The 133,088-nt window shown below is 37.9% G+C and overlaps 5 protein-coding genes across 5 annotated transcripts; all 5 read right to left on the minus strand.

The window, feature by feature from the left end:
• Positions 1-24,193: 24,193 nt before the first annotated feature.
• Positions 24,194-25,984, minus strand: LOC113279231. Its single transcript, XM_026527931.1, has 3 exons — positions 25,372-25,984; positions 24,588-25,084; positions 24,194-24,487 (listed from the first exon to the last, which is right to left on the minus strand). Exons 1-3 carry the CDS (start codon positions 25,982-25,984, stop codon positions 24,194-24,196), a joined length of 1,404 nt encoding a protein of 467 aa, XP_026383716.1.
• Positions 25,985-42,427: 16,443 nt separating this feature from the next.
• Positions 42,428-43,766, minus strand: LOC113277586 (protein PLANT CADMIUM RESISTANCE 2-like). Its single transcript, XM_026526642.1, has 4 exons — positions 43,568-43,766; positions 43,391-43,462; positions 43,022-43,234; positions 42,428-42,890 (listed from the first exon to the last, which is right to left on the minus strand). The coding sequence occupies exons 1-4, from the start codon at positions 43,674-43,676 to the stop codon at positions 42,811-42,813; spliced, it is 474 nt and encodes a 157-aa protein (XP_026382427.1). The 5' UTR covers positions 43,677-43,766; the 3' UTR covers positions 42,428-42,810.
• Positions 43,767-79,106: 35,340 nt separating this feature from the next.
• LOC113279232 lies at positions 79,107-79,742 on the minus strand. The gene has a single exon (XM_026527932.1). It carries the CDS (start codon positions 79,740-79,742, stop codon positions 79,107-79,109), a length of 636 nt encoding a protein of 211 aa, XP_026383717.1.
• A 16,401-nt stretch (positions 79,743-96,143) lies between these two features.
• LOC113277587 (cell number regulator 2-like) lies at positions 96,144-97,936 on the minus strand. Its single transcript, XM_026526643.1, has 4 exons — positions 97,772-97,936; positions 97,607-97,678; positions 97,243-97,449; positions 96,144-97,112 (listed from the first exon to the last, which is right to left on the minus strand). Exons 1-4 carry the CDS (start codon positions 97,878-97,880, stop codon positions 97,033-97,035), a joined length of 468 nt encoding a protein of 155 aa, XP_026382428.1. The 5' UTR covers positions 97,881-97,936; the 3' UTR covers positions 96,144-97,032.
• Positions 97,937-121,481: 23,545 nt separating this feature from the next.
• LOC113277588 (protein PLANT CADMIUM RESISTANCE 2-like) lies at positions 121,482-122,704 on the minus strand. The gene is made up of 4 exons (XM_026526644.1): positions 122,459-122,704; positions 122,171-122,242; positions 121,822-122,034; positions 121,482-121,725 (listed from the first exon to the last, which is right to left on the minus strand). The coding sequence occupies exons 1-4, from the start codon at positions 122,640-122,642 to the stop codon at positions 121,643-121,645; spliced, it is 552 nt and encodes a 183-aa protein (XP_026382429.1). The 5' UTR covers positions 122,643-122,704; the 3' UTR covers positions 121,482-121,642.
• Positions 122,705-133,088: the final 10,384 nt, after the last annotated feature.

The raw sequence follows: 133,088 nt of genomic DNA on the forward strand, positions 1-133,088 counted from the left end.
CGTATAATTATGAGTTTACGATTTTATCCCTTGTCGAAAATCCACCATCTACAATTGGCATGCTCTGGGCCCTTTGAATCTACATCTACACCCTCCATCTATGCCTGCGAAGATGGATGGTTGAGACTTATTTACGACACATGTGATGTGTCGCAAACCCTAATTAGGGTTTCACGTTCACGCTACTTTGGCTGGACGAATTAGCAAGCCACGCTCTTCTTTTGGGGAGGCCGACCATGTGGGGCCCATACTGGGCCGGTGGTGAACACGCCAATACCTGCCTGATGGCTATGGGTCCGATCTAAACCATTCAATCATGCCGGTGAAGTTGGATGGTCGTGATCAATTTGAGACCTTTATTGGAGTTTCCTGCGACCCTTAAAGCATCACGCTGGCCGAACTTTGGGCGAGCGTTTGCTCCTCCCTGGCTAGGTCGTGAGATGGTCGGCTATGCAGGTAGAAAGGGGGCCCACCGGTGTGCATGACAATGCTTGTCCGACCGGATATGGCCTAATCTGCACCGTCCAATCATGCCGGTGAAGTTGGACGACTGTGATTACTTTGAGACTGCCATGGACAGTCTTGCTCGACCGAAACCTTCCAAAGCAATGCGGCTATCCCCTTTGGGGCTGGGGTTTTAGCTTGTTGGGAAGAGAAGCGTGGTGTTCGACTAGCTAGGGCACAAATGGGCCCGCTAGTGGTCATCACAGTGGTAGCCTTCTCCTGCTAGGCTTGTTAAATCGTGCGGCCAACCTGCGTGGTCGTGATTCTTTCTGAGACTGATATGGACAATCCAGATTCAAATATGCTCAATCGGGCTAGTATAACACATCGAGAGATGTAGCCTGTATGGTTATTTCGTGTATGATTCATTATTAACACTTGGAGATTCGTGTTACTCTGCTGAGAGCAACACTCAGTCGTCATGCCGCATTAATAATGAGAGTTCTGCGGGAACATCACAGGAAATACAAGGCTAAGCATGCATTAATAATGCTATAAATTCACAGGGTACATGAGATTGTTGCCACATGCTCCATTCTAGGTAAATTAGCGAAGTGAAGAAGTATTCATCATTTTATCAGTGGCTTTATCCCTTGCAGGATGTCAACGCATAAATTTGGTTTCACAATTTTAGCCCTGAACTAAAATCCACCATCAACATTAAGTCCCATGCCTAGCACATAATGGTTACATTATTGTGGGGTATGCATTAGATGGTGACATATACAGATAATACTTATGAGACAAAGTTAGATGTTACCAGGAGAGACGAGTCGTCCTGTCCTTGGAGCATGTCAAGTTCAAGAGGCGTCCAGGCGAGCGTTCCCCTAGCATGATGTCAGTTTTGCCTGCTTCGATCGACCTTACTATACCTGCTTCGGTCGAGAGCCTGCTTCGTGATTGCTTCGCTCGAGTATGGGGCTGATGTGCCTGCTCAACGGACTGTTGCGCCTGCTTCGCTCGATCGTGGGACTCATCATGCGCCTGCTTGCTCGAACGTGGGCTTGTTATGCCTTCCTTGCTCGAACGTGGGCTTGTTATGCTTGCCTTGCTCGAACGTGGGCTTGTTATGCCTGCCTTGCTCGAAAGTGGGACCCGCCGCGTGCCTGCTTTGCTTGGGGACGACTGTGCCTGCTTCGACCAATCTGGGGATGGCTGTGCCTAATCAAGTGGGACCCGCCGCATGTCGGCTTTTCTTGGGGCCGGTTGTGCCTGCTTCGACCAAATACCATACATGTTGCCTCACCCCAACACCAGACTTTCCCCTTGACCAACACCGGCATTGTTTGCTAACGTGGCTCAATACCAGCCTTGTTTGCTGACGTGGCCCAGTACCAGCCTTGTGACCTTGATCATCCTTGACTAATACCGGCCTGACGTGACCCAATACCGTCCTACTTGTGTGACGTGATATCCGTCTTGATCACGTGACGGGATATTAGCCTTGCGATCTCGACCAACACCGGCTTTGCGGACTTGACTAACACCGGCCTCGTTTTCTAATGTGTCCTAATACCGGCCTTGTTTGCTTTTCCATGGTGTATTTTAACGTGAAAGTATGTCCTGTCGTGCGTGACTACACATCCCATGCGTTTTCATACAAGTACTGACTCCCCCGGTTTTATTTTATTGTAGGATAAAAAAAAGGGTCCTGCTAAGATGTCTTCTGGGGATAATGTTGATGCCAAGTCATGGAGTGTTGACAGCTTCAGAGATATGACGAACATAGATGATGAGTTGTTCGTCGCGCCCGTTCAACTATCTGAAAATATCCGTTCCACAAGATAACCCTTCTCCTATCGACTTCAAGGTTTGTCATGCTCCGCTGGGCCCTTATGAAGGATAGATGAGACGTATGTTGAGCAATGAGTACATCAAAGATAACTTGACCAAACCGCAAATTATTGATGTAGCTTGCTTGTTTAAACGGCTCGAGAATATGTTAAAGTGGCTTCTGGTGCGAACGTTGAACCGTCTCCTGGAGAGAGTGTTGAAGCAGGATTCTGAAGTGAACGTGGGTCCCGGAGAGAGCGTTGAGGTGACTCTTGAATAGACCATTGAAGAAGCTTCTGAAGCGAATGTGGAGGTGGCTGCTGGAGATAGCATTGAAGCAGGATTCTGAAGCGAACGTGGGTCCTGGAGAGAGCATTGAGGCGGCTCTTGAATAGACCATTGAAGCAGCTTCTGCTGGAGGTAGCGTTGAAGTGGCTTCCTCTTCAGTTTGATTTACCTTTGCGAATTCCATGCTTCTTGATTGACCATCTCTCTCGTGTTGAAGAAGTCTTTGACTCTTCTTGATTGACCATCTCTCTCGTGTTGAAGAAGTCCTTGACTGACGGTGAAGGAACTTCGTGCTGAGCCTCAGTCCCCAAGCGTGGTTTACATGGTTCTCTGTTCGTAGTGGTTGTTGGCAGTCTTCATATAGCGGTAGATCTTGTCTCGTCATTAGAGGGAGAAGCTAATGATGGAACCGATAGCTTCCTCGATGCTTCCTCATGGAATGAAAAAGAAGGAGACAGTCCCCTTCCCACGAGTATCCATTGAGCCCTTGACTTGATAGATGTTGTCACGCTTGGTCCGTGAGGCTGTCTTTACCCGTTGCTTTCCTAGACGTCCAGGAATATCACTCTTAAGTCCCAGGTGCGATCTCTTTTGGTAACGCAACTACTTCTTCGATGATAGACGAAATTCTGAAAGCGTCTCTTATTGATGTTGCTTCCGTCAAGCCATACATAGAATATCTTGGACGTTGTTTCATCATTGTGGCAGTCGTGCATGTGTTACTAGAGTTGAAGTTGGCAATTTTGGACACGCAGGATGTTGTATCTCGGCGGCTTTCCTCTTGCTGCTTCAGCGAACCTGGTTCTTTCTAGCAGGGAAGATGTTGTTGTAGATGAGCATTCAACAGCTCCAAAGGATGACCAAAGGCGCAGATTCTCCAACATAGCACGATAGAGATGCACCATCGTCTGATAGAGTGACTCGCCCAGATTTTGCTCGACATGACGCGTGGACATCGTTATCTTCTTAAGGCTGCTCTCTTGAGGTATCGACTCTAGTGGAAGATTGCCTTCATAGAGCGTTGATACGTTGCACCGGCATTCTTTAAAACAAATGGCAGTACAGTATAATAAAATTTTCCGAGAGGAGTTCGAAAAGCTATCTTACTTGCGTCATGCTCGTATATCCTTATCTGGTTGTAGCCTCTACATCCATCCATGGAGGAGAACATGCCGTGTCCGTTGGCTGCATCTGCTAACATGTCGATGGTAGGTAGAGGAGAATCGTTTTTGGGGCGGCATATATTCAAGTCTCTGAAATCCATGCAACACCTGATCTGTCCATTTTCCTCGTGTCTGAACTGCAACCGGCTTGGATCCGGATATGACATGTAGATGATGGGTGACCAATCTAAATATGGCATTTCTTCATACGTCCAGGAAAATATGTCCTGGTATTCCTTGAGAATTTGCACAAGTGTGTTCCTCCGCGTACAAGGTCGAACTGATGGAGATAGGCCTAGGATATTCCTCATCCCTAATGTTGACCACTTCGAGCTCATCAGTTGTGGAATTGGTAGCATCCTGCAGCTGTCGTGGAGCTTCTGATACTTCCTCTCGTGGATCGTCGTTGTAGTAGGCTTCCGTACGACCTTTCCTGGGCGAACCTTGGATGTCCTGAGAGTCTTGAGAGTAATCACATTCGAAGACGCTCCTGTGTCGATAAGGTCCCTCTTGAACTCTGAATCCTTGATGCGTGCAGTGACATGTAGGGCACGGTTGTGACCTTCCTCTGGTTGATTGCAGCAAAACGTCTCCGCCCGCTGATTCTTCGAGAGGTGTAAAAGTTCGCATAAACTTTCCTAGAGAAACTGCTTCCTGATCCGGCCTCTGGTTCATAGTGAAACTATTGACTTGAGGAGGATCATTGTGAGGATCAGTCCCCGGTGTAGGAGTCTCCATGACAGGACCGCTTATATCTGATGTCGCTTCTTTGATCAGGTCTATGTAGGCCCACGCCGCTGAAGTACCTTCTCCGGGTGCGTTGAATGCGTTCCTTGTTGGCTCCAGGGGCTGTCGCGGCTCTTGCGGCAATCGATCAGTTAATGTCTTATGGAAAGTGAGTACCTCTTTCTGAGTTGTAGCCATATCCGTTTGAGTCTTTGCAAGAACTTCCTGCCTCTCCATAAAGTCTTCGATGGTAAAGGGAGATGGTCCTCCTCTCGTCCCCCCGGCTCCTCATTCAGACGAAGGAGTGGAAGTCGTTGCTCTGGTGACCACCGGAGGTGTTACACTTGAGGAGATGCCGGGATTCGCGGCTGCTCTGGATCTGGTGATGGGAGGCGTTACACTTACTGGAACATCACCTGCTCCGCTGGCGTTGGTGGTAGAAGTGACTGCTCCACGAGATGTATTGACCACAGTAGCTCCACTGACAGTTACATCAATACCGAGAGTGTTATCCACACTAGCTCCATCAGAATTGATTGCTGATCCAGACCTGAGTTCTACCATCTTGAAATGGATTGATGATTGAATTGGTCCTAAGATCAACCCTTTTCAAAATTGATAAAGTTGAATCGGATTTTGAAGAAATTGACTTTACGACCGAGAGATTAACCTCCCACTGTGGTCGCCAATTGTTTATGGGTGAAAACTATTTCTGCTGGTTTTAGTAATTTGGGGTGTGTGGATGAGAAATTAATCTAAATCCTAAACAAATGCACTGCACGGGAGTGCTTGTGATTCGAGAAATCAATCTATACAACTCCGGCCTAAACCAAGAAATGGTCGTTCCAGACTTGCTTCGGTCACAAAGTGAAGGAGATGGGGTTGATCTTAGGGAGGGAAGCGAAGAATGTGTTGAGATTGTGGAGGTGTTGGCTATGTATGACTTGTATCCGAAAGCTGAACTGGCTTGCAGAATGTAAGCTATCAGTTCTGGTGTTTGGATACCGTTGTATCAACACTTGGTTTCTGTTTTCTTGTCATGTTGGTAATAGGGAGGAGAACCTATTTATACAAGTCATTGCACCTAACCCACGTTTCTCATGGGAAGTGGAGGAAGTGGAGTGATAGAGTAGTGGAGTCGTGGTAATTGTCACACGATCAGGTAAAGCCCACTTCTCCCATCATCACTAACCGTCCATGTCTTCCTGACACGTTCTTGTGATGGCGCGTTGCACGCTGTAAACCGCCAGACCAATACCCCAGTAAGTATCCCCCAGTTTGTGACATGATTGATGTCTCGATCGTGAGACCCACAGGAAGTAGCATGTAATGCTAGGTTAAATAACTAAGTTACTTGGGAAGTCGATACTTGTAAAATATCGTGTGTATTATATGCATGTAATACATCGAATATATTCAACACGTATGAAGCATCGCTGTTTTAAGGCTTAACGGAGTAAGTCGCGGATTAAGCATCTAAAAATAACATCACGTCCAGCCATCTTCGGGTGATCGTTTAGAGGCTGTACAGGTAAGCTCTGACTTGGCTGATCACTCTGTGTGGAAGAGTGGTGGACGGTGATCATAGTAATGCCTGACTTGTCGCCTAACTCTTGTCTTAGGTTGTCCGTCCAAGATGGCGACGTTGGACGGACGAGATGACTCACGACCCACATCTGCGACCGTCGGATTAGGGTTTAGGAGGTGCGCAAGTACCCCTTTTCAGCTTGGTCGAATCCAAGCATGGGAGAGGCTTTTTGCAAAACCGATCGGGCATACGTGTATACAGCTTGCCAGCGTTCGTGTTTGTACCTCACTTTCCCATGGAGATGTGATCTAAGCCACTCAATTTGTCAGGCGAAGTTGAGTGGTCGAGATCGTTTTGCGATTGGGACCGCACGACCATGCCTAGTTTGGGCGCACGAATCGAGGCACCTAGTCATGGTCTGCCTAGGACGATTGGTCATACATGTAGACGGGCCCACGGTGATTGTCTTGGCATGCCCTGGGCCCTTTGAATTTACATCTACACCCTTCATCTATGCCTGCGAAGATGGATGGTTGAGACTGATTTGCGACACCGCAAACCCTAATTAGGGTTTCACGTCCACACTACTTTGGCTGGACGAATTAGCAATCCACGTTCCTCTTTTGGGGAGTCGACCATGTGGGGCCCACACTGGGCCGGTGGTGAACACGCCAATACCTGCCTGACGTCTATGGGTCCGATCTAAGCCATCCAATCATGTCGGTGAAGTTGGATGGTCGTGATCAATTTGAGACCTTTAGAGGAATTTCCTGCGACCCTTAAAGCATCACGTCGGCCGAACTTTGGGCGATCGTTTGCTCCTCCCTGGCTAGGTCGTGAGATGGTCGGCTATGCAGGTAGAAAGGGGGCCTTCCGGTGTACATGACAATGCTTGTCCGACCGAATATCGCCTGATCCGCGCCGTCCAATCATGCCGGTGAAGTTGGACGACTGTGATTACTTTGAGACTTCCATGGACAGTCTTGCTCGACCGAAACCTTCCAAAGCAATGCGGATATCCCCTTTGGGGCTAGCGTTTTAGCTTGTTGGGAAGAGAAGCGTGGTGTTCGACCAGCTAGGGCGCAAATGGGACCGCTAGTGGTCATCACAGTGGTATCCTTCTCCCGCTAGGCTTGTTAAATCGTGCTGCCAACTTGCGTGGTCGTGATTGTTTCTGAGACTGATATGGACAATCCAGATTCAAATATGCTCAATCGGGCTAGTATAACACACCGAGAGATGTAGCATGTATGGGTATTTCGTGTATGCTTCATTATTAACACTTGGAGATTCGTGTTACTCTGCTGAGAGCAACACTCAGTCGTCATGCCGCACTAATAATGAGAGTTCTGCGGGAACAACACAGGAAATACAAGGCTAATCATGCATTAATAATGCTATAAATTCACAGGGTACATGGGATTGTTGCCACATGCTCTATTCTAGGTAAATTAGCGAAGTGAAGAAGTATTCATCATTTTATCAGTGGGTTTTTCCTTTGTAGGATGTCAGCGCATAAATTTGGTTTCACAATTTTAGCCCTGAACTAAAATCCACCATCAATATTGTGTTATTTCTTTTCCGCATTATATTTTATATAATTGATATTGATTGATCCTTGGATATTGGTCTTTGGTACCGTCCAAGTTATTCCTTGTGGTTGGTTAAAGACTCACTATTGCTTTAGCTTGAGTAAATCAAAACAAGTGAGAGATATTGACTCCTTGAGATACTTTAATCTAGATTGAGTCTGACTGTCTAGTTGATTCTCTAGCAAAGTATTTCGGATTTTGTCCATACAGATTGCTAAGAGAAATATTGGGTGGTGTTGTTAGACCCCCGCTTTTTCAATTGGTAGCAGAGCAGGCAAACACGTTTAAGACCTTATAAGTTTGTGTTTGTAGAAATATGAGTATGTGGACAGAATCTCATACGCATACCAAAATGCCTCCTAAAGCTGTCAACTTTGTCAAGTGTCTCGGAAATACCTCAAAGGATCACTCCTTAGCTGATTCTTCTGAATCCCGAGGTAAGATGAATGTCTCATCGTGTGTCATTCATTCTTCCTCCAATGAGACATTGGACATAATGGCTAATGCTGAAATGGAGCTCACCAGAATTTCAAAGAATTCTACAGAGTTTGTTGATCTCAAGGATCATGTGCAGCTCATTGATGAATTCGAAAAGTCTATTGATCGTGAACAGGTACTCTATAACATTATAGGGTCGTTCTCCAAGGAAATTGAGAAACTTCTTCAAGAAAACAATCTATAGCGTGAAAAGATTTGTGATCTTGAAAAGCTGATTAAAGAAGGCTCAATTAGAGAAAAATATTTGATCAAGACGCATTCATCTGATCTAGACAGACTTCGTGAAGAGAAGGAGAAACTTGAAGCGTCACTTGCTCTAGCCCATAGATAGTGCAAATCCTTGGAAAAGGAAAACTCTGTTTTAAAGAAAAATTCTTCTGCATAAACTAATTCTCATGAGTTACCATACAGAATGAAATTTTCTCCAGATGAAGATTGTGTCAAGAAAAGTTTTCATAACTTACAATCTTCTCCGGTGGCTATGAAGTTTAAACAAGTACTAGTTGTTGCTTCTCCTCCACGAATTTGTACCTTCTGTGGAAAAGGAAATCACTATGCTAGCCATTGTTTTGCCAGAAAGAAGCAAATTTCTAAACTTCGTAATTCGCTTCTATCCACTGTCAATGGAAAAAATGTTCAATCGACTACCGCAGTGAACCAAATACCCACAAAAAACCAAGAGTCTTATAAACATGAATCTCTTCCTGGAAGTCGTCACAAGACACATGTACATTCTAACCAAATAAACTCTCATGTTACTGATGAATGTATTACATATGTTTATAAGAATGCTTTTGGTAAATATAAATCTAGAAAATGGATTCCCATCTATTATGATCCACTTGAATCAATTACAAGAGGTCCTAGATTTAGTCCTCAGATAAACCCTTCAGAAGGATATGCAAAACAAGCTATGTCTTATTCTTCTAAATTGAGTGATAATCAAAGAAGGAAGGCTAAACAAAAGCAATGTCCATTTAATGAGATGAATGCTCATACTTGTGCTAATTAATCACAAGGTTGATATCTCACCCACCAAAAATCCTAGTTGTGTGATAATTGAATAGGTATACTCTGTGCAAAGTAACTGTGATTATCTAGCTATTTTCTTACCGTTCTTAGATAGATAATTAGTCACATACTTTTACATGAGTATTTTATCATTTCTTGTAGGATCAGAATTTCGCAATGACAATGTTTCAGAGAAGTTATCAATGACACAGCATAACAGCGTCGCAGAACAGTTTCAGAAATGATAGAATAAATGACGTGATCTAAGGTCACGAGAAAGATGTGATAGTCTTGCGAAGATTGGAGAGTTTGCGAAATTAACATCTGTAAGGTTGCGAGAATGTCGCAAACCATACCCTAAAATAAAGGACAGATTAGCTGTCATCCACTATGTATTTCCTTATAAATAGTCATTCGAGTTGTAAAGAAGAGAGAGATCTTTTTTGAGTAAGAAACAAGTAAATAGGAGAGAGAAAGTTCAGAGCAGAGATCATTCTTGACTTTTTTATCTTTCTTGTAAGAACATTCAAAAATTAATCAATAAAATTAAGAGTGTAAATCTAAAAATGAGTTGATCAATAATGAAATCATATGAGGGGTGTGTTGTGGGATTTCCTGCAACTACATAATGGCGCTAGAAACAGGGAGGAGTTGAAGATTATTCTAGGAAAAAGCTAAGGATTGATATTGAGATTTTTAAAAATTTAAAGTGATTGATTAAGAATTTTTTCATAATTTCTTGCAATACTGTTAGCATTGAAGAAATGGCTAGAAGAAGAAATACATCCGAACAACCGACTACTATTAGAAGAAGCAAAAGGATTGCTGGAAGGGAAAAAAGTGAAATGGGAGAATCTACTAGAATGAGAAATAGTAGAGAAAATCAAATTCAACCGACAATTCAACGAACACTAGTTCAAGAGAGGAATACAGATTATGACAGGGTGAGCATACACACTTGGTAATCAAATTCAGCAGAAGAAATAGAAGAAGGGCAACAAAACAGAAATCATAGACAGGAAGAGAGAAATCAAGAAGCAGATGAAGGAATAATTCATGGAGGTGAGGAAATTGGAGCATTAGAAACATTGAGACGAAGAATACATGAAGAAAGAAGAGCTGAGGCAGAAGAACGTGCAAATTTAACAAGGAAAAATCACGAATTAAGGATGGAGAATATAAGACTATAGAATAGAAGATCGAGAAGTATTACAAAATCATATTCAAGATCGACTAGAAGAGAAATGAGGCGAAATTCACCCACAATCAATGCTGGAAATAATATTCAAGAAGAAATATCAAATCCTAATGAAGAATATCGCGAAAATAGAGAAATAACTGATGATCGTTACGTTCCACAAAATGAAACTTTTGATGATGGGAAAATTGGAAGAAATCAAGAGAATGGACAAAGTCAGGGACAAAATAACCAAGATGGCGAAGGAAATCAAGAGGAAGGAAGAAAAATTTTACATGTGAGAGAAACTCAAAGAAATCAACAGACAATTGAAGAAGAAATTGAAAGACATTATGCTGAAAAAGCGCGTTTAATCTGCGAACGTGAAAGATTGGGAGCGAAAATGGAAGAACAAGAGCTTCAGGAGATAATTCGCCAGAACAATCATGACAATCGAGAAAGAAGGCGTACACAAAACCGGAATAATGATAATCTCAATGAGGAGTATGATAGATTAAAGAGAATGGCTGAAAGACAGCGAATTAAATTGATAAGAAATGGACAAAATAATGGAGGGGAAGATGAAAGGCATCATCATTTGCGAATTCAAGATAGGGATGAGGAAGAGAATCGCAGAAGAAGACGAGATGAGGATAATGAATAAGAGATGCAAAATTTCGTGAGACAAGATAGACGTGAACGCAGAAGAAGAGAAGCAAAATTAAAGAGACCAATGGATCAAGATTCAGGTGTAAATAAACAAATCTTGAAAGAATTAGAAGAAATGATAGGAATGCTAAATAACAGAGGAGAAGTAGGAAGAAGACAATTGGATGAAGCAATAGAAGAAGCTGCAAAAACTCCATTTACAAGGGAAGTACAGTTAGGAGGAATACCACCAAAATGCAATTTTCCCGCATTAACCAACATTTTTGACGGAACAACTTGCGCAATTCAGCACATTAAAGCTTATGTGAGGTGCATGTTACAATGGGAAAATCATGATGCGGTATTGTGCAAATATTTCGCATCCAACTTAACAGGAGAAGCATTAAAATGGTTTGAAGGTGTACCAAAGAATACAGTAACCTCCTTCAATCATCTGCAGACTACATTCTTGGGAGCATACATAAGTAATAATTCCTCACGACCTGGTATAGAAGATGTATTTGGATTAAAACAAAGTATTGGAAAAAGTTTGAAACACTTAACTAAAAGATGGAGAACCATGTGTAGCGAAATGGCTGGCCGTGTAGATGAGAGATATCTCATATTATCATTTATCAATGCTATGTTTGCAATAAACCTATTGTATGTCCAAATTTTCAGAGTCAAGAATACGATTACAATGACTAAATTGCGAGAACTTCAAGAAGAATACATTTCTTTAGAGGAAAGGCAAAATGAAATGGAATCATATCCAGTTGCGAACACTAGCTCACAAACAGCGAATGCAATCTTATTACCCAAGCTAATAAACACAGTGGCGAATACTTCGCAAGTACAACAAGAAAAGGTGACAAGTAACAATCAGCAGAAATTGGTAGCTATGGGGAGCCGAGATCAAGAAGAGTATGAAAGAGAAAGAAATTTTTACAATCGTGGAGGAAATAACAAGATTCAAAGACTCGATCAGCCGCAAGAAACTTATGGAGGTCAAAGACCAAACTTTAATAGAGGACAAGGAGGTCACAAGGTAATATGGGAAAAAATCAAGATGCCACCTCTAAATGCAAGTGTGGAGAAGATATGGGAAGCTATAATTTTGAAGAAGAATATACCAACACCATGGAACATGGGAATGGAACCACCTCCAAACCACAGAAGTCATGAATTTTGTTCTTATCATCATTTTCATGAACATACCACAAACGATTGCAGAAATGTAAAGAGAATTATTTTTAGAATGATAGATCAAGGAAAACTAAACGACTTTCTGGTAGGGCATCCGTAATCTCAACCATTACCACCACCGCCTGAACATCACAAAGTGAATTCGATGAAAAAGAAAGAAACATTCTTCATAGAAGTTGGTGCAAAAGCAAAAAATCTATTCTGTCACTCTATCGTACATTCATATAAGACAATTGAAGATTTTCATGATAATGTTTTGAGTAGAGTGTTCGCAAGAGATAATGATGGAAGATAAATTATGAACATTGTGAAAATATCGCCATTAGAGGAATGGCAGAAGCAAATCATTTCTTTTACCACAGAAGAAATTCCCGAAGGAGAAGAGGTGCATGCCAATCCATTGGTAATAAAATTAGAAATTAATCCAAAACCGAAAGAAGATGAGGATGATGAAGCTGAAGATTCATGGGCAATCAATAGAATTCTAGTCGATATTAGAAGCTCTGTGAACATCTTATTTTATCATACTTATAAAACCATGGGTGGAAGAGATGATGATCTTATACCGTCAACATATAAGATATATGGTTTCAATGGTACTGCTAACAAGCCTAAAGGGGAGGTTACTATGCAAATTCCATTGAAGGGAATATCTTCTGAAATCTCATTCTGTGTCGTTGATGTAGAATCACCCTACAATGCATTAATCGGTCGACCTTGGCAACATGGGATTCTAGGTGTAGCTTCAACTTTCCACTAATGCATCAAATTCCCTCACCCCAATGGTGTAGGAATCATAAAGGGAGATTGGGTTGAAGGAAAGAGATGTTACGAAAGTGAGATAGAATCTTGCGAAGGAAGAGCAAACAATAAGGAAAACTGGCGCCACAAAATCAAAGATGTACAAAGAAGTGAGAGGTTGATGGTGGATACAATCGAAAAGAAATGAGAAGAGATGTTGCGAAATTAATGCTAGCTCAGAATAAAAAGGATGAACATACCACTACCAAGGAAGCAGTAGCAGAAAATAATAAAGAAGCAGAGGATGACAAAGGTAATAAAAACAAGAAATGTATGAATGATTAAGTTGTTGTGATAATCTCTCAATAAGTAAAATTCTCAAAAATACATTTGATTGAACTACAAAATTGAGATTGCGAAATTCAGATACAATATAATGATTTGCGAGACTCTCGCAGAGATAATGAATTTTACAGAAAATAATCAGAGAAGAATGACAAAAGAGAAAGAGGCGAACCTCTATGGCGTACACCCTAGTTCGTGAATACAATTTCGCAAGAGGCATATGTAAGACCTAAAGTACGTTATATAAGGGGGTACCTATTGCATGACTCAGGGAAAGGCTACACCGCCACCGGGACCTGATTCATGGAGATTTGGGGTCAATGAAGCCCATCCGGGAGAGGCACCTTGGATTCTCAACTTAAGCACATGACTTAGGTTGGGCGACTAAGGTAATAAGGACTCTCCCATGGAGTGCAGATCTGATCAAGGCGTCGAGGTACACGGTTGAGTCACGAGTGCCGAGGGAGTTTGAAGCGTCCTTGCCATTCTTGACAAGTCTTGGCTCATACTGCACTCGGCCTGAAGAAAACCCCACTTAGGGTGTAGTCTCGTAACCATAAGCCCTATAGGTAAAAGGGATAAGAGACTGCGAAAATAACTGGTTGTTGTTAAGACTGGATGGGAGGAGCTAACCTTGTATGGTAAAAGTACGCCTCCTTGAAGGGGCAACCAGGGGGGAGATAAGGGCGTCACCCTCCATTAGGGAGCTGATAAGTGTCTTAAGACACAAATGTCATAAGGCTTTTTATTCGCAAGGATATTAAGTCTTGTCATATTTGTGCAACAATCCTGAAGAGGCAATAATACAAAAGAAAAAGATAAGACGAGATCAATGGGTTTTCGCATGAAAGTGCGAAGACGTCCTGCGATTTCGCCGCAAGACGGCAATGTCATGGGGCTTTATTTTCGCAAGAATATTTAGGCCTGTCATATTTTCGCAACATTCCTGAAGATGCCATAATACAAAAGAAAAAGTTAAGGCAAGATCAATGGGTTTTTGCATGAAAGTGCAAGGACGTCCTGCGATTTTGTCGCAATGACAAGAGGTGGCATAATAAGACCTTTAATTAGGAACGCAAAATAAGACCACACATGAATGAGATTTTGAAAAGAAACAAAATTGATTTCGCAAAAGGTTGCGAAATTATACAATAAGAAAAAATTTATGCAATCTCTCATTTGGATTCAAATAACAGAGGAAATTATGGGAATGTATGAAATTAGAAAATGTTATTTGTCTCCATATGAGAGATTTACTAAAAAATTCAAGAATTAATGATTATATTGATTAACTGTATTGCAAAGAAGAATTGTTTTAATTTACGCAGGTCAAAATGAAAGAAACACAAATATACAGAAAGAAGAAATAAATGTACAAGTATTACAAAGAATCAAAGAAAGAAGTAAAGACTATTTCTTGGATAATCCTTCATTATCTTCTTCAGACTTGTTTCCTTCTTCATCTGCGTCAGAATCTTCATCACCATCAGAACTTCCATCACTATCAGATTCTTCATCGTCAGCTTCGCTATCATAGATAATCAAACTAGGAGTATTCTATGGGATTTCTTCTAAAAGACAAGGATAATCAGAATGTGGGATATTATGATCATCACAAACCATTTGGATGGTTTGATTGCGAAAATGCGTAGCGTCATTCTTAAAATTCGCAATGGTGATCTTGATTTGATTATTTAATCTAGAATACTTGTCGTTGCGAGAAGAAAGATTCTTTGCGAGTTCCTCCTTTTCAGCTTCAAGTTCTTCAATCTTTTCACGATATTTATTTTCAGAATCTGCGAACAAAAGACAATCAATTATTAACTTGGTGAAAATTCATAAGAAGCAAAAGATTAGTAAAAAAGAGCAATTAGCAACCTTCTCTGTCAGAAATCATATCTCTAATCAAGGTTGTATGTTCAACTTGGAGACTAACAATTACGCCTAAATCTTTTCTAGCATAATATAAAATTTTTGCAGCCCAGACAAATTCATCCTCACTACTTATGAGAATACGAGAACGAATTTGATTTTCCCTTTCGCATAGTTCAATATTCTTGCGGTTAGCTTCATCTCGTTCAAGTTGAACTTCAAGGAGAGCCTCTTGGAATTTCGCCAAAGCCTTGGCACCTTGATCAGAGATACGATCCTTATCATCTATGAGACCGCTAATTTGGGTTCTTAACTCATTGGTTTTCTCTTTGGAATCAATAAGGAGACGCTTGAATCTGTTGGCTAAGCCTAAACTGGATCTATGATCAATTTCTAAGAGGCGGAATTTCGATCTAAGTTCATTTAGAGAAAGAGATGAAATTCTATCATTTGAGAATCTATTTATGGAATTGTTAAGACGTTCAGGAAGGGTATCATTATCCAAGGCATTAGGAAATGAGCGAAGAAGGGTAGCTTCATCAGAAAGACCATAAATGTCTGCAAAAAGGATCATTTAAATAAGATAAAACAACAAGATGAATGAATAAAGAGAAAAGAGAAAAGTAACATACCGTAAAGATGATTGTTAGCTTGTTGAAGACTAGAAATTTTTTTCTTACACGAGGAAGAATCAATTTCTAATTGTCTATTTTTCTCGCGAATACCTTTAACTTCAGCTTCTAATTCTTCATTCTTTTTGCGAAATTGAAGATTCTTCTTTTCAAGATTTTCGCGTCTACTCTCTAGATCTGAGGCAACAACAAAAGAAGCTTTTCCAGCCTGCAAAAATATATGAAAAATATTAATATAGAAAGATATTTTGAGTTATAACAATGAAGAAGAAGTAAAAGGATAAAAGTATACCAGACTATTGAGAGAATGCAAGAAGTCGGGAGTCACTGATCTAGAAACTCCACGAAGAGAGCTATCACCATCTAGTAAAGGGACATCACAAAGGGTAGCGAGAGCTTTGCAAGTATTTGCGAATTGGCTATCTCCCATTCCTTGTAAAGAATCATAAAAGAGACCAGATAACTTAGCCATAGAAGATTCAGGTGGAGAATCTTTACTTGCAGCAATATCATCGTTGTCCTCATCACCCTTATCACTTTCAGAATTTTCATGAGGAGGAATATTTGAAGGGGAAGAAGAACGAACTTTCCTTTTCTTTGAAGGAGGACCAGTTGATTTTTCCTTGCGAAGAGTACCTTTACCTTTATCACCAATCTTCGCAGCATCAACAGATTCTTCTACTTCAGCAATAATCTTCACACACAGAAAGAAATAAGAAATGGAAGCATGGAAGTAACAGTACTATTTAAAATCATAAGAGAAAATTTCTTACCTCATCTTTGTATGAGCGAAGAGCTAACAGAGTACTAGATTTCCCAATCCTGTTATAACTATCTTTCAGTTTTTGGATCTGCGGAATGTCACAAGAGTCAGCGAACAGAATAGAAAAAATCAATAAAGAAATATAAAATGAGTTAAAGGGGAGAAACATACCTCTTTATCCTTCCCGGGCCAAGAGAAAACCCAAGGTTGATATGCAGCGAGATTCGCAGGAAGAACGTTTGATCCAGCAATGTAGGGTCCCTTTAGCATTAAAGGAAAAACACACCATTTATCATCTTTGGATTGGCGAGGAGTTGTGTTTTTACCAGAATGCCAGTCAATATCTTGCATAATAATTTTGGCTTCATCAATATTATCTTTCCTTTTTAATCGAATACCCCAGCGAGTATGTTCTTTCTTCATGGAGATAAGTTCGTAGTTCCCAAAGAAATTCGCCATTATATACTTCTCAGCAACTATCTCTAAGTTTGCGAATTTTGGATCTCTAAGTTCTTTGGAGTAAGGAGATCCTTTACTAGCACCACGATTAGCGAACTCTAGCATCAGACGGATGCAGTCCCCACTTAGTTGGAAGATGGCTCGCGAAAATCCCGAATGAGCGAGAATTTCATAAAATAAAGGAAGATCTGGGCTATAAAGAGGAATAGGGAGACCTGCGAGAATCTTACCTAGCGAAATTATGATTGATCATCACAATATTGATCATAGAAAAGCTTGACAGAAAGAATTGACTTGGCATTCTCACCAGGAATGGTGGAGAGTGTGAAACTTTTATCAGCAAGATCTTTTTGGACATCTTGTAAATTCTTCTCATATCTATGACCACTTGGAGCCATGTTTGAATATAGAGTATGGGAATGTATGGAAAGTAAAAGGATTGAAGGAAGAAAAAATTACAGCAGCAGAATTTGCAGAAGAATAACAGAGTTGCAGAGATGAGAGAATAAAAATAGAAGATAAAGTAAAAAGAAAAGTGGGAAAAGGGGGTAAGAATAGTATATAAAGAAGATTTTTTACTCGAAGAAATAAACACCATTAAGACGAAGAGACGTGAGGGGTTGAAAAGTAGCGGTTACAGAAGACGTGTCAAGAAATAAATGGAAGAGAGAGTACGTGTGATAAATGTGGAACATGAAAAGATAAGCAGCTGCGGCATTTCTCACATCATCCTCTACTTTGCAGAGAAGATATGAGAAGAGGCAAGATGTAGGATCAGAATTTCGCATTGACAATGTTCCAGCGAAGTTATAAATGACACAGCATAACATCGTCGCAGAACAGTTTCAGAAATGATAGAATAAATGACGTCATCTAAGGTCACGAGAAAGATGTGATAGTCTTGCGAAGATTAGAGAGTTTGCGAAATTAACATCTGTAAGGTTGCGAGAATGTCGCAAACCATACCCGAAAATAAAGGACAGATTAGCTGTCATCCACTATGTATTTCCTTATAAATAGTCATTCGAGTTGTAAAGAAGAGAGAGATCTTTTTTGAGTAAGAAATAAGTAAATAGGAGAGAGAAAGTTCAGAGCAGAGATCATTCTTGACTTTTTTATCTTTCTTGTAAGAACATTCAAAAATTAATCAATAAAATTAAGAGTGTAAATCTAAAAATGAGTTGATCAATAATGAAATCATATGAGGGGTGTGTTGTGGGATTTCCTGCAACTACATTTCTTTTGTATTGATTTTTGTTTGTCTTGACTTTCAAAAACTACATGTTTTGTGTTGGGCCCTCGTAAAGGTACATGTACGGTTTTGGACTTAGTCCCATATTTCTACCTTTAAACCCTAATTCGCTCAAAACGTTTATATACCTTTCCTATTGAGTTAAAACTTCCACTCTAGGTCTCTTATCAATGGCTTCTTCTTCATGGGTTTTTCCTGAAAACTTTGTTGATAATGGTATATACTTTGAGTTTGATAAAGATAAGGGAACTCTTGTTGAAGTTGAAGGATCTTTTCCTCAGTCTCCTGTTTCTTACTCAGATATTGGGGAGAAGATTCCAAAAAAGGTGATCATTAATTCTCAGCAACTTGTTGGAACAATAAAGTGTCTGGATGCTGTAAAAACTGAGTTGAAAAAGGTTAACTGTAACCTTGCACTCATGAAGAGCCGTGTTAAAGAACCTCTCAAAAAGAATGTTTCCTCAAAAGTTGATGAGGTTGCTGTCGCTCATAAGCTCGATGATCACAAGACTCATGAGTCTCCAGAACCGTCCATCTGATTGTTAGTGTCTGGGTTTTGGCCTAAGAGTCTGTTTTTTTATTTAGACACCTAGTAAATCTTCTTTTTTGGATTAGCTGGAAGAATAACTAGTGCTTTGAATAACGAAGATTGTGACTACACATAGCTATTTTTGTTTTCATCTTCTTATGTTATTTTTTAGGTTTATTGGTTTTTAAATTCTAAAAATATTTGGGGGATGATATTATTATAATATTAATCTGTTTTGAAGTATTGCAATATTTTTATGGGATATGTATTGTTTGCATCCGTGAACTTGAAGGTCCCATATTGTGTCAAAAGTAAAGCCGTTCATAAATTGATATCCGTATTGATGAAAGGACGAATGGAATTTTGACAATTACAAAAGTTATGCCTATGCAGTCATTTATTTGATGGAAAATAGGATGAAATCTTTTGTTTGACAAGGATAAAGTCTATTATGTCTTTATGCAAATAGTGATGGAAAATAGAATAGATCCTTGTATGTTATCCACGGTATTGATCCATTTTGTTGTGTTTTACCGTGAAGGCTTCATTGTGTATCTTATGTTGAGCACCTTACAACTATGTCGATTAATTTTGGCCTTGTTGGTTGTTCCATGAGATGCTATATGTTGAGCATTCTTGAACTAAATTAATCATCTTGATTGGTTATTTAGTTATTTTCTATGAAAGTCCTCTTTTGTCGAGCAAAATCTTTTGACAATTAAATTGATTACTTCGGTGTAGTTTGGTTGTGTATTCCAATTAGATTAATTATAGTTCTCTTGTAATTAATCTAGTTGAGTTTTTCATATATTCCACAAGTTCTTGTGTTGAATATATGAACGACTATACTAATCATGTTCTATTGGTTGATATAGTCATATATTCCGTAAGGTTTTCCTTATGTTTAGTATTTGAACGATTAAGGTAGTCACCTCTGTGTGGTTATGTTAGTCGTAGCTCCGTGAGTTTTATTATGTTGAGCACAATCAATTAAATTAATCACTTTTATGGTTTGATTTAGTTGCGTATTCCGATTAAATTAATCATGGGTTTCTTTGTGATTAATTTGATTGAGTTTTGGATATAGAAAATCATTCCCATGGTTTTTGGTGTCCAATTAAAAAGTCCTTCTTTTCTTTCGAAATTAAGGTCGCTCTTGTTGTTCTTTCGGGAATGACATCAAATGGGGGAGAGTTCTTTTGAACTTGTGCTTAATGGTAATATCTTGCGGGGTGTGCGGCTGTGGAATTTTATAGGGGTTATCTTGTATCTTAAAACTCCTTGATGAATGCATTTAACTTCGGCTTTATGATTGCATCTAAATTAAGATGGTATGTATTTTTTTCATTTAGTCTATGAAATATCTCTTGTGGAAATTTCATTATGATCCCGTTCTTTTACCTTTGCCAATTTTATTGACAAAAAAGGGGAGAAATAGTGTAGTTCATACTACAAATACATATGGTTTTCGGACCATTTTGTAAGGGGGAGTGGTTTCCATGATCGAGATGGAGTATTCACTAAGGGGGAGTGATACATATCACCATAGTATTGTTGTTAAAGTCGTGATACAATTGGACTTTGATGTTACATAATGATACTATGACACTGTATAATAATGATCGAGAATCTCGATTTCTCTCATTGTTATAGCTACGGATCTTCAACAACGGTGGTGCTAAACTTACAACCTTTGGGATCATTGGAGTACTTGGAAGGACGAAGATTTCAAGGAACGTTGAAGATTAGACTATGGAATAGGAGCCACTAAAGTTTATCTTTTTGTATTCCATATGTATTAATAGTTTTGTCACTAAAATTGACAAATGGGGAGATTGTTAGAGCATAGCTCGGTCGAACTCGCATGCGTTGCTATATCAAGCATGTTTGTCAATGTTAGTGATCAAAACTATGAGTCTTGATTTCTAGTCTATTATAGCTAAGTCTCGGACTAGGATATAAAAGTGTAGTTGAGATCAAGGACTTCATGGCGATTCATCATACAACGACGAAGATCTACTCAAGGAACCGTGGAACTTCATCAACAAAAAGGTATGTGGAGACTTGAACTTATCTATCACTCAAAAGTCTATCTATTCTATCTCCTACTTCTTATGAGATAAAAAGTCGTATGCTATATAGACTAGATCATACACATTTGACATTTCAAGTTGAGTATTCACTATTTATCTTTTTCTCGAAATCGTGTGTTGGTAAAGCGTTTCGCTTTGATCAAGTTTATCTTCACCTAGTGACAAAAGTCATGAAAAGTTTCAATTACTTTGAGAATTGCTTTGACGTGAAACGGTCTGTGAATAACGGTTATATAACGTCCTATGAGAATGTCTCAATGATTGGAATGAGAGTTTAGATTACATAACCATTTATTCCTTAGTCCAAAGTTTTTGAACTTTGTTGATTGAGAGAAACCGGAGGTATTGGCTTTGCCAAGTCCGCGAACCCAGTTTGGGAACTCAGTCCGAGAACTGTCGGAAGTTCTTGTACCGAGATTTCTGTTGGGATTCCAAATCCGTTCGTGAAGTTCAAGTCCGCGAACTGGCGGAAGTCTCCTTGCCGAGATTTTCTGCTGAGTTTGGAAAACTCTGCCGGTTGTCTTAAGTCCGCGAACTTGTTTGTGAGCTTAAGTGGTTATGATCTAAAGATGTGCTCTGAACATGAAACTTAAATTACTAAGGAATGCTTTATGCAAAACGTGGCTATAAAGTTCATGAGGCGATTCATCGAATCGAATCATCTTTGTTTCAACTGTGTCTTGTGTAGTTACATAAGATCTCATAGTAATTGAACAATTCTCTAACTAGTTCATTTGAGTCAATTGAACTAGTTATGGTGAAGAAGAACTAGGTTAATATGAAATGCTCATATGGTTAACCTTTTGGATTACTATGTTGAACCAACATACACGTACACGTTTAGGCACGGTTTTCACAAACCCAGTAAACGTCTACCCAAGTGTGTGTGACAAGCTAAGTTTTTGATCTAACAGTTGAGAAATATTAGCTTGAATCTAAATCAAGTTTTCATCTAACGGTGAATATGGATTGCTTTGTAACTAAGGCAAAACCCTGATTTGAAGGCTATATAAAGGAGACATCTTGCATTGTGCAAAACTAATCCCCACACGTCTCTGTGCTACTAGTGCGCCCGCTAGAGTCGATCTCCATTAACCTTTGATTTTATTCTCTAAAATCAGGATAATGACTTAAAGACTTCATTGGGATTGTGAAGCCAGACCGATACTACTTTATCGTAGTTGTGTGATCTGGTATTGCATCTTCGTCTCACTGTTTGTGATTCCTCGACAAACCGCCTGTGTAGTCAGGAAGAGGTGATTGATTAATCTAGGCTGTTCTTCGGGAATATAAGACCGGATTATCAATTGGTTCCTGTTCACCTTGATTTTATATCTTAAGACGGAACATAACCTAGGGTTTTTCTTCGGGAGACGGATTTATCCTTTGATTGACTTTTCTGTGTGAGACAAATTTGTTTATTATCAAGTCTGCGATTTTGGGTTGCAACAACTCTTAGTTGTGGGTGAGATCAGCTAAGGGAATCAAGTGCACAGTATCCTGCTGGGATCAGAGGCGTAAGGGTACAACTGTACCTTGAATTAGTGGGAGACTGAATGTGGTTCAACTATAGTCCAGTCCGAAGTTAGCTTGGAGTAGGCTAGTGTCTGTAGCGGCTTAATACAGTGTGTATTCAATCTGGACTAGGTACCGGGGTTTTTCTGCATTTGCGGTTTCCTCGTTAACAAAACTTCTGGTGTCTGTGTTATTTCTTTTCCGCATTATATTTTATATAATTTAAATAATACAGGTTGTGCGTTAAGATCATCAATTGGAAATCCAATCTTTGGTTGTTGATTGATATTGATTGATCCTTGGATATTGGTCTTTGGTACCGTCCAAGTTATTCCTTGTGGTTGATTAAAGACTCGCTATTGTTTTAGCTTGAGTAAATCAAAACAAGTGAGAGATATTGACTCCTTGAGATACTTTAATCTAAATTGCGTACTGTCTAGTTGATTCTTTAGCAAAGTATTTCGGAGTTTGTCCATACAGATTGCTAAGAGAAATATTGGGCGGTGTTGTTAGACCCCCGCTTTTTCACATAGGAAATTTCTTATTATTTTTTCACACTCTCTTATTACCCTATTAGGCCATTTATAAACTGACATTGAATATATTGGTAAACTGCTGAGAACAAATTTGACTAGAACAAGTCTATCTTGAAATGATAACAATTTGCCCTTCCATCCAGCCAATCTATCTTTTATCATTCAACCACATTCCACACATGATGATGTTACCTGGAACCAGAATTACACTCAGATATTTATCTGGAAAATCAGCCAAAGTGATTCTACATTCTTCTGCAATCTGTTGTTTTCTTGCTTCACTAGTACCACCAATAAAGATTTTACTCTTTTCTAAGTTAACTTGTTGACCAGAAGCATTTTGATATGATTGTAGAATCTTCATTTACATTCTGACATTCTTTTTTTCAGCATTTATGAAGAGGAATATGTCATCTGCAAATAAAATATGAGAAGGTTGTATTCCTTTTTTGTTCACCATTGACTTCAGCATTCCATTTTGTATCATTGTGTCAATGTCTCTACTAAGCACGTCTTTTGTAATAATAACAGAGGTGAGAGAGGATCACCTTGTCTCAATACTCTCTCAACTTGAAAATAGCCTTCTGGTCCTCCATTTACTAGCACAGAAATTTTAGCTGATTGTAGAAGCACCTTCAACCAATGAAGCATTTTATCAGTAAAACCAGATTTACTTAATACTTGAAACATAAGCTTCCAGCTCAAGGAGTCATAAGCTTGAGTGATGTCTAGTTTTAAGCCAAAATTTCCTCCTCTTCTTTTAACTCCTATTTCATTTATCATTTCAGATGCCAAGGAAATTTGCTCCTGAATAGTTCTTCCCTTAATAAATGCTCCTTGCTGTGGTGATATTATCTTTTGTATAACTTTTCCTATTCTTGTTGTCAGTATCTTTTTGAATATTTTGAAACTGAAATTCATAAGCCCAATAGGTCTGAATTGCTTTTCTTTTTTTTTTACATTATCCACTTTAGGAAGAAGCTTAAGAAAGTTAGAGTTTAAACCTGAGGGTATGAATGCTCTTCTCCAACAAAACTGTATTTCTTTTATTAACTCTGCCCCAATGATATCCCATGATGTAATACAAAACCAACCTGCAAAACCATCTGGTCCAGGAGCACTTTCTGGATTTAGATCAAACACAACTTTCTTAATTTCTTTATCAGAAGGAATAGAGTCCATAGCATAGTTGTCTTCTTCAGTCATTACTTTTGGAACATTATCCAGAATACCTTCTTCAATATATACTTCCTGATGCTTAAATTTGTCTTCAAAATAGTTCATTAATTCCCCAGCAATTTCCTTTTGGTCTGTAATGATTGTACCTGATGCATTCTCAAGTTCAATTATCATATTTTGATATTGTCTTATTCTCATGTTGATATGAATTTGAGTTTGCTGATCCATCTTTCAGCCACATTACTCTTGACTTCTGATGTGTAATTTCTCTCTTCTGTTGTTCAAGAATTTCCTGAATGCCTCTTGTTGTTACAAGTTTATTTAACAAAAAAGTATCCTCAATATTATTATCTGAAGCAACTGTTGCTACCATAACATTCTCCTCTGCCTGCTTCAGTTTTTTGTTTACATCACCAAAAGTTGACCAGTTCCACTCTTTTAAGTCCACCTTCATTCTCTTCATTTTACTCATGAAAACAAAAATAGGAATACCATCTATATTTTGTTCCTAAGATTTTTTTAATAACCTCCAAGAATTCAGGATGAGATTTCCAAACCTTCAGAGCTCTAAATGGAGTGTTACTGGGTTTTGGAATATCAGCATTTTCTCCATGTAAAGTACTATGATCAGATATACTTCTTACTCCCACCTTGTATTTCCAACTTGGAAATTTCTCTAACCATTTATCATTAAATACTTCTCTGTCAAGATTGCACAAAATTCTTTTCTTACCAGCTCTATTATTGCACCAGGAGAATTCTAAACCTATTTTAGGAGCCTGCATTAAGCCACATTGATATAAGCAATTATTGAATTCCATCATGGAGATTCTCATTGGCCTTAAACCACCTTTCTTTTCTTCTTCCCTCATAACTGTGTTGAAATCTCCCATAGCTAGCCATGGTTTATTCATCAAACTAATATCCACCAATTCCTCCCACAAACTTCTTCTCTGAACAGTTAAACTTGCTGCATGAATACCAGTAACAAATGTGTCACCCACTTCCACTGTTATAGCTTGATCAGATAATGAAATAACAAAAGGCTTTTGAACTGAAGCATTCCAAAAAATCTAGATGTTACCCTTTTTTTCTTCACTGGAATTATGTATTACTTCATAGTGCATTCCTGGTAACTTCAATTTTTTAACAAATTCTACGGAATAATAAACTTTTGGTTCTGCAATAATAACTAAAGTTGGATTAAAAGAGTGTACTAAATTCCTAAGTTTGTCTTTGGCCTTCACTTTTCTAAGGCCTCTGACATTCAAATATAATATTTTCATTTAGATTTTAGAGGATGAGAAGTATTGCTTCTCAAGATCTCTTTCCTACTCCCACCTTCGTGAATTTTCTTCTTTACTTTAGAACCCTTGTTGTTATTACTATCCTTTGCATCACCTTTATTAGTAGGAGGCACACTAGTGACTTTATTATCAGATGGAGCACTTGAAACTGAAATTGTTGGCACCCCACTAGATACTTTATTAACATATAGAGCACTTGATGCATTGCTTAAGATATTTGATACTAAAATAACAGGGAACTCAACTTGTGAACTAAATGCTTCATCATTCATATTTTGTAAAACATGGAATTTAGCTGAATTGTTAATTTGTTCTTGAGTTTTAACAGGAACCTGACTTGCAGGGGTACTTGCTTCTCCTACTTCATTAGCTGAATAACATATATCAAAACCAGAAGTATCTTGCTGTTTCTTCTTTGGAGTAATCTTTCTCCATACTTTTTTTGTCTCCACAGGATATACTGCATTGTCACCCTTTTTTTTTTCTTCATATTCTCTTCTTTTGTTTCTACATTCAGCAGTTAAGTGACCAACAATCTTGCAATGGTAACAGAATTTTGGAAGGTTTGGTATATTTACTGCCTGCTCAAATTTTCCATATTTGGATTCCACAATAATCTTACTTGGAATTTCATTTGCAAGATCCATTTAAACCAATATACTTGCATAGAATCCGACTTCTTTTTTCAGTGTATTATCATCAACTCTAATTACCCTACCCAAAGCTTTCCCAATGTGAAGTAAAATCTTCTCCTTCCAGTATTCTATACTCAGACCAGGAAATTGAACCCATATATAAGCCATTGAAGTTTTAAAAGATTATGGATTGAAGTTTGGTTCCCATTGTCTGATTTTAATATTCGGTTCTTCTACAATCCAATCTCCATCCCAGATATATTTCATATCAGCTTCATTCTCCAATTTGATTATGAAAAAACCTTTTCCAAGTGGTATTAATTGAACTTTTCCTGAAGTACTCCATTGCCTTCTCATGGATGTTTCAGCAATTGCAAATTTTAAATTCACCAAATCCAGTCTACCAATTAAACTAAATTTCCATTCCTCTAAACTTTCATCAATATCATCATCATGAATAAATGATACGATCTACCTTATTTGTATCCTGAGAATGATTTGCAGATTTTTCATCTGTTTTTGTTGTAGATCTCGAATCAGTTTCACCTGATCGATTTCCTCTTATTTCCGACATTGATACTTATTTATTTTATCGAAACATGGATGATCATGACCACCAATCATCAGAAAAACGAGCAGAGAACCTGAATTAATGAAGATTTCTACACAGAAAACGAAAATAAACGAAGAAAAAAATTACCGAGTCAAACCGATTTTTTCGCCTGAGTCAAGACCGATTTCTTTCTTGAGACCAAGAGAGCTTTCGTTGAATTTTTTTTCTCACTTCTAACGTCTTATATTGCATATCTTGACTTAATATGCTATGTAGCATCTTCCATGTGAACTAGCTTTACTTTAAACGAAAGAGACAAAAACTCTCGTCTCAAATACCCTCATTCACTACTACCTTACATAAAGAGACAATTCCAAACACCAGGGTCCACACGACCTAAACTGAAAGTATACTCAAACTTGAGAAAATACTTGCACCACCTGATTACAAACTTGAAAGACCTAACAAGTCTTGCAATACTGACTTCATCTTCGCTTTTAAGCAACAAACAAGGAAGCGAGACAACACCTACTATTTTCAATGTGTAATTCACTTTGCCACATGCATTCTTCCAACTATCAACATTTTTATACCACTCCCATAACGAAGCACAATATAATTAACACTTAGTTGAATACTCCATCAAACTGAATCTATCATGTTGCTTTAGCTTTCATGAAGATTTCCTTAAAAATGACCTCATGCCATCTTTATGCATCACCACTACTTGGTCCTTCCTTCTCCACGCATCTACAATTCTCCTAACTTGCATCTCCAACCGCATCATGCATCTTGGCCATGTCCAAATTTCATTTGGCGCATGCTAATTTTGTAAATCTGCTATGCCAGTCAACACTTTAATTTTAACACAAACTTGTGCACCTTTGCACACCTGGAACAAACTTAACTTGGTGATTCTGAGCATCACCATAGAGCTCAGGGAAATCATATTACTCAATGACTTTTGCGGACAAATTCCCTAACTTGGACAGTTGGAAACAAGGCCAACAATCCTTGTAAATGAGGCACCCTTTGCTTACATTCCATGAAGAAAGATTATTGTGTTCTTCTTCAAACTTAGTTATCACTTTATTGTCCATGCACATATGGTTTCTCTTGTCTTTACCCTTCTCCAAAATCAGCGTTAGTAACAATATTAATTTGTAGTCGACAAGAACATCCGCTTGTGGTTGTGATCAAATACAGGTCTTTGGACACCCTTTTCCAAGCATATTGATCCCACTTTCATAAAACAGGTGCAAGCACACTCCTTGTGCACATATAACATCAATGAAGAACTCTTTACAAACACAAGACCGTCGTGTATCGGTTTTTCCCTAACTTGTTTTTCTTTCTTCATCCTTCCATAAGTTTTATGCTAGATAATAATTGGCCATCCAATTCTTCTTTCTTGGCATCACATGGCCATCAAAATGCTGGTCCACAACTAGACTTTGCATTACCACCAAGGTACATGCATTCGAGAAAGATAATTTTTAATCTTCCATTAAAATGGCTACAGTGAGACACCTTCAATTCTATCGCATATAAAGGTTCTCAATATTCTTTGCCACTGCAAAGGCCAACATCATCTTTGAGTTCAGTAATTTTCGTAAAATTCCCATTACTTCATGTATGTACACGGTACCGATAATACTATGAAAACACGCATCACAAATGCTTAATCTTCGCATACTTATGAGAAACATGGAATTTGAAAATGCGGGGGTCTAACAACCACACCCAACAATTCGTTTGGCAATATGAGAGGACTTACTCCAATATACTTTCTAGAGAATCAACTAGACAGTCAGACTCAATCTAGAGTAAAGTATATCAAAGAGCTTAATATCTCTAACTCTTAATTCAATTCGGAATCAACAAATAGAAATATGCGAGCCCGATTGAATATAAGAGGAGTTACTTGAACGGTACCAAAGACCAATGTTCAAGTGTCAATCAATGTAAATCAACAACCAAAGGTTGGATATTCTAATTGATTGATCTTAACGCACAACCTGTGATATTTCAATTATATAACAAAATATAACGTGGAAAAGAAATAACACAGACACCAGAATTTTGTTAACGAGGAAACCGCAAATGCAGAAAAACCCCGGGACCTAGTCCAGATTGAACACCACACTGTATTAAGACGCCACAGACTCTAGCCTACTACCAATTAACTTCAGACTGGGCTGTAGTTGAACCTTAATCAATCTCACACTGATTCAAGGTACAGTTGCGTTCCTTATGTCTCTGATCCCAGCAGAATACTACGCACTTGATTCCCTTAGTTGATCTCACCCACAACCAAGAGTTGCTATGACCCAAAGTCGAATACTTGATAAACATATCTGTCTCATACAGAAAAGTGTATAGATTGAATAAATCTGTCTCCCATAGAAATACCCAAGAATTTTTTGTTTCGTCTTTTGATAAATCAAGGTGAACAGTAACCAAATGATAAACCTGACTTATATTCCCGAAGAACAACCTAGTATTATCAATCACCTCACAATAATCTTAATCAACTAGCGAAACAAGATATTGTGGAATCAAAAACGATGAGACGAAAATGTTTGTGATTACTTTTTTCTTGCCTATCGGAGAAATTAATATCGATTCAAGTATTTCAATTTACTCAATACGATAGAATCGGGTAAGATCAGAACACACAACTACAAAGAAAATAGTTGGGTCCGGCTTCACAATCCCAATGAAGTCTTTGAAGTCGTTAACCTACAGGGTCTCGATAGAAACCTAAGGTTAAAGGAGAATCGACTCTAGTTATGCAACTAGTAACACACATGAGGTGTGGGGATTAGGTTTCCCAGTTGATAAAGTTCTCCTTTATATAGTTTTCAAATCAGGGTTTGCAATCCAAGTTACTTTGGTAGCAAAGCATTCAATATTCACCGTTAGATGAAAAACCTGATTCAACCAAGCTAATATCTTTCAACCATTAGATCGAACTTAGCTTGTTACAAACAAATGAAATATACCCTCATTTAGGTTTATGTAATCGTACCTAAACGTGTACACCATGTTGGTTCACAAATAGTTAACCGAGGTTAGCCATATGATTACACTCATATCAACCTTATTCATCTTGACTATAATTAGTTCAAATGACTCAAATGAAACTAGTTAAAGAGTTGTTCAATTGCTATATTCTCATAGAATTATACAAGAACACAATTGAAGAAAAATCGGTTTGATTCACTCGACTCAATCATGAACATTATAGCCACGGTTTGCAAATATTGCATTCCTTATTATGTAAATGTTTATGTTCACGTTTAAAACCAATTTTAGAACTTTAACCTTCAAGTATGCAAACGGGTACGCATACTTGAAATACCCAGACTAAGATTGAGTTACGCCAGTACGCCAACGGGTACGCGAACTTCAAATCCCAGCAGAAATTCTCGGACATGAACCTGTACGCCAGTACGCAAACGAGTACGCATACTTAGCTTCCCGGATTTCTCAAACCAACAGGTACGCAAACAGGTGCGCATACTATGGTTCCTGTACATGGATTACATATGTGCAAGAGTGCACAGCTTGACATATCCAATAATGGTTAAGTGTTCTAAACTCTTATTTCAATCATTGAAACTTTCTTAGAGGATGACAATAGCCGTTTTCACACACTATTAGCATCATAGCAATTTTCAAGTTATTGAAATAATCATTACGAAACATTCCTAGGCAACACCAAATGATTGTATCACACAAACCATGTAAGATGTTACTCGGAAATTTTCACATGATATAAGATGAACTTGGTCGAAGCGAAAGCTTTCCAATACATATTTCGAGAAATATGTAAGCGAGACAAACTCGGCTTGAAATCTCAAATATGTATATAGAAAACTATATCGTAATACGACTTATGTCTCAATATAGGAGATAGATTAGAAATAGACTTTCCAAGTGATAGATGAGTTTAAGTCTCCACATACCTTTTGTCGATGAAGTTCCACAAGCTACCCTTAGTAGTTCTTCGTCTTCAAATGATGAACGCCGTGAAAACTAAACTCAACTACACAATCTATGTCCTAGTCCGAGACATCTATAAATAGGCTAGAAATCAAGACTTATAGTTTTGATCACTAACATTGACAAACATGCTTGAGATAACAACGCATGCGAGTTCGACCGAGCAGTGCTCTAACAATCTCCCTTTTTGTCAATTTTAGTGACAAAACTATCAATACATATGGATTAAAAAATAAATAAAAATTTGTTGTAGCTTCTCATCCAGATGCTTGATCTCCTTAGCATCTTCAACACGACTCGAAAACTTCGTCACTTCCAAGTACTCCATGATTCTAAACGTGTTCAACTCAACATCATAGTTGTTGAAGATCCGTAGCGATAACAATGAGAAAACAAATGCTCTCAATCATTGTTATACAGTGTCATAGTATTATTATACAACATTAAAGTTCAATTGTATCACAACTTTGACCACAATACTATGGTGACATGTATCACTCCCCCTTAGTCAATACTTCATCTCAACATGAAAAACACTCCCCCTTACATAATGATCCGTAAAGCATATGTATTTGTAGTATGAAACTACACATTAATTCTCCCCCTTTTGGTCAATAAAATTGGCAAAGGTACGAAAACTAGTGGGATCCTCATGAAATTTTCATAGAGATACTTCATGACCAAAAGAGAATAGCATACCAACTTGTTTAGATGCAATCATAAAGCAGAAGCTAAATGCATTCATCAAGGAGATTATAAAGATACAAGATAACCCCTGTAATATTCCACAGCCGCAATCCCCACAAAGATTTGGCAATTAAGCACAAGTTCAAAAAGAACTCTCCCCCATAAAATGTCATTCCCGAAAGAACAACAAAGGAGACCTTGCTTTTACAAGAAAAGAAGGATTTCTTTGGACATAACCAAATCACATGAAAACATGGATTTGAATCCAAAAATCTCAATTGAATTAACCACAAAAATGATCAACTCAATTGGTCATGCTCGACATAAGAGAACTTAAAGAGCAACACAGTATATGCATAAAAATGTGGATCGGAGATCGACCAATACTGCAGAATACACAAGGATTCATTCTATTTTCCATCACTATTTGCACAATGACATACAATAGACATAATCCTTGTAAACAAAAGTTTTATCCTTTATTCCATCAAATAATGACATAAAAGGCTTTAACTTTTGTAAGTCAAAAGTTCATTCTATCTTTTATCAATACTTTCATATCGACATAATAGAGATAACTTTTGAACAAGTATGGGACAGTCACAGGTTCACAGACGTAAACAACATATCCCATAACAAATTTTGCAATATATAAAATCATAAAGATTAAAATTGCATAAATCATCTTCCAAAAACGTAGAATTTAAATAAACAAATCTAAAAACATGAAGATGAAAACGTTGGACATAGCTATGTGTACTCACAATAATGGTTATTCCAAACCCTAGTTATTCTTCAAAAAACACAAGAAATAAATTATCATAAGAAGAATTACTAGACATTGTAGAGCTTTCTCAGGGCATCTACAGAGAATTCTTTCTCATTATTGAAAAATCTATTGATAATCGGATCATTCAATTCCTCCAAATCTTCAGAAATATCAGTTAACTCACTAAGTTCTCTTTTCAGTTCAGCCAGAGTGTTCTTTGTTAGAGACAACATTTGTTCATAGTGAGAAATATTTTCTAAGGATGAAACGATTCGAGATTTTAAATCATTTCTTTTTCCGATGAAATTCTTCACCATATCCCTAAAGTTATTATCAGAATGACAAACAGACAATAGGCAGTTGGAGGAAGAACCTGGATCATTAGTCGTATCCTTTACTTTTCTTTTCCTTGAGGACTGGATTCCTTCACACAGATACACATTGACTGCTTCTAACGCATCTCTTTTTGTGGTACCTCTTGTTATAGGAGCCATGAGATTGTATCTTTTGAAGAGAAAGAGGTAAAGGAAAATGATGTTCAAAATGAACATAAAAAAGACTTCTAGGTTTATAAAACCCTAAAAGGACTTTGAAAAAGTCTCCACGGTTCATGATCCATTATCTATTTCAACAATAAAATATTTACTTGCTCAAAATAGAACAGAAAATCAACAAAAGATTTACAAGACTTGAACAACCTTGAAGTAATCCTTATTTTTCAAGTCCAAAATAAGGATACAATTCATTACTATGATTTAGATAGTAATGCAGTGAACAAAATGTTCACTTCTTGTGTCACAAGGTCACATTTCAAGGTCTTAGAATAAACAGACTTACCTCGTCTGACTTTGAATCTTTTGGACTTTTTCTTGTACTCAGGCGTCACTGACTGCTTCTCCAGAGTCAGATTAATCTTTTGCATGTCATTTTGAAGTTTGGAAATTCTTTTGTTGTTCCTCTTGAATCTCCAACACTTACTTTGGACATGACTTGTACTTCTACAAAAAGAGCAAAGCAAAGAAGGTTTGCTTTGTAGAGATGGCTCATGTTTGTCACAACATACAAGATCGAGTGATCCACAGCCGGCTGGAACAAAGGATTTCGTTGTGCTCACTGTCTTACTTTTGAACCCTAAACCACTTGTGTTTCCAAAAGCCTTTTGACCAAATAACATTTCTGAAATTTTGTCTGAGCTTCCTGACAACCTTTGTAGGTCACACTTGAGAGAATTGATCTCTTTTTCTTTTAGAAATAGGGTTCTGGTGAATTCATCATTAATACAGTCAATCTCAAGAGTTTTCACCTGTAGTGATGATTCAAGTTTATTCAAAAACTCCTTCAGTTGAATATTTTCCTGGTGAATTTCTCCATACTTATCCAGAAATTCTAGGATCTTAGTCTCAGACTCGTATTCCGAAATGGAATTTGAGTTGCATGGAATTTCTGCCGAGAAGGCTGAACCTTCCGTACACACTTCAGCAGTATGTAAGACGTTGGGACACTGAGATATTTTTCCTTAACTCGAATCATCAGAAGCAATAGAGAGACAAGATGATCTCTCAGATCTTTTGCTTTTCTTTACCATATCTTTGATCTTTTGTATCATCAGTGATCTATTAGAATCGACGTGATTAGAAAAATATTCATCAGCCCATGACAAGTTAGAAGCTTCACTTGCAATGGTCACAACATTGAACGCAGAAGTTCTGACTGTATTCTGATCAAGCTCAAGTAATTTAATCTTTCCCACAAGAGTACTTCTGGAAAGAGTATCAAGGTTATTCCCCTCAACGATGGCATGCTTCTTAGAATCGTATCTAGATGGCAGCGATCTGAGAATTTTCATCACAATGTCCTTTTCAGGAATAATCTTACCCAGTGCAAAGGATGCATTAACAATTTCAGACACTTTGTGATTAAACTCATCAAATGAATCTTCATCTGCCATACAAAGGTTTTCCCAATCGGAATTAAGGTTTTGAAGCCTAGCTTCCTTTTCACTGGTATTTCCTTCGAATACGGTTTATAAGATATCCGAAGCATCTTTAGACCTAATGCACGTAGTCACATGGTGTTGAAGATCTGGGGTAATGGCATGTATGATGGCATTCAAACCGTCAGAGTTTTTCTTTGCAACAAGTATCTCAGCGGCGTCGTATGCACCAATATCCTTAGGAACTGTCGCATTACCTACTGCCATAACGGGAGCATCAGAGCCATTAACTACATAAACCCATGATTGAAAATCTCGCGCTTGAAGAAAGGCACGCATATCAATTTTCCACCACAAGTAATTTGAACCATCGAAGACTAGTGGTACGTTTATAGAGATAGCAGCTCTGTCCATATCAGATCGCTACAAATACAGACTTATGAGGTCTTTAATGTGTTTTCCTGCTCTGATACCAATTGAAAATGCGGGGGTCTAACAACCACACCCAACAATTCATTTGGCAATCTGAGAGGACTTACTCCAATATACTTTCTAAAGAATCAACTAGATAGTCAGACTCAATCTAAAGTAAAGTATATCAAAGAGCTTAATATCTCTAACTCTTAATTCAATTCCGCAATCAGCAAATAGAAATATGCGAGACCGATTGAATATAAGAGGAGTTACTTGAACGGTACCAAAGACCAATGTTCAAGTGTCAATCAATGTAAATCAACAATCAAAGGTTGGATATTCTAATTGATTGATCTTAACGCACAACCTGTGATATTTCAATTATATAACAAAATATAATGCGGAAAATAAATAACACAGACACCAGAGTTTTTTTTAACGAGGAAACCGAAAATGCAGAAAAACACCGGGACCTAGTCCAGATTGAATACCACACTGTATTAAGCCGCTACAGACTCTAGTCTACTGCCAATTAACTTAGGACCGGACTGTAGTTGAACGCTAATCAATCTCACACTGATTCAAGGTACATTTGCATTCCTTACATCTCTGATCCCATCAGGATACTACACACTTGATTCCCTTGTTTGATCTCACCCACAACCAAGAGTTGCTACGACCCAAAGTCGAAGACTTGATAAACATATCTGTCTCACACAGAAAAGTCTATAGATTGAATAAATCTATCTCCCACAGAAATACCCAAGAGTTTTTTGTTCCGTATTTTGATAAATCAAGGTGAACATGAACCAATTGATAAACCTGACTTATACTCCCGAAGAACAACCTAGTATTATCAATCACCTCACAATAATCTTAATCGACTAGCGAAACAAGATATTGTGGAATCACAAACGATGAGACGAATATGTTTGTGATTACTTTTATTTTTCCTATCAAAAAAATTAATCTCGAGTCAAGTATTTTAATTTACTCAATACGATAGAATCGGGCAAGATCAGAACACGCAACTAGAAAGAAAATAGTTGGGTCTGGCTTCACAATCCCAATGAAGTATTTGAAGTCGTTAACCTACAGGGTCTCGATAGAAACCTAAGGTTAAAGAAGAATCAACTCTAGTTATGCAACTAGTAACACACATTAGGTGTGGGTATTAGGTTTCCCAGTTGCTAGAGTTCTCCTTTATATAGTTTTCAAATCAGGGTTTGCAATCCAAGTTACCTTGGTAACAAAGCATTCAAACTGCACCGTTAGATGAAAAACCTGATTCAACCAAGCTAATATCTTTCAACCGTTAGATCGAACTTAGCTTGTTACACACAAATGAAATGTACCCTCATTTAGGTTTATGTAACCGTACCTAAACCTGTACAACATGTTGGTTCACAAATAGTTAACCGAGGTTAGCCATATGATTACTCTTATATCAACCTTATTCATCTTAACCATAACTAATTCAAATAACTCAAATGAAACTAGTTAAAGAGTTGTTCAATTGCTATATTCTCATAGAATTATACAAGAACACAATTGAAGAAAAATCGGTTTGATTCACTCGAATCAATCATGAACATTATAGCCACGGTTTGCAAATATTGCATTCCTTATTATATAAATATTTATGTCCACGTTTAAAACCGATTTTAGAACTTTAACCTTCAAGTATGCAAACGGGTGCGCATACTTGAAGTACCCGGACTAAGATTGAGTTACGCCAGTACGCAAACGAGTACGCGAACTTCAAATCCCAGCAGAAATTCTCGGACATGAACCTGTACGCCAGTACGCAAACGGGTACACATACTTAGGTTCCCGGATTTCTCAAACCAACAAGTACGCAAACGGGTGTTCCCGGACATGGATTACATATGTGCAAGAGTGCACAACATGACATATCCAATAATGGTTAAGTGTTCTAAACTCTTATTTCAATCATTGAAACTTTCTTAGAGGATGACAATAGTCGTTTTCACACACTATTAGCATCAAAGCAATTTTCAAGTTATTGAAATAATCATTACGAAACATTCCAAGAAAACACCAAATGATTGTATCATACAAACCATGTAAGATATTACTCGGAAATTTTCACATGATATAAGATGAACTTGATCGAAGCGAAAGCTTGCCAACACATATTTCGAGAAATATGTAAGCGAGATAAACTCAGCTCGAAATCTCAAATGTGTATATAGAAAACTATATTGTAATACGACTTATATCTCAATATAGGAGATAGAGTAGAAATAGACTTTCCAAGTGATAGATGAGTTTAAGTCTCCACATACCTTTTGTCGATGAAGTTCCACAAGCTCCCCTTAGTAGTTCTTCGTCTTAAAAATGATGAACGCCGTGAAAACTAAACTCAACTACACAATCTATGTCCTAGTCTGAGACATCTATAAATAGGCAGAAATGAAGACTTATAGTTTTGACCACTAACATTGACAAACATGCTTGAGATAACAATGCATGCGAGTCCGACCGAGCAGTGCTCTAACAGAATTAAACTTCTGACTTGCATTATAGAAGTCAGCATACTCCTTAGTTTTGTCATGCAATCACTTGAAAACCCGGTTTCCAATGACTCTTGCGCGTTCATCTAACACTTTGGGTAGGAATTCAGACATCATTGTCTTGAACTTTCATGGCTTGTTGCTACTTTAAGCTTCAAAGTTCATTTCAATTGATTTTTCCACACAAGACCATCTTCTTCTAATATCCATACTAATGAAACCCAAACAATTCACCACTAAATTTTGACAAACAAATGACACCAACTCGAGAAAAATCAAGAACTGTGTCCCCAAACACAGCTCTGATACCAGCTGTCACATGCCCATAATATTTTCATGGGACATGACCGGCAATGCTATGTGGTTCAGTGAATCAACTTCACCCACAAGTATTCAGTCTTGCATACTTGCATCAAAGTATGCATTTGCCTTCACTCATATGTCATTACGCAACGGAAGTCTTTTCTTCTTTCTCTCTAACTCTTTATTCCCCCGTAATCATAAGAGGTTTTCCATGCATCAATACAATTGCCAACTTCACAAGATCATCAACATCATAACACAAAGACATACTACAACAAACCCACTTTATTACACTGAAGGTAGATTACAAAACTTGTCCATCACCCTCTTGGTGATGCCTTATTCTCTCTACAAATCAGTGGTTCATATCTCAATTGAACAACACCAAAATTATTGTTTCCTAGACTATTTATACTACTAGGATCAGGCCAAAACTTGTGTGCAAATGTTTGCACAAGCCTTGGACATCCAAGTGTCCAAGGGGTAGTTTCCATAACCGCCTAAACTGTGCGTGACTGACTAGCCTCTTCTAATTTGTTCCACTTCATGCCACACCTGTCCCAAACGGTTGTGAACACTCTAATATGGTTATAAACTCAACTTATGACCGTTCCAACTTGTCTCACATCATTGGCATGCTCGCAAATCCAATATCCAACACTTGAGCCATAATGCACTACTTTTGCGCATCACTGCAGTATGGCCTTGATCTGAAATTTCTTAGACACTTTAGTTAATCCAAATTCATGCCAACGTGATTCCCAACTGATGTGAATATGCGCCATACACTCATATGCATTTTTATTGCTTTACTTAGCCAATTGTTCGACAATAGTGATGGATACTCTTGCATCACTAGCTTGTTTGCACTGTCCCAGCTTTGGTCGGCCTTGGACTATGCATATGCCAACTCTTGGCATATTATTCACTCTGGCATCATCCTTGAGTTCGGGCCAACTCAATTCCACGGATATGCATCAATGCCAACATCGCATGTTGCATTTGTCAACTTGGCTTGCCTTATCTTCCTCAATGAAGCTTTATTGTGTCGACCAATAAGCTTCATTTCTTGGCCACTACCTTTACAGTGTAGCACCACCTTGGCGTTTCACTGGCCCTGCATGGCCCGCCGCTATCTTAGCGCTTAACAGTCTATGCAGTGTAGCGTCATCTTGGTTGAACACTGACTAGGCCGGCTATGTTGTATCGCGCCATCTTGACGCTTCACTAGCCTACCAGCGAGCCTCATGAGGAACCATCCAAGGGAACCGAAGCAGATAAAGGGGCTGATTATGTTGCAAGGGGGACCAACTAATTTTACTTATAAATCAATCAAAAAATTTTATAAATTTTACAATCTATTCGTATACTATGTCATGTTATGTCTAAAACATACAAAAATTTGATATTATGTTTATGCTCGTTGTGTATCTAATTCAATCAGCTTTCCAAATATATAAAATTCAAAAACATCCGACATATAGTTTGAAAGAAATGAAGTTTTTAAGTTTTTATCTTTATTACTATAAAAATGGCATTTTCGTAAATAACGTTTTTTTTATCTATTTACATTTAAATCTCTGTAACTATTCCTTAAACCACTTATTTAAAATCTAAGACCTAATTAGGTTACTCTCCGCTCCAAGATAGTATTACGAGAATACTATAATTAGTCGACTACACCGGAAACATCAAAGATGAAGTTTGCCTAGCTCATAATGAGTTTGTAAGAAGTACAAACTTCACTATATAGACCAAGGTAGTTTGGCCACCAAGAAATTTCCATAACCGAAGATATTCTAAATATATGCAATAAAACACCTAAATTCGATTTTATACTTTCCAACTAATATCCAACTGTATAACCGAAATATTCCTGGACAACTCAATATTAACTAACACTTAACTAACATATCTTTCCTAAAGATATGTTTTCAAGATCATGTACAACTAAGGTACATGAAATGTTTTCATAGTAACAATATCTACCCAAAATATAAGTAACAATAACATTTCTTAATATAACAAAGGTAATCGAAATCGGATTTTAACGAGTTGCGGTAAAACAAATCGGACTGAATTGGTTTAGAAATCTTAGTAACATGTGTTATAGTTGATGAAGCTGAAGATGATCGTAATATAGTTGTTTCCGTCGTTGTCTCCATTGCTCGGATTATTGTTGTTCTTGTTTGTATCTTTGTTTTTATAAGTTGGATTGTTGTGTTACTATTATTGTTGTTGTTGTGGGTCATTTTTCTCAAAAGAGAAGTACGCTTTAAGAAATGCTAAAAGACCAAAAGTGATCAAAATTATTGACTGGTGTAAAATGAACTTGTCGGAATAGACGTTGGAGCTTTTATACCAGTAGAAAATTATTATCACTGATCTTGAAGCAAACATTGATCAGACCAAGACCCACACTTAAAGACATCATTACATAAACAATCACAAGCCCCTAAATACGGAAAAAAATAAAATAAGCAGTAAACCTATAAAACGTAACTGAAAAGGTAAAGTTCTAAACTTAAATTATGTAAAATTAAAACTTGATAAGAACTGACAGTAAATAGAATAGAGGATATGATCAGATATACTGGAGATGATGCCAGAAAAGCTAAAGTATAAGATGTTTTAACAACCCAAGATCAAACAACAATCTAAAAAACTCAAACAACAAAACCGAAAAAGACCTAAATCAAAAATAAAATAGAGAATAACTAATATAAAATTGATGAGAGCTAGATAGAGCTTTTTGATCTGCTCAGATCTGCTCCTAAAAAGTCGATTTTATCAGAAATAATTTTAGGTGGCCAGTTGGAGCACTATTTTAGGAAAGAGGGAGGAGTACCTACCATTTTGAGTTTTGGAAAGACCCGCACTTTTAATCTAGGATGAGTACTTCATGCAGTGCTTATAAAGAATAAAAACTCATTTTTTTGTGGGAATTGGGTGATGTAAGGTTGCTCTAGACATGTCCCATCATAGGGCTGCTTGTTTGCAAGCATTTTGCTTTGAGGATAAATAGCTTAGACAGACAACCCATTCTCGATGCTAAAACGATAGTTCGTTACTCACAGAGAGATCTGATTGGAAAAGTTCTACTTAACAACTAATTTGAAAATGCAGGATTAAATAATTTATAATAATCACAACCTATATTAACTTGGCTTGATTGGGGTATACCCAGATTAATTGGGGTATACCTAACAAAAGCTAGGTCATTTTGAAATAAAGAAGCCACCCCTTAACCATGTATTTTATAAATGGCTAAACATACCCTTGTTTAATTAACACTAAAAAATCTGATTAGTTTAATTAATTGAGTTTAGATTGATTAATTGAGTAGATTAAAACTTCTCAAGTTATGAATTTGATTATGAAATTTTGTTTTTGATTGAACTTATTTGGGAAGATTTTTGATGAAAATTTTTTGTTTTGAGAAAATCTTTTGCAACGGAAATGAAAGCACACTACCCAAACACTTCTAAAAAGGAGATTGCAAAGCTGTTGTATGAAATCATATTCAAAATTAGATCAGAAATCAACACTTTTAGTTCTGAAAGTATGAAAAGTCGGCAAGATCGACGAATAAATACCATGCCGACTATATTTGGCCGGCAAGGTAGATGAATGAAGATGATGCCGACTAACTTTGGACGACAGGGTATTCAAATGAAGACAATGCCGACTTTATTTTTTTGACACACAGGAGACGACTAATATAGTCGGCAAGGTCTACAAAAAAAAACCCGCCGACTGTTGAGAAAAATACCCCGCCGGCTGTTGAAAAATACCCTGCCGGCTGTATTAGCCGGCAAGGTCTTCAAAAAATACCATGTCGGTTGTTGAAAAAATTTACAGTCGCCATGGCTATTATGAAAAGTCGTCAAGATATGCATGTTACGACCTTGCCGACTAAAGACACAGAAATCATAATTTTCGATTTCTAACCTAATATAACAACCAAATCACACAACACAATGATGGGTTTGAGTTTAGACATCACTTAGAGTCTTCTTTTCGCCGGTAGAATCAACCATTTTTTTTGGAAAATCAATGTTCAAGATTTTCGGTTGATGGAAGAAAGGGAAGAAGATGAAGTGGAAGAGCAGAGAGATTAGGGAAGATTAAGAGTTTTTTAGTTTTTAATTTTAGGATTTAATTTTAAGTTAATTAGTTCAAGGGTATTAAAGTAAAATCACCAATTTTGACCACCCCTTAGCAAGAGCACTAGGTCCGTTTAAATTTGGATATACCCCAATCTAGTCAGGTATATTAAGCTGTATTTATGAAAAGATTTTAGATTTTACGGGACATTAAAAATGCCAAAAAAAAAGTATAAGGAAAGCAATCTGAATTGAAATACCAAAATGGTTTCCCAATAAATGTACTAAAATTTGAATTTGGTAGTGAATAAATGTATTACTTAACTGAATCCAACAATGAGTACATTTTAACAAAATAAATTATTTAATCCTGCATTTTCAAATCAGGTGTTAAGTAGAATTTTTCCAATCAAATCTCTCTGTGAGTAACGAATTATCATGTTTGCATCGAGAATGGGTTGTCTGTCTAAGCTTTTGGAAAGAACCACACTTTTAAACTAGGATGAGTACTTCATATAGTAGTGCTTATAAAGAATAAAAACTCATTTTTTGGTGGGAATTGAGTGATGTAAGGTTGCTCTAGACATGTCCCATCAGAGGGCTGCTTGTTTGTAAGCATTTTGCTTTGAGTATAAATAGCTTAGACAGACAACCCATTCTCGATGCAAAAATGATAATTCGTTACTCACAAAGAGATTTGATTGGAAAAATTCTACTTAACACCTGATTTGAAAATGCAGGATTAAATAATTTATAATAATCACAGCCTATATTAAGCTGTACTTATGAAAAAGATTTTAGATTTTACGGGACATTAAAAATGCCAAAAAAGAATAAGGAAAGCAATCTGGATTGAAATAACAAATGGTTTTCCAATAAATGTCGGGAATATTATTTAAATACCCCTCAAAATATATCTTTATTCACTTTTTAAAAATATCCTACCTTCGGAGAAGTGGAAGCAACTAGCACAAATTGCTTTCAGAAGTAGACGTAACTAGCACAGGTTGCTTTCAGAAGTGGACGCAACTTTATATAAGTTGATTCCAAAAAAATTATTTTTTATCCCTCGGAAATATTTGTGTAAAATCAACAAAAATGGAGCGTATTTATAACATTCTCGCATAAATGTACTAAAATTTGAATTTGGTAATGAATAAATGTGTTATTCAACTGAATCCAACAATGATTACATCTTTAACAAAATACAACCATTTTTTATTTTATTTAAACCCACACCAATTGCCAAACTTGTAAAGAATCACAGGTTTATTTCCTGACAACCAAAAGGAAATAAAGAACCAAACATTACAACCATTCCAATAGAAAGGTTGGCTTACATTCAAACTAAAATAAAAACTTGCTGGGTACTTCCCGTTAATCGTACAATATAAAACCTAAAACAAGCAATTGCTCTCACTAGTACGCCGCACACTAGAAAAATCCATCATCATGGATTTTCTTATTCTTTTTGTTTTACAAATTGGTTTAATTCAGACAAGCTTTGTGTTTTTTATCCATCATGGCATTATCTGTTCATAGCTCCATATGCGGGAGGTGGAGCAGTAACCACGTCCCCTGTGCCCCTTGCCACGTTACCTTGCCATCCTATACACATCATAAATCGTTAAGAACGCGAGATTTGGTTCATCGTTTACGGTTACAACTCTTGATAGATAAGATTGTCAGTGAAGAAAATGCTGGATAATATGGAAACAAGAATTAATATATGTACGTACCTAACGGCACGTCAAAACCCTTGTTCTTGAGTTCTCTATATTCTTGGCACAAGGCACAAGATGTGCAGCAAAAATGAGTTAGGCAATCAGTACAGCCACTGCCTTCTAGGTTGTATAGTTGTCTGAATTTTGTACGATACGTGCATGAGTATATCCAAGAACAACCTGTCAAAACTCCAATTAGCGCGTAAAGTGCCCCGTTCGTTCCACAAGCTGCAATAAAACATATATAGCTTTCAAAACCACGACGATGAGTGTGAAACAATTTTGATAAAGAAAAAGAGGTGCCTCTAGTCTTTACAAACGGGAGCATGTATATTGTAAGAAAATGAACGATAAAAGCATCTCGAGGTAAAATATGGTACTAACACGAGGACCCTCTATCAATGATCTCGGATGTCTGACCAAATGTAATGCATGGGCACCAACATGTCATGCAACCTGTAACAAGAATTCACAAATACACATAGATCAGTTAGTGATGGTGAAACTTAAGCAAATCGAAACAGGAACAATAAATAAATTGCAAGGGGTTTAAGAAATTACAGTTGCTACAGTCATCAAAACAACCGCAAAGGCCAGTAGACCAAGGGACCATGGGAACCTCTACGGGAACACCCGTAGCTACTGGTTTTTCTTGAGCATATGAAGCCATTTCCAAATGGATCAAATATTGAGAAGAGAGGGGATTTTTGATATAAATTGCTTGAAGAGGTAATGGTGGTTATGTTTTCAGGTTTTTGGTTCCTGTTTGGGCTTATATAGGCAAATAAAATGAAGAACTTCTAGTCCACTAATCAAAGAAGCTTTAAAAATGATTATAGGAAATGAATTGTTGATTTCTTCAAAGTTCAAATGCACTTGATTAATCAAAGACAGAGTAGCAAATTGATAACATCTTATAATCAAGGTGTATAATATAATAAAATGGGATTAGTATAAAATTTTGATTATGAACTGTTCGGTAAATGCCTAAATGGACTTCACTTTCAATTTCCGCCACCTGGCAAACACTACCAATAATTCGTGTTTAAATAAGAACTTGTTGACCAACAAATAAAACAAAATACCTGATTGGCTCGAGTATCTTTAATGTAGTGTTTGTTTATGTATATAAAATAAAGCCCCCATACCCTTTTTCTTTTTGGTGGAATGATCGGCAGGCTGGCAGGCTGCTCGAAACATGCATGTCCCATTAGAGGGCTGCTTGTTTGCAAGCATTTTGCATTGAAGATAAATATCTTAGACGACAAGGGACGGGTATTGCCCGGATATTTCCTTGGTGGACGCTCTGCGACTGCGAGGACCTCTGGTACTCAATTTCCATTTAACTACCTAAATAGTTTAAATTAGCAGTAGGGTTATCGATTTTTGTTATTTTGTTCGCTTATTCACTCGTGACACTAAAATAAAGCTTAAATAAAAGACCATAGTTTTAATGGACAACCATCTACGGAATTTCTAGTCCAATCTATTAGGTTGTGCTCGTAAAATCGATTATGACTTATTTTTCCTGCGAAGCCATGGTGCCACCAGCCTGGTGGTGTGTCTTCCACTAGGTCAACACCCATGTAACTTCCACAAGTTTTTTGTTATATAAATTGGAGTGGGCCGAAATATATGGTTTTGGATCTCGGAAAGCTGGCAAAAGATTATGTGCGATTAGCTAGGTCAACGAGCAACAACCGTAGCCACCATATATTGTGAATGATTTGAGTCGAAGTAACATGCAATATTTGGTCAAGTGGAATATGCTATGGATAGAGAGGTGTTAACACCAACCACTCAGTGATATGATTCTTAAAAGCATAGCCTGCTAGAGACTTTGTACATAACTTTACCATAGCTAAGGTCAGAGTTGTTTTTGAGAAATTTTTGCCCCCGAAACGAATAATGTTATTTTTTGCCCCGATAAATAAATATATATATATACACAAACTTAATTACATTCAAATCATTTGCAGTGTGAGTTCACTATCTTTATCAATTAATTTTCCAAAGATTGGAAATGTGTTTTTTTTTTTAAGTGGAGGAAGCTTGAAGTTCGATATATAGAGAGTAGATTTTTGTATACAAGGTTGGTACCTAAATCCGACTAGGCGGTCGAAGGTCGCCCAAAAATGATTTGTTTTGTTTTGTTTTGTTTTGTTTTCTTAACGATGAGTATTAGTCACATACGGTTTGTTAATGTTATGTTTTGGAAGCACAAAATTTAATTTCTGGTAAAAAAACTAAATTAGAAAAACTCACCGAAACATCATGTGTATTAACAAAACCATGTGTATTATTTAAACAGAAATTAAGACTCTGTATGTAATTTAAGCAAAAGTTTATTAACAAAGTAAAGAAAAACAAAAACATAAGCGGACATAAAGTTAGAACCTTCTGTAAAAAGAAGAAGAGAAGAAAATAAAAATTAAAGAACTGGTGAAGCGAGGTTTATCCTGCTTATCCTTCAGGACCGACCTTGCTAAGGTTGACAGTTGGACGAGTTTAACAGTGGTCCTAATTTATGATTGTGGGACAGCGATAAGGTGTGAAAGTTGATCATCTTTTTATGACCTGGTCAAGACTTATAGATAACCTAGTGGTTCTCTATGAACCGTGTAGTTTGGATTTGGGGATCCAACTGCGTACTTATGATAATGGTTATCTGAATTGGATTAGGTCTTGGTTTACACAACCATTAAATGAATGGAAACAAATGTTTAGGACAATTTGCTAGCAAGTATGGAATCATAGAAATTCTATGGTTTTTCACAAAGCTAGATCAAATCCAATTGAATGTATTAATTTGATCAAAAAAATTATGAATGATTCGGAGTTGTCTATGGGTAAAAGGATTTACAACAACAGCTGGACACAAATAAAAAATCATCTTATTCTAAGGAGTTACTTGAATTCAGAGACAATGTTTTTTATGTTGATGCAGCTTTTGAGGAATCAGATGGTTCTTATTGAAAAAGTGGGGGTCTAACAACCACACCCAATATTTCGTTCGACAATCTGTATGGACTAACTCTAATATAATTCCAAGAGAATCAACTAGACAGTCAGACTCAATCAAGGAAAAACATCCAAGAGTTATATCTCAATTTCTCAATACTATCTACAATCGAACAGATAGAAATCTGTGAGCCCGATTGATATGAGAAATAACTTGAACGGTATCAAAAACCAATGTTCAAGTGTCAATAAATTTCAATCAACAACTAAAGGTCGGATTTACCAATTGATTGAACTACGCACAACCTGTGATATTTCAATTATATAGACAATATAATGCGTAAAAGAAATAACACAGACACCAGAAGTTTTGTTAACGAGAAAACTGCAAATGCAGAAAAGCCCCGGGACCTAGTCTGTATTTGAACACCACATTGTATTAAGCCGCTACAGACACTAGCATACTACAAGTTAACTTCGGACTGGAATGTAGTTGAGCCCTAACCAAGTCTCACACTGATTAAGGTACAGTCGCGTTCCTTACGCCTATGAATCCCCGCAGGAATCTACGCACTTGATTCCTTAGATGATCTCACCCACAACTAAAAGTCGCTACGAACCAAAGTCGAAGACTTGATAAACAAATTTTCTCCCACAGAAAAGTCTATTCCGATAGATAAATCTGTCTCCCACAGAAACACCTACAAAGTTTTTATTCCATCTTTTGATCAATCAAGGTGAACAGGAACCAATTGATAATCCGGTCTTATATTCCCGAAGAAAAACCTATAAATATCAATCACCTCCCAATAACTTAACTATATGGTAATAGAACAAGTTATTGTGGAATCACAAAGAATGAGACGAAGAGCTTTGTGATTACTTTTTATATCTTACCTATCAGAGATAAATCTCGAGCCAATCTTAGAGAAGATAGTACTCAATACGATAGAACAAGTAAGATCAGAACACACAACTACATAGAAAATATTTGGGTATGGCTTCAGAATCCCAATGAAGTCTTTAAGTCGTTAACCTATAATGGTCTTAGGAAAAACCTAGGTTAAAGGAGAATCAACTCTAGTACACAACTAGTATCACACAGGAGGTGTGGGGATTAGGTTTCCCAGTTTCTAAAGTTCTCCCATATATAGACTTCAAATCAGGGTTTGATAACTTTAAATCAAAGAAATCAATATTCACCGTTAGATGAAAACTTGATTTAAGATTCAAGCTAAGTTTGCTTAAAACCAAAGAAATATCTCTCCACCATTATATGGTCTTAGCTTGTTACACACAAATGAAATATACCTTCATTTAGATATAGGTAACCATACCTAAACGTGTATATTGAGTTGGCTCAACAACAATTAACCAAAGTTAGCCATATGAACACTTTTATATTAACCACATTCATCTAACACTTCTAGATCAAATGATAATCAAATGCATATAATTGTGTTACTTATAGAGTTGTTCAATTGTTTATATTCACATAGAAGTATACAAGATACAATTGAAACAAAATCGGATTGATTCAAGAGAATCAATTCATGAACATTAAGCCACAGTTTGCAAAGATTGCATTCCTTAATTTATATATATGTATTTTTTCATGAGTATGAAATCATGCTTAACTGATTTTAGAACGTAAACCAACTTAGTTTGCAAACGGGTACGCAAATTTCAGTTCCGGACATTGGTCTTGTCCGACAGTTCGCAAATGGGTATGCATACTGTCGTACTGGACCTAACTCAGGTGAAACCATTCGCATACTAGTATGCATAATCGGTTCCCGAACTTTCACATTTAAAACGGTTCGCATACTGGTATGCAAACTTGGTTCCCAGTCCTGAATCATACTACAACAGTTTGGGTACTGGTATGCATACTGTGCTATATCCAGACAATGGTTAATTGTTCTAAACTCCGATTTCAATCATTGAAACATCCTTAGAATACGACAATAGCTGTCTCACACAAACTATTAGCTTATAAGTAATTTTCAAGTGATCGAATGATCAATACAAAACATTCCGAGTAGACATCAAATGACTATCTCATACAAATCATGGAAGATGTTTCAAGGCAATTTGCACAGGATCATCTTTAGACTCATTATTTAGTTTCCAACAAATAAATTGTTTCCAACTAAACTCGTCAAGAATAATGATGAATGTAGCTAGAGAAAAAAGCTTCCAACACATATTTCAAGAAAGATATAACCGTGTTAAACTCAACTCGAAATATAAATGTGCATAATGTAAAGTCTATATAGCTATACGACTTAGTCTCAATAGGAGATAAAATAGAATAGACTTATGAGTGATAAATAAGTTTTAGTCTCCACATACCTTTTGTTGATGAAGTTCCTCCAAGCTCTCCTCAGTAGATCTTCGTCTTCAATCGATAAACGTCGTGAAGTCTAAAGCTCAACTACACATTCTATCATAGTCCGAGACATAGCTATAAGTAGACTAGAAATCAAGACTTATAGTTTTGATCACCTAAACCTGATAAACAAGCTTGAGATAACAACGCTTGCGAGTTCGACCAAGTAATGCTCTAACAATCTCCCCCTTTATCAATTTTAATGATAAAACTATCAATATATATGGATAACAAAATAAGTAAACTTTGTAGCTTCTCATCCAACATGCTTGATTTCCTTGGTTCTTCAAATTCTTCGTCACTCCAAACTACACGAAATCATGGATTTTGTAACGCCCGATTTTGTAACGGATTTATTTTAAGTAATGTCGTATCGACGTTGATAACTTTGTAACGTTGGATAACCGTTGCAATAATTGGTATATGTTACAGATTTCGGGAGGGTTGTGGGTAATTACCTTCCTGTCCTCAACTTAAATTGCCAAGTTACATTGTTACCCTCCTTTACTACTATTAGCGCCTCTATTACTACTATCATCTCCCAATTTCTTCTCACACTCAATGGCTACCCAGCCTCCCGACGATTCTGTCTTTTTTCTCCAACATTTTTTTCCCATTATAACTCTTCATTTTAATTACCGAAAATCAGAAAACAAAATTAAAATCATCTGAAATTAGTTTTTCATTTAATATGTTTGAAAATTAGAATAAGAATCAGTTGGGAGGTAGATAAACAACTTAGTACGTTGATAGAAAAACGGTTGAGAAATTACTACATATTAAATCTTTCACCTCCATTTATTTTATATCTCACCAACTTTTTTGTATATCCCCGCAGCCGCCACAAGAAAATTCATCAGATTCAATTTGAGATTCAGTTGCAGGAAACTTCATCAAAAAAATTGATTCAACTGAATCTTCAGTGACTCGTCGATTTCATTAAAGATTTAAGCTTAATCGAGTTATCACAGAAGGATTGAGTTTGATTAATATTTCTGAATCTATCGATTCTCCTGGGTTATCTTCAGCTAATTAAGGTATTTCTTTTATTGTTTTCTTAATCGACGGTTTTTCAAAATCTGGGGTTTATTAGTTTTAGAAATTGAGGATTATAGATGTTGTTGTGAATTGTATTCTACTGTAACATGTTGATACATCTGTGACATTTTTAAGTTTAGTTGATAAACTTAGGTTACTAAGACATAGTATTTTGCTAGTTCGTAGGATGTCAAAATTTTTGGATAAATATTGGATGTGTATAACAGATAATTATAGCCCAGAATACAGACAAGGGGTTAGAAAATTCATTTATTTTACAATGGCAAATGGTACTTGTGCAAAAACGTGTTCTTTCCCGTGTAGGAAGTGTAAAAATAGACATCGACATGTATTCTCGCTGGTTAGGACCCATCTGTATGAGCATGGTGTCGACAAGACATACACCACCTGGATCTTACATGGTGAGAAAGCGGATGGTTCTTCAACCAGTCATTCTAAGGGGAAGGCCGTAGTCGAAGAAACGCCTGATAAGCAATCAGATTGTTTGAGTTTGAATGATTTTATTGACTCTTGTTTTGGTACTCATCATGACCGTGATGTAACACAAATTGGAAGATCACCCTTAGAAGATCCAGATGTAGAGAAGCGTTATAATAGGTACAAATCGTCAGCGGCAGAGAAGTTGTACCCTTCATGTGAAGACAATCTCACAATCCTCTCTGCTATGGTAGAACATCATACTGTGAAGAAAACATATAAAATTTCGGGTAACTGTGTCAACAGTTTGTTGGATTTCTTAAGAGAGTGGCTTCCGAAACCTAACAAGTTGTCCAAAAACTATGATGCTATGAGGTCAATGTTTAAGGATCTGGGGATGAAAGCAAAGGCTATTCATGTATGTGAGAATCATTGTTTTCTGTATTACGAGGAGAATGAGGATTTAATAGAGTGTCTGGTATGCAAAACTCCAAGGTTTAAGTTGAAATCTACCAAAGATGGTCATGTGGTGACAAATGAACCTTGCAAAGTGCTGAGATACTTTCCTGTCGACGAAAAACTAAAGAAAATATATTCTCTACCTTGGATATCAGACGCAATGTTATGGCACGATCGAGTGAAAGTTTTATCTGAATATATGCATAATCCAATCGATTCATCTCAGTGTCACAAATGAAAATGAAGTGTCTGTTTTTTTCCGCGGAAGGAAGAAATATTTGGCTTGGAATATCAAGAGATGGGTTTAATCCTCATGGTGTACAGACTTTTAGTTGGAGGTGTTGTCCTGTGATCCTTGTGATTTATAATCTTCCGCCTTATATGTGTATGAAGTCTAAATTCCAAATGATGACTATGTTGATACCTGGGCGTAAGTCACCGAGTCAAGACATTGATGTTTTTTTGCCGTCGCTGGTCAACGCGCTAAAAAAACTTTGGCATCTAGGGGTACAAGCTTATGATTCTTTGAAAAGGGAGTATTTTACTCTGAAAGCAACTCTGATGTTTGTGATTCATGACTTGCCTGCTCAAGGTGTTTTAAGTGGATGTACCATTCATGGATACTGTGCTTGTGTTTGCTGCACAGACGAAACCCGAAGTACTCATCTAGGTTACGACAGCAAGATTGTGTACTCTAACTATCGTATATTCCTTAAGTCAAGGCACCCATTTAGGTATGGGACTCTTTTGGGATTAGAGACACAGGAGCATAAAAGTGCACCGCTGAGACTAACAAGAGCGCAGTCGCTTGAGAAGTTGGTCGATGTTCATTACGAACCTGGTAAGTTAGTGGTCCACAAGACAGGTAAATGAAAGAGATATCAGTTTGATAAAGAGGAAGGTGATTCTGAGCTTGTCACAGGTGCTTTCTTCAAGAAGTGTATTCTTTGGGAGGTTGAGTCGTATTGTGCCTTGACTGTACGACATTGTGTCGACGTGATGCACACGGAAAAAAAAACGTCATGGAATACATTATCTACACTATCTTTGATAAGGATAATAAGGCTATTATTGCATGGAATCATAGTGACAAATTAAAGGAGAATAAATTAAACTGTGGAGAGTGGAAAGAAAATAAAACAAAGAAAGGAGTAGAGATGGTTGCGCTGTTTGTTTTGAGCAAACAAGAGAAAACTGATTTTTGTCAGATTCTTAAAGATCTGAAAGTTCCCACAGGGTTTTTGTCGAATATAAGTAACAATTTAAATATGGAACAATTAAATTTGAGAAGCTTGAAGTCACATGACTACCATGTGATTATGGGGTACTTATTACCTGTTCTGCTTCAACATGCCTTTCCAGCAGAGAAAGACTTGCGTACTGCGCTTCAACAAGTCAGTTTGTAATTTAGAATATTATGCTCAAAGGTGGTTAGCAGAGATTATTTGAGCCAGGCTAAGTGGATGATTGCAGAGGCCATGTGTGTGCTCGAAAAGTATTTCCCGGCTGCATTTTTTGATATAAGCGTGCACAACATGGTTCATTTGGATGATGAGGCTTTAGTTTATTGACTTGTTAGGTATTTATGGATGTACTCATTCGGAAGGTGAATTGCTATTTTACCATTTTGTCTTTTATTTTTATTTATTTTTGTACTGAAATTTACACGTACATACTGAATCATGGTTATGAAGGAGTGCAAAAACATCCCAAATAACAGCAGATACATTGAAGGGTCAATTACAAAGTCGACTGAAATGGATGACTGTGTTAGATTTGCCATGGAGCATATGAAAAATGCTGATCAAGTAGGTCACAAAGCAAATTTGGATCCCTTATTAAAGGATGAACATGAATTCAGTGATGTGGGTTCTCTGCTTGATCAAAAGCCGGTTCAGGTGAGCCCTATTCAGTGGATGCAGATACGTCGGTGGGTAATTTTTCGGAAAAATCCAGAAGGTCTTGATGTTTATTATAGGTACTGGTTGGCCATGTTTTGTTTGTATGTGGACAATGGGTTATTCTATTTAGATTTTAATACTATGTATGCTAAATGTAGGGATTATTGTGTGAACTGTGAACCTAATGGGGTTGAAATGGAGGAAGTCGAGATGCAAACCAAGTTCCTTAGTTGGATGTATGAAAAGGTTTGCATTGCCGCTCCGTTTGTTAGCGTAATAATGATGCAATATGCTGATGTGTTGATTTTCTTTTCGCTTTCCTAGCTTAGATTAGAAGACAAAATGGATAAAAATTTGTGGCATTACATTAGAGGTCTGATGTCTCTGAAAGAGTACAAAAGATACCATGTGAATTTATTTAGTTTTTGTTCCCAATCAAACCAGGAAAAGGCTAATACCCAGGACAGTGGTGTCACCGTGGTTGCATCGACCACTCTTAGGATCTCGAAAAGGGACAAAAGACCTGTTACTAACCTAACCCGGTGGTATCGGGTGATCAGACAAATCCTAGAGTTGAACTATGGTACATTTAAAGAAACTGTCTTCTACTGTGATTGGGTGAAGGTAGAGAATGGAATAAAGATCTATCAGGATTCAGATTTTCCTTTGGTAAATATTTCAAGATTGAAAATTCGTACCAATATTTCAGACGAGCCCGTGATTCTCGCTGAAGAGGCTGCTCAAGTTTTCTACTCCAGAGACGTGAAACATCCATATTGGTGGTTTGTTATTCATACGCCGAGAGGAACAAAGCAGAGATACCAGGTCGCGACAGTTTTCAAGATATTTTAGCAGAGGAACCACATCTATGTAAATAGTTGAAGCAAAAGCATCTCCCTAAAACAAAGAAATGAAAAATCTCTAATATATGTGTGATCAGTAAGTTTCCTTGATAACTATATTTTGCTTGTCATATTGTGAAATATTTTTTGCTCGTCATATGCAGATTCTAATTGCAAGATTTGGTCTTGAATATATGCAGATTCTAATTGCAACATACTTTTCATTTGATCAGAATGCTGGTCTTGAATATATGCAGATTCCAATTGCAAGATCTAGAGTTGTATTTGGACCTGCAAGCTCTATTTTTTTTCAGTTGTTTCGTAAAATTTGCCTCATGTTTGACCCTACAATTTGTTATTTTTTCACCCCCCATTTTTACACATATTTGCTTACAGATCTTGTGTAAGTTATTTTATTATTTCCGGCCCACTTTTTAGCCGCCCATAAATTAGAAGATGTTGTTTCCACCCAACATCTCCTTTTATCACTACCAAACAAACACTCCCTTTCCCAAAAAAATCATCATCTTTGGGTAGTTAATGTTTTCTACTCAGAGACAAAAAACCAGCAGTTATTAGTTGCTCTTCAATAGTTCAGAAGATGGAAAACAACAACAAAATCATCTTTAATTTTAGTTGCTTCTGAATCTTTGAGTAAACCATACTCTTCAATCTTCATCTACACAGCTATGGGTTTGTATTCTTTCAAGTGTTGTTTTTCTTCATCTTCCTTTGCATGATTGCATAAAAATGGATTCTTTTTTTTAATGATCTTTTTTCTTTGTTGCAAAGAGAATGCATAGAAATGTAATAGCACTTAATGTACTATTTTTTTTTAAAAAAAATTGCTCTGTTTTGTGGTACACTATCTAGTGTGAACACTTTGTTTGTGTTGGTGGTGTGTGGTTGATTTAAGAATTAAGTGTAATCATGATATGGGTTTTGTTTGAATTACATTATTCTACTATGAAGATGTGTTTGATTTAAGTTTTGTGGTTGTTGTTAACTTTTTCTTATTTCTAGGGTTTGATCTGTTTTTGAGTGAAATTGCAGATTGTTTCTGTTGTTGTTTCTAGGATTCGATATGTTTTTGAATGAAAATGCAAATTGTTGTCTCTCTTGCAATGTATTTGGTTATGTTTAACACCAAAGTAATTTTTTTGCAGTAATAATTTTTATACACTTTTATATGGCGTCAAGGAGGAGCCGTAGTCCTGATTCGTTACATGAGAGGGCGAGAGACACGAAAGGAAAGAAGCCTAAGGTATGTTGTTCAAATGATGAATCAGAGGCAGACGGCTCCAAGGATCTTCTTGCTGAGAATTATAAACTGATTGAGCTCATGACCCATGAACAGTTGAAACATCTCCAGAAGCGTGTAAACGACTTCATCACATGTCATGATATAAGACTCAAAATTGAAGAGGAAGAAGCATCACGCCGGAGGAAGGTTGCTGAAGAATCTTCTTTGCAAGGGGATTATGACAAGTTCAGAGACGAACAGTTTCGTCGTGCACATGCATTACTTGCAGCAAGTATGCCGCAATATCCTCCACGAGTAGGTTTTATAGCATCTGATGTTGAATCAGAGGCTGAACCAGATTGGAACCTTTTCAGCATGTACCTGAGCCATACTCACCAGATGAGGAGGTAGAGCAGCTCACACAGGATGATTTAGAGGAATAAATAAAAGCAGATAATTGGCATGACTTTCTCATGGGTCCTGTTAATCCAGAAGAGGATTAGTATGCTCAAGCACTAGTGGATGCTGAAGATAATGTCGATGATGATGAAGACTATGAGGAAGATGAGACAAGTGAAGTCGTCGATGAATACGAAGATGATGAAGATGAGGAAGAAGATGAAGATGAAGATGAATAAGATGAAAATAATGGATATGACTTCTATGAGGAAGTTTCTACAGATGATGATGACTGAGGATGATGGATTATAAGATTGTTCTAACTGCTGATGGATGGACTAACCTTTTGGGGGTATATATTTTGGTATATATTACTTAGTGGTGATACCTAGGGGTATACTTTTTGGTTTTACTTTTTGGTATATGGTTAACAAAACAGAACAATTGCTATGTGGATGACGGTATATGTACGACGACGGTATACTTTTTGTTCAGAGATCGCTATGTGGATGTGATCTCTGTTTTTCTGTTTTCCTGTTTTCCTGTAGCACACTGCACACCCTTTGAATACATATTGTGTGTATATATATATATTTATAATTATATACATGTGTGTGTATGTGTGCTTGTTAAAAATGGAATGGACCTGTTCCGGCATGGGTATTTTTATAATTTTGAAATCAAGGAAAATTTGATGCACTTGTTCCGGCAGGGGTACTTTCATAACTTTTGAAATCACCGGAAAATTTAATGCACCTGTTCCGGCAGGGGCACTTTTGTAATTTTTGAAACCAAGGAAAATTTGATGCCCTTGTTCTCGCAGGGGTATTTTCCTAAATTTTGAATTCAAGGAAAATTTAATGAACTTGTTCCGCCAGGGGTATTTTCGTATTTTTTGAAATCAAGGAAAATTTGATGCACCTGTTTCAGCATGAGTATTTTTGTAATTTTGGTAATCTTGCAAGCTGAGTTCCATAATAGGTTGCAGAATCCACTAAGGAACCATCAAATCTGATATTTGACATCTCAAACCTCACCTGGACGTCAACATTGGGTCTGTATATGGTAATCTTGCACTTGAGTTCCATAATAGGTTGCAGAATCATCCAATCTGATATTTGACATCTCAAACCTCACCTGGACGAGAACATTGGTCTGTATATGGTAATATCTTGCAACCTAAGTTCCATGATTGGTTGCAAAATCATCCAATCTGATATTTGAAATCTCAAACCTCACCTGGACGAGAATATTGGGTCTGTATATGTAATCTTGCTACTTGAGTTCCATAATAGGTTGCAGAATCCACTCAGGATCCATCCAATCTAATATTTGACATCTCAAGCTTCACCTGGACGAGAACATTGGGTCTGTATATGGTAATCTTGCAACCTGAGTTCCATAATAGGTCGCAGAATCCACTCAGGATCCATCCAATCTGATATTTGACATCTCAAACCTCACTCGGACGAGAACATTGGGTCTGTATATGGTAATATATCTTGCAACCTAAGTTCCATAATTGATTGCAGAATAATCCAATCTGCTATTTGACATCTCAAACCTCATATGGATAAGAACATTGGGTTCGTATATGGTAATCTTGCTACCTGAGTTCCATAATAGGTTGCAGAATCCACTTAGGATTCATCCAATCTGATATTTTACATCTCAAGCCTCACCTGGACGAGAACATTGGGTCTGTATATGGTAATGTTGCAACCTGAGTTCCATAATAGGTTGCAGAATCCACTCAAGATCCATCCAATCTGATATTTGACATCTCAATTTCACCTGGAAGAGAACATTGGGTCTATATATCGTAATCTAGCAACCTGAGTTCCATAATAGGTTGTAGAATCCACTTAAGATTCATCCAATCTGATATTTGACACCTGGATGGGAACATTGGGTCTGTATATGGTAACCTTGCAACCTTAGTTCCATAATAGGTTGCATAATCTTCAAATCTTATATTTGAAATCAAACCTCAGCTGGACGAGAAAATTGGGTCTGTATATGGTAATCTTGCAACCTGAGTTCCATAATAGGTTGCAGAATCCACTCAAGATTCATCCAATCTGATATTTGACACCTGGACGTTGTAGATGGTGGATTTTCGACAAAGGCTAAAATCGTAAACTCATAATTATACGAAGCTCTGATCCAACAATGTAGATGGTGGATTCTCAACGGAGAGTACTTTCTCTCAGAGTACATGTAGATATGTAGTCTCACGACTGGACAACGACATATCTCATGAATACTGAATACTTTCAGTGATTATTTCTATATAGCATCACGAGATGGACGACTCCTAGATAGCTTGCTCTGCTAGTATAGAGCGATAACGTCTTCAGGAACAAACAACAAGTTTACCCTGACTATATAAAGGATATGACTTACCGGCAAGCTCGTATCAGGATAATTAATGCTCCTAGACATCTTGCTCTGCTAGTATAGAGCCACAAAGTTAATTATTCCTAATTACAATCGTTCTTATTACATGGTCGAATCCACGACTGGTCTCATGGAATGACAATAACAATTGTTCTGATTCTATGATCGAATCCACATCTTGATCTCATAGAATAGCAATAACCATATTATCTCATTACTCCGATTTCTTGATCGAATCCACAACTGGTCTCATAAATGGTAATAGATAAACCTTAATTACTCCGATTCTATGGTCGAATCTACAATCTCATGGAATGGTAATGCTCACTTTATTATTCTGAATTCGTAGTCGAATCCTCAGCTGATCCTATGAATTAATAATAAACATCTTATTACTCAGTTTTGTGAATTATTCTCCACTGAATTCCACAATTAGTAATAAATAATCAACAACCTGGCGTCTGAGATACCTCTAAGTAAGCCCCGATTCAAATGGTGAAGGTGTATTCAACGACGATACACTAACAGTCACCGCACGAACGAGTATTTCAAAAATACAACGAAACGATGAACCTATGCAAAATAGGGAAGAAAATAATAAATAATTAAAAATATTGACCAGGGTGCTGGGAGCACGGACACACGACCGACCGACCGTGTCATGGTCAATCCCACGCCAGTTTTATATTTTTAATGCGTTTTTATTATTTTCCATGATTTGATGAATATTCTCTCATTTTATCAAATCTCCTTCATCTCGAGGAAACTTCTCGGTTTCATGGCACTTTCATAAATGCATAAAAAATAATATAAATTTAAGGAAAGGAGTGTGGGGCGTGACCATTGGCCAACCGGCCATGCCTTGGTCCCAACCGGCCCCACACCCACGATTTCTTATTATTTTATTATTATTATTATTATTATTTCTCTAATTTCATGAAAAACTCCTTGATTTCATGGTATTTTGCACAAATCATCAAATAATAATAAAATAAAATAAATTATGAAAACTTGTGGGACCAGGCCTTGACCGGCCGGTCATGCCCTAGCCGGTCCCACACGCCCCTTTGTTTTATTATTTTATTATTAGTTTTCCTTGAATTCATCTAATTCCTTGATTTCATGGTATTTCTCTCAAATTAGGAAAAATTCCCTCAAATCATCAAAATACCTAAAAATATTAAAAAATTAGGAAAACTCGTGGGACCGGGCCCTAGCCGGCCGGCCATGCCTTCCATGGTCCCACACACCCTTGTTTTTTATTATTTTAATATTTTTGCTTCCTTGAACTCATGAAAACTCCTTCAATTCATGGAAACTCCCTAAATTCATCAAATTTCTCAAAATTCATGAATTTTTCATAAAATCATTATAAAATTAGGAAACTCGTGGGACCGGACCCTAGCCGAACGGCCATGCCTTCCACGGTCCCACACGCTCTTGTTTTATTATTTTAATATGTTTTGCTTCCTTGAACTCATGAAAACTCCTTCAATTCATTGAAACTCCCAAAATTCATCAAATTTCTCAAAATTCATGATTTTTTCATAAAATCATCAAAATATTATAAAATTAAGGAAAATGCACCACGGGACCGTGGTCACGACCAGACGACCATGCCTTAACCATGGCGGTCCCATGCCTCCTCATTCCTTATTTTATAATTATTTTTCATCATCTCATGGTGTTTTCCTCAATTTCGTCGAAACCCTAATTTTGGCATATTTTCTCGAATGGATGCTCAATTGCACGCCAGAAAATATCAAAATTCTCAGGACTGAGACGCGGACGCCTTGGGGACACAAGCACGCTATCTTGACCGACCAAGATTGGCTCTTTGGCTCACGGAAGCCGGTCCCATCAATTTTCACAGTTTTGACCTAATTTGCACAATTGCTCGTATTAGGTCCAAAACTCTCCCAAACACTTTGGATTTTCATGGAGTGATCGTCAGGCGGTCACGGGACAACCCAGGGAAAGTTTCATGACTCCATGGTCGGTCCCTCGCCTCGTCATAATTAATTAGGTTTTCTCACCTAAGGCTCAGACGATCATTTTGAATAAATGATTAAACCAGCATTTAATCATTCTTACACCAACAATCATCAACTCTTCAAGAGTTCTTCGTATTTTCTCACGTGAGCATATGGAAACTACATGGTTGATCCACGGTCTCATGTAGTCGCTCCCTCCTTTGTCCCATGGTTGAAATTCTGACAACCATGAATTGATCATCAATTGATCAAATTAGGGTTTCTGAATCCAAGGATCATCATTCCAGATTCCAACCTTAATAATTTCACGAAGACCTCATGGTCATTAATTTTATTAATTATGCTCGGTTCAACGACCAGTATTCTAATTAATATTTTTAGTACGCTGCTAATAATCCATCAGATGAGCAACACATGCTCAGACGATCAAATATTCAACAATTCATCACATGAGCAGCACTTGCTCAGATGAGGAATATTTGCTCAATATTAGTTCAACAACCAATATTCAATAATTCATCACATGAGAAGCACTTGCTCAGTTGAGGAATATTTGCTCAATATTGGTTCAACAATCAATATTTAACGATCCATCGAATGAGCAATACTTGCTCACTTGATCGTAAGAACTATACCTCTGTCTCATGACATGTTCAATTCATGAGTTTCAGAACATCATGTTCAAATCAACGACTACATGGACTCATCGTCCCATCAAACCACGAAGTATCAATTGACTAACAAACCACGAGACGTCAATCGTGTCACTTGGGGGATATCACTTAGGGTTTTGGTCTGGTGGTCTACGACACGTGTGTTCAAACACACGATGGAATGTGAGCAATTCGTGCAATCAGTTGAAGGAATTCACGAGGTAGTGGGTGGAAAATCGACCAAGTCTCCACACGTTGAGCAACTGGTTTCAAACACGATCTCCACTTCCCCACTCCTTGATTCCATCAACTGTCACACTTCATGGAATCATGGTGTCTACAATTCCAGCAATATAAATAAGTATCTGAATCATGATTGAATCATCGGCATCATCAGTATCATCAATCTCACGTCTCATCGACAACACGAGATCATCAACTCATCAATTGAGCAACTACTCTCAATTGAGCAATTTCAATCACTCAGAGCTTATCGTATTCAGAATTCACACACCCACAATCTTTGATTACCATTTATTCCACACATTTCTCCGCTTCCCTCCTACAGATCAACCCATCCTCTCTTGTGACCGAATTTACTCAGGAACGATCATTGTCTTGATTTAGGCCAGAGTACTACAGATTGATCTCTCGAATCTAAAGCACCCCCTTTGCAACAATGCATCTGTGTGAGGTTTAACATTTCGCTCGGTTCGAGGAGTCTCCTCCGTACGGTCGTCTCCTCAATTCCTTAAAAACCAGCAAATCGTTTTTCCCCATCTTCAGATTGGCACCACAGTGGGAGATCATTCTCTCGGTTGCAATCTCAATTCTCACAAGGATGGACGATCTTAGGTCTACCAATCCGGGTTCAAACCCGATCCTAATATCGCAAGATCTAGTGGTACCGCTAATGCCACTCCTCCGACGCAACCTGCTACTACTACTGCTCCAAGCACTGGTGCTCCAGTGATCACCCCTGCAAGTGACGACACTTGCGCCATCAACAATCTACTCTTTGTTGATCTCCTGAAGAAACCAGAGGAAATCAACCTGCCATTGTTGATCTCATGAAGGTTCAGATTGACGTGGCTGCAGCACAGAAAGAGTTGTGTACTTATCCCAAAACTCTCACAGAAAAGCTTGCGTCTGAACGAACTCAGCCTCCGCGGGAGAAGGAAAAGTTAAAGAAACATATTCAACTGTTGATCCTGAAATCTCTCCAATCCATGTTGTACATGATGAAGAATCTCGCAAAGCTGCAAATGACTCTCCAGCAATGGAACCTGCAAGTTTCATCAATCACTCGTGAAGACCTGGAGCACTCTTTTGAACATCGAGGAAAAGACAAGACATCATCTGTCCATCTTCATCAACCTTCATATCCCGCTGCCATACGGAGGATTCCTCTCCCAAAAGGTTATACCGCTCCAACATTCATTCTTTATGATGGAACGTGCAATACTGAAAAAAATATTTCTCAATTTCTGGAATTATTGGGCGAACGCGAGCACAACCATGTCGTTCGTCTGAAGGAATTTTCAAAGTCTCTGACAGACAGAGCATACACCTGGTACAACAACATCGCACTAGGAAGTATCACAGATTTAGGAGAGATGATTAATGGTTTCTACAGAAAATACTTCTTCGTGTCAGAGAAAGTCACTCTCTATGATCTAGGAAGGATGTTTCAGAGGAGAAACGAACATCTTGATGATTATGTGAAAAGGTTCAGAGTTCAAGCCCTGGACTGCCACGACCCAACGTCACATCGCAGCAACTAGTAGACTTTTGCATCAACAGAATGATCCCGGTATACAGAGCCTTACTGGAAAACCTCTGGTTCCATGATTTCTCAGAGTTTTATGAAGCAGCCGAACGATATGAGACTACTGCACCTGCTTTCCTGAAAAGCAAAGTCTGCAAGATCGAAGAACCTCGAATCAGCCGACGCCTAGTCAGCAATTAGTGCAATCTCCATCCTTGGACAAACATTGTTGCTGAAAGAAGTGAAAGGAAATCCTAGACACGGCATCAGATCGCTTCTCCAACATCCCAGACTCCTCTAAAGGCGCAAAAGATAACCAACTTTGAAATGCACAAACCTCGACCCGACATCAAAGAACGGGGAATGATCGGGGACTCAAACTGCCATCTTCCAACTGAAGAAGTGATCGAGTTACTGGAATTATGGGTTTAAGATGATGCAATCTACTGTTCATCATAGAGGGCCAGCTGAAGGAGAATTCTAGGTACCGCCGTCTTCATAGACTCATCAATCATCCAACAAGTAACTGCAACATATAAGGTGGATCCACCATGGCTTCAACTGGGGACTGAAGGATTACACAAGAATCCTCTCTCAATCGGAACCTTTACACTCTCCGAGCAACCAGTCGAAGAAGCAGTTCAATCGTTGATCGAGCATATCTGTGAATTGCTCTATTCATCAAAGGCACAAAGGAAATACATGTTCACAACACCGAATCATATTGTGTCAGACGTATTTCCATCCTGGAAAACTCCTTGAAACCTTCATCCACAGACAAAGAGATGCACGACCGGGGACTGCTTACCACAGTCAATCTCAGAAGAAACGAATTTGGAAGAACGTTGATCGATGCTGGCACCGCCATCAACAACATTCGACTGAAAACCATCGGATCCACAAGCATCACTCGAAAAGGAGCTACTCATGCTCTCATCTCAATCAGAGATCTTTAAGGAACACTCGGAAATACTTATGGCTACATTACTCTCAAGGTGGACATAAGCTTAACCTGGACAGGAACCAATTTTCACATAATCAGGATGATCCAAGAATATGACATGTTCTTCAGACGTGCGTGGATCCATGCTGACAAAGCGTCTTTGGTTGCACATCTCTCCAACGAAGAAATTTCTGATCCAGAAGATTTTACGGACACCCATCATCAGAGCACTTGGAGGAATTTCGAACTTTGACGAGATTGAAGCAAGAACCTGCAAAAGATGCATACACATTCATCAAGAGGTTCCACACTCAGGAAAGTCTCACTCCTCCCGTGTCTACGTCATTTATTTCCTCACATGCTATCCTAGCATGGGGACTTAATTCTGCTATCAACTATGCAAGACGTTATGAATGGTAACTTCACCGCATTAATATTTTTCCAAGTGGTTGAATCTGACGTTTCTCCGAATCGAGCACTGGACGTTCATTGCTGAGATGATGTTCAAACACGGCAAAGAACACTTTGGGAGTTTCTACATAGCCTTGCAGGAGTGTCCATGTGTGCCACAAAATTAGAAAGCTCTGATTTCTGCACAAGTGTTGAATCCCACTGCTACAACGAAAGGAATGCTGAATCAACAGAAGATAGTCGGTCTCAGACGATCAAACCTAAGACATACTCAAGGGGTATGAAGCTTCAACGCCCAAGCATCTAAGAAGCCTTCAAAATTGTACTCCCAATCAAAGAGTACACCTTTGATAATGGCGCATCTGGCTTCAACACAAATATCTCGACACTGATTCAACAGCAGCACGATCGGCACTACATTCGATAAGTCTTCATTATATCATTATAAGACTTCTGAAGCAGATGCAACATCATTCATGCATGAATGTCACCAACTCCTCCAATATACAATGGACAACTTGAGGTGATTAATGAAGCCTCATCAACGGGATTTCTCTACATCACAAGCCTCGCATGATTGAGGAACTTTCTCTCTTCACCAATCACATCCAGTATGAAGACTGCTGATGCTATCTACTACAACAATGTCGACTTACTGACAAAACCAGTTCGTGGTAAAGTTATGCTTTCAGGAGCATTCATGTTGAACTCTCAGTACACCTTTATCTTACGGATGCTCAACTCATCAACTAGTTCGTAAATGTAAAAGGCTCACTGGATGAAGGAGCAAGGATTATGTCTATAATCATGGTTCTAGCCTTTTCGGTTTTTGGAGCAACTTCAACCACGGTATCAACATTAACAATAATCTCTAGAGGAACACCATCCATGATCTCAGCATCGACAAGGATCTCTGGAGCATAATCATTCATGGTCTCAGCACCAACAACGGTCTCAGGAGCAACATCCTCAGGGCTTCATCAACTAATCATTCTCCGAAGTGTTACACATGAAGCGGACTTCTCTAAGAACCAATGATTCATATCAAGATGTGCAGACCTGATAACATGCTCTCATGAAATTCTTCCCAAAGCTGGCACGTCTGGTGGGCATAACCCGAAGTCTTCCACAAGATGTTCTTATCACCTCTACAAATGAGATACAACACACTCCAGGTCATGGGTTTGCAAAAACTTACCAATGGGTGAGGAATGAGAAAATGCTTCCTTAACGAAAGATGTTTGTCTATGTCTCTTCTACAACATACCAAAAGGGCGCATCAATCGTACATACGAGCTGAAAGATATGTCCTTTACCGTCAGGTCTACGAAATCTGAAAAATTTATACGGGATTACAAATTACAAATGTGGACGCTTCATTGGATGATCTATACAACTCCAAATTGAGTGATTCTTTTCTCATGGGATAACTCAGTCTCTTAGCTTCAAAAATTGGGGTCAAGCATCGAATTCTGACGTCGTATGAGGTTTCTACAGCTTCCAGAGCATACAACGCGCAACCAGAGATTCGTGGACGGGAATCATAACTTCCACGGTCGATCGATGTCCACCAGGTCTTTTCGCTAAGTCCTTCATCAAGCCCAACACTCGTGGTGCCGAGCTCTCCAGTGATAATCATTCATCATAAAAGGAATGCTACCACCAGGACATGAAACCATGGTCATTACATCATCCCCTCTTGAGAGCAACCTCAGTTATGGTCCCATGACCAGTGTTTCAGAAGTAACGTTTCTATGACTGACAGAAACAAGGTGGTAATCAAGCACCATTCTCATGTGCCAATCAAGGAGTCCTGATCTCAATTGAATCAAATGGCATCAATCCTTCACCAACCGTTCAAGACACAAGCGAATGGTCTAAAGACGCAACATGAGTGTTTTACAACAAGCCCATCTGAAATAATTTTATGCTGTCCTGTACAAACCGACGATCTGGGAGAAATTTGTGAAGAACCTAGGTATGGGTCATATACCATTTTCTTCGTATGGATGTCCTCTACCACATATCCAAAATTCACAAAAATTGGATAAACGAGCGAAGAGTTGTGGCCAAAACATTGGACCCCATGCCAGCTGTAAATTTTCTGAAGGTTTCCTGGAAGTTTACTGTTTCGTCGATTTCGGATCCTAACAAGCTCTAAACTCAAAAATCTTCTTTTCTAAAGCTTGGAAATTTCCTGAGATTGAGGATACATATGCAGATGTCGAAAATACGACCCCAAACGAAGATTGTACAACGTTTTTACTAAAGGCTGGAGTCTGAAATTTCCTGGTGACGTATTTCGGAAAAATTACTCGTGTATTCACATGGGTTTTCATTCATTCACTCACAAATCAGCAATTTCATACTTCTATGAAGAGGTCACAGGAGATATACTTACTAGGGAAGTCTCTAAACCATTTGAGGGTTCGGCGATGTTGGAATCTCCGTTGGCAACTCCATTATCTTCATTCGGTTCGGGATTTTGGGAACTCTCCATATTCTCATATCCCAATGAAGATCACGCTTCATCAACATAATGCTTATATACCATGATTTCTTTCTGGGTTCGTCAACAACAATTATTATTATGTTATTCAAGGAGATGCCACGATCACGTGCACGAAAAAGGGTACTTACATCGACTTCTTCATCAGTGTTGGATTCATGAATTGTTTATCCGGGAACAAGTTGAAGACCGTCAATCGATGGAGCAAAAGTCTGAAAAGAAGTAACAAACCTTGATCTCATGATCCTAATTACACGGGTAAAGTCATGACACAAGGAGCGGCTGGGGATTGCACGTCATTTGCTAACACCCTATAGTCCTTACTTCTGGGCTCTCCGCTCCCATAGATTTTCCTCCATTTCCATGGAGTCTACATTGATCCGGGGTCTCACTACACGATCATCCTATGGTAAAGCTAACAGAATAACCAGGAATACAACTCAGTATAAAGGATCTCTCACCACTCAGAGCACATCGTTCATACAAAGCGCGGGATTCGACAGAACAATGAATCATTAATTAAAGGTAGGGGTGTCAATGGGTCCGGGTCCTCCCGGGTATCACTAGACCCGGACCCTATTTATAAAGGTCGGGTCCGGTTCCTAACGGTTCCGGGTCCGGTTCCTAAATTTGTGGACCCAGAACCGGACCCGTTTAAATACCGGGGTACCCGCCGGTTCCGGGTACCCATCGGGTCTAAAGAAAACTATTTAAAAATCTCAAAAACTTAATATATTTCTCTTTTTAGCTTGGATTTAAGTAATTTTTATAAAAAATTATTATTATTTCTTATGAATGTACTAAATAAAGATTAAATGTAAGAGAAAAAATTTAAATGAGTAAAATATCAAAGCTAAAACTAGAAAAAATACTTATAATTTTGCTAAAAACATGAATAAAAGAATGAATAAACGGGTACCCGATACCCGCGGGTACCCAATGGGTATTACCCGTTTGGACCCGTTTAAATTCGGGTCCAATCGGGTAATTACCCGTCGGGTCCTAAGTAGCTAATGGGTCCAACTTTAGGGCCCGGAACCGGACCCTAACATACCGGGTCCGGTTCCGGATCCGGGTAATGGGTACCCATTGACAGCCCTAATTAAAGGTGCTCACAACAACGTCTACAAAAATGGTAATCCATCACTCTTACCTATTTACGTTTCACGAACTTAGTGATAATAACGTAAAACCCTCGAAAAACTTGCTCGCCTCTTCAAACTTGCCAAGATAAGCAAAATTCATTATTTAAAACCAGCACCTGACTTTTCATGAAACTATGAATAATTCACATAACCTTTCATATGAACATTCGTTGGTTTTCTACATGTGTGCATACACTATAATATCGCCAAACTCATACGTACATTATTTGATCATGTATACAATTGCTTGCTTCCAGCAATTGCTCAAAAATCATAAATTGATTTTCATGAAACCGTGGACAACCCACGTAAAGTTTTTACTGAGTGAACATCCACTGGTTTTTCGAAAATTGGACAGACGTCCATTCTACAGGTGAAAACTCACAGACATTATTTCACCATGTATAATTGTCTACTTTCAACAGTTGTTCAAAATCAAAACATGATTTTACAAAATATGTAAATATTTAACGTGAAACCCATGTAAATTTGAAAAATATATCTACATACTTTTTCTCCTTCGTGCGAGCATCTGTCTTTGAAGCGAGAGTATATTTTCAAAAATTTGTGAACGCTCACATATCGAAAATAAAAATTTTCATGAAAGCTCATAGACAAAATTTTTATTAACAGACGCACGTCTTTTCAAAAAAAAAAAAAAAAAATTCTCTCGTACGAGCATCCACCTTTGAAACGAGAGTTTATTCCACTTTGTGAAATCTCACATGTTTTCGTGAAAGCTCATAGAAGAATTTTATATCATTAGACTCAGGTCTATTTTGTTTGTTCCTTAAACTAACGAACGAACGAGCGTCTATTCATAAAACAAGGACTTCCTTATTGGGCACGGCCCGCGAATCCTAACCGACCACGGACTCGTCGTCCAAACCAGCGGTCAACACCAATTTATGCTCATCAAACGACGCTCCAATCATTACATTGAAGCCTTCATCAAGTCGTGGTTTCCTCATGCTCTCTAAATCCGGTAACGTCTCAACTTACGACTAAGTTCAATTACTGGTATTATTATTTATGGCTGGAAAATCACCATTTAATGCTGACTGAGGAACACAGCTTTCCTCAGTAAGCAGGGGACTTAATGTAGATGGTGGATTTTCGACAAGGGATAAAATCGTAAACTCATAATTATACGAAGCTCTGATCCAGCAATGTAGATGGTGGATTCTCAACGGAGAGTACTTTCTCTCAAAGCACATGTAGATATGTAGTCTCACGACTGGACAACGACATATCTCATGAATACTGAATCCTTTCAGTGATTATTTATATATAACATCACGATATGGACGGCTCCTAGACAGCTTGCTCTGCTAGTATAGAGCGATAACGTCTTCAGGAACAAACAACAAGTTTACCCTGACTAAATAAAGGATATGACTTACCGGCAAGCTCGTATCAGGATAATTAGTGCTCCTAGACAGCTTGCTCTGCTAGTATAGAGACACAAAGTTAATTATTCCTAATTACAATCGCTCCTATTCCATGGTCGAATCCACGACTGGTCCCATGGAATGACAATAAAAATTGTTCTGATTCTATGATCGAATCCACAGCTTGATCTCATAGAATAGCAATAACCATATTATCTCATTACTCCGATTTCTTGATCGAATCCACAACTGGTCTCATAAATGGTAATAGATAAACCTTAATTACTCTTTTTCTATGGTCGAATCTATGATCCCATGGAATGGTAATGCTCACTTTATTATTCTGAATTCGTAGTCGAATCCTCAGTTGATCCTATGAATTAATAATAAACATCTTATTACTCAGTTTTGTGAATTATTCTCCACTGAATACCACAATTAGTAATAAATAATCAACAACCGGGCGTCTGAGCTACCTCTAAGTAAGCCCCGATTCAAATGGTGAAGGTGTATTCAACGACGATACATTAACAGTCACCGCACAAACGAGTATTTCAAAAATACAACGAAACGATGAACCTATGCAAAATAGGGAAGAAAATAATAAATAATTAAAAATATTGACCAGGGTGCTGGGAGCACGGACACACGACCGACCGACCGTGTCGTGGTCAATCCCATGCCAGTTTTATATTTTTATTGCATTTTATTATTTTCCATGATTTGATGAAAATTCTCTCATTTTATCAAATCTCCTTCGTCTCGAGGAAACTCCTCGGTTTCATGGCACTTCCATAAATCCATAAAAAATACTATAAAATGAAGGAAAGGAGTGTGGGGCGTGACCATTGGCCAACCGGCCATGCCTTAGTCCCAACCGGCCCCACACCCACGGTTCCTTATTATTTTATTATTATTATTTCTCTAATTTCATGAAAAAACTCCTTGATTTCATGGTATTTTGCACAAATCATCAAATAATAATAAAATAAAATAAATTATGAAAAATTGTGGGACCGGGCCTTGGCCGGCCGGCCATGCCCTAGCCAGTCCCACACGCCCCTTTGTTTTATTACTTTATTATTAGTTTTCCTTGAATTCATCAAATTCCTTGATTTCATGGTATTTCTCTCAAATTAGGAAAAATTCCCTCAAATCATCAAAATACCTAAAAATATTAAAAAATTAGGAAAACTCGTGGGACCGGGCCCTAGCCGGCCGGCAATGCCTTCCACGGTCCAACACACCCTTGTTTTTTATTATTTTAATATTTTTGCTTCCTTGAACTCATGAAAACTCCTTCAATTCATGGAAACTCCCTAAATTCATCAAATTTCTCAAAATTCATGAATTTTTCATAAAATCATTATAAAATTAGGGAAACTCGTGGGACCGGGTCCTAGCCGGCCGACCATGCCTTCCACGGTCCCGCACGCCCTTGTTTTATTATTTTAATATCTTTTGCTTCCTTGAACTCATGAAAACTCCTTCAATTCATGGAAACTCCCAAAATTCATCAAATTTCTCAAAATTCATGAACTTTTCATAAAATCATCAAAATATTATAAAATTAAGGAAAAGGCACCACGGGACCGTGGTCACGACCGGCCGACCATGCCTTAACCACGGCGGTCCCACGCCTCCTCATTCCTTATTTTATAATTATTTTTCATCATCTCATGGTGTTTTCCTCAGTTTCGTCGAAACACTAATTTTGGCATATTTTCTCGAATGGATGCTCAATTGCACGCCAGAAAATATCAAAATTCTCAGGACTGAGACACGGACGCCTTGGGGACACAAGCACGCTATCTTGACCGACCAAGATTGGCTCTTTGGCTCACGGAATCCGGTCCCATCAATTTTCACAGTTTTGACCTAATTTGCACAATTGCTCGTATTAGGTCCAAAACTCTCCCAAACACTTTGGATTTTCATGGAGTGATCGTCAGGCGGTCACGGGACAACCCAGGGAAAGTTTCATGACTCCATGGTCGGTCCCTTGCCTCGTCATAATTAATTAGGTTTTCTCACCTAAGGCTCAGACGAGCATTTTGAATAAATGATTAAACCAGCATTTAATCATTCTTCCACCAACAAATCATCAACTCTTCAAGAGTTCTTCGTATTTTCTCACGTGAGCATATGGACACTACATGGTTGATCCACGGTCCCATGTAGTTGCTCCCTCCTTCGTCCAATGGTTGAAATTCTGACAACCATGAATTGATCATCAATTGATCAAATTAGGGTTTCTGAATCCAAGGATCATCATTCCAGATTCCAACCTTAATAATTTTACGACGACCTCATGGTCATTAATTTTATTAATTATGCTCGGTTCAACGACCAGTATTCTAATTAATATTTTTAGTACGCTGCTAATAATCCATCAGATGAGCAACACATGCTCAGACGATCAAATATTCAACAATTCATCACATGAGCAGCACTTGCTCAGATGAGGAATATTTGCTCAATATTGGTTCAACAATCAATATTCAACAATTCATCACATGAGCAGCACTTGCTCAGATGAGGAATATTTGCTCAATATTGGTTCAACAATCAGTATTCAACGATCCATCGAATGAGCAATACTTGCTCACTTCATCGTAAGAACTATACCTCTGTCTCATGACATATTCAATTCATGAGTTTCAGAAAATCATGTTCAACTCAACGACTACATGGACTCATTATCCCATTAAATCACGAAGTCATCAATTGACTAACAAACCACGAGACGTCAATCGTGTCACTTGGGGGATATCACGTAGGGTTTTGGTCTAGCGGTCTATGACACGTGTGTTCAAACACACGATGTAATGTGAGAAAGTCGTGCAATCAGTTGAAGGAATTCACGAGGTAGTGGGTGGAAAATCGACCAAGTCTCCACACGTTGAGCAACTGGTTTCAAACACGATCTCCACTTCCCCACTCCTTGATTCCATCAACTGTCACACTTCATGGAATCATGGTGTCTACAATTCCAGCAATATAAATAAGTCTCTGAATCATGATTGAATCATCGGCATCATCAGTATCATCAATCTCACGTCTCATCGACAACACGAGATCCTCAACTCATCAATTGAGCAACTACTCTCAATTGAGCAATTTCAATCACTCAGAGCTTATCGTATTCAGAATTCACACACCCACAATCTTTGATTACCATTGATTCCACACATTTCTCAGCTTCCCTCCTACAGATCAACCCATCCTCTCTTGTGACCGAATTTACTCAGGAACGGTCATTGTCTTGATTTAGGCCAGAGTACTACAGATTGATCTCTCGAATCTAAAGAACCCCCTTTGTAGCGGTGTATCTGTGTGAGGTTTAACATTTCGCTCGGTTCGAGGAGTCTCCTCCGTACGGTCGTCTCCTCAATTCCTTAAAAACTAGCAAATCGTTTTTCCCCATCTACAGACGTGAACATTGGGTCTGTATATGGTAATCTTGCAAGCTGAGTTCCATAATAGGTTACAGAATCATGCAATCTGATATTTGACATCTCAAACCTCACAAGGACGAGAACATTGGGTCTGTATATGGTAATCCTACAACCTGAGTTCCATAATAGGTTAAAGAATCCACTCAGGATCCATCCAATTTGATATTTGACATCTCAAGCCTCACCTGGACGAGAACATTGGGTATGTATATGGTAATCTTGCAACCTGAGTTCTATAGTAGGTTGAAGAATCTACTCAGGATCTATCTAATCTGATATTTGACATCTCAAGCCTCACCTAGACGATAACATTGGGTATGCATATGGTAATATCGCAACCTGAGTTCCATAATAGGTTGCAGATGCCACTCAAGATTAATCCAATATGATATTTGACACCTGGACGTGAACATTGGGTCTGTATATGGTAATCTTGCAAGCTGAGTTCCATAATATATAGGTTGCAGAATCATCCAATCTGATATTTGACATCTCAAACCTCACCAGGACCAGAACATTGGGTCTGTATATGGTAATTTTATAACCTGTGTTCCATAATAGGTTGCAGAATCCACTTAGGATCCATCCAATCTGATATTTGACATCTCAAGCCTCACCTGGACGAGAACATTGGGTATGTATATGGTAATCTTGCAACCTGAGTTCTATAATAGGTTGAAGAATCCACTCAGGATCCTTCCAATATGATATTTGACATCTCAAGCCTCACCTAGAAGATAACATTGGGTATGTATATGGTAATGTTGCAACCTGAATTCCATAATAGGTTGCAGAATCCACTCAAGATCCATCCAATCTGATATTTGACATATCAACTTCACCTGGAAGAGAACATTGGGTCTGTATATGGTAATCTTGCAACCTGAGTTCCATAATAGGTTGCGGAATCCACTCAAGATCCATCCAATCTGATATTTGACACCTAGACGAGAATATTGGGTCTGTATATGGTAAACTTGCAACCCGATTTCCATAATAGGTTGCAGAATCATCCAATCTGACATTTGACATCTCAAACCTCACCTGAACGAGAACATTGGGTTTGTATATGGTAATCTTGCAAGTTGAGTTCCATAATAGGTTGCAGAATCCACTCAAGATGCATCCAATCTGATATTTTACATCTCAAGCCTCTCCTGGACGAGAACATTGGGTCTGTATATGGTAATCTTGCAACCTGAGTTTTCCATAATAGGTTGCAGAATACACTCAGGATCCATCCAATCTGATATTTGACATCTCAAGCCTCACAAGGACGAGAACATTGGGTCTGTATATGGTATTCTTATAACCAGAGTTCCATAATAGGTTGCAGAATGCCAGAATCCACTCAGGATCCATCCAATCTGATATTTGACATCTCAACCCTCACCTGGACGAGAACATTGGGTCTGTATATGGTAATCTTGCTACCTGAGTTCCATAATAGGTTGCAGAATCCACTCAAGATCCATCCAATATGATATTTGATATCTCAAGACTCACCTGGAGGAAAACATTGGGTCTGTATATGGTAATCCTGTCAGCAAAGTTCCATAATAGTTGACAGAATACACTGAGGAACCATTTAATCTGATATTTGACTTCTCAACTTCACCTAGAAGAGAACATTGGGTCTGTATATGGTAATCTTGCAAACTGAGTATGCCTTGTTTTGTTTCCGATTATGTGTTTGATCATAAATTTGACCAACTTGTCCACAATTTTGACCAACTTTACCTCGATCCGGACGCCTTTGACCTAGATATTTTGAGAGAAAAGCAACTCTCCTCTATTATTGTACTCTTCTTTCTTGTCCGAAAAAGTAATGTTTCAATTTGGGTCTCAAATTTCATTCCTTCTCAAATCCCCACTCTGATACATCTTTTAGATTTTAATTCCCTCTCAAATTTGTGAAACATTTTCTTATTTCCTCTCAAATTTGAGAAACCTTTTCTTATTCCCTCTTAAATTCGAGAAACCTTTTCTTATTCCCTCTCAAATTTCATTTCCCCTTTTCTTAAATTTTCAGAATGATTTCAAATCTAATCCTTCTCTATAAACAGATGGACATGGAGATCTTAATTTCTTTCCATTCATTCTCACCATCCTCCTTTGCGATTCTCACTTTGTTCTTCCATACCTCTTACCTCGCGTACATATCTGTACCTCATTCACTCTCCAGAGGTAATCTATGTAGCTTTTACTTTTGAATATTTATTTCAAATTTGGGTTTTTTTTTTTTTGTTGGTTGGTATCTCCTTCATAGATTTGCTTGTATGTTGATATTTACTGCTTTGCAATTCTTGGTATTTGGTTGTTATCTCTTTCCATAAATTACAACCAAACTCAGGGTGTTTACATGGTTATGAAGTTTTTCTTCATAGGTTGTTCTTATTACTTTAAAATTATACCTTTGTTTCCATAGATTTCAACCAGAAGTTGGGATTTTGTATTTTAGTTCACTTCTAGGTTTGCTCTCATTTTATTTCAAATGACTAATATGTTGTTTGTTGTTTGGTTTGTTTGGTATGAAGATGTTGTCAAGTCAGGATTCTCAATTTTCAGATCCTGTTGTGTCTCCTTATACCAATGAAACTAGTTCTGCATCTGATGTTCGTGGTACTCCATCTAATGGTGGTTATGAAAATGGTTCTCTATCTCATGAAGCTTGTCTATCTCATGATGAAACTCAATATGATTCTGATTTGGAGGAGACACAACTTCCACCCAAACTCTTGGTAGAAATAGATGAATGTGGAAGACCATTTGGAGAACATGAATCAAAGTTTGCAACTCGTGCAAGGGAACTCATTCGAGTTCACTGTCCAATTGACTACAAAGACTGGAGGCTCATTCATGCAGCCTCCAAGGACCAAGTATGGAACTTGCTTCTAGTAACTTGTTATCTCATATGCATTTTATTCTATGGTTTGCTCCACTTATACATATCAGTGCTTATAGATCAACTACCTAGTTATTGTTTATGGCTGACAAAAATACTTAATCGTTTCAGGATAAATTTTGTTTCGCATATGATGAGTCTCTTTTCAGGCCATTTGTCCAAAAAAAAATCCCAGAAGTTTTGTTCATTCAAATGGGAGTTACGCCTTAACATTCTGAAAAAAAAAGCTTGAGACCCGGGAAGAGATGGATGCAGCATGCCCTTATGGTGTTAATGATGACGTTTGGAAACGATTTTTACATGATGAGTACCAGCCTGGCATGCAGGAAAAGTATGCTAGATATGCTGAGAACCAACGTAAGAGAAGGATTCCACATTGTTTAGGTAGACTCTCCCGTGCCAACAAATCCTGTAGAGTTGTAAGTACTTTCTAACCTGGTGGTCTTAACATTAAATCCTCATACTATTTTATTTGGACAACCCTTACTAACCATATTGATTGTACAGGCCAAAAAAGAAGGTAGGGTTATCCAGTGTCGTGGTGAGAGCTGGTGCTGGCTCATGTAGGGAAAAATGGAGTTGTACATCCAAGTGCAGTTGAAACATATGCGAGTATTGGACCATAATATGTTATCTAGAGTTCAAATAAATTTAATTGTTTACAGTTTGGTTCTTTTGGATTTCAGGAAAAAGTGAAGGCTGCCGTAGAAAAGAGAAAGGCTCAATCTGAGCTGGTATTGAGGCTATAGATATTACCAATGATCCAGTTACTGAAGGTTTTGTAATGGTTTGTGCATCTTTTCTTACACTAATATATACATACTGCTGCTTATATTTTGTGGAGTCTTTTTTCACTCTCTAGATAGAGTGTACCCCAGAAAAGTTCCTTTCAGTTTTCTGCCACTTTAAACATTTCTTAAAAATACACTTCTACGAGTGTATCGGGTTGTACTCCTCTGTATATATCTATATATGGATGTCTTTTATTTACTTTATTTTATTTGCCCCCCTAACTCCGCCGTTCTAAATGCTGGTCCCTAGACCAGGTAAAGGAGGAGGGAAGAGGGGCAACCTTGTATCCTCTTCTGATATTTCATATCGTTTTTTTGTCTGTTTTCTGGAACTTTGGTGGACAAGATTTTGAATACAAAAGTTTATCAGTTGTGTTTCTTTCATATATACCGCAGTCCACCTTTTTAATCTTAGGTTTGTTACCCATACCTATTATGATCTATTCAAATATGTCATTTGCTTATTCAGTTGCAGTGTATCTGACCGATAATCATTTGTTTTGCAAGTTTTCATGGATTCTAACACCCGAAGATGGAGATTACCTACTATGGAGAAAGTTGGCAAATCTCAGGTTCGTTTCATTACCTATTATGATCTCTTCAAATTGTTTCATGTACTTATTCAATTGACAATATTCAGTTCACCGATATGTGTTTGTTGGTATATGACAGGAGCAAGTGTAGGCCTTGCAAAGATGTACAAAGATGGAAAGAACTTGTAACCAAGATCATCTTATTGAAATAAGTTTATCCCTTCTCTTGTATAGCGCTGCAGGACCTTGATAGATAAATGCCAGAGTTGTGGTGAAATAACTTGACATTGTTTGTCCTGCAAAGCCGCAGAAGTAGCACAATCTAGAAGTATCTTATTCTCGTATCTGATTTTATTGCTGAGTAAGATCTTACCACACCTGTTCATTCTCTTCAAGTATGTGTTTTACATGATTTCTGCCAAAAGGTACAACTTACTACCATCAAGTTTTCATAGTGGAGATGTTATGGTCGTTAGGTTTGTTGTAATTGAAGGAGATAAATTCAGCTAACCTGACGAGCAAAACATTCTCCTCTCTAATTTTACTGGTGACTGAACTATTATAAGTATTAGTTTCCTTGTTATCATTCGCTACCTCCGGCTGATACACTTACATGCTACAATTCTCCTTTTGTTTTGCGAGGTTTCACTGATGCTAACACCTGAAGCTGGAGAATACCTACTGCAGAGAAAGTTGACAAGTTATTGTAATATCAGGTTTGTTTGCATTACCTATTGTAATACCTTCAAGTATGTGTTTCACATGATTCCTGCCAAAAGGTACAACTTACCACTGTAATTCCAGTTGGTGGGTAAACTCTTGACACATTAGAGTTTCTTGCATTACTTACTGAAAATTTGGTTGACTGATGGTACCATTATCTTTGTTCTTCGAGAATTCATTGATGCGAACACCTGAAGCGGATCAGTCCCACTGTGTGGGGGGTCAATCATGAAGATGGATAAACAAGCGAGACAGTGTTGGCCTTGCAAAGCTATACCAAGCGAGGGAAAGAACTTGTACCAAGCGAGCCATTCTTTTCTCTACTTCTATTAATTGGTGAGTGAAATCTTGCTATATCAGTGCATTGTTTGTTGTCATCTTAATTTAACATATGAAACCATGTATATAAATTCCTAGTGACAATTCTGTCAAATATAAACTTTTTATGCTTAGGTTTCCATGTTCATATAAAAATAGTGAGAATGTATGCATTAGAAACTTGCTTATATTAGAAACCGCTGAAACAACACAACCTTGTCATCTTCTTATAACATAGGGAACCATGTATGTTTTTTTTTCCTCAAGCAGTTGTTTCACACTCACATAAACTTAGGTATCTGAGTGATTGGTGAGACAAATCTTGGTTCAATTGGTTGGTCTATAATGAGAATGTATGTATTGCAGAATGACAATGAACATGTAAATGAATTGCCGAAATTACTGAATGAATCTTTCTCTCCTATGAGAGTTGTGTCTAATTTGAGTTTTTGTTTCATTTTTGTTGTTTTGTCAGGATACTGGAATCAATGGCAATAAATGATGCCATGAGCTGGTTAAGGCCACTCTTATGTCAAAGGACGACTTCTTTTTGCTGATCATGAACAACTTTTTTCAGCCAAGGTATAATGCAGAACAACACTTTTATATTTAGAAACTGTTGAAAAACACAACCCTCGTTATTTGATTATAACCATATAGGGAACCATGTATTTTTTTAGGCTTAAGCAGTCCTTTCAATGTAAGAATGATAATCATATATACTTGCGTATGTGAATGAATGAGGAGACAAACCTTGGTTCAATTGGTTGTTGTATGGATTTGTGAATGAATGAATTGCTTGTGCTGCTAGAATGATAATGTATGTATTGTGGAATAAGAAATGAATTGCAATGCTGCTTCAGAAAGCAACTGTATTGCAGCTTCATAAATGGATTGCATTGCATTGTAGGTATCCAATTATGGGAGCTTATTTATAACAGTAAAAAACATTTTTTTTTTTTGAAAACTATTTTTTTTTACCAACGTTGAATCAACGTTATAAAATATGTTAGTAATTAGCACACCTGGAAAATTCATTACTGTTACAATCAATCTCAACGTCTAAAGCCGTTAGTCTATATGTTACAAACGATAGACACGTGGCAAACGACAAAAGTTACAGTCAGCTGTTACGAATCGAATCGTTACAACAAGATGTTATATCCAAAATGTTATATTCAATCATCAACGTTTGAAGCCATTACTTTACACGTTACAACCGAGTGACACATGTCGTACGGAAGCCCTTACACTGAGCTATCACGGTTGTGAATCGTTACAATAATTGTTAAATCCAATCTGTTACAATCAACTAAACAAGATTAAAATCGTTGATGTGGTTGTTACAAGGAAGGACATGTGGCATGTGGCAGTAAGTCAACTGTTACACACAAAGTCAACGTTACAGTATCTGTTACGTCGAACTGTTTACAGACTAACCATTACGATCTGCGCAATAACGGTTATCCGTTATAACAAAATGAAATCAGATTAATCTTGTGCTGACTAGATAACCGTTGGTGTATTTATTCCAACGAATGAAACCGTTATTAAATAAATTTTTATTGTAACGAAATGAACTGTTGAAAAAATATTGTAACAATATATAAATACTAATGTTTTTTCAACGTTATAAAATCCCTGATTTTGTGTAGTGCCAAGTACTCCAGTGATTCTGAACGTGTTCAAATTAGTAACATTGTTGTTGAAGATCCGTAGCTATAACAATACGCAAACATTTGTTCTCAATTTTTATTTATTTATTTATTTATTTATTTATTTTAACCAAAAACCAAAAAATTTATTCAAAAAACAGAGGATCCAAATACAAGACCAACAAAAAAGAAAAAAACTAAGAAAACAAAAAATGAGTAATAAAAGTTACTCAAACCTATAATAAGGTTTGTCAGGGATTTCCATACTAGTAAGAGAGGCTGGTCTGCTCCTGTAACACACAGTTTGGCCTTTTTGTAGATGTACTCCCTTCTTAGCAAAGTGGTCTTCTGAAAAATTTATCTCCCTATACACATGCCTGTAAGAAATAGAATGGAGGCTAGTAATAATTCTTTGCCATCTTGCTACCAGAAACCAGGGAATTTTATGATGCATCAAAGATAGAGCAGAGGCTTTTGAATCAGTCTGCAATATCACTCTGAACTGCTGATTGTCAATAGCCCATTCCAAAGCTCTTATACTGGCAACTCAGAAATATAGTTTGTTATAATGCCTAATCCACCTGACTCTGCAAACTCAGCAATATAGTTTCTGACAATAAACCCATAGCCAGCAAACCCAGTGTTTCCTCTTGAAGCACCATCACAACACAAGAGAATTGCATTCTCAGTTGGAAGACAAAAAAATATTTCCACAATTTTAATTCTCTTCACTTTGATGTACTGAAGATGAAAAAAGTGCAGAATATGTATTTTAATATCAGTTCCCCACATAATCCCTTTCAACCTCCTTTCACAATCTTTCACGGTTTTCATAATTTGTATTGAATTTTAGTGAAATTAGGTTTATCTTCATCATAACAGATATTATTCCTTAAGAACCATAGTTCAACCATTAGAGTATAAGAGCAAATAGCCCATATCTCTTTTATCATAGGGCTAGAGGTTTTACTTAATTTCAAAACATCTTCAAAGGAAAGAGGATTGAGAAAATGAAAAATACCTCCTAGCCATCTCCAAAGAAGCTTACTGAAGTTAAAGTTCCATAATATATGATTCAAAGAATCAATATTATTTTTACAAATGTAGCATCTTGAAACCATATTGAACCCTTTCTTGATAAGGTTTTCATCAGTAGCACAAGCTCCTCTGGTAATCTTCCAAATATTGGTTGTGGTAGAGGGGAGCGCTGCATGATTCCATATTTTCTTGTACCAGTGCAGCTTAGGCATGGGAGAACTGATTTTCTTCATTGCATCAACAACTGTGAATTGGCCAGAATGGATGTTACACCAGATTACAACATCTGCACCATCTCTAGGAACTGGGAGTTGATCAATATTAAAGAATTGTTGAAAATCTTCATGGATGGTCCACTGACCATTCACAATTAAGCTACTGACCTTCAAATTAGGATTTGAAGCAATAAAAGAATGGTTAGGAAACATTTTTCTAATAGGTGCATCATATATGAGCATTGAATATTTGAATAATCCATTTAATACAAGGCCAAACAGAGGATCTTCTATAATATGTTATCCAGTTACCATCCTTGTTTTTATATTTGGCCATAAAGAATTTGGCCTATTAATCCTCAGAGTGAAGCATTTTCCAAAATAATTTCATGAGTAGAGATTTATTCATATCTTCTAATCTCCTTACACCAAGACCACCTTCTTCAAAAGAAGTGCAACCTTTTTCCCATTTCAGAGTGATGCATTTTTTATCTTCAACATTCCCAGACCATAAGTAGTTTCTGATTATTCTTTCACAAGCATCCACTATCTTTTTATGCCACTTATATATGGACATATTATACACTGGTATGCTACAAAGAACTGACTTGACTAGAGTTAGTCTAGCTTGAAAACTTAAAAGTCTGCCACTCCAAGAAGACAGTCTATGCTGCATATATTCCACAAGGTGCCATAAATGAGAGGAATTGATTTTACCTTGTACTAGCATCACACCTAAGTATCTGTCAGGAAATTGAGAAATTTCCATGTGAAAGAAATCAACAATTTGTCTTTTCCTCACAGTAGAGGCACCATCTACAAAGCATCTACTTTTAGAAGTATTTATAATTTGACCTGTTGCAGCTTGATATTCCAACAGTAATTGCTTAAGATGCTTAAGATGAATAAGACTTTTTTTCTTTTGAGCTCCAACCGCTTTACTAGTACTAGTTTCATCAATGGTTTGGTTACTATAATTTTTCTTTGGAATTATAGTAATATTTTAAGAGATGGTCCCAAATTCTAACAGATTTGTAGTACTTACCTCCTTGATTTCTCCATCTTCAGAATTACATAAATCACTTTCATTGTCTTGTAATGCTTCAAATGGGTTACTTATAACTTTAATACCAGGGGAAGGATGAAGTATTATAGTAGCTTCCATCTCTGTATGTATTTTAATCACTTCACTTGTAGTATCATTTATGGGATGAACACCATGAACTGAACTAGAATTAGCAATAGTCTGAGTAACATTATTACCAATGCCTTCAGGAACTTGAATTGGCACAAAAGGAGTAGGAGTATTAACCTCAGGTGTTAAATTTGAAGATGAAGAAATATGATTCTGCCTCTGTATTTTAGTGATCTCCTTCTCAATTTTATTAGTGTCACTTTCCATGTTAGAGTGTTGTTTAACTCTACATTATGTAGGCAAATGTCCTACAATCTTACACTTAGAACAAAATTTTGGAAGCTTGGTAAGAATTACTCCTTGAGAGAAAGCACCATATTTAGTGATTATCCAAAGTTTATTTGGAATTGTCTTAGCCAAATCAATCTCAATTAAAACTTTAGCATAGTACCCACTTTGATATTGCAATGTAGCAGCATCAACTTTAATTGAAATACCAATTGCTCTGCTGATAGTAAATAGTGTCTTCTCATCCAGTATTCTAAGCTGAGTCCAGGAAATTAAACCCATATCATAGCTTTAGATGTCCTCTGATTTTCAGGTCTAAAATTTAGGATCCAATTCCTAATCTTAAGCACTTGATCTTGAACCTCCCATTTTCCAGAAGTAATATAATTGTTGTCTTTCATATTTGATAATTTGATTGTGAAAAAACCTTTGCTAGTGGGATCAGTTGATATTTACCCACTAATTTCCATTGATCCCGGAGAATAGTTACAACATCAGAAAATTTGAGACGAACAAAATCCATATGGCCAATTAATGAATATTTCCAAGATTCATATCTGCTTTCATTATTCTCAGCTAACAAATTTACTGAAGGATGAATTTCAGGGGTTTTAGACAAATCTACAATCGATGGATCCATTGTAGACCTAATGTTTTGTTCCCCAAGATTCAGATTTAGACAAAAAAACTAGATAGATGATGTATGTAATAGAAGAACATTGATTAAAACACCAATCATTTGAAAAATGGTAATGAAAGTCACCTGAATTAATGAAGTTTTGACCTGGAATTCAACGAAGGTTTGAAAAAAATGGAAGATGAGTTGATGGCCCGATTCTCAGAGCTTGACTCACCCGATTCCAACAGTTGTTCTCAAATATTGTTATACAGTGTCATAGTATTATTACACAGCATCAAAGTTCAATTGTATCACAACTTTGACAATAATACTATGGTCATATGTATCACTCCCCCTTAGCCAATACTTTATCTCACAATGGAAACCACTCCCCCTTACATAATGATTTGTAAACCATATGTGTGTAGTATGAACTACAAAATAATTCTCCCCCTTTTTGTCAATATAAATTGGAAAAGGTACGAAAACTAGCGGGATCATAATGAAATTCTCATAGAGACACTTCATGACTAAAAGAGAACATATCAACTTGGTTTCGATGATTTCACATAGTAGAAACTTATTGTATTCATCAATGAGTTTATAAAGATACAAGACAACTCCTACAATATTCCACAGCCGCACTCCCCACAAAGATTTGGCAGTTAAGCACAAGTTCAATTAAGAACTCCCCCTTAGCCAATACTTTATCTCACAATGAAAACCACTCCCCCTTACATAATGATTTGTAAACCATATGTGTGTAGTGTGAACTACAAAATAATTCTCCCCCTTTTTGTCAATATAAATTGGAAAAGGTACGAAAACTAGCAGGATCATAATGAAATTCTCATAGAGACACTTCATGACTAAAAGAGAACATATCAACTTGGTTTCGATGATTTCACATAGTCGAAACTTAGTGTATTTATCAAGGAGTTTATAAAGATACAAGACAACTCCTACAATATTCCACAGCCGCACTCCCCACAAAGATTTGCCAGTTAAGCACAAGTTCAATTAAGAACACCCCCCCCCCCCACCCACCCACCCACCGATAAAATGTCATTCCCGAAAGAACAACAAGAGCGACCTTACTTTTACTAGAAAACAATGATTTCTTTGAGCATTAACAAATCACATGAAACATGAATTTTTATCCAGAAAACTCAAATAAATTAACCAAAAGAGAACCTTGATTTTTAATTTAATTGGGAATGCTCAACATAAGAAAACTTACGGCCATACAGTACTTTCACATAGAAGTGAATCAGGGAAAGATTAATATTGTGGAATATTCAAAAGTTCATTCTATCTTTTATCAATATTTGCATAGAGATATAATAGACTTAACTTTTGATATATATGAGATAATCATAGTTCACGGATATAAATACACATATCCCATAAGATTTCTGAAATATGTAAAGCCATAAAACTTACTACTGCAAAATCATCTTCCAAAAAAGTTAGAATTTAAATAAATAAATCTAAAACATTGCAAGATGAAAATCGTTGGCAATAGCTATGTGTAATCACAATGTTTGCTATTCCAAACCCTAGTTATCCTTATTAAAGACACAAGAATAAATTCTCATAAGTAGTTTCCTAGACAAAATAAAAAGATCAGACTTCTTTGATAATATCATACCTCTCCATGACTCTATCATAAAAGGTACTATCGATATCCTTGATCCTTTTGACCATAGAAACTCCATGTTCATGAGTTATGTTAGAGCACTGCTCGGTCAAACTCGCAAGCGTTGCTATCTCAAGCTTGTTTGTCAATGTTAGTGATCAAAACTATAATTCTTGATTTTTGTCTACTTATAGTGATGTCTCGGACTAGGATAGATTATGTAGTTGAGCATTAGACTTCACGACATTCATCAATTGAATACGAAGAACTACTAAGGAGAGCTTGTGAAACTTCATCAACAAAAGGTATGTGGAGACCAAAACTCATCTATCATTTGGAATGTCTATTTCTACTATATCTCATATATTGAGACAAAAGTCGTATTACTATATAGTGTTCGACTATACACATTTCAGATTTCGAGCTGAGTTTAACTCGCTTACATATTTCTCGAAATATGTGTGTTGGTAAGCTTTCGATTCAACCAAGTTCATCTTATATTCTTGACGAAAGTCAGATGATCATGTGAAAATCGCCGAGTAACATCTTACATGGTTTGTGTGATACAATCATTTGGTGTAGACTTGGAATGTTTCGTTATGATTATTTCAATAACTTGAAAATTGCTTTGATGTTAATAGTTCGTGAAAAACGGCTATTGTCATCCTCTAAGAATGTTTCAATGATTGAAATAGAGTTTATAACACTTAACATTAATTGGATTATGAACATAGTATGCGTGCTTGCATATATGTGATCCATGACCGGAACTATAGTATGCATACGCGTATGCGTACCTGTTAGTTGAGAAATTCCAGAGCCTAAGTACACATACCCGTACGCTTACTGGCAAAGGGTTTGGGTTCTGGAATTTCTGCTGTGTTTGGAAGTATGCATACCCGTTTGCATACTGGTGAACCCAAACTCAGTCCGGCTACTTTATGTATGCGTACCCGTCTTCATACATGAGTGGTTAAAGTTCTAGAATCGGTTTGTTCATGAACTAATACATTTTAAATAATACGGAATGCATTCTATGCAAAACGTGGCTATAATGTTCATGAATTGATTCGAGTGAATCAAACCGATTTTGCTTCAATTGTGTTCTTGTATACTTCTATGAGAATATAGCAATTGAACAACTCTATAACTAGTTTCATGTGAGTCATTTGAATTAGTTGTGATAAGATGAATAAGGTTGATATGAGAGCGTTCATATAGCTAACCTTGGTTAAATACTGTTGAGCCAACCTAGTGTACACGTTTAGGTACGGTTACTCAAACCTAAATGAAGATACATTTCAATTGTATATAACAAGCTAAGTTGGATCTAACGGTTGAAAGATATTAGCTTGGATCTAATCAGGATTTCATCTAACGGTGAATATTGAATGCTTTTTTACCAAGGTAACATTGATTTCAAACCCTGATTTGAAAACTATATAAAGGAGAACTCTAGCAACTGGGAAACCTAATCCCCACACCTCATGTGTGATACTAGTTGCGACTAGAATCGATTCTCCTTTAACCTTAAGTTTTTCACGAAACCCTGTAGGTTAACGACTTGAAGACTTCAATGGGATTGTGAAGCCAAACCCAACTATTTTCTCTGTAGTTGTGTGTTGTAATATTACGTTTACTATCGTGATTGAATATTATCTTTGCTAAGATTTTCTTGAGATTTATCTCCGATAGGTAAGATTAAAAGTAGTCACAAACATATTCGTCTCATCGTTTGTGATTCCATAATATCTTGTTTCGCTTCCATACGATTAAGATTATTGTGAGGTGATTGATAATACTAGGCTGTTCTTAGGGAACATATGTCCGGTTTATTAATTGATTCATGTGCACCTTGATTTATCAAAAGACGGAAAAAAAACTCGTAGGTATTTCTGTGAGAGACAGATTTAACTATTCCAATAGACTTTTCTGTGTGAGACAGATTTGTTTATCAAGTCTTCGACTTTGGATCGTAGCAACTCTTGGTTGCGGGTGAGATCAGCTAAGGGAATGAAGTGCGTATAATCCTGCTGGGGTTCAGAGACGTAACGAGCGCAACTGTACCTTGATCAATGTGATATTGATTAGAGCTCAATTACATTCCAGTCTGAAGTTCATTGGTAGTAGGCTAGTGTATGTAGCGGCTTAATACAGTGTGGTGTTCAAAGCTGGACTAGGTCTCAGGGTTTTTATGCATTTGCAGTTTCCTCGTTAACAAATTTTTTGGTGTCTGTGTTATTTCTTTTCCGCATTATATTTTGTTATATAATAGAAATATCACAGGTTGTGCGTTAAGTTCAATCAGTTATTGAATCTAACCTTTGGGTTGTTGATTGAATTGAATGACACTTGGATATTGGTTTGTGATGCCGTCCAAGTTATTTCTCTTATTCAATCGGGCTCGCAAATTCCTATTTGTTTGATTGCATATTGAATTGAGAAATTGAGATATAACTCTTTGATATACTTTTCTATAGATTGAGTCTGATTGTCTAGTTGATTTTCTTGAAAGTATATTGGAGTTTGTCTATTCAGATTTCCGAACAAAATATTGGGTGTGGTTTTTAGACCCCCCCCCCCTCGTTTTTTCAAGTTAGAACATTCACCTTTCGATCAACGATGCGAGTAAGTTTCATGGCTTTGATGCAGTCAGAGATGAGTTTCTTATGGTTCCGTATCAAGACCTTTTGATTTTGAAGGATTTTGGTCTGACCATCAGTGAGCTGACTTATTTGTAGTTAAAGGTTTGCAAATTCGACCTTTGAGTCATTCTGAAAAATAATTAAATCCTTGACAGATTCACCAATCCAGGAGTTGTACTCCTTCCTTGCAATCATCTTTTTCAAGACAAGTTCTTGAACCGAACTGCATCCTTTAATGTCTTCGTCCATATCAAGATTCACAATTTTCTGAGATCTTGAAGAGTTCTCCATAATTTTTATTATTATAAGGGATGAAAGGAACACTATATATATGTTCGAGAACAAGAGAAGGAACCCTTTTTTAAGTAAAACCCTACGCACTCAAGAAGAAGAAACATACGTTCGTGGACCAGATACAAAAAGTTAATGGATCAGAAAAGATCCAAAATAAGGAGGTACACTTTGTTTTCAAATATCTCATACCTTTTCATGGTTCAATAATTTAGAAGATGCTTCAAATTAGAGCACAAAGACACATATACATTAGTTACTAGGAGTCAACACATGACTCAACTTATAAATGGAGAAAACTATATTTACACAAACAATTCGATCAGACGATAACATACAACGAACTTGAGCATCCCGCAAATATCATCCTTGCAACTCTCAAGTTAGATACAAGGATGAAATTACCTACTTAGGTAGTAGAGTGAGAAGTAATCCCACTACGAATATTGAGGGAAGAGTTGTAATTAAACACCTTATGAGCATTTGTGCGGTGTATTCCTTACCTTCCTTCGGTTATATCTTATTCCAGGATAATTAGACATAAGCCTTTTTGAATATCCAACATAAGGATTTTTCTGTGGATTTAGTCTATGACCTCTAGAGATTGGTTCCATAGGATCATAATTGTGAGACTTCCATCTCCTAAACTTAGGTCTACCAGACTTATTCTCATAAACACTGGGAATGTGTATATTTGTGACAAAAGGGTTTGCACACACAGAAGTGACACGATTCCTGTAGAGATTTCTAGAAGAGTGACCATGGAAACCGCTTTTATGAGAATTCTGGTTTTCTGCAGGAATGAAATCCATTGTAGATGTCGTTAGACAATTTACTCTGTTGACAGTAAAAAGAAGTAGATTTTGAAGATAAAAAATTTGTTTCTTTTTAGCAAAACATTGTAACGCAAGATGATTTCTGTTCCCACAGAATGAACAGATTCGTGGACAAGAAACATCGGAAGGATCCTGTTTTAGTCTCATAGCCTTTTTGGAAATTTGCAAGTCACGCAAACGTTTCTTGGCAAACAATTCCTTAGGAGTACTTTTCTTCATGCCAGGTAATACCACGTGAGTATTAGAAACAGGTATAGAAGAAGACTCACTCACTAAAGCAGAGTTTTCGCTTTTCAAGGAAACATACTGTTCTTAGGCTAGTAAAAGAGATGCAACAAGTTTCTCTTTTTCAACACGAAAACTGTTCAATTCCGATGAATGAGTTTTGATCAAACGTTCTTCTCTAATTGAGTCTTCTTTAACAGTATCTTCAAGCATACTAATGTTTTTGCGCTGTAGAGTAGTTTTTTGAACAAGATTTTCGATATTATTAAAAAAGAACTTAATAATGCTATAGATTTCACGTTCTCTATCAAGAGACTTCTCAAGTTCATCAGTAAGCTGGGAAATTTTTTTCTCAAGAGAACTAACTTTGGATACTTGAACATCAAAAATCCCAGCAGCCTTTTTTAAGGTTCTGGTGAGCTTCATCTCAGATTCTGACATAGTGTCAATTATCACTTTAGAGGGAATGTTATCAGAATTTGATAGCACAAGCTTTCTACCTCGGGATTCAGAAGAACCTACTGAGTTATCCTTTGAGGTAAGCCCATGCGTTAGTTTGAGATAAACTTTTGTCCACGAAATCAGATTGCTACAACACAGACTTATGAGGTCTTAACGGGTTTGCCTGCTCTGATACCAATTGAAAAAGCGGGGGTCTAACAACCACACCCAATATTTCATTCGGAAATCTGTATGGACTAACTCCAATATAATTCCAAGAGAATCAACTAGATAGTCACTCAATCAAGGAAAAACATCCAAGAGTTATATCTCAATACAATCTGCAATCGAACAGATAGAAATCTATGAGCCCGATTGATATGAGAAATAACTTGAACGGTATCAAAAACCAATGTTCAAGTGTCAACCAATTTCAATCAACAACCAAAGGTCAGATTTACCAATTGATTGAACTACGCACAACTTGTGATATTTTAATTATATAAACAAATATAATGCGGAAAAGAAATAACACACACACCAGAAGTTTTGTTAACGAGGAAACTAAAAATACAGAAAAACTCTGGGACCTAGTCCATAGTTGAACACCACACTGTATTAAGTCACTACAGACACTAGCCTACTACAAATTAACTTCGTACTGGAATGTAGTTGAGCCCTAACCAATTTCACACCGATTAAGGTACAATCACGTTCCTTACGCCTCCGAATCCCAGCAGGACTCTACGAACTTGATTCCTTTAGCTGATCTCACCCACAACTAAGAGTTGCTATGACCCAAAGTCGAATACTTGATAAACAAATCTGTCTCCCACAGAAACATCTATTCTGATAGATAAATCTGTCCCCCACAAAAATACCTACGAAGGTTTTGTTCCGTCTTTTGATAAATCAAGGTGAACATGAACCAATTAATAATCCAGCTTATATTACCAAAGAACATCCTAGAATTATCAATCACCTCACAGTAACTTAACTATATGGTAGTAGAACAAGTTATTTTGGAATCACAAAGAATGAGAAGAAGAGATTTGTGATTACTTTTTATATCTTACCTATCGGAGATAAATATCGAGCCAATCTTAGAGAAGATAATACTCAATACGATAAAACAAGTAAGATAAAAACACACAACTACAGAGAAAATAGTTGGGTCTGGCTTCATAATTTCAACGAAGTCTTTAAGTCGTTAACCTATAATGGTTTTAGGAAAAACCTAGGTTAAAGGAGAATCGACTCTAATACGCAACTAGTTTCACACATGAGGTGTGGGGATTAGGTTTCCCAGTTGCTGGAGTTCTCCCTTATATAGTCTTCAAATCAGGGTTTGATATCTTTGAAACAAAACAATCAATATTCACCGTTAGATGAAAACCTGATTTAAGATTCAAGCTAAGTTTGCTTAAAACCAAAGCAATATCTCTCCACTGTTAGATGGTCTTAGATTGTTACACACAAATGAAATATACCTTCATTTAGATATGGGTAACCGTACCTAAACGTGTATATTAAGTTGGCTCAACAATAGTTATCCGAAGTTAGCCATATGAACACTTTTCTATTAACCACATTCATCTAACACTTCTAGATCAAATGATAATCAAATGAATCTAATTGTGTTACTCATAGAGTTGTTGAATTGTTTATATTTTCATAGAAGTATACAAGACACAATTGAAACAAAACCGGATTGATTCAAGAGAATCAATTCATGAACATTAAGCCACGGTTTGCAAAAATTGCATTCCTTAATTTATATATATGTATTTGTTCATGCGTAAAAATCATAATTAACCGATTTTAGAACATAAACCAACTTAGTTTACAAACGGGTACTCAAATTTAAGTTCCGAACATTGGTCTTGTCCGAAAGTTTGCAAACGGGTATGCATACCATCGTACCGGACCTAACTCAGGTGAAACCGTTATGCATACTTGGTTCCCGAACTTTGACAGTTAAAACTGTTTGCATACTGGTATGTAAACTTGGTTCCCGGACCTATATCATATTACAACAGTTTGCATACTAGTATGCGTACTGTGTTATATCCAGACAATGGTTAATTGTTCTAAACTCCCATTTCAATCATTGAAACATCCTTAGAAGACGACAATAGTTGTTGATAGACGCATTTATGTGTCTATTTTCATCTCTTTTGTGTATTTTGTTAGTACTCGTTTTCGTCCTTATTATGGTGTTTTGTGTGTTTGTAGGTATTTTTTTGGAAATAAATAATTTTGGAAAAATCGGCTCGAAAAATTATGCGGAGCATCCCCGAAGGACATTTGTTATTCGGACTCTCTGCTTTGGATAAGGGGCACCCACTTGATAAGGGGTGACCACTTGCTATTCGCACCCCTGAACTGGATAGGGGAGGTCATCTTCTTTGTTTGAATTTGGTTTTGGCGGGAATACTTAATGCAGACGCTGCAGATTTTGGAGTTGAATTCTCGGACTGTTTTAACGAGATTCAATCGTTGTAAATGATTGGGCTGGACTTGTATTGATCAAACAAAGTTAGTTTGGGCAGTTTAACTAATCAAAATGGGATGGATAATCTGTTGGAGGAAGACAGCGTCAACAGCAGGAGCGTGAACATATTTCGAAGATATGGTGATTAATCAACAGAAGATATCATAAGATTTGCTTCTATCCTATCTTAACAAAGTTTGGAAAGTTATTAAAAACCAAATATCTGCTATTAACGAGAAATCAGAGTCCACAGGGAAAGAAATAACGGACGAGGACGTGAAGAATAATAGAAGATATTCGGGATTAAACCAAGGGATTTTTGGGCCTGTCGAGTATAAAAATTCCTGTGGGAGTTCAGAGAAGCTTTATCAAGAGTTTGGGGGAAGGTTTGGGACGCAGAGGAGCGAAGAAGAAGGATTAGCAGCAATTCCCGCCTGCTGCTGCTGCTGCTGCCATTAGAGGACCTTGAAGATCACGAAGAACAGACTGCACAGAGTAGTCTTATTTTCCGCAGCATCAACTGCAGCAGCGGAGTATCGTTACTTTACTGCAGTTCCCTGGTATCGTTCTTCTCTGGACGCTTATAGAGGGTCGTAGTTTCACTGTTTTATATTTTTCACTCTTTTAATCATATTTTGAGCATCAAGTATGTATTTTGAGAACGTGATTATTATGAGTAGCTAAACCCCAATACTGGGATGATGGAGGAAGCTGTTTTTCAGCCATGTGGTTATTTAAATAATTCTTAATTCACTTTTTGCACCGATTTTAATTGATTTATGATTTCAATTAATTACTTGTGATTTTGTTTGATGGAACATGCTTAGTCCTAGGGATTCTTGATGTGCCATGATTATAATATACAAGTAATATTTTCTGGAATCTAATTTGGCAAAGATAGAGTTAATATTTGTTTTATTTTGAGCTATAATCGCCTAGGATTATTTTCTGAGCCACTTGAATATGAAACACATTGGAATCCTGAGTCCTGGTTCCTCTTGATCTTGTGACATATTTTCTGTATATATCTTTATTTTTAAATCTTTACAAGTCCGAGCAACGAACTCTTATTTACCGCATTAAAACTACTAAAACAGTTGTCTCACAAAAACTATTAGCTTATAAGTAATTTTCAAGTGATCGAATGATCAGTATGAAACATTACGAGTCGACATCAAATGACTGTCTCACACAAATCATGTAAGATGTTTCAATACAATTTTCACATGATCATTTTTTGACACATTATTTAGTATCCAACAAATAAATAATTTCCAACTAAACTCGTCAAGAATAATGATGAATGTAGCTAAAGAAAAAAGCTTCCAACACATATTTCGAGAAAGATATAAGCAAGATAAACTCAGCTCGAAATATTAAATGTGCATAATGTAAAGTCTATATAGCTATACAACCTAGTCTCAATAGGAGATAGAATAGAATAGACTTCTGAGTGATAGATAAGTTTTAGTCTCCACATACCTTTTTTTGTTGAAGTTCCTCCAAGATCTCCTCAGTAGATCTTCGTATTCAATCGATGAACGCTGTGAAGTCCAAAGATCAACTACACATTCGATCCTAGTCCGAGACATAACTATAAGTAGATTAGAAATAACTTAAAGTTTTGATCACCTAAACTTGACAAAAAAGCTTGAGATAGCAACGCTTGCGAGTTCGACCGAGCAGTGTTCTAACACTTATGGCGTCGGTCTAACATATTGGTTACGAAATGAAAGTTCTTACCAAAGTTTGAATTGGTCATCCAATAGATCTTCATTGAAAACTGGACCAAAACGCCTATTGATTTCTTTTCGATTACGAAACAAGTTTCGTATATGTACTTATGTTAAATATATGTAATCAAGCATAGTTTCCTAGGATGAAATCATACCTATATCCAATACACAATCAAGTAACAGTTACATAGATTATGTCGATGTCGCATTCACGAAGTCCAAAGTTAAACGTTATACTTCGTAATCAAATATTCTTCCTTGACACTTTGATCATAATAACATAACCAAGTCTAATACTAGATTATTAAATATAACCTCGCATGTTATGTTTTCAATCTTAAACGACTTGAAAAAAACGATAGGATGAAAACAAGTCAACTTAGTATCACTAACCTCAAGTGGAAGGATGATATCTTCACTGCAGTCTATACGTCTTCTGATCTTTAGGTCTTCATAGTAATACTTGTATGTCTCAACATTCCTCGACTTTTTAGTCTAACCTAAACGAAGTTGACTCTAGTATATTTAATCAAGCGACTCTAATTAAGTTTTTGATACTAAAATATGACAACTAAACTTGACATACCAACGCTTGGTGGGTTCAACAGAGCAATGCTCTAACACTTTGGTAATGGCTAATTTACCCCCAGAATAATTAGCACTAATTATTGAATTAATTAAATTTATGATGTTAGATTAAAATTTGTTTAGTAAACATTTTGATTGTTATTTTTTTTAGATTTAACTTATGAATCTTGTTAGAATTTATTTTTTTGGAAACTTTTGGTTTTTGAGAATTTTATAACGAAAATTACTCTAAGCAAACACTTTTCAAGATGGAAATGAACAGGGTTTTGTAGGTTCAGTATTTCCAACTAAATAAATAATTAACACTTTCAGGATTTTCAACCATGAAAAAAATTCATGCTCGACTGCATGATAACATGCCGACCATGCATGATCGTCATGATCGTATAATACAAAAATGACGACTTTTAATGGTCAATCAAATGTCGCCATGTTGTATTTATTTTAACCATGTCGACTAACTATTACTAGACGTTGTCATAGTTATAGTTTCAAAAACATGACGACTAAAAGCAAAAATAGACACGAGAAAATTGGTTTTTGGCAGTTGTTGGTTGTCAGGGTCGAAATTGTATCAAAGTGACGGATACAACCTTGTCAACAAGTTAGGTTTTGAAAACCCCGACGACTAATTACAAAATGGAACACATGTAAAATAAATTTTTGACTGTATTAATCGGTATGATTTAGATTTTCATAATATGACGACTAATCGTATCTGTCAACTAGTCGTCAAAATTTGGGATGAATATCATGATGACCCTGTGAATATTACTTTTAGAGATGGAATTGTCACGATATTCATCGTAAGAAGATGACGTCCAAAATAAAAACTTGAAAAGTCGTCAAGGTCGATGAAGAGATACCCCGACGATTATAAACTGCAAATCAACAATTTCAAAATAATTTAACCTCGTTTGACATTCAAACAACAAAATAAAATATTGATCGCTAGCTTGGAAAGGAAAATGGATTCATTTGAGTTTGATAATAACAAGGGGCTACTTTTAATCAACCACTTTTTCTTGAGATTTAATGATGGAGAAGGAGAAGAAAACAATGGAAAATTAGAAGTAGTTGTTGTTAGTTAGAGAAGGAGAATGAACAATTTTGAGGTTGGGAAAAATAAGAATTTTGTAAGGGTATCTAGGTAATTCTACTCCGTTTAGACACCTCTTAGCCTTTCAACCAGGTACACTTAAATTTTTGTCTACCCCTATGCCCTATCCAGCTAGTTTTCTGAAATTTTTCTTTAATATATTTCGACATTTTTTCTTTCTCAAAAACGTATGTGTAACTAGGAAATAATTACAAAAATACTTGGGAACTATATGGAAAACAAGAACATAGACAACCCCATCATAGATAACCCAACTCAAAGCCAAACCAGCCTGATCCAGCTCCAAAGTAGCAGAGAAGCAAACATTTGCAACCACAAACGCTACCTTAAATTCAAACTGACATAGAAACTTGCTAGGTACATCCCGTTAATCCTATTTATATACTGAATAAAAAATATAAAACAAACAACACAAAATTGGTTAAAAAGACCAAAATCAACAATTCCTGGGTGAAATGGACAGTTAGATTTTGATATTGTTTGAAGGGTTATAAACAGATGTACCCCTGTTTTTATACCCGACTTAATAATGTACCCCCGTTTTTTTTTTCCCATTTACAAATATACTCCTGTTGGATGTTTTCCATCCAAAATCGTGAGAAAAGTCAATTTCTCGGTCAGATTTCCAATTTATCATTGACCGAGACGAGAAGTTTATGCCACGTAATTGTTTTCCGATATGATAAAATGATGCCACTATTAAGTCGACGTGTCACATACACGGGACACAATCTGTGTGATGGAAATCTCGTAGAAAATCAACGGCTCAGATCGTTTAGTTCCTTTACTTTCTCCGCCAACACGTGTGGGAAAAGTGGACTGATATAGACGGGAAAGGAAGAGAAATCTCGTCATTATGTTCTTCTTCCCTCTTTCTTCCCTCTTCCCCTCTCCGTTTCTCTCTGAAATCGTTTCTCAGAGGAACCCTAAATCAAACCCATCCAAAGGAACCCTAAGATCGATTTTCTGAAAAGAAGATGGTGAAGTTAAGACGAGGAAAGAAGAAGGAGAAGAAGAAGAAACCAGATATTGAAAGGTTAGTGATTATTGGGTTTTCTGTTTTTTTAGGGTTTCGATTTTATTGATTTTATGGGTTTATTCTTGATGTATGTGTACGAATAAATAATGAGTTTCTCCTTATTTGTTTGATTTCAGTAACAAATAAGTAGGTTTATGTATTTTTGGTTCTAGGGTTTTCTGTTCTTAGGGTTTTGTTTATTTCTGAAGTAATCCATGATAGGGTATAAGATTTCGATTGTAGGGTTAAATTGATGTTTGGGTTAAATTCATGTTAGGGTTAAGCTTAATTTGCAGGATTCAGAATAATCTTGAGAATGAATGAATCCATAAACACCCAAATAAGATTAATCAGTTCTGCTGAATATTGTGGAATTTGTTGGGTGTTTGATGGTGGTAAGTAGATGGAAGAGAATAGGACTGCACTAAACTGCAGATTCATTCTGAAAATTCCTTTTACTTCTTTGCAATTGGTTGTTTGATGTGCACCATGAAAATGTGAGTTTTCACAGAAATGGAGACACCATGTACTCCTATTTTTTTTCCACCATGAGAGTATGTACCCCCAGTGGCTAGATGCGGGGGTTTTGAAAATCTTTTCTTGTTTCTATTCAATATGTTTTGGGTTTGTTTCATTTCAAGTTGACTTGAGTGTTGTGCATATGTCTGAACTTCATAATGCAGAAATGCTTTCTGGCATAAGCTGATACTGTCAGATGCATATGTCTGGTGTAATAATCAGAGCTGTTTAGATGAACTTGATTGATTGTTGAACTTGATTAGTATGTGTTTCTTTATTAGTATGTTTGAACTAAAGGTGAACTTGATTGATTGTTGAAATGGCATATTGCATTCCCTCTGTCTTTGTATGTGTTTTTTTTATTAGTATGTTTGAACTAATTCTATGTCTCTCCAGTTGGTGTAGAAATAAAGTTGAGGTTGAAGTCAAGTATCCTGAGAGAGAGACATAAAGGTGAAGGTCATCAATACTGTGATGAGTTTTGAATTCAAAGGCTTGGCTAGAGCAGATATGAGTCTTGTTCAATTGAAGGAGCAGATATGAGTCTTGTGCTGGAGGACCAGTTGGAGGAAATCCTAAGGGATTCAAGCCTAAAACATGTGTTGATGGCACAAAGAAGACAGTAGTTGAAGCTCCACCAAAGAGAAAGTACAAAGATAGAGCTCAGCCAACAACAACATATTCTGCAAAATCCACAGGTTTCAATAGAAAGGCAGGTGATGTATCTTGTTCTCAACCAGCTTTCAGTCAGCACAACAACCATGCAGGATCTGTGAGCAACAAAGTTACCTTTATAGCTCCAGACCCAGAAGGAAGGAAGAAAGCAAAGAAGTATATGAAGCTTTAGATGTGTCTTTTCTCTTTTATGTTTATGTGTTTCTGATGTAATGTTAAGACAAGACAATGCAGAGAACTTAGTCTTTATTAATCTATTGCAGTTACATTTGCAGATTTTTCTTGAATTCCTTACATATTTCATGTACTTTTTCCTTGAGTGTTTTTTTGTTTCTATAACTATTGCATCTGAAGCCCATCTGAATGCTTCACAGTGTTTTAGATCTCAATAGAGCCCTCACACCATTACAAGGTACATGTTTGCACCTTGAATAAACCCAAGGACAACCTTTGGTTTCATGATCATCTTCAATGTCACACATGAAACACATGATTTTGCTGCTGATTTCACCCGTTTTAGATCTGAAACAGTCACCAAAAAGTAGAGAAAGTAGAGATATATAGGAGAGAAAGATGGTTAGTGTCCAGTAAGAGAAGATGTATATATATAGAAGAGAATTTTTTTTGACTGTTTAAGTGTGGGACCAGCCACGTGTATACAACTTACGTGGAAGAATAGACGAGTTGGACAGTGTACACAGCTTACTTGACTTGACAAGTGAGTTAGATGATTTAACTGCTGACATGGAGGTTAACTTTCCGTTAGCCGTTTTTTCAAAAAAACGGTCAAAACAGGAGTACATTTGTAAATGTGAAAAAAACGGGGGTACATCTGTATGCGCCCAAAAAAACAGGGGTACATCTGTATTTCACCCTTGTTTAAATGGAAAAAAATGTAAAAATAGGCAGGATGTAATCAGTTTCATCGTGCCCATTTTCAAGTAGTTTTTCTTATTTTTAATTTACACAGGATGTATCCAGTTTCATCCTTGCTATTTTTTAAATTTAAGCTAGGATGAAATCAGTTTCATCCTTACTATTTTTTTTGGCCATTTCACCCAATTTAATTTTTACTCGTCCATTTGAACCGTGATTTAAAAATATTTGGACAAATGACCCATTTTCCGAATAAACAAACAGTTGCCCTCAATAGTACCGCGGGCACCAGAAAAACCCAATTTTCATCACGGATTTTTTACACAAACTTTTGTGTTTTTACAATCCATGATTATGATTATCTGTTCATAGTTCCATACGCGGAAGGTGGAGCAGTCGCCACAACCCCTGTGCCCCTTTCCATGTTCCCATGCCATCCTATACACATTACAAATCAATATTCATTAAGAGTGCGAGATCTTATTCAGCCTTCATAGCTATAACTTCTAACAAATAGGCTTATCAATAAAGAAAATGTTGGATAAGAATAAAAACTATATGTACTTACCTAATGGCACGTCAAAACCCTTGTTCTTGAGTTCTCTATATTCTTGGCATAAAGCACAAGGTGTGCAGCAAAAATGAGTTAGACAATCATTACAACTACTTCCCTCTAAGTTGTACAATTGTCTGAATTTGGTGCGGTACATGCATGAATAAGAACAACCTGTGAAAACTCCTATTAGCGCATAAAGTGCCCCATTCGCTCCACAAGCTGCAGCAAAATACATACAACTTTTAAAACCACAGTCAACTGCTCCGGACAGTCTCGATAAAGAGAGAGGCACCTCGAATCTTTTTTTTTTAATCTTTTTGGAACATGATTGTAGAAAAACGAACGATGAAAATTTTTCGAGATAAAAAATACTAACATGAGGATCCTCTGTCAATGATCTCAGATGTCTGACCAAACGTAATGCATGGGCACCAACATGTCAAGCAACCTGTTTTACAGACATGCATGCATTAGTTAGCAATGGTAAAACTGAAACAAATCGAAACAAGTATAGAAAATTGCAAAGGATTTAAAGAATTACAATTGCTGCCATCATCAAAACAACCGCAAAGACCAGTAGACCAAGGGACCATGGGAGCATGGACCGGAACACCAGTGGCTATTGGTTTTTCTTGATCATATGAAGTCATTTCCAAGGTTCAAAAATTGAGAAGAGAGAGAGGGTTTTATGGTATCAATTGCTTGAAGAGGTAATGGTTGTTATGTTTTTATTTTTTTCCTGCAGGTTTCGGATTTATATAGGAAAATACTGAGTCGGCTGTTATAAATGCACTGATAACATCGAACAAAAGTCAAATAAAACCAACTTGTATATAATGGAATTTTGTCTACGGACTGTTCAAATGGAATTTTGTCTGCGGCCTGTTCAATAATTGGATTTGACTTTCAATTCCCGCCGGCAATCAAAATCGGAGGTAATTTTCTATCAACAAGCCGTGTTTGACAAATAGAGAATCGAGTTGTTTGGCAAAAAAAGATTTCTCTTTCATACAGTGTTACCTAAAAAGCTCATTTTCTCAATGGAAATTTGGATGATGGGAGGCTGCGCTAGATATGCCGTATAGAGAACTGCTTATTTGCAAGCATTTTGCATAACTATTCAATATTTCCCAGATTAAATAGTTTGGGAAATAGTCTACATTAGCGGTGGTAAGTCTGATCTATGACGCATTTGAATAAGTTAAACTTGACTAGATGCCGTGTTAGGAGACTTGTTAATGTCCTGGGTTTATCCAATTTTTGTTTGCCGAAGCTGATAGGAAGTTTGTGGGATGTTTGACATTTTCGTCTACTCGTAAGAATCATAGTTAACTGAATAAACAAGTTTATATATAAGAAAGTCAGAGCCAAACCTCAAATTTGTTCGTCCGTAATCCTAACATGTTTACTAGTGACATTTGAACACGGCTTAGATAAACTGCTGCCCCCAGTTCTAATGAACAACCCTGTACGGCACAATTATTTGTTTACAAATTAGAAAACAAAGATCGGCAAGCATGACTCGAGCAGAGATCGGCAACGTTATCAACATTGCTAATGACTGGTCAGGTGAAAAGGAATGTTATCTTGCAAATTTTAAGTTGTGCTCAATTCTCATCCAATCTTTCAGGTAGTTAGCTATTATCTCTCATAATCGCAGCCCTGGCCCCTGGTGGTGCATACCTCCCACCAGGCCACCAACCTAATAATTTCGACAAGTTTGCTGTTTAAAATTGGATTGGACCGGATTCCTAAAAGCTGGTCTTTGAAAAGCAGTTGTCCTACAATTTGGAGAGAAAATGAGTCGTACAATTCTCAAAGAAAACCAACTCTCTTTACCTGAAACTTAAATTTCCGATCAATTCTAGCCGTTTTCCTTTGTCTCATTCTCCTCAACGGTCTGTTAATGGTCATACCCTCCGGCCCTTCACCGGTTTCCTCCCCCGGAGGTATCCGGTTTTCCCCTCCCTCTGTTCCTCCTCTCTGATGTTTGTTGTCTTTGCTAATGCTTCCTCTTCTATCTAGTTCTACCTAAGAGTTTCTTTGTGTTCTGATGGAAAATCACCAGCAATTCACCAGAAATCTCAATTTCAATCAGTGTAATTGTCTATACTCTAACATGACAGGAAGAATTTCAATCACAAGGCAACATATCCTTCAGGAATTCACAAGAATCATAGGAATCATAGGAATTACTACTTCTTCAGGCAACACAAACATCACAAGTTACACCGGCATCACAAAACTCACCGAAAACACGAGCTACACCTGCACCACAAATTTCACAGAAATCATAGCTCTTCCTGCTACCAGTCTCAATACTAGTATCAGAAGAGATAACCCCCATAAGTTTCCCATTATCCCAAAGCAACCAAGACCCAATTCTCAAAATCAAACCCCATACTACTCCATTCAATCTCCCTATTATCCTGAGACTAGTGAACAACAACTTACTCTCCAACATCTATCTCTTCTAGATAATGATATCAATCCTAATGGCTATCTTCAATACCAAACCCAAATTTTCTTCCTTTCTGTCCCCAGAAAGTACACAATCCAGAAAAATATGGTAAAACTCAGTCTTGTTTGGCCCTCTAGCAATCAAGAGAAACCAATTATGAGCTAATTCTAAGATCCACTCAAAATATTATTATGTACATTCACACAAATTCTCAGTATGTCAGCACTAATACCATGCATAGAAAAACCATTCCTTATCATCTATCCAAAAACAAAAACATACCATCCAAAGATTCAATTAGATTACTCAAATTATACTACCATCAAAGTATTAAATGTACCCAAGAGATCCAAATAAATTACACAATCAAACTTCATAACCAAAAAATTCAAGAGGTTTGCAAAGTTGTTCTAAACCAAATAACAAATAACACTAAATTCATATCCCCCCTCTCATTGTTCTTGGAAAGATAGAAACTCAAGCTACTTACCTTCTATTTCCTTTGTTGAGTATGGCTCCGAGTCCCCTGGCTAACAGTTCGAGTCAAACTTCTAGTCAAGCGCCTGGTGGAACTTGGAGAATAATTGCGAGGAGGATGAGTACTCTGATCTTCATTGAACTCCTCAGCTTCAGGTGGCACCGGCACATCATCAGAAGGTTGCATTGGCTGAACAAGCTCGGATACTGGATCGGTGGTTGGAGCGGTAGATGGATCGGTGGCTGGATCGATAGCTGCACTAACAAAAATTGCTCGACCAATTTTACTAGTTGCAGGACACAGAGCATCCATCACTGGAAAATGCATTGGCTCATCCTCATGCCATGGTTGTGCATCCAATTGCCGCACCATGAACCGTGCCTCGGGCTGAAGAGTAATAGACTGATAACCAATCCTACTCAACCCAGATACCAGAAATCGATCTGCAACAATGGCAACTCCTTCATGAACCTCAAAGGGGCCAAACTTGGGGTGATAAGCATACAATACCCAACCATCATCGCCAGAACCATTAGTTTGGGCTTCAAAGATGGCACAGGATGTTCAGAAGTAACAGGATCAGAATGTTTATCCTCACCGAAATGGGTAGCACCAGGCATACGACAACCTCCTTCTTCGATGCTAATACCAGGCCTAAGGAAAGGGTTACCAGTGCTTTTCCGAATAGGAGAAGGTTTATTCTGTTTGAAGAATTGAGCCACTCTTTCAATAGGGAAATCGAGCAACAACTCATGTATAATTTCTGGTGGACCATCTTGATCCAAGCACTCCTCAAGCTTCACATCAACATTATGCTGCATATCCCTCAAATACCAATCGAAATTTTCCTGAAAATCAGAGGACTCACAACCCTGTGGGAAAGCTATACCGTATGGCAAACAGTTCAACAAATGTTCATAGGGGTACCAATGGATACGTGGTTCATCATCTACTTCACGCATCTTTCGTTTGCCCTTTTGATCAACGTTTCTCTGATTTTCATCCATGAAGGAACGAACAGAAAGAAATGCAGTCTCAGAGGAAGTTTTGCAGAGAAAACTCAATGGTCTCCCTCATCCAGGGATCAGTTTCTTATAAAGCCCCATATCCTAGAGCTTCGTTCGTGTCGCTAATAAATGGCGACGGTTCCCAAAACCAATTTCTTTTCCTCATCATTTACATTCTCATTACCATTGTCGTTTCAAATCTCCAACAGATAGGCTATAATATCCTATATTGCAGCAAACTGATTTATGCACGCTTACTCAATCTAACTCTTTATTTTTTGGTATTGACAGGTGGGCTTGAAATAATGGACGAAATACCTCTATTCCTCAGTAGTTGGCAAACATGCAACTATTCGGGCTGGGACTACAAAGAGAATAAAGCTGATCCGCAAACACGTACCTGTACCCGGAACGGGAAACTCGGATTATTATTGAGGCTCACAAAATTCAACGGGCTGAAACACAAGCTGCGATGTTAGTTAAGCCCAATCAAAGGACAATTCAGCATGTCAAAAATCTGAGTCGCAAAGCAACCACAACATTTTCTCAGTCAGTCCATAATAATGCAACTACTAGCAAACAAAAAGACATGGTAACGGTAAGGGTAAAGCTATACTCACCAAACTCTGTTTATAATACTGCTAATTTTAGAGTACACAAACGCTTTTTTGAAGTCAGGTCCTTTTCCACACTGCCATTAGCCATAGAAGACAACGACATAAGCGTCAACTCAACAGAAGAATACATCATCCTCAAACGTTGTGGCACCACACAACACTATAGGACAAAGTACTCTTCAAACCAAAATAAACTTCTAAGGAAACCTGTCGCTGAAATTCAAATTAAAGTGAGTCCTCTTAACAGCATAATCCTCTCAAAAACCTTTACCTACTCTGTTGCTCTGTATCATTTTTCACAAAACTATGGGTTCATCTTCAACCTTAAACCCACACAATATTGAAAACCTTGTTAAACAAATGAATATTGCTCTTACTATGCCTGAAGATTTATTCCCAAAAGTGTTCATAAACTCTGAAAACATTAGAACGAAACAGCCTCAAGATTGGAAAAGATGCTTCATTGGAAAATTGTGCAGCAACATATGTTTCCAGACTTCACAAGTGAGCAATTTCATTAATGCTTACTGGGAAATGATCAACAGAATTGAAGTTGAAGTTTGGAATAGAAGAAGAAACTTCTACATCCTAAGAACAACCCATGAAGAAGACTATGCTACTATAAGAAAAGGAGGCACCAGAGGAGTATTTGATAAGCTTATGGTTCTAGTTGGAGTACCTAAGAAAGACCCTGAACTGATTGATGAAGAACTTTTCTCTAAAGTTATGTTCTGGATTTTAGTCAAGAGAATTCCAACTCACATCATACCATACATAAGAAACATAGTCAAGCCTATTGGTGCTTATCAAGACTCAAAGAAGCCTTATGGAAGAGATAGGTTTGAAAAGAATATGGAAGTAAAAGTTACAATCAATGTAACCAGATCTCTCAAGTTTGGAATAGAAGCATTTGAAACCCCAACTCTTTCCCATTGGCTGGAATGTGCTTATGCTCTTAATGGCATCTGTAAACTTTGCAGAATTCTTGATCATCCAATCCCCCCATTGTCCTTCCCCCCCAAATCAAAACAACCCAAACTTTAATCATCTCCCAACTTCCTAACCAGCTTCACCCCCAAAAACTCCCCAACAAAAAATTGTGCAAGCTGGCAAAGATATTATACATACACAGTACTATGATGCAGATGCAGCTGCTGAGTTTGAAGCAAAGCTTAAAGCTGCTAAGATAAAGGATCTTGAAAGAACAATTGCTAACATTGCCTCAACTTCTAACAGCCCCATTGTCTTTGGAGCTCAGACCTCAACACCTGCAAGTCATAATTCTCCACACCCTGATGTGCTGGCTTGTCAAATTAGAACAGGAGAATGGATTTGGTTAAAAAGATTGTTGGCTCTTACAAGAAGAAACTGCCAAAATGGAAAGTTGCAGCAAGAACAAATTCAACCAAGATTTCTGAGATGAGAACTGAAAATGAAGAAGTTATTGCAGCTGAAACTGCTGCTGCTGAAAAATCTTCTCAATCACTAATCCAACCCCCCAAAAATCCTTTCCCTTCAATACCCTCCCAACCTTATCCCAAATTAAAGCAAATATGGAAGATGAGGCCAACAAGAACAAAAGAGAGGCTTGGAAAGCTAAGAAACAAGATCACTTGTTTGAAAATCTTGACACAAATACCTAATCAAACTCCAGTACCTCTCCCTTAGAATACAAAAGAAAGCAACCCCTATATAATGAAGAGTACCTTCAGCACAACCATATGGACCTGACTCAGTTAAAGAGAATCAAAGACTTCTAAAAGCATTCTCAGGAGCAGATGGGAGACCTTCATCTCAATACCGCTAATTGGTAGGATTTTAAGAGTGTAAGAAAATAAGACAATGAAGAAGCCTACTTGTTAACCGCAAGTGCACGGTGTCGATTGTAGCTTGTGCAAGAACGGGTCATTTCCACAGGGACTAGGGTGTGTAAAGTTGAAGATTCCTAAGCTAAGATTATACTAAACATTGACAGTAAACAAGTATGTGAAATTCAGTGGCAGTGAGCCAAAGCTAAAAACCTAAAGGGCAGTGATGGAAGCTAAGGGATAAGGTGAGAACTAAGGCTTCAATTCCACCCCTAGCTGCATATAATTCTCTAAGATGATATACTAGTCTTCTCCTATCACAGCGATGCCTTAATCTCAGCTATCATATTTCAATCCCCTAGCATTACTTGTCTTTCTAAGGTACAAGCAATCTAAGATTATACTACATTCAGTTCATATAGCCTTTTCGGAAATTAAACATGCTTGTCATCAAACTGTCATGGAAAAGAAGTGCTCATACAATAGGGTTATATTTATCTAGAGTTTCATCTCTGCCTTAGTAGTAGAATTAAAACATGATGAAGTTCTTAAACATGTTGTTTGTCAGACAACAATGTACAAAACTATCCTACTGATGCTAACATAAGAACATAACATAAACATGAACATGAGCTTGATGTAAATTGTAACAATCACACACTCAAATTCAATACATGTTGGAGTTCTGAACAGCTGATATTAACAATGCATTTGAATTGAGAATCATGGAATTGAAAAGATTGGTAAACCCTCAAAGCTAACAGTTCATGGAAATAACAAAACTAAACTATTCTACTGATGCTCTGGCTAATCCAGGCATAACTACAACACATACCCACACTTTCTATTTATACCCAATTTACATAATTAGGGTTTACAATTTTCACCCAAATTCAAAACAGGGCAGTTAGGGTTTCTGATTTCTCACCTAATTAGATGGGACAATTGCTCCATCTCTTTGACCCACTCTTCTTCTGCTCTTACTGCTCCTCTCCATGCCTTCCAATTACGTCTATAGACTCACCTATTTCATCAATTTCTCACCTAGGGTTTCAGGGAGAGGTGAGGTGAGAAATCGATGAAATAGATGGCTAGAGAAATAGGGTGATGATGGGTTTTAGTGGTTGGAGTGGTTGTGATGTTTCGGTGGAATTTGGTGGCTGGCAGAGACGAGGGTGTGGTGGCGATGGAGTTGGTGGATATGTTGCAGAGGAATGGGGGAGAAGATGGAGAAGAAGGTGGTCGATGAAAAATTGGGTAAGGTCTGTTTGGCTGACGGGTATAGGTGTTAGGTGCTCGGGTGTTGGGCGGTTGTAGCAAATTGGATGAACAGCGAGGATGAGCCGTGGGATGTGGAGATGATGGATCGATCTAACGACGAGATGGAAGGAAGCGAGGAGCGACCGTTGGATGCGGAAGTACAACGAAACTGACGGCTCAAGATGGAGTTAGGTGCTATAGTGTTTTTCAGGATCTTCAGATTTTGATGCACTATGATGAAGCGACTGTACGATGCTGAGATGATCCAATCCGACGGCTGAATATGAAGGCGGGTATGGATATTGGAAATGGGTTTGGGTGAGGGTTTTGGGTCTTGGGTATGCCAATCCCATATCTTCTTTAAGAATAATTCTTCCTCTTCAAGCCCACTTCTAGTTTATCCGGCTCTTACAAACATCATTCTTTGCTGCCTTCCTGCGGGAGTCTTGACCGTTTCTTTGCTCTTTTCGCTCAACAATTCATCCAAGCTTTATTTAGTACCTAAAAATACAAAATTAATTAATAAAAATATTTATTCTTGAAAACAATGAAAATACAGAATATGGGATAAAATGTAGAATTAATGCACAAAAGATGAGTTAAATGCCAAGAAAAATATATAGAAATATGCACTTTTTAGCACTCATCAAATACCCCCAAACCTGAATTTTACTTGTCCTCAAGTAAAACAGAAACTAAGGAAATCCTACCTATACCACTGTCGCTGGTCTCTCGAATGCATTTAGCGTATGCACTAAGCCTTTTAAACCACTAAGTGTCCCTAGTGGACGAGTGAAGTCTCGTGAAGGTTTGCTTAGAACGTACCTACAAAGTTCTAGGTCAAAATATAAGCTCAGATTCCATCAAATGTGACATGTGCAAGTCAGTTTAAGCTCACAGCAAAATGGAGATGTCAATCTAGCTATCAAAGGCACAATCCTAGCACTGATAACAAAAAAAGACATGTGATAAGAGTGTAAAGTGTATCTACACATGTGTCTAGAATGACCTGAAGTTATGACTACTAATCACCAAGAGATATTTTTTAGGCTAAGAACCGAATTCTAAGCCAAGCTAGCTGTCCGGCTTTACGAGAATTGTGAATGTTCACCCAATGAGTTGGTGATATTTCAGTTTACCCGCGTTATACATCGATGGCTGCACCCTCCTTGCTTATTACAAGACTATTTACAACAAAAAGATGACTCTTTACATGACTCTTATTTACATTGATTACTCTCTTTTATTTTTGGAACAAGAGAGAACTATTGTCTTTAACATGACAAAACATGGAATAAATAAATACTTGATTTTTTTTTTTTTTTTTGAAAGAAATAACTTTGATCTTTACAACATAGTGACACTTTTGATACATGAACAAAAAGAAAAACATAATTACATGACTCTTAGCAAGAGGTGGCCCTTATCGAATGCATCCGGTCAAATTCTATGGTTGCTTTTCTTAACGTATCCTCCAACTTCTATCCCAGCCAACCAAAGAACAAGCTAGTCAAGTCTCATTCAGTATTCTAAAGTGATTGGCAACCTAACTTCCTATCAAACACCTTGAAGATCGAGGCTATACATGTATTGGTAGATCGTGCGCGTGCAAGTTTCTTATCACATGTGAATTGTGCTAGAATCAGGGTGCCTAAATATCTAGACTAAGAATCCTTATGTATTACATATTTGCACAAGAGTCAACATTTCAAGGTAAATGAGCTCCATTTTTTATGATTTTTTAATTATTTTTTTTTAAAATTTTTTTGGAATTTTTAAATTTTTTCAAAAAGAGTTCAAAAAGAAGGAGTTCTTGTTTTCAATTATGGCATGTGATCGTGGTATCTACTCTATACCCCCAAACCTAAACTAAACATTGTCCTCAATGTTTCAAAAGATGTAAAGAATTATAATACAACATATGGAGAGGATTATGCTGAGTAGAGAAAAAGGAAAGAGAATACCCGATTTCGGCGAAAGCAAGATTAGAACTCCATTATTCAAGGCAAAAATCCAACATTTTTTTAGCCGAGATCATATTGGATTAGCACTATATATACAAAAGAAACAAAAGATTTAACTAAGAAACTATCTACAAGAAAATTTGGTTTTTAATGGGATTGGACTTTTTGGGAAAAATTTGGTTTTGTCGGGAGACATTTGGTTTTGATGGGAAAAAGAAAAATTTTGGTTTTTAGGGAAACATTTGGAAAACTTTGGTTTTTATGGGAGAAAAACATTTGGTTTTTAATGGGATAAGGAGACCAAGCCCACTGTTGGGTTTTGCGAAGCCCAGCTACGTTTTTGAAAAACATGCCCACTGCTGGTGAGTAAAGCTCACTGTTGGTTTTTGGAATTTTGAAATTTTGGCCCACTTGAACTTTGGTTCAAGCCCACAGTTCAGAAACAAGCCCAGGTAACAATTTGAAATTTGGGCTCTTAAATAGCCAAAGGTCGAGGCCCAACTGGGCTTTGAAAACATTTTCTGTTTTTGGGTCAAGCCCACAGTGTAAATGTTTAGTTTTCAAATGGATGTTAAGCCCACAGTCCCAGAAATTTAGTTGGGCTTTGGCTAGCTACTAACTAAAATATGAGGCCCAACTGGGTTTTCAAAAGTTCAGTTTTCTTTAATTAAAACAACATGCCCAAATCAATCTAAAACCACAATCCCACAAGAAATTAAACAAAAAAGCCAACAAGAAATTAATTACAAACCCAACAGAAAATATAAGCCCAAATGTTGGGTTTAATATTACAAGCCCACAAGAAAAATGGAAGCCCACAGTTTGGGTTCTCTTAATGGGTTTAGGCTTACCTGTAAAGCACAGCCCAGCTGTTCAGTTTGGTTGCAAAAGCCCAGTTGGGCTTTGGATCATCCTAAGCTTTGGCTTCAACACTCAAGGCCCAGTTGGGCTTGGTTCAATTTTCTTTGGCTTGTATTACAGATCAGTTTGGCTTGGGTTCTAGCTGCAGCTTTGGTTCAGCAAGTTTCAGCCTTAGCAGCACAGCAACAGGTGCAGAAGGCAGCAGCAGTTAGCAGCAACAGGCAGCAACAGGGGAAAGTAACAGCCTCAGTTCCACCAGTTCACCAGCAACTTCAGAGGCAGTGCAAGCAGCAGCAGCACCAGGGGCATATTCAGCAACAAAGGTGCAAATGGGCTAAGCAGTTCACAGCAGTGCACTAAAGCAACAGGCAAGAAGATGCTCTGATGCTGTGCAAGAACAACAAGCAAACAACTAGATGAAGATGCAAACAGCAAGAATGCAATGTAAACAGCAAATGATGCAAGTGCAGCTGCAAGCTAAGAGCAACAGCAAGCAAATGAGCAAGGAAAGAAAAACAACAGAAGCTGTTAAGAACAGCAAGAACAGCAAGGGAAAATGATGCAAAGATGAAAAATTATGCAAAGATGAAAATGCAAGTTATGATGAGCTAAATGATTATACTAAATGCAAGATATGCAAGTGAAAGAAAGCAAGGAAAAACAGCAACCACACAATGCCAAGTCCCCGGCAGCGGCGCCAAAAACTTGGTGGCTCTCTAAAAGAGTCACAAACTAATACCGCAAGTGCACGGTGTCGAGGTGTAGAACAATGCAAATACGGGTCGATCCACAGGGACAAGGTGTGTGTAGTTGAAGCTTAAGGTTTTACTAAAACTGAGTTGTAACAAAGAGTCTTGGTTGTGTTAAAACACACTTGAGATGATGGCAGTGACTGAACTGAAAAACAGTAGAATGTAAAGCAAGTAAACAGGAACATGCTAGGGCTTTTGAATCCACCTCTAACTCACACTGACTATTCATCACTGACAGTAACTTTGTTTTTCTATAACCACCAGCAAGAGGGATGTCAATCCTCTATATATCAAGGGTCATTTTGATATGAAATCTCCTATCACAACTAAGGTATCTTCCCTAAGTATTAACTGTCTGTTTAAAGCACAATTAATCAAAAGAACAATATATAAAATTAAGCATGAGTTGCAGTTCAGCAACACTAGATGATTCTAACTACAATGGATGCCTGACATCCAATGTGAAAGACTAGTGTTGAAGCCCTAAGATGGAGTTTCACTATGAGCATTTACACACATCATGGCTACTGACAAGAGCATGAATAACAAGTAATAAGCTAGGGCTTCATCTCAACCCTAGCAGAACAGGTTAGAACATAATTGACAGTGCAAAACAATTGAAAATAACACAAAACAGTTGATCTAAAAACGGGACATGAACAATTGAGGAACTGGCTAGTCCAGTCCTCTTGGTGGTGCACTGGCTAGTCCAGGCATGGCTCTAACAACACCCACAAGTCCTATTTATACCCAATTTACATAATTAGGGTTCATACACCCAATTCCCAAAAATCCCCAAATAAACAGTAAATTAGGGTTTTAAAATTACTCCTTACCAACTCTCTGAAAACGAATGATAACTCTCACCCATGCTTCCAATTCTTCTCCTGATACTCCCCACGCTTCAATTGCTTCTCAATTTCGACCTAATTTCCCAATTTTACACGCTAGGGTTTCTGATAGAAAACGTGCAGAAATTGAGAAAATAGGTGGCTAAGGAGAAGGGAAAATGATGGGATTAGGTTCCTTTGATGGACGTGGTGGTTATGATGATGGTTGAGGTGGTGACAGAGAGTTGGTGGCGGAGCAGGTGGTGGAAATGGTGGTGGTATGGCGTCTGAAGAGAAAGGGAAAGAAGGAGATGGCTCGATGGAAAATGGATTGGGTTTGTTTGGTTTTGGGTTATAAACCTAGATGCTAGGGTGTTGAGTGGGTTTAGCAATTGTTGATGAACAACGAGGATGAGACGTTGGATGCGAAGATGATGGATCAATCTAACGGCGAGATGGAAGGAAGCGGGAAGCGACCGTTGGATGCCTGATACAACGAAACTGACGGCTCAAGATGGAGTTAGGTGTTGTAGTGTGAAGCAGGATCTTCAGATTTTGATGCACGACGATGAGGCGACCGTAGGATGCTGAGATGATCCAATCTGACGGCTGAAGATGAAGGCGGGTATGGATATTGGAAATGGGTTTGGGTGAGGGGTTTGGGCCTTGGGTATGACAAGCCCATGTCTTCTTTAAGAACAATTCCCTCCTTGTTGAGCCCATTTCTAGCCTTTTGGTCTTGCGCACAACATTCTTCACAGCTTCCTTGCGTAATTCTTCTTGGCTTCCACCACTTTTCTGCTCTTTTTGCTCCGCTATTCATCCAAACTTTATTTATTACCTAAAAATGCAAAATTAGTTAATAAAAATATTTATTCTTGAAAACAAAGAAAATACAAAATATGGGATAAAATGTAGAATTAATGCACAAAAGATGAGTTAAATGCCAACAAAAAGATATAGAAATATGCACTTTTTAGGACTCATCAACCAAAAACTTGGTAGGCTTTTAAGAGTGTAAGAAAATAAGACAATGAAGAAGCCTACTTGTTCACCGCAAGTGCACGGTGTCGATTGTAGCTTGTGCAAGAACGGGTCATTTTCACAGGGACTAGGGTGTGTAAAGTTGAAGATTCCTAAGCTAAGATTATACTAAACAGTGACAGTAAACAAGTATGTGAAATTCAGTGGCAGTGAGCCAAAGCTAAAAACCTAAAGGGCAGTGATGGAAGCTAAGGGATAAGGTGAGAACTAAGGCTTCAATTCCACCCCTAGCTGCATATAATTCTCTAAGATGATATACTAGTCTTCTCCTATCACAGCGATGCCTTAATCTCAGCTATCATATTTCAATCCCCTAGCATTACTTGTCTTTCTAAGGTACAAGCAATCTAAGATTATACTACATTCAGTTCATATAGCCTTTTCGGAAATTAAAACATGCTTGTCATCAAACTGTCATGGAAAAGAAGTGCTCATACAATAGGGTTATATTTATCTAGAGTTTCATCTCTGCCTTAGTAGTAGAATTAAAACATGATGAAGTTCTTAAACATGTTGTTTGTCAGACAACAATGTACAAAACTATCCTACTGATGCTAACATAAGAACATAACATAACATAAACATGAACATGAGCTTGATGTAAATTGTAACAATCACACACTCAAATTCAATACATGTTGGAGTTCTGAACAGCTGATATTAACAATGCATTTGAATTGAGAATCATGGAATTGAAAAGATTGATAAACCCTCAAAGCTAACAGTTCATGGAAATAACAAAACAAAACTATTCTACTGATGCTCTGGCTAATCCAGGCATAACCACAACACATACCCACACCTTCTATTTATACCCAATTTACATAATTAGGGTTTACAATTTTCACCCAAATTCAAAACAGGGCAGTTAGGGTTTCTGATTTCTCACCTAATTAGATGGGACAATTGCTCCATCTCTTTGACCCACTCTTCTTCTGCTCTTACTGCTCCTCTCCATGCCTTCCAATTACGTCTATAGACTCACATATTTCATCAATTTCTCACCTAGGGTTTCAGGGAGAGGTGAGGTGATAAATCAATGAAATAGATGGCTAGAGAAATAGGGTGATGATGGGTTTTAGTGGTTGGAGTGGTTGTGATGTTTCGGTGGAATTTGGTGGCTGGCAGAGACGAGGGTGTGGTGGCGATGGAGTTGGTGGATCTGTTGCAGAGGAATGGGGGAGAAGATGGAGAAGAAGGTGGTCGATGGAAAATTGGGTAAGGTCTGTTTGGCTGACGGGTATAGGTGTTAGGTGCTCGGGTGTTGGGCGGTTGTAGCAAATTGGATGAACATCGAGGATGAGCTGTGGGATGTGGAGATGATGGATCGATCTAACGACGAGATGGAAGGAAGCGAGGAGCGACCGTTGGATGCGGAAGTACAACGAAACTGACGGCTCAAGATGGAGTTAGGTGCTATAGTGTTTTTCAGGATCTTCAGATTTTGATGCACTATGATGAAGCGACCGTACGATGCTGAGATGATCCAATCCGACGGCTGAATATGAAGGCGGGTATGGATATTGGAAATGGGTTTGGGTGAGGGTTTTGGGTCTTGGGTATGCCAAGCCCATATCTTCTTTAAGAATAATTCTTCCTCTTCAAGCCCACTTCTAGTTTATCCGGCTCTTACAAACATCATTCTTTGCTGCCTTCCTGCGGGAGTCTTGACCGTTTCTTTGCTCTTTTCGCTCAACAATTCATCCAAGCTTTATTTAGTACCTAAAAATACAAAATTAATTAATAAAAATATTTATTCTTGAAAACAATGAAAATACAGAATATGGGATAAAATGTAGAATTAATGCACAAAACATGAGTTAAATGCCAAGAAAAATATATAGAAATATGCACTTTTTAGCACTCATCACTAATGGCACAGTGGATAGTTCTGCATCAGGAACTATGGTACTCCCTTCCACCCATTACTTTTATAATTTATTAAAGTTTCAAAAACTCATCTGCATTGTCACACTTACAGTCCATGTTTACTATGATCATATCACCAGAAGACTCACTTCAAAGTATCCTCTTGTGTCATACTTCTGGAAATTCTTCACTTCTCTAGCTTGGAATTGCCAAGGTCTGGGAACTAGAGATGCCAAGAAATATCTAAATGACATGCTTAATAAGTTAAACCCTGATATAGTCTTCTTATCTGAAACCAAGCAAAACCATGAAAAATTTGCAAAATCTATGCATGATTTAGGTGTTAAAGTTTTTTGGTATGTTAATCCTGGAGGGGCGAGTGGCACTGCTGGTGGCTTAGCTTTGATATGGAAAAACAATATAACCCTAGATATTAAGGATTATTCTATAAACCATATCAATGCAATCATTAAAACTGCCAATAACCCCTCTTGGCTCTTCACATGATATTATTGGAATCCTTATGACACTCCCTCTAAGCTTCATTCCTGGAATATGCTATCTACTACTGTAGCCTCCTATAACCTCCCTTGGTTGATTGTAGGGGACTTCAACTTTGTTCTGCATGATACTGAAAAATTCAGTACTCATCCCATGGATAAAAATGAAGCTGACATTTTCAAAGAAAAGATTCTTGAACTAGATTTGATTGATCTTGGTTTAACTGGTTGCCCTTTTACTTGGTCAAATAAAAGAAAGGGCCATGACTTAACTGAACAAAGGCTGGATAGATGTCTAGCTACTGATAAGTGGCTAGCCATCTACCCAAATACCACAATAACTAACATGCTTGCTATTGGGTCTGATCACCATCCCATTTTTCTTAATTCCAATCCTAATTGGAAAAATGGCAAAATACCTTTCAAGTTTTTTGGTCCTTGGTTAGACCATGAAGATTGCAGGAAAATTATAGCAGATTGCCGGTAGAAATCAATATCTGGTTCAAGTGCTTTCATCATTGCTAGAAAACTGAAAGACATAAAGCTGCAAATCAGAGTTTGGAACAAGGAAGTTTATGGCAACATCAAAATAAACATTGAGGAAAGAAATCAATACTTAAATTCGCTACATATAAATTACTTCAGAGATGATAGAGAACAAGCACTTGCAAATGCAAGAAAACAACTCAAAAGTTGGGAGATCAAAATACAAGCTACTTCCACAGAGCAACAAAGAGTAGAACAAGAAGAAACAAGATTGAGACAATCCAAGATGAGGAAGGCAAATGGATCACAGACTATGGAGAAGTCAAAAACTGCTTCACAAATCACTTTTCTCAAATGGATACTGCTGAACCCATAAATCCTTCTACTGAACTCATCAACCTCATACCATCCAGCATAACCAATATTGATAGCATGCTTCTCAACAGGAAACCTGAACCAGATGAAATCAAAGTTATCTTATTCAGCATGGCTAGTGATAAAGCTCCAAGACCAGATGGCTTTCCACCAATTTTTTTTAAATCCAACTGGGATATTATAAGAACTAACATTATCAAAATGGTCCAAAATTTCTTCTCTTCTGGTCATCTTCTTAAGGAAATGAACTCTACCTTCTTATCCCTCATCCCAAAAATTGATAACCCCACCTCCCCAAGCCATTTTAGGCCTATAAGCCTATGCAATACCACATACAAATAATATCCAAACTTCTAGCTCAGAGAATGAAACCCCTTCTGTCTAAAATCATATCTCCTTACCAATCAGCTTTTATCCCTGGAAGACAAATTTCAGACAACATACCTATTGCTCATGAAATAATTCACAACATGAGATCAAAAAGAGGAAAAAAGGTAATAATGGAATTATGGGTATTAAGATTGACATGGCAAAAGCCTTTGACAGAGTAGACTGGAACTTCCTGATGGACATCATGAGGAAAATGGGTTTTGATGAACACTGGTGCAACAAAGTACTACAATGCATTTCCACTTCTACTTCTGCTGTTCTTATAAATGGCTCCCCTGATAAGTTTTTCAAACCTACCAGAGGACTAAGGCAAGGGGATCCCTATCCCCTTACTTCCTCTTCTGCATGTAATCTCTCTCAAGAACCCTTATACATGCTGAGGAGATAGGAATTATTACAGGAATCAAGATCTGCAAAGCAGCACCTTCTATCAGTCATCTTCTTTTTGCGGATGAATGTATGATATTCTGCAAGGCAAACTTGATTGAAGCACGAAACATAATGAATACTCTGCAATAATTTGGAAGCACTTCTGGGAAGCTTATAAACTTCAATAAATCTGGAGTTTTCTTCAGCAAAAACACAAATCCAAGCCTTATTCCTCAAATTAGTGGATCCATGGGAATTCAGGTACTGCAGCTGGATGATAAATATCTAGGATCATCTCTCTTTACTCAGAGAATAAAAATCAGTTCCTTTAAGCCAGGAGTGGAAAATATGAAGCTAAGACTTTCATGTTGGAAAAATGTCCCTCTAAATCCTGCAGCAAGGAAAGTTCTCATCAAATCTGTCACTTCATCAGCTTGCATTTATCAAATGAACTTCTTCAAGGTTCCAAAGAAAACTTGTAAAGATCTTGATAAGCTTCAAAGAGATTTCTTCTGGGGAAAAACATAGAGAACCCAACTGGATACTATCCTAAAGCTTAGACTTCAGTATGCAAGCCAAAAGAGCTGGGGGGTTTAGGCTTCATGAATTTGGAACTTTTTAACAGCTCCATGATAACTAAAATTGGATGGAGGCTTGAGCAGGATAAAGACTCTATGTGGTATAAACTCATGGATGCCAAATATCTGATTGGCAGGAATGTTCTCAATATGGATACTAAATCAAAAGATGGTGAATCCTGGATCTGGAAAGGAATTCTTGAAGGAATAAGAAACATACAACATCATTGCACTTGGAGAATAGGAAATGGAAGGACAATCAGAATTTGGGAAGACATTTGGATACCAAATACCTTCTCAAGATTAAAAAAACCACACAACTCTCCTCAGCACATAGAAAAGGTGGAATCTCTTCTCCTTCCAGATGGAAAATGGAATGAAACACAAGTCCTTTCTATCTTTAACAATAATGAAGCTGCAGTGATTCTGAATCTGCAAATTCATCCAAATGAAGAAGATAGAATCATTTGGAACTTAACTGACAAAGGAGATTTCTCTGTCAAATCTCTATACAAGGAAAAAATTGAACATCTATACAGGAATGACACACCAACAGGAAATTGGGAAGAAATTTGGAATATGGAGGTGATCCCAGTCATCAGAATATTCATCTGGAAGTGTGCTCATGGAATTCTTCCCACTAATGCAAAAACGGCTAACATCCTTCATTATATCAATCCCAGATGCACTGTTTGCAATAGTGGGGAAGAAGAGACCATGACACACATGTTCCTAAACTGCCATGCTGCTACTCAAGTTTGGAAGGAAATTATTGGTTATAATCACACCTAGTTTGATCATAACACTATTTTCATAAATTGGCTAAACTCCTGGTTCCTAACAGGAATGCCAAGTAATGAAAAGAGTATCTATGCTACCAGTTGTTGGTATATCTGGAAGGCTAGATGTGATCTGATTTTCAGACAGATACAACCAAATGCGAAAATTACCTCTACGCGAATCAAGCAACATATGTGCAATCATCATAGACTGCATGATATGCAGGAACACATCGTGAATGATTTTAGTCTTCTACCTGAGGAAACTGACTTAACTATGAGTCTGGACATTTCCCCTTATAACAGGAACACCTCCTCAGACTTTGGGAACATAATTAAGATATGTACCCTACAAGATCCTGAGAATCATCTTTACTATACTGCACTAATTATGACAGATTTTTGCAGAAACAATCATTGAAACCAGAGGATATCCAGGATACACATGACCTTGGGGAGCAACAGTGGGGGCAGACCTAGCTTTTCAGTGGGCTAAGGAATGGCAGCAAACAAATGTACAAGTATCTGCTGAATCAATGGAGGTCTTAACCCGTTTTAAGTTTCTCTATCATGAAGCCGTAAAAGGAAGATTTCAACTCAGTTACCATGCAAGAATTAACAACCAAGAAGACAGATCAAACAATGGAATCCACCCGGTTTCTTTTGTTCTTTTGAATCTCAACATTATCCACCGTTCTCAAAACATGGATACTTTTCAATTAGCTAATTTCTGTAAAAACAACAATGGCAGGATGAGAGTTACTCTCCATGCCAATCACAACTCTTATGGTTTGCACTGAGGATGACCATGGCCCGTGGTCCAGTTCTTAGTAAATGATAACTAATTGAACATCTGGGCAGTTGGCAACCAATTTGCTCCACAAAATTATTAATTGATATAAACTAGCCACCATGAGCCAACATATTCCATTCCCAATCACATAAAATGTAGTTGTACAAGAATCAGAGAGGTTACTTTTACACCGAAAATGTTTTCGAACCCCCGGACCAAAAGTTGACACCCCTTTTTACACGGAGCAACAGTCTGATCAGGCACCTGTAAGTTTTACAGAATTGTACTGTATATTATACCTGTCAGCTTGGAACAAGAATCCCCTCAATTCACACCCACTCTAAGTTCCCGCACAAGTTATAAATAACTTATTGCGGTCGAAGTTCACAGTATATGCTAACACATCACATTTACTATGCACCAGTGCGTGAGAAAAATAACATGTATGGTATAAAACGCCGCCCCAATTTTGGGATAACATTCTTTTTTGTCGGTTTTGCATTAGGATAATTGGAGTTTAGTACTCATATTATGACCAACACTAGATTTTGGTCTAGCATTTGTCCGATGTTAGGGCTTGGTATCTGGACTGGACGTTGACCCGCGTTGATCCCGTTGAGTCTTGACTTCTGTTCACAAATTATTAAGAAAATTATATTAAATTAAATTATTAAACGAGATTACAGTTATACCCTTCATTCTACCAATGCTTACACAGTAATCATTCACCGTTAACCCTAATCCTTTCACCTTCTCCCTTCTCCTCCTCCAAATCGTGGCCGCCAACAATATCATCACTTTCTCTGCTATCTTCTCACCACCTCCACAAGCACCGTCACAACTACCATTTCACCTTCCCATCATCACAGCAACCCCCACCAATTCACCCGTTGTGCTACCAATTTCAAATTGATATCGATACCTATTTTTAACTACAACATTCAATCAAACCCAATTGATATCAATACCAGACTCATTCTTATCCTTCTTCTTCACACCAGCAGAACCCGTCCATTCTTCACCATCTTCAATGGCAGCATCGATAACTTGTTGCTCCGATTTCTCGCTGGTTTCACATCTGAAATTGACAGCAATTGATACCCCCAAAATCACAAAAGAGCTCAATTTCTTATTAGACAAACCCCTAATCAAATCCAAGCTAATAACATTATTATCTCAATTGAAATCAAAACAAACAAAATGAAATTGAAGCAGTCACTGGCTGAAATTGACTTTCCAAAACCATTCCCATCAAGTCCCCCATCTAGTACCTTCTTCTCAATCGCACATTTACTCTTCAAGTACCCAACAGTTTAACATTCTTCCTCTTCATCAACAACTCTTTCAATAGTTTCCTAAGCCTCTGAACTCTTCTATCACTTGGGTTTGGGAGATTACTGGTTGAAAATCGTTTTTGAAGAAGAAACCCTAAACTGGGTTTAAACAGATCTTGTCGTTTGATTGCTGATGCATTAGAAATTCCTCTGTTAGTTGAGATTGAACTGGTGATTGGTTGATTAATCAAAATCTGATTTTGTTGTTTCATTTCTCTGAACTCTGCTAGTTTGGGTTGAATTAGTGATATGAGAATAGACGATTCCAAATGATGGAACCCTATGTTTTAAGAAGAAGATGATTTTCGTGACTCTGGCTGATATATGCGATGGACTCGGGTTCACCAAACCGGTTCTATAACGATCCAGGGGTATACTTGTAAACTCGAATTTTTCAGGATTTTTATTTTATAAAACTAATTAAAGTCTGGTCATCAACGGTCGATATCGGTCAACATCCAGTCCAGGTACCAAGCCCTAACGTTGGACAAATGTTAGACCAAAACCTAGTATTGGTCATAACCTGAGTACTAAACTCTAATTATCCCTTTGCATTATATATAGGATAACAAGTTTTGTAATGAATATAGAGGGCCTAATTTGCCTCGCGTTTTAGGGGCCACTCAAAAGGATTTAGGTGCCAACAATAAAACAAAAAAGGTCACCCAAAGGGAAAATGTAGCCAACCCTTATCTCGCGTAATTCGTAATGGCAAAATTACTCTTATATATTTGGAGGATATGATAACATTTTTATCCTCCGATTTCAATCGGAAGCCAAAATATTACCCATACTTCCGATTGTAGTCGGTGCAGTATTAGAATGATTTCTGTTTCATTTTTTCCATTTCTTTTTCATTTTTGAGTTGTTAGAGTTATAGAGAAGAAGGTGAAGGAAAAAAGGGAAAACCCATTTTATCACTACAAAAATGGATGGATATGAAGAAGAAGGTGAGAATCATGGCGAAGACGATTTGGGGTATATGTTGAATGATCCAAACTTTTGTGGAGAGGAAAACCTAGACGACCCTTTCATGGAAGAAAATGGAGAATCGCCTGATATTGAAGCTAACGATGCATGTAAAACACAGGTATTGTGTTAAGAAACTCAAATACTCGATTTGCATGCGTTTGTGTGCTTTTGTAAACAAGAAAAACCGATTGTTGCATGCATTGAATGCCTTGAACTACCCAGATTCGGTAGATAATTTCTCGAATAAACTTACGAATATAACACACAGAGTACCAAATATGTATATTCGGTAGTTCCAAGATAGTAGTTTACTGCCGAATATGAGAAAAAACCCCAAACTGGTTTTCCAAAAAAATCTACATTCGGTAGTTATGTAAAGTTATTTACCCCCGAATGGCCCCAAAAACGAATTCCTCAAAAAATTTCAAAACTCAGTATTCTTATCCTTTACAATCGGTAATAGTTTAACATTATTTGACTGCCGAATATAATAGTGGCCTCAAAATAAAATTTCCGAAAACTTGAAAATCGGATGTTTATCGATTAAAGTTATCTCCCGGTTATTTATATTCGGATGTTTTACTATATATTTTAGCTTCCGATGGTATTAAAGGTAAAGAGTATAAAATGTATAAAGTTGATAACGGTTGCCAAGTTATCACAACCATGATGATCCGTTGGATTTAATTGGACATTTAATGGTTGCCAAGTTAAAACAACATCAAATGCAGACGGTGAGGTCTATGCGGATCCAAAAAGCGAGTGCGATCTTAAGTAAAATAAAGGCGGACGACCCCGGCAACTTGTCTTCTTTGTCTACAATTAAGTCGGCCCTAGCTACGATCAAAAGGACTGAATGGGATGGTAGAACGGTCATGCAACAATCAGAGTGGTTAGCGGAGTTACACGGCTACACCTTGAGAAGGGAAGAAAAGGATGGTATAGTGGTTCGTATTTTCTTGGCACATCCCGAAATGATCCAATTGGCTCAATGCTTTCATCAAATTTTGTTGATAGATGCTACTTATAAGACAAACAAGTATAACATGCCGTTGTTGAACATTGCTTGCCATACTTCGGACAAAAACACGTTTACGATTGCATGGGGTTTAATGGATCATGAGAACAATGTGAGTTTCATTTGGATGTTGGCGACGTTGAGGTCCATTTATAACGGTGATAATTTTCCAAGGGTTATTGTAACGGATAATGATCAATCCTTAATGCATGCAATAACGGTAGTGTTTCTGGAAGCCCAAAACTTGCAATGTAGTGGCACATTCAATGCAATCTCAAAACCAATTGCCATCATCATTTCCAATCTAAAAGACCAAGGAAGGGTACCAAGAGGTCAAAGGAAGAGGATGAGCGCATTAGTAAATTAACCGTGGAAGAACGTAAGGAAGAGGATAGGTTATTTGAAGAAAAGTAGAAGGAGGATGGAATTATTTGGAAAATGTTCATGAAAGCATGGGACAAAATCGTTTGGTCGATGACCGAGGAAATTTACGAATGTAACTTGAAGAAATTTGAGGATGAATACGGCACGGACTACCCAAAACCGGTTGAGTATTGTAAAAAACAATGGTTAACGATTAAGGAGAGGTTTGTGTTTGCATGGACATATGAATATCGTAATTTCAAGAACGAGGCGACAAGCATTGCGGAGGGGTCTCATGGTCGACTAAAGAAAATACTAATTGGTAATCAAAATGGAGTTGTGTCGATCCAAGAAGCAATCCATGAATTCACCAATCGTGATCTCGTGAAGATTAGGAAATGTATGCAATTTAGTGTACACCAATTCCCGATGGAACATATTAAGGAAAAATTGCTTCTAAGGGGAGTTGTTCATAAAGTTTCAAGATGGGCAAAAAATCGCATGATGAAACAATTGAAGTTATATAAAACTTATGATGACTAGAATACGGTTTGTGTTTGCAAGGATATGATAGGTATTGGACTCCCGTGTCGTCATAAGTTGGGTAGGTATGTTGAAGTGATTGACATCAATGATATTCATCCATTTTGGAAGCAATTAAATTTCACTCCGAACACCCCGGTAGTTGATGGTCCGTCTTTCTTGGAGTCGGAATTGTGTGCACGAATAGCCGAGCGTTACGCTACATCAAACGGCACCAAAAATCAAATATTGATGCATAATTTGGAGGAAGCCCTTCACCCTTGTTTAAGGGAGGTTGATGAACCTATTAAGCAAAAGAACACCGGTAGGCCGAACACCGAAGTGTCGAGGACCATCCAAAGAAAAGAGTTGAAGGAGTATTTGTCTAATAAAAGAATATTGTCTAGGCCCGAGCGTTCGGAAGCCGAATTTGAAGATGAGCCGGAACCTAAGAAAAGAGGTCGTCCAAGAAATGATCAAAGTGGACCAACTACCCGACAAGTAAGGCCAAAGATCTCTACAGAGCCTTCTCAAGTAAGTCAACCCAATGTTGTCGAAGAAGTTGTTGAGTAAATGAACGCCTCGCAACAAACCCAAACAATGGAAATTCTTACTATAAAAGAGGACAAAGGTACTCTTCGTTGCCCTAGAGATCTTAATGGAAGACCAAATCGATCCACATATACAATATACAAAGAGTATTTGGAACAACTCCCTCCACTTATCATTCCATTTGTTTTGTCGACCGACGAGGTTGATGGGGATGGAAATTGTGGGTTTCACGTTGCTACGGAACAAATGGGCTACTTTAGAGAAGCGGATATCGAAGATGTCACCCAATGCCAATATTTAAGAAATAAGATGGCGGTACAACTAGTGAAGGACAATATGGCAACCCTGGTTACATAGAAAGATGGATATTTCAGACACCAGAGAATAAGTTCACAAGTAAAATCAATCCAAGCATGCACTTTTGTCATCTTTATCGTTCCATGCTTCCATATGCAGCAGGTGGAGTCAAAGCCACATCTCCTCCTCTGCCCCTTTCCATGTTACCATGCCATCCTGTACATCGCATATCAATTCATTAACGCAAGATTTTACATCTTCCTTGATAGAAAATGATGGAAAATATACAGATGAGAATATATATGCACTTACCTAATGACACATCGAAACCCTTGTTCTTGAGTTCCCTATACTCTTGGCATAGGGCACAAGGTCCGCAACAAAAATGAATGAGGCAATCAGTACAACTGTTCCCCTCTAAGTTGTAGGTTTTTCTGAATTTGGAACGGTACATACACGAATATACCCAAGAACAACCAGTCAGAACCGCTATTAGGGTATACAGTGCCCCGTTCACTCCACAAGCTGCAGGTCAAACACATTCAACTTTTAACACCATGGAGACTATTCAATAAACAAAGATGCAACCATATCATCCTTATAATGGTTGTGCGAGTGGAAATATAAACAATTAGTAGATCTAGGGCTAAATTATACTTACCAGAGGATCCTCTATCGAGGATTTCGGATATCTGACCAAATGTAATGCACGGGCACCAGCATGTCAAGCAACCTGCAACAAAATAAATGTATGCGTCAATGATGATGAAATTGTAGCAGTGTTACGCCTCAAGGCTAGACGGATGCTTAATTTCTCTGGTACGTGTTATTGTGTTAATCATTCCTTCTAATTAAACACCAAACTAACACAATTATCCTGACAAAAACTTGTAAGTGTACTCCAGACTCCAGTAGAGTTTTCAGAGACTAAGAGTTCTAAGAAACTTACAATTGCTGCAGTCATCAAAACAGCCACAAAGGTCAGTAGACCAAGGAACTAGAGGTTGAGGCCGGGGTTGGTTCTGAAATGAAATTGAGGCTTTCTGGAACTGAGAGTCGTCAATTGGGACACCGGTAGCCATGGGTTGTTCTCGAGCATATGAAGGTTGGGGCGGTGGCGTAGAGTAAGACATTTTGAAGGATGCAGAGAGAGAGAGAGAGGATAGTTTTCTGAAGCGGGTTCGTTCTCGTTTTTCTGGTTGCGTACATATATAGAAGAAAATGTAGGACTTAGTCCAATGATCTCAGTTCAAATGAAGTAAGAACAAAAATCAGGAACTGGACTCGTTGCTTCCTTCGAAATTCATTGGTCCCTCAAACACACAGTACCTACCAAGTGGGCAAGTGGCATAATAATCAAAATGAAGACAAAATTCGAGTATTGACTTGACTTGATGACTTCTGCAAACCACTAGAGTCCTTGTCAATTTCTATTGCATTACCAAGCTTAACAAATGGGTCATTTGTCCAAACATTTTTGAAACATGATTCAAATGGACAAGTAAAAATTAGTATGGGTGAAATGGACACAAAAAACAATAGCAAGAATGAAATTGGATTCATCCTGACTTGAACTTAAAAAAATAGCAAGGATGAAACTGGATGCATCCTGATGTAAATTAAAAATAAAAAAAATATTTGAAAATGGGTAGGATGAAACCGTTTACATCCTTGCTATTTTTACATTTTTGTCCATTTAAACAGTATCAAAATCTAATGTTTTTTTCACCCAGAAATTGTTGATTTTGGTCTTTTAAACCAATTTTGTGTAGTCTATATTAATGGGTTCTGGTCATATCACCCATTCTCCGCATATCATATAGTGAGCTGCTTGTTTTCACACATTTTGTGCTGAGGATAAATACCTTCGACAGCCCGTAAAGACAATAATGTTTTTACCACGAGGAGAGATTTTTAAAGAAAATCTTGGACTAATTTGAGAATGTGGAACTAAATGATCATGATAATTACAACCTCGATCAAATTATAATTTCACATGGTTTTAGTGGATACATCTCGGATTCTTCCTCGATCGATGTTGACAGATCGGTACACAAACTATTCAATGTTTCCCAGATTAAATAGTTTGGGAAATAGTCTACATTAGCGGTGGTAAGTCTGATCTATGACGCATTTGAAGAAGTTAAACTTGACTAGATGCCGTGTTAGGAGACTTGTTAATGTCCTAGGTTTATCCAATTTTTGTTTGCCGAAGCTGATATGAGTTTGTGGGATGTTTGAAATTTTCGTCTACTCTTAAGAATCATAGTTAACTGAATGAACAAGTTTATATATAAGAAAATCAGAGACAAATCTCAAATTTGTTTGTTCATAGTCCTAAAATGTTTAACTGGTGAGATTTGAACACGGCTTAAATAAACTTGTATGCACATAATTCATCACTCGCCACGTGTCTGGAGAGGCACACGTGGAGGACACACAGCCTGGAGCATCGAGATATGATGCCAAGCGTGGATACCCAAGAAACACGTTTCATCAGTATGAGATCATCATCTGATGGATCTGAGGGCTGAGAATCGAGGAGCATTGAAGGAAAGGGTTACTGCGAAGCACTGAAGAACACCCAAGGATTCACTTTATTCCATCTCGAGAGGGATCCAAGATCAACGGTAAGGGTTGGTCCAACTGACGCGGATGTGACAGGGGTGGCAGGCAATTGGCTAGCGCGTGCAGACGACCCAACCACCCGCATTAGACACCTTAGGCTAGCATACGTGTCAACCAACCTGTGGAGGGTGAAGAGGCGACTCATCGTCACCAAGTATAAACCGCTGGGGGTATCGGTTCAGAACGAGGATACCGGCGGGATCTGCACAAAGAACAAGAAGATAAAATTCCAACGGCCTCTGACGGTGGACCCCATGGACCACTACTATAAATACCCCTCTCCACCAAGAGAGAAGGGGTCAACCAATTGAGAGAAAAACTAGAGAAGAGTTTAGGAAAGAGAAATAGGAAGAGTAAGTATAATTTTTATTCCCCATGAAATCGTTATTCACCTAAAAGTCATTCGACTATCTTTGTAATCTCTCCATACATAGTGAAACCCTCAACCCCGTGGATGTAGGCCTTAGTGCTGAACCACGTAATTCATTGTCTCATTTACATTTCAACACTTACTTTCTGTTATCATTATTATGTCTTGTGATATATGCTTCGGAACTGTGTAGAATAATTGAATCGATCCCTCACGACTAGACAAGGACGAGTCCGAAGACTCTGAGTCGATGAGTCAACGTGATCTGTGCCGTTTTATATTTACATTATTCTATGTAGTGTTTTATCGGCTCAAGCGAATATTGTTTGTGAACACGTGGATGCCTTCGTAATTTATGTGTTCACAATCTGGCGCTAGAAACAGGGACTCTGTCCCGGTAAAAGATTTATCTTTCCTGTGATTTTACCCTCTTGGACTCTCAGCGCTATTCCATGTGAAATAGTGTCTTGAATATGTCTTCGTCGCTTTGTTATATTCTTCTCAAAAACATTATTTCTTATAACAAAAGCCCGTCAGATATGATTTTCTCTCGGATCTGACTTGGATTTTGAACCATTGTGAACCAAACCGCCAGGATCTATTCTTTTCAAGTTTATGCTAAGTACTTTTCAAACTGCGCTTTAGATCTGTTAGCTTCGAATTTATGATCTTTGGATCTAACCTTCATTTTGAAAAGAATTCTCTTTGAAACCTTAAAGCGTTCGAAGGGATTTCCTTCTGGCTCATTCATAAGTGCTTTCTTTGTATTTTACCTGTTTGATTTGAAAAGATTTTCCTCCAAGATGATCCCACTACGGATCTGTGCTTTCGTCGGATTTATAAGTTTTCATAGTCCCTTTAACTTTGGTCAATTAAATAAAACTTTCGAATGATCGCATGTAAAACCATTTAAGAAGTCCAATACCTCTGAAGAGGGGAATAATAGCTAGATTATCTCTTACCTTCGGTATCTCGGATCCATGAGTAGATCTGTGTTTTCAAAGTATTTGGATCTCTCCAGGTTTCCATTTTTAGTTCTCTATCTCTTGGAAATTTTCGATCAAGTTACGCTTTTGGGCCTACACGCTTGACTGACTTTACTAACAGGATCCACATGGATATCGGATTTTCGATGATGTTTTACCTATGCAGTCAAGGAAAGCAAAAATGGAAAGCACGAAGGATGCAGGAAAGGCTAAGGCATCATCCAAAGAAACACCCAGGACAACACCAGTCATGACACGCAGCAAGCAAAAGGGTGAAAAAGCGAAAACGAAAAACCAAAAGCCAGACACTATGGAAATCACCTATTTGTCAAATACCAATGATGTAGAAACAGCGGCTCCCAAAGCAGCAGCAGCAAAAGACGATGCAGCAAGAGCTGAAACAGCAAAAGCCGATGCAGCAAGAGCAACCGTAGCAAGAGCAGATGCAGCTAAAGCCGCAGCAGCTGCCCGCGTCCTTGAGCAACGAGAAGGAGTTGCAGAATCATCAATGCCACAGCCAGCCTTCGGGATGTCGCCAACAAATGATCAGAATCAAACTTTGCCAACAACCCAGCCATTGCTGACAAGAAACCGGCCCTTACCCCCGCAAGTGGAATTACAGATATTAAACACCGAACTTCCCATCCCCCTAATCCAAACGGTTGATGAAGATCATACCATGGCCCTTGGGGGGAAGGGACGACTCGGCACCCCAAACCAAGGATCAAATCATTCCCCTCTGTTAATGGCAGAGCTTGAGGAGATAAAGAAGAACCAAAGGGTGTAGACAGAAGCAGTGGCATTGCTGGCCCGAGAAAACCAAGAACTCAGAGATAAGATCGCCCGAATCTTGGGAGAAAATCACCAACACAAGGAAGCCTTGCACGAAGCCAACTCTAAAGCACCTGAGCCGAATCATGACCGAAGAATGGTCGTGACAAATGCAGCAAATCCTGAACCACTAAACCGAAGACCAACCAGAGGAAATAGATCTAGCGATCCATATTACGTCCCAGAAGACTCGGATTATTTCGACAGCGAAGATCAAAGACCAAGGCAAAACCCAACCAACGATGATAACCATCGTGCCATGGAGGACCTTCGTGCCGAAATGATGGCAGAGATCAAGCAACTAAAGGCTAGGCAAGGACGTGGAAGACTAGAAAAGGTGATGAGGAAGCAAACACCATACCACTGACCCCACGACTGGCCAAAGCTATGATCCCCCAGAAGTGCCCTGTTCCAGCATTCGAATGTTACGACGGATCCAACAATCCGATAGCGGATCTTAGTTATTACAATCGTATCTTAGCCCGATGGGAGCAGGACGATGCAGTTCTCTGCAGGTATTTTCCTTCAAGTCTAAAGGGATCAACACTATCTTGGTTCGACAACCTACCGCCCAACTTCATCAACTCTTATGGCCAGCTTACTGATAAATTCTTAGAGACTTACATGTACAACAAGGCTATCAACGCAGGAATGGACAAGCTCTTTTCGCTAGCAACTGCTTACAAAGAGACAATCAAGGAGTATACCAAAAGATGGCATAGGATTTTCCAAGCCATAGGAAATGTAGATCCAGTGGTCAGCATCAACTGTTACAAGTGGGACTGGATAGAATGAGCCAGTTATTTGTAGAGATCCACGGAAGTGTCCCCAAGACAGAAGGAGACCTTCGGGTAATCATTGAAAAGCATGCCAGGATGGAGGAGATCCAACGGGAAAACCCTAGGGCCCAAGCTCAAAGATCTCATCGAAAAAATTCTGTAGAATAAACTAGCAGATCAAAGAGAGGCGTTTCGGCTGAACGTCCTAATGATGATAAAAGAGGACGAAGGGATGACTGTCGACGTGACGATCGGAAATTCGAAGATCAAGTCTTCACGAAGCTAAACAAAAAAGGGTCGAAGGGATGACCGTCGACGTGACGATCGGAAATTCAAAAATCAATATCCTTACCTTACCGTCGACGTGACGTTTCGGCTGAACGTCCTAATGATGATAAAAGAGGACGAAGGGATGACCGTCCTACCAAATAGCAAATAAAGAATTTCCCTCTCCTAGGGGAACCAAAGCCTACATTCACACCTGTAGAAGCCGTGAAATAGATTAACATAGGGACTGAAGAAAAACTGAAGATGATCAAGATAGGGACTCTAATGGATGAAGAAAGAGAGACTTCTCTAGTCAAACTACTCGTGGAATACGCGGATGTCTTCGCATGGAAGTTAGGGGATATTCCAGGGATTGATCCGAAGATAATTCAGCACGAACTTCGTATAAAGCCAGGCACGCCCCCTTCAGACAAAATGTACGAAAGGAAGCACCAGAGTATCACCAAGCAATTGAGAAAGAGCTCCGCAAATTGTTAGAGTCAGGATTCATCAAGGAGGTCAAATACCCTACATGGATATTGAACATGGTCATAGTACCAAAGAAGAATGGCAGAGTAAGGATATGTATCGACTTCACCAACCTCAATAAAGCATGTCCGAAGAATAGCTACCCGCTCCCAAGCATCGATCAACTGGTGGAAGTTGTTGAAGGATACGAAGAACTATCATTCATGGATGGATATTCTGGTTATAACCAAGTAGCCCTTGCTGAAGAAGATCAACAACACACGGCATTCTACACCCCACACGGACTCTATTGTTACACAAGGATGCCCTTCGGACTTAGAAATGCAAGGGCAACATACCAGAGGATGGTTGATGTTATTTTCAAGCCGTGTATCGGGAACACCTTAGAAGTCTATGTTGATGACATGCTTTTCAAAGGTAAGCTTCGCAAAGACCACCATAAGGACTTGAGGGACATTTTCGAAGCGATGAGGAAACACATCATGAAAGTAAACCCGGAAAAATGTACATTCGGCGTTACATCAGGCAAGTTCCTCGGATATTTGGTAACGAAGAGGGGCATCGAAGTCGATCCAGCCAAGATACAAGCTATCGTAGAGATGCCATCTCCGAAGAACCTGAAAGAAGATCAAAAGCTTAACGGATCCCAAGCAGCTTTGGGCAGGTTCATCGCCAGGTCATCGGACAAATGCAAGCATTTCTTCAACATCCTCAAAAAGGGAAGCAAGTTTGAATGGACCACAGAATGCGAAGAAGCTTTCCAGAAGATCAAAGAATATCTCGCAATAATTTCAATCCTACAAAAACCCGATCTCGATAAGGTCTTGGCCCTTTACATAGCAGCTACAGAGGACGCGGTTAGCGCAGTGTTGGTCAAAACTAACACGAAGATAGAGCAGCCAATCTACTATGTCAGCAAAACACTCAATATGGCAGAAAGAAATCATACGAAGATCGAGCAGCTCATCTTGGCGCTAGTATGGGTCACCCAAAAGTTGAGGACTTATTTTTTGACTCACTATATTTGTGTTCCGTGCAAAGCACCGTTGGAAGTTGTTCTCAAGAGCGCTGGGAAAGTGGGAAGGATAGCCAAATGGAACACTCACCTGGACCAGTTCAACGTTATCCATGAAATCCAACACTCCCAAAAGTCATAAGTCCTGGCAGATTTCCTTGCAGATCTACCCCTGGATAACGACGAGGAAGTAAGGGGCATACCAGAAGCAGACGAAGGCAAAGACCCAATCAACATCCTTGAACCCTCAAGACAAAGGCGATGGGAGGTCTTCGTAGACGGATCAAGGAACAGAGAAGTAGCAGGCATCGGCATCGTAATCACTACCCCCACCGAGGAGAGGATTGTGCATGCGCTGAGGTTGGAATTTAAGGGGAACACCAACAACATCGTAGAATACGAAGCTGTATTACATGCTCTTCGTTTAATAATAGAAATGGAAATAACCAACGTGCGACTTACAAGTGATTCGCAACTAGTCATACGAAAGATATGGCTAGGCATCACAGATACCAGGCATACATGGCTTTGGTCCAAACCTTAGCCTCACAGATACCAGGCATCAAATTCCGAAACCTATGCAGAAAAGATCTTAGGAACGCCGATGCCTTGGCATACATATCATCCATGCTGAAAGATGAGAATGTTAAAGCCATAAATATATCAAGGGTGTATGAACCTTCGATCATCCCCCAACAGTCCTTTGCTACAAATCGTGAAGACGATGTAAGGGAGGACATTGGTGACGATGATGTGGGGGAAGACATTGTTGAAGACTTCATCGAAGATGACATCATGACAAGGGAAAACGAAGACGAGGACTTCAGCAATGAAGAAGACTGGAGAACCGAGATTCACCATTATCTTGAATAAGGAACGTTGCCAACAGAATTGAAGCAAGCTAGGAAAATACAATCAAAAGCAGGGAGATACGATCTTCGTGATGGGATATTGTACAAGAAGTCCTTTCTTGGACCACTGCTACGATGTTTATCCAGAGAGGAGGGGCATCGTATTTTGAAGGACATCCATTACGGGGACGCAGGTAACCACAGCGGAATGAGATCACTGGCGGATAAAGCAAAGATGCAGGAATACTATTGGCCCCAGATGATCCGAGACGCAGCCAGGATGTCCAGGAGATGCGAAGAATTCCAACGGTTTGTTAAGAAAATTCACGCTCCTGCAACAAAGTTGAATTCGATGGATAGTCCCTGGCCATTTTCAAAGTGGGGTGTAGACATCGTTGGCCCCTTTATTGAAGGATCGGAGAAAAGGCGATTCTTGATCGTAGCCACAGACTACTTCAGCAAGTGGGTAGAGGCCAAAGCCTTAGCTAGAATCCAAGACGTGGATGTTTTCACATTCATATTTCAGAACATCATTTGCAGGTTCGGTATTCCCACAGAAATTGTCTCGGACAATGGCAAGCAATTACATGGGAAAAACATAGATATGCTCTTCGATACTTTCAAAATCAGGAAAAACAAATCAACCCCCATCTACCCCCAGAGTAACGGCCAGGACGAGGCTACAAACAAGACCCTTGGTCTCATTCTCAAAAAGCAATTGGACGAACATAAAGGACGATGGTGCGAAAAATTACACAACGTTCTATGGGCATACCGAACAACACGAAGATCTGCCACAGGTGAATCACCTTTCCTCCTTACGTTCGGAGCCGAAGCAGTCATCCTGACAGAAATAATCATGTCAACTACGAAAACCGAAGCCTGAGAGAAGAACCTCACCACAGATATGATGCTGGAAAGGCTCGATGATCTAGAATAAAGAAGAGAGACAACACCTCAAAGGATGGAAAATTACCAACGAAGGTTAGCCAGAGAATAAAACAAGAAGTTTAGGCTTAGGAACTTTGTAGAAGGACAGTATGTGTTGAGAACCATACCACAATACCAGCGAAAGAAAAAGTGGGGCAAGTTAGCACCATCATGGGGGGGACCGTTTATAATACACGACATTGTCGGGAATGGATCCTACTACCCGCGTAATCTAAAAGGAGACTTCCTCAGACACCCATGGAATGCTAAATACCTCAAGCCATACTATCCGTTAGGCAGCGCAGTTCTGCACCTGCATGAAGAGTACCAGGAGAAGAAGAAGAAGACAATATATCCGCTCGACGTGTTTCTATCTCTGAACGAGGCGTAGCAGACCTCAACCTATTAGTCAAACGAACGAGATTTTGCAAAAACTATTGGGGAAAGTAGTCATATACAATCTCTCCGGACTCCGCTATCAGCGTCTATAAGTGTAGAACCATGGGGAAGGCATCCAGCAGAAAGAGATACCCAACCAATTACAAGGCAGTGGTTCAGCGGAATGAGTGCATGTAAATATTCCTATAACGCACCACATATCCGAGGACGCTGCCCCGACCCCCACCGTCTGGGAATCCTCTGGCCAAGGATTAGTCAGGGGGTGACAGGTCCAAAGACGATCACGAAGGTACATACCTTCGTCATCGTTATCAAACACTTTTTGTCATTTTACTTAGTTCACTTCTTACTACAGTTACCTCTATCTAAAAAGAACAAACTGAACTAACAATGCAGGTAAAATTTAAATTGTACATACTCAAGCAAATGATGATCTATTCCATAAAAGTTGATTACAAGATCGAGAAATGTACACAAGAAACATAAGATATATCAAAAAATGGCCCGAAGCCGAGTAATCAACAAAGATCAACATTTTGTAACAAACAAGGGAATCTACTTTTCTTTTGATGTTTCAACATGACCTGCGGGGTTTTGTTGCTGCGACGAAGGTACGCTTCCACCCGAAGAAGGACCCGAAGAGTGAGTTAATGACTAAGGCATATGACGACGAGGGTAATTATTGACGATGCCATGTTCTGTCTGGAGGTCATGCTCAATTCGCGCAAGAGTCTTGTTAATCTCTTAGGTCAACTGGTAGCGAGCCTTATAACCAATAACGGTGTTCTTCAGCTCAGCCTGCGACAATAGAGATGACAGTCGGTTGACTTCTTTAGCCGCCTCCTTAGCCGCTGCATCCCGAGACCCTGCTAGACCCTTGTAATATGTAGTCTGGATCTCCTGCTGCACTAAGGAAGATTGAGCTTTTTCAAGTTTTTCATTTGCAGCGAGAAATTGTCCCTCGATCTCTGTAGAGAAAAAAGATAACACCAAAGGTTAGAAGGCCGGATTTACAGAGCCACACACGACCAAATAAATGTATACCTTCGACATTGGCCGAAGCTATTTCATATTCGTTAATTACAGCGTCCCGGGCTTCGTCAAGGAAATCATACTCATCTGGTATCTTCTTAAAAATTAATTGAATGGTCGTGAGAGCAAATTGACACTCATCTAACACTACCTTCTTCATGGAGTCCAAGTGACGAAGGTGGTTGACTTCACTGTTTATCTCTTCTATCCCTTTTCTAAGCCTGCACATATTCATTTCCAGACTTCTTTCAGACTCGACTAAACGAGCAACATCGGCCCAAGAAGCGGTCAAAGCATTGATAAGGGTAAAAGCCTCAGCTCTGGCATCATCCCTCTCACGAATAAGTTGTTGTATATAGTCCCGGACTTCAGGATCGTAGGAGGATCGAGCTTGATGAAAATCTTCTTCCAAGCCGGCTACCTTAGCTTCCAAGCGAGAAATTTTCTCATGGGCCTCACGAAGATTTTCCCGAGTCCACAATAAAGCACCATTAAATAAGAGGCGGTCAGAGTTATACTTATTATGCATATCAACCATCTGTTCCCGCCTTTCTCGATGCCGTGCAACCAGTTCGTTATGTTCATCGTCTCGTGCATCCCACTTCTCAGCTTCACCCTTAATCTTCGTCACTAGTTCCCGAATTCGAGAGGCTTGGCGAGTCCTCTCACTTTGGGGCCATTTTAACTCTCTGACATCACCCGCTGAAGATAGGGTGGGGAGACTCAGACAGCGTGCTAAGAAGACGAAAAGGAGATGAAGGGGAAAGTTGAATAAGAATACAAACCTTTAGAGGACTAAGCATCGTTACGTGCCTTCTCCAACTCACTACGAGCCATGGAAAGTTCAACACGAAGCTTTTCCTCTTCGGCTCCAAGTTTTTCTTTCCCCTTCAACTGGTTCTTTAGTTCAAGTATCTCTTTATCTCTAACAGAGATAACAGCCTCGGCGGCGGACAATTCTCCATCCCTATGACGAAGCTTGGCCTCCAACTTGAGGGATTT

The sequence above is a fragment of the Papaver somniferum genome, chromosome 5 (assembly GCF_003573695.1).
Source record: "Papaver somniferum cultivar HN1 chromosome 5, ASM357369v1, whole genome shotgun sequence".
NCBI lineage: Eukaryota > Viridiplantae > Streptophyta > Magnoliopsida > Ranunculales > Papaveraceae > Papaver > Papaver somniferum.

What these genes read in the sequence shown, in the direction of transcription:
- LOC113279231 (XM_026527931.1), bottom strand. Translation starts at nt 25,984, where the DNA reads ATGGATCTTGCAAATGAAATTCCAAGTAAGATTATTGTGGAATCCAAA. An exon ending in AAAGAAGAAAATTCACGAAG is followed by an intron (nt 25,085 to 25,371) that starts GTGGGAGTAGGA and finishes GGAATGCTTCAG; the next exon opens with TTCAAAAGCCTTTTGTTATT. An exon ending in CTCCATTTAGAGCTCTGAAG is followed by an intron (nt 24,488 to 24,587) that starts GTTTGGAAATCT and finishes AGTAAAATGAAG; the next exon opens with AGAATGAAGGTGGACTTAAA.
- LOC113277586 (XM_026526642.1), bottom strand. Translation starts at nt 43,676, where the DNA reads ATGGCTTCATATGCTCAAGAAAAACCAGTAGCTACGGGTGTTCCCGTA. An exon ending in TTTTGATGACTGTAGCAACT is followed by an intron (nt 43,463 to 43,567) that starts GTAATTTCTTAA and finishes TTCTTGTTACAG; the next exon opens with GTTGCATGACATGTTGGTGC. An exon ending in GGGTTTTGACGTGCCGTTAG is followed by an intron (nt 42,891 to 43,021) that starts GTACGTACATAT and finishes TGATGTGTATAG; the next exon opens with GATGGCAAGGTAACGTGGCA.
- LOC113279232 (XM_026527932.1), bottom strand. Translation starts at nt 79,742, where the DNA reads ATGTTTCCTAACCATTCTTTTATTGCTTCAAATCCTAATTTGAAGGTC.
- LOC113277587 (XM_026526643.1), bottom strand. Translation starts at nt 97,880, where the DNA reads ATGACTTCATATGATCAAGAAAAACCAATAGCCACTGGTGTTCCGGTC. An exon ending in CATTGACAGAGGATCCTCAT is followed by an intron (nt 97,450 to 97,606) that starts GTTAGTATTTTT and finishes ATTTTGCTGCAG; the next exon opens with CTTGTGGAGCGAATGGGGCA. An exon ending in GGGTTTTGACGTGCCATTAG is followed by an intron (nt 97,113 to 97,242) that starts GTAAGTACATAT and finishes TAATGTGTATAG; the next exon opens with GATGGCATGGGAACATGGAA.
- LOC113277588 (XM_026526644.1), bottom strand. Translation starts at nt 122,642, where the DNA reads ATGTCTTACTCTACGCCACCGCCCCAACCTTCATATGCTCGAGAACAA. An exon ending in TTTTGATGACTGCAGCAATT is followed by an intron (nt 122,243 to 122,458) that starts GTAAGTTTCTTA and finishes ATTTTGTTGCAG; the next exon opens with GTTGCTTGACATGCTGGTGC. An exon ending in CCTCGATAGAGGATCCTCTG is followed by an intron (nt 122,035 to 122,170) that starts GTAAGTATAATT and finishes TTTGACCTGCAG; the next exon opens with CTTGTGGAGTGAACGGGGCA.